The following is a 144179-nucleotide window of genomic DNA, read 5'->3' as shown; positions in this document are numbered from 1 at the left end:
AAAAGCAACACTTTACTGAAGGAGAAAATAGGGTACAGTGATAGTAGTTCACAGTATAGGTTACACTGCATATTGTGTGTATGAAAAGAAGAGGACTTTTCTTTGTAGCAGTATTGGTGGAGCACAGTTGTCTTCACTTGCTATTGGAGGAAATTATGCACAGTCCAAATAATACTATGCTACGCTAATAGAGGTACCTTCATGGGTTGGCTCCCACCAGTAGTATGGAAATACCCACTGTTTGGGCTGTATCGTTCCCTATTGCAGGATGTAAGGTGGAGAAAAATTGTGGCAATGAAGACACAAGGAACTTATTCCAGCTGGGAACGCATAGGAAAACCAGTATGCAGGAGAGCACTTGTTCAGCCTTGTCTCTCCTGACTATACGTTTTTTGGGACGCTGAAGGAATTATTATGGTGGACTATTTGGAGAAGGGAGCCACTATTACGGGCTCCTACTACGCAGAACAAATAAGAAGATTGTGGGAGGCTATCAAGGAGAAAAGGCGCGGCAAACTGCGGGCTGGAGGGCTGTTTCACCAAGATAACGCACAAAGCTGCAGTTGCCATGGCTACCATTCAAGAAGCGGGCTTTGAACTGGTGGAACACCCCCCCCCCTATTCGCCAGATCTAGCCCCCAGTGACTTCTTTCTCTTTCCTCGGCTCAAGGAACACCTTCGGGGCAAGAAATTTGACGACAATAGCGACGTGATAACCGCTGTTGGGGAGTTTTTTGAAGGTCAAGATCAATAATTTTTTTCGAAGGGAATTCTAAGTTTAGAAAAGAGATGGACTAAATGTATAGACTTGTTAGGAGACTATGTAGAAAAATAAAATTTTTTTTGACTATATTCATTGTGTTTATTATTGATTATCATTACTTTTGGATCGCCCCTCGTATGAGGCTTCACTCCTTTGTGAAGATGATTATGTGGAGAATTAGATCCCCCGAGCATGGATTGGAATAGATCCAGGGAGTAGTGGAGCTTCCTTGCTCTCCATTGACTGGACTAAACAGGACTGAACTGGTTTGTACCAGCTCACAGGAAGTGTGTCATCGCTGAGCTGGGAAGCTCCTCATAGGTTTGTTGTGAGGAAATAAAACGCCTAACTTTCATATGCAGACACTGACCAGTAGATGTTAATCAGAACCCGAAGAAAACAGGGAATATGGAGTGTATAGAACAATAGCGAATTATTATTAAAGATAAATAAAAGGACAATTAAAGGGTTGCCTCATATCAGACTAAAAGGCACATCAATAACTGGCAACCCTTATAAGGTTAAATATAATGTTTGCTGCTATGTGGCCCTTTAATATAATTTTGTCTTCCTCTGTATGCAAGTTTAAATAACCACTATTAGGGTACATATATATATGCACAAAGATGTAAACAAATGCTCGTGGCAGCAATGCTAAAGAGCCAGAGTGCAAATGATCCTACAAATGGTTGTGTCTTAACGCAATCCAGAGATGCATTCATATACACACAAAGGATGTAAATCAATGCTCATGGCAGCAATGCTAAAGTGCCTAAGTTCAAATGATCTTACAAGGAGTTGTGTATTATGCTATATGGAGATGCATTTATATGCACACAAAAAGATATAAACCTATGCTTATGGCAGCATTACTAAAGTGCTCAGGTGTATATGTGAACCATGATTACTGCTGTAGACATTACAGCTAATACCATGAGTGAAGTGCATCACAATACAAAGCATTGTAGGATACAAGTTTGAATCACACTGAAGTAATGCTTAGGGCAGTGAATTGAACCTGGGATGTGAGTCAGAGGTTGTTGTGTCTCCCACCCCAATGTGTGTTTAATACTTCTTACGGGGGGCGTGATCAGATGAGGAGGCTCATGACTATTTAAATGTCCGTGGACCAATCCAAGAAGTGCCTGTGTGGACATGTGATGTCTATGTAAAAACATCTTAGTATTGACATCAGCATCATTCTACCCATGCTTGTTGTGTTCATTCGTGCAGGGAATATGCGGAGCATCTAGTCCTGGCGTCACCGTGGCAAGGAACTTCCCACTTCCGGCTTCAATGGAACGCATGCATTCCACCCAGTCTAGGCCAGGCAGATGTCACCACTACCATTGGATGCCAGAGGCAGGATGGCTCATCGTGATGCCAGTGGTACATGCGCACTGCCGACTCACCAATGAGGAGAGAACATCGTGATGAACATAATATTGGAAGTGTGTTAGTGATGATCCAGGAAATATGGTGGAGAGGATTATTAGGTCAGTGCAATGACATAGTGTTGGCTACAAGTGTCACTATATAAAATGTTGGTTGGCATACTTGTAACAAGATGGCACGAGGTGGTAATCGTTTGCTAGTCTACTAAGTCACAGTCAGTGAGCACCTCGGCTTGCACATGGACAGATGGGTACAGGCAGGTACTCAATTTTGTCACAGGAATTCCATCAGTCTCCAGCTCCAAGGTTCCATGAAACACTACAAAGTCACAGTTCTTTTCTAACAGTTGAACTTTACTCAATGGCAAGGCATTCATCACATCAGCAGCACAGTTCCACATGACAACGTCTACTGTCCTTTCCCTTCCTAGTATCTCTGCCATTTCTCTCGCTTTACTCTCGGCGTTCATGGCTGTACCTCTAGCCAGACTTTGTCCTGTCTGTACTTTCCTTTCCTCTGCCATCCGGGCAGCATCTTTGAACAGTTCATGTCCCATCTGTACCTTCAGCATCATCAGCTCCCTGTCAGCCCCTTGTCCTTCCTGAGGATGATCCAGTTGAGCTGGTACCCAACTGCACTATTCTCCAGCCTGTGGTCCCTTACTGTCATCTGCAGCTTTACCCCCACAGCCTGTAACTGTCTCACTGTATGCATCCTGCCCTTGGGCAGACTGCCTGGGTGTCTGATTCTAAGCAGGAAGTGTTGAGGAGAGCCTTAAGTTCAAATACTTAATTAACCTCAAGTGTATTATTTTCACCTTACATGAGCTTTTTCAGATCAAAGTGTGACAATAAAGATGGCTGCCATTTCCTGCTTGCCTCACACCATGTGCTCATGGATCTGGAATTTCCTGCTTGGCCAAAGACCATGTGCTCCATGGATCCACCGACGATGACGCCCACTCTGATGATTTCATGGACCAACCCAGCATGATGACCTCATGGATCCGCCCAGACTAGCTCACTGCCCAACCCACTAACTAATGGAATACATCCGAACACTCCCATTTTAGAGTTAACCGAGCACCCTTAGAAGAGACATATAAACCTATGCTTGAATCAATAAAGCTCTCTCACTCTTGCACTCTTGGAGCTGTGCTATAGATTGATCAAAGAGAGTTTACATCCGACTGTAAGGTGTGATTCTTTTAGTGCGCACTGAGCAATACTAGAGTTGAGCGAAACGGGTCTGCCAAATTCAGAGTTTGCCGACACTGGCTGACCATAGCGTGAGGTCGCCGACTTGAGTGCCAAAGTCGCGTTTCCCACAATGCTTCCAGTGCCTTTTCTCAGCCAATCAGCAAGGACGCACACTGTGGGCAATGCGATTACATAGGCAGTGGCCCCCACCATCTTAGAGAAGGGCATTCAAGTGATTGGCTGGCTTTGTGTGGCGTTACAGTGGCTATAAAAGGCCGTGACCGCCGACCGCCATCTTACTTCTGCCGATCTTAGCATAGGGAGAAGTTGCTGCTGCTCGTTCTCAATAGGGAGTGTTTAGGCAGGAAAGAAAAAAAAAGTGCTTCTGCTGATAGCGATTTTCACTGCACAACACAACAGTATAGTGTGCAGTGACAGGGGAGGATATATTTGTGTGCAGCAGCTCTGTTGGTTATTAGGCTGCCTTATAAAGCTCCCTGATAGCTGCATTGCTGTTTGCACACTGCTGTGCAGTGCTTTTTTAAAAGCAAAAATACTTTTACTCCTTTTCTCTGCACAGTTACCAAGCGTTCATTTTTTCACACTTTTGTGTGCAGCAGCTCTGTTGGTTATTAGGCTGCCTTATAAGGCTACCTGATAGCTGCACTGCTGTGTGCACACTGTTGTGCAGACTGCTTTTTTCAAAGCAAAAATACTTTTATTCCTTTTTTCTGCACAGTAGTGTTAGGGACGGCGGAACGCACTAAATATTAAATAGTAGAAAGAGCGTTCGCCGCCCGGGGTCCACCGTGCAGAGGTGTTAAACTGCTGCTATATAATGGCAGACGCACAATATGGCGGTATGGCACACGCGGGTTGAACGTCACCTGCGAGTGCTGGCGAGCTCTGTTATAATCACAGAGGCGCCTAAGGCATAAACATAAATGCCGAGCCTGTTGACCTCACAGGTCTCAGCGGTGTGCACGCACGGTAAATGGTCACAGGACTGGGCCTAGACTCAGGGTCAGCGTCCGTCTAGACCTACCGTGTGTGCGGCATCGCAACCGCAGACGCCAAGAGAAGCTGCTGACTGCAGCGAGGCGACAGACACTGCCGCTATACGACAATGCTCGGAAGCAGGCGCACTGTTGGACGCTGGCACTGTGGTGGATGAGTACTGTGGCCTATAGCTTAACACTGACTGGCGCTGACTCTATTACTAGATCCCTATACACACTCGTAATATCAGAGGGAGGGGAATTATAATGAGTCATTTGCAGTCCATACATCCATCAACATTCACACAGTAGCAATTAGAGTCTATACTAGAGCATGGCCGAGCGGCCATGCGACCCTTTTATAGCCGGGACCTTCCGGAAGCTTCCGATCTCTGAGATGGACCAATGAGATTTTGAGAAGGACCTGAGCACGTGACTCCCGATCTCCAATGGGAGATCGTCTCGTGAGCATGCCCAGTAGCGCGACGGGAGGACTTAGCCTCTGGAGTGGCTTGCTGCAGAGCAGACTGCGCTACTATTGCTGGCCCAGAGGTGGCAGCAACATCCAGACCCACAGAGCTGGTCTGAGCAGAGCATCTGGAATGCTGGGATTGCTGTGCAGGCTCCTGAGTGGTCGGAGGAGAATGGGAGACCGCTGAATGCAAGCCTCCGGATTCCTGCTGTGCAGTTGCAGGAACCTGATGCCTAACCTTACCCCCCTCCCCTCGCTACGCTCAAAAGCCGCGATCAGGAGCGGGGTGTGGATGTTCTCCACTGGCTCCCAGGTCCGTGCCTCTGGACCATGACCCTTCCAGTCCACCAAATAAAATTTTTTTGCCACGCACAATCCTGCGTCCCACAATGGCGTTGACCTCAAACTCATCTGAAGACAAGTCTGATGTCCCGGCAGATGACTCGGAAAACCGGGCCATGTGAACAGGCTTAAGGAGGGACATGTGGAAGACGTCAGAAATGGCCAAGTGTGGTGGAAGAGCCAGACGGTAGACCACTGAGCTGATCCGCTCGAGGACCTTGAAGGGACCAATGTACCGCAGAGCGAACTTGGAGGACTCAGCCCGCAGCCTGATATTTCGGGAAGAGAGCCACACCATGTCACCAGGGGCAAAAGTTGGAGCGGGGCGCTGATGTGTGTTGGCGGACGCTCTCATTCTCTCTTTAGAGGCTCGAATAGCATCCTGAGTGCGATCCCAAATGTTGCGAGCCTCCACTGCCCAGTCTGCCACTCTGGAATCAGTGGAAGACACTGGCATCGGGACAGGAACGCTCGGATGCTGGCCATAATTAAGAAGGAACGGCGTCTGACCCGTGGAATCAGCCACTGCATTATTCAGGGTAAATTCAGCCCACGGTAGTAAGGATGCCCAGTCATCCTGCCTGGCAGAAACAAAATGTCGCAGGTATGTGACCAGAGTTTGATTGGCTCTCTCAACCAACCCGTTCGTCTCGGGGTGATAGGCGGAGGACAAGTTTAGCTCGATACTGAGTAGACTGCAGAGCTCCCTCCAAAACCGAGACGCAAATTGGGGACCTCGGTCACAGACTATTTTGTCTGGCATACCGTGCAAACGAAATACATGCTTTATGAACAGTGGGGCGAGACCGCGAGCTGAAGGCAAGCCGCGCGAGTGGCACCAGATGCACCATTTTAGAAAAATGATTGGTGATCACCCACATGACCATGCTGCCACCAGACTTGGGCAGACTGACCACAAAGTCCATGCCGACCATCTCCCAGGGTCTGTCTGCCACCGGCAAAGGATACAGTAACCTAGAAGACCTGTTCCGAGCACAAGAGACGCATGCTTGAATGTACTCTTTAGTGTCCCCAGCCATGTGCAGCCACCAATAAGACCATGCCAGGAGTTTTGTGGTCCGCTTATTGCCAAAGTGACCACCCACCCTTGACGCGTGTGCCCACGCGAGGACCTCTGATCTCAGGTGAGGAGGGACAAAGGTCTTGCTCGGCGGAACTGCCTCAAGAACGACCGGAGTCACGGTCCTCAGGCTCTCAGTGGGGACAATTAGCCGAGGCTCAGCCTCCTCTTCCTCCGCTGAGACCACCGAGCGAGAGAGAGCATCCGCACGGACGTTCCTCTCTCCAGACAGATAGTGCAAGGTGAAGTGGAAGAAGAAGAGCGACTACCTAGCTTGACGAGAGTTCAAGCGCTGGGCCGTTTGTAAATAGACCAGGTTTTTATGGTCAGTGTACGCCTGGAAGGGAAACCGGGCTCCCTCCAGGAGATATCTCCACTCGGAAAAGGCCAACTTCATTGCCAGCAACTCCCTAGTTTTTCTCCACCAGTGAGAAGGTCTTAGAGAAGAAAAAGCAGGGATGCTTCTGACCTTGAGCATCCTTCTGGAAAAGGACTGCTCCTGCACAGACGGATGAGGCATCCACCTCTAGGATAAAAGGTTTATCTACATCGGGACGGTGTAGGATAGGAGAGCCGGCAAAATGGGTTTTCAAGGACGAGAAGGCCTTGGAGACCTGTTCATACCAAGCCTTGGGATCAGCTCCTTTTCTAGTGAGGGCAACCAGAAGAGCTACCAGTGTGGAGAAGTGGGGAATGAACTGGCAGTAGTAATTAACTAACTCCAAAAAGCACTGCACCGCTTTGAGAGAATGGGGCTCTTGCCAGTCCACTACTGCTTGCAATATGGCAGGATCCATAGCCAACCCCTGGGCCGAGATGAAGTAGCCCAGGAACGGCAAGGACTCCTGCTCAAACTGGCACTTCTCCAGCTTGGCGAAGTGAGAATTTGCCCGCAAACGGTCGAAGACCTTACAGATGTCTCTCCAGTGAGAGATCAAATCTGGAGAAAAGATGAGGATGTCATCAAGATAGACCACCACCGAGGTAGGGAGGATATCGCGAAAGACGTCATTTACAAAATCCTGGAAGACAGCAGGCGCATTACAGAGGCCGAAGGGCATGACCAAATATTCATAGTGGCCATCCCTGGTATTAAAGGCTGTCTTCCACTCGTCTCCTTCGCGAATGCGGATCAGGTTGTACGCCCCCCGTATATCCAATTTCGTAAAGATCCGGGCCCCTCGCAACCTGTCAAACAACTCAGAGATCAACGGAAGAGGGTATTTGTTTTTTACTGTAATGGCGTTGAGACCTCTGTAGTCAATGCAGGGACGTAACTCTCCACTCTTCTTCTGCACGAAGAAGAACCCTGCACCAGCCGGCGACACCGACTTTCTGATAAAACCTCTTGCCAGGTTCTCCCAGATATATTGAGACATAGCCTCCGTCTTGGGGAGAGATAGAGGATATGTCATGGTCACGTGTGTCAGGACGCAGATGATAACGCAAGGCGGACCCATAACACACGTGACCCTGGATACACCGCCTCCAGTGGGGCGCATTTAAATAATAAAACGTGCAGGTGGATACGCCGCCTCCACCTGGCGAATTTAGGTATTACACGTTATACATACAATAATCCAATAATAACGGGGGAACCTGGGAAACTTTAACAATGGTGGGCCCTGCGATAGGGAATGGGGACATGGAGACCTCCTAAGCTCCCCTGAGCCAGTGTCCCTGCACTCCTTACATTCCCTAAACAGGCTCTGCACCTGTCGCCGCACGCGTACCTTAACGCCCTTGCTCACCCTGACCCTAAACCCTCACTAGGGAATGGGTCGGTGCGGAGACTAATCCCACCACTGCACTAATAACACACATGAGGAAAGAGACAATACAGGGGAAACACCACTTAGCTTTGCTCTGTTGCGTGCGCTCCTAGCAACAGAGCCCTCCACCTGAGTGCATCTTCTCCTCCACCCGGATCCATCACCATAACAGGATCCTTCACCTTAGTGCAACCTTGGAGCAGAGTCCAACACCAGTTGCAGCTGCTTAGTACCAGAGTCCCAAGGAAGTGTTCAGCTTCTGCCACGAAGTCAAGCATGCTTGAGTCCAGCTCAGCGGCCAAGTCCCACATGGTGAGTGCCACTCTCCATAGTAGCCACTCCACCAGACCATGCAGACACTTCCCGCTGACTCCATCACTGCGACCCCACCACGCCATGCGAGCCCTTCGTCCAGACACCATAGCTGCAACACGTCCCCCCTGGCTAAGCTGCGCAGGACTCCTCACCAGCTCCATCCTTCCTCCAGGCTCTCCAACTCAAAGTGAAAGCAATCTCACAGGCAGTGAGTGAACACCCTGAGCACACCTTTATAGGGTGTCACACCTGATCCATAATTAAGTGAACATTAACCTAAACCTAAGGTGTGATACCATTCCCCACCACCGGGCAACTTAGAATGAACGACACCACGTGATGATTCTAATGGCCACCGGGGGCAATCACGACACACTTTGGAACCAAAGGAAAAAAAGTTCACTTAATGCATTTAATACCGCCAGATCCAACACTGGATCATGACAGGATACATGCAGCCTCTAGGAGGTTCCGTGCCTGGCAATAGGTCTATCGGGCAATCGTAAGGATGGTGCGGCAGAAGCGTCTCCGCAGATTTTTTGGAGATGTCCGCGTACTGGTGGTATTGTCTGGGAAGCGCAGAGAGATCCACGGACACTTCCGTGGAGGCTACTTGAACACTGCCCCTCAGGCACCTTCCCTCACAGTCCTTGCTCCAACCCAGTATACTCCCCGAAGACTATTCTACCTGAGGGGAATAGCAACGGAGCCAGGGAACTCTGAGAAGCACCTGGTCGATGCCATCTGGCAAAATGAACAGGGACAAGATCTCTCAGTGGGATGGTGAGATTGAGAGACCTAGGGGTGCTGTCTGGTGGGTAACCTGAGATGGTAAAGGTGCACCATTAACCACCCTGATGATCAAGGGTTGAGGCAGTAACACCAGCGGAATAGCGTGCTTTTGGATGAAGGCCGAGGACATAAAGCTCCCTTCTGCCCTGGAATCCACCGTGACCTCTACCTCCCAGGTGGACACCCCGCTATCTAACGTCCCCCGGAATACCGGTTTGAGGGAGAAAGGTTTCATATCAGATAGACCCCCACCTACGACCACTGGACGTGATCGTTTTTTCAACCGCAGTGGACACGTGTTAGCCGAGTGACCAAACTGCCGGCATCGGTAACAGTGTGCGGAGCTTCGCACCGGACGCAGCCTGGGACTGGTGCGAGACACCTCCATGGGTTCAGAAGGCATAATCTCCTGAGCGGGAAGCTCTAGTGGCTTGGAGAAAGTGGGAGCCAACATAACCCTTTGTCTGGATTGCGCACGCTCCAGCCCGCGCTCCGTAAACCGGAGATCGATGAGGGTGGAAATGGCAATCAAGTCCTCCAGACTTGCGGGGACCTTTCTGGTAGCTAGGGCATCTTTGACATGCTCAGCTAACACTCTCCAGAACACAGGGACGAGTGCCATATCAGGACACTCCAGCATGGAAGCCAGTGTCCGGAATCAGACGGCATAATGGCTGACCGAGTGGGATCCCTATGTTAAGGCTAATAGCTGGAGAGAGGTGTCGCGAGTGACCCGTGGTCCCAAAAAGACCTGCTTTAAGGACATGAGAAACTGAGCAGCGCTCAGAACCACGGAGTCATCACGCTCCCACAATGGCATAGCCCATTCTAACGCCCTGCCGGACAGGAGGGAGACAATAAACCCCACCTTAGCCCGCTCTGTAGGGAACCGTGCGGCCAGTAGCTCAAGCTGAATAGAGCACTGGCTCACGAAACCCCTACAGGTGGTGCTGTCACCCGAGAACTTGTCGGGCAGCGAGAGACGGGATAATGTTGGTGCAGGCGTGGATGTGGGCATACGAGAGACAGCCTCTGCGACTGCCTGAACAGTGGCAGCAGTAGCATTTACAGCTGAGGTGGGACTCTCGAGAGCCGCCAACCTGCCCTCCAGCTGCCGAATGTACTGCAGTAGCTGCTGCTTGTCCACCATTACTAGCCAGACCCTGGTGAGCTAGTATAATGTTAGGGACGGTGGAACGCATTAAATATTAAATAACAGAAAGTGCGTTCGCCGCACAGGGTCCACCGTGCAGAGGTGTTAAACTGCTGCTATATAATGGCGGACGCACAATATGGCGGTATGGCACACGCGGGTTGAATGTCACCCGCAAGTGCTGGCAAGCTCTGTTATAATCACAGAGGCGCCTAAGGCATAAACATAAATGCCAAGCCTGTTGACCTCATAGGTCTCAGCGGTGTGCACGCACGGTATATGGTCACAGGACTAGGCCCAAACTCAGGGTCAGCGTCCATCTAGACCTACCATGCATGCGGCATCGCAACCGCGGACGCCAAGAGAAGCTGCTGACTGCAGCGCGGTGACAGATATTGCCGCTATACGACAATGCCTGGAAGCAGGCTCACTGTCGGACGCTAGCACTGTGGTGGATGAGTACTGTGGCCTATAGCTTGCCACTGACTGGCACTGACTCTATTACTAGATCCCTATACACACTCATAATATCAGAGGGAGGGGAATCTTAATGAGTCATTTGCAGTCCATACATCCATCAACATTCACACAGTAGCAATTAGAGTCTATACTAGCGCATTGCCAAGCGACCATGCGAGCCTTTTATAGCCGGGACCTTCCGGAAGCTTCCAGAACTCTGAGATGGACCAATGACATCTGGAGAAGGACCTGAGCACATGACTCCCGATCTCCAATGGGAGATCGTCTCGTGAGCATGCCCAGTAGTGTGACGGGAGGACTTAGCCTCTGGAGTGGCTTGCTGCAGAGCAGACTGCGCTGCTATTGCTGGCCCAGAGGTGGCAGCAACAACCAGACCCACAGAGCTGGTCTGAGCAGAGCGTCTGGAATGCCGGGATTGCTGTGCAGGCTCCTGAGCGGTCAGAGGAGAATGGGATACCGCTGAATGCAAGGCTCTGGATTCCTGCTGTGCAGTTGCAGGAACCCAACGCCTAACAAGTAGTTACTGAGCGTAAATTTGTGCACACACCGTATAGAGGTGTACGTTCCTCACACACTACCGTGTACCAGCTGGTATCACGGACAAAAACATGCTATATGTGTGTGACTCCGTAAAAAAATACACGGAGATTAACATTTTTCCACCATATAGAGGTGTCCGATTCTCAAACAGTATCGGATATCTGCTGTTCTTATTACGGTCACATCTACATAGAGTCAGCATGTGTGTGAGACTCCGTAAATACATATACGGACATTTCCATTTCTCCATACACCGTATTGAGCTGTCTGATTCTCAAACAGTATCGGATATCTGGTGTTCTTATTATGGTCACATCTACACAGAGTCAGCGTGTGTGTGACATTCCGTAAATACAAATACGGACATTGCTATTTCTCCATACACCATATTGAGCTGTCCAATTCTCAAACAATATTGTATATCTGCTGTTCTTATTACGGTCATATCTACACAGAGTCAGCGTGTGTGTGTGAGACTCCATAAATACATATACGGACATTTCCATTTCTCCATACACCATATTGAGCTGTCCGATTCTCAAACAGTATCGGATATCTGGTGTTCTTATTACGGTCACATCTACACAGAGTCAGGGTGTGTGTGTGACAATCCGTAAATACATATACGGACATTTCCATTTCTCCATACACAGTATTGAGCTGTCCGATTCTCAAACAGTATTGTATATCTGCAGTTCTTATTACGGTCACATCTATACAGAGTCAGCGTGTGTGTGTGACACTCCGTAAATACATATACAGAGATTGACAGTTTCACCAACAACGTATACAGCTGTACACTTCTGATACAGTACCATATATCTGCTTGTTGGATTACGAAGAAATACATACTGGGTGAGTGTCTGTGACTCAGAAAATATATACGAAGATTTCACTTTTTACATACACCTTACACAGCTGTACGCTCCTCATACAGTACCATTTCTCTGCTGGTGTTTTTGGTACATTTTCCCAAACATGAGGAAGTATGGTGGAAGAAGCCGTGGATGTGGGCGGGGGGCGCCTCTCGTACTGATGGTGGTGCATCAGCTTTTAAAGCCGGAGCATCAGGAACAGGTTTTGGCTTACATAGCCGAAACAGCCTCCAGCTCTATTGCCTCCTCTTCTGAAGTTACAAAAACTACAAGCACAGAGTCGTCAGTGCCGGCTTCAGGTCAGGAACAACACCTTTCCTTGTGTCCTTCACCCACATCAAAAGTGAAGGATGCCACAGCACACACTTCAGATTACTCCATGGAGCTCTTTTCACATACCATTCCTGGGTTATCAAGTCAAATCCTGAATTCCCCAGTCCAAGATGAATCTGACATGGAGTGCACTGATGCACAGCCACTGCTAGATGATTATGCTGGTACATTCACCCACAGCACTACATTGCCCTCGCAGTCTACTGAGAGCCCAAATCAGACCCTGATGAAACTCAGGTGCCCCTTCCCACATACTATACCACCTTACACGGTGACACAGCGGAAGGTACAGAGGAAGGTGCAGATGACATTGAAGACGAGGTCATGGATGACCCAGTTGTTGGCCCGGATTGGTATCCATTGGGGGAAGAGGGTGCCGGTGACAATAGGTGAGAACAGTAGAAGGATCCACAGCAGGCATCGTCATCGCAGCAGCGGTTATCCGGCAGGCCCGTAGCTGTCAAAAAACTTGGTAAGAAAACTAACAGAGTTGCAGGACAGCTTGGCCAGACGGTCAAATTAGCACAGCGTGCAAGCCCTGAAAATTTGTACCATAGTAGGAAGAGTGCAGTGTGGCACTTTTTTGACAAAATCCTACTGATGACGCAAAGGTTATCTGTAAGAATTGCCGAAGGACCTTTAGCAGAGGGAAAAATCTATGAAATTTGAATACCAGTTGCATGCTTAGACATTTAACCAACATGCACTTGCAAGCGTGGACGGACTACAAAAGCCCAGGTAGCACATGTGCACCTGCTGCGACTGAAGTTAGGCGGCAACACTCCATCGCTTCCCCCACTGTAAGGCCACCACTAAGCACACTGATGCACATTAAGGATCAGGCATCTGCAGCTGAGGAGCAACAGGAGGAGGAGGGAACACTTGATGACAGTCAGCCATTGTCTGGTCAGGGAACTGTCGTGGACGAGGTGGCGGAAGAAGAGGGAGATGAGGAGGAGGATGAGGGGGATGATTATTTTGGGGAAGAGGATGCTTTTCAGGGGGAAAAAGAAAATGTGGGTGTGCCAAGGTCAGGTATAGGGTTTGTGTGTGACTGGAGGGATGTGGATTTGCCAGAAAGTGCTCATCCACCCACCACTGGCAGTGCAGCATTGACACCTGGAACATTGGCCCACATGTATGATTATGCCTTGCGGATCCTAAAAAGCGACCCCCGCATTGCCAAAATGATGAGGGATGACGACTACTGGTTGGCCAGCATCCTCGATTCACGCTATAAAGGCAAATTACACAACATCATGCCACAGGAGAACCTAGAGCTAATATTGACTAACAAACAAGCAACTCTGGTAAACCATTTGTTTGAGGCATTCCCAGCCAACAGCAGCGGAGCTGGTTCTCCCACGAGCCGTAGTGGGCAAAATGGAAGAGGTGTTCGTGGTGCACACAGCCGAACTGGCATTGGAGACAGGGGTTTCCTGACCATATTGTGGTCTGATTTCTCAGGTACCGCGCACACGACAGCTAATACAGAATTGATTGCAAGTGACAGGAGACAGCAGTTGTCAACTATGGTTACAAACTACTTCTCCTCCCATATCGAGGTTCTCCCTCACAGGTCATTCCCCTTTGATTATTGGGCCTCTAAACTGGACGCATGGCCTGAATTGGCACAATATGCCTTACAGGAGCTCGCTTGCCCTGCTGGTAGTGTGCTATCTGAAAGAGTCTTCAGTGCTGCTGGATCAATCCTGACAGAAATAAGGACCCATCTGTGGACCCAAAATGTTGATGATATAACCTTCATTAAAATGAACCATGCATGGGTTTCAAAGGATTTTGTCCCACTTTCCCCTGATAACACATAGTTTGCCAGAAAAAAGGCTCCCTTTTGTCCTCTTCCTCGGACTTCTCCAATTCCTCTATTTGCAGCTGCTGAAAGTCCAGCCTACACATCAACATATGCCATTTTTTAAACCTCCCTAACTGGGCTGCCCCCCCCCCAGGACCGGGGTCACCACCTGGCGCACCCGGGCAAGTGCTGTTGCCCTGAACAGGTGTGTGGCCCCACCCTTGGGTGACGGCACTGGCACAGGGCCTCTCATAGTACAATAAAGTGTCTCTGCCAGTGGGCCCACTCACTGTCAGACATACCGTCGTACTATGAGGGGCCCTGTGCCACTGACGTCGCCCACAAGTGGACCCCCCATGCTTGCTCAGGGCCACAGCACTTGCAATACTTACCTCTCCCTGCTCCACCGCCGTGACGTCTTCCGCCTTTCCTGACAGTGACATTCAGGTTAGAGAGCGTGATGACATAACATCTGTATACCCTCTACCAAAACAGTACAAGTGCAGAGACCTTGAAGATGGCAATGCTGAGGAGTCCAGAGTAGAGCCTTGCCCAGCGAGGAGAGGTATTTAATCTTTTTAAATGTTGGGAGCATTTTTTGGGGAGCAATATACACTGGAGAATGATATATGGGGCCCATCGTACACTGGAGCATCATCCATTTGGCCCATCATATTCTGGAGCATTCCAAATGGGGGACATCAGACACTGGAGCAGCATTTACGGGGCCCATTATACACTGGAGCATTAGAAATGGGGCTTATTATATATGGAGCATTATTTTGGCCCATCATACACTGGAGCATCATCCATGAGGCCCATCATATACTGGAGCATTCTAAATGGGGCAGATCAGACACTGGAGCAGCATCTATGGGGCCCATTATACACTGGAGCATTAGAAATGGGGCCCATAACACACTGGAGTATCATCCATGGAGAACTTCATATACTGTAGCATTATGTGGAGCTCATCATATACTGTATGGAACATTATATGGGACCAATTATTCTGTATGGAGAAATATATGGGGCTCATTATTCTGTATGGCGCACTAGGTGGTGGCCATAATACTGTATGGAGTAATATACTGTTCATTTTTTGAGCTATTGTAGAATTTAAAATAGATATCAGTCATGTCATGTAAGCAGTGAAGTATTTTTCATTGTACTATACCTATATTTCTGTGCCGTATCGGAGCATTATGAATTGTGGTATGTGTTAAAAGGGCACACTGACACTCTTTGGCCCAGGACACACGAAAATCTGGCGCCAGCCCTACCCCCCAACTTTCAATGCGTAACTATTATTATAAAGTAAATTAAGGTAGACATGCTTAAGTAATAAGAATTGATGTCGTTGGCATTTAAATGGGCACTGTAGGTGTGTTTACTGTCCTCCACTCCCTGCCGACTTTGCTTCCCCATTGACTTGCATTGGGTTTCGTGTTTCAGTCGGACCCCAACTTTTCCATATAGTCGGCAGATTTCGTTCGACCCGACTTTTAATAAAGTCGGGTTTCATGAAACCCGACTTGACCCGAAAAAAGGCAAAGTCGCTCATCTCTAATCAATATCCACTTGGCCAGGAGCAGGCAACTAATGAACATTACTTATTGTTCAACCTAACCGAAGTACCTTTCCTATATCTCCCTGCTCTGTGCTGCTTTGCTCTGTGCTCCTTCAAACTACTTAACTCCTTGCTGCCTTTGCCTAAACTAACACTATTATCTATCCTATTCTCTATCTCTAATGTGCCCCCCTCTATTCTAATCCCGCTATTACTCTATGCTAACTTCTATCCCTAATTCTAAACATACACACAGTACATGGCAGATACAAGATATCATAGTACATAAACATTACACTACATATAGAGGTGCCGCAATGAGGTGCCGCAGGTAATCATGTGAAATGACTTGGAAAATCATAATGGCAGGTCAGTTTTAGCATTTAGTAAGCCTAGCAAAAAAGCCAAACAAAAAACAATTGTGAGATTGTACATATTTTGCAATTTCACCCCACTTTTTTTTCCTGTTGCATGACATGGTAAAACCAATGATATAGTTCAAAAGTACAACTCATCCCACAAAAAAAGCCCTCACATGGCCATATTGATGGAAAACTATAAAAAGTTATGGCTCGGGAAAGAAGGGGAGCGAAAGCCGAAAACGCAAAACCGAAAAAAAAGTTCCCGTCATGAAGGGGTTAATTATTCAACTACTTCTCCTATAAACCAGTTAGAATGCAGTTGCAATTTACAATATACACTCACTGGCCACTTTATTAGGTACACCATGCTAGTAACGGGTTGGACCCCCTTTTGCCTTCAGAACTGCCTCAATTCTTCGTGGCAGAGATTCAACAAGGTGCTGGAAGCATTCCTCAGAGATTTTGGACCATATTGACATGATGGCATCACACAGTTGGCGCAGATTTGTCGGCTGCACATCCCTGATGCGAATCTCCCGTTCCACCACATCCCAAAGATGCTCTATTGGATTGAGATCTGGTGACTGAGGAGGCCATTTGAGTACAGTGAACTCATTGTCATGTTCAAGAAACCAATCTGAGATGATTCGAGCTTTATGACATGGCGCATTATCCTGCTGAAAGTAGCCATCAGATGCCTGTTCTTAGCTGAGAGGAGTGGTACCCAGTGTGGTCTTCTGCTGCTGTAGCCCATCTGCCTCAAAGTTCGACGCACTGTGCATTCAGAGATGCTCTTCTGCCTACCTTGGTTGTAACGGGTGGCAATTTGAGTCACTGTTGCCTTTCTATCAGCTCGAACCAGTATGCCCATTCTCCTCTGACCTCTGGCATCAACAAGGCATTTCCGGCCACAGAACTGCCGCTCACTGGATTTTTTTTCTTTTTCGGACCATTCTCTGTAAACCCTAGAGATGGTTGTGCGTGAAAATCCCAGTAGATCAGCAGTTTCTGAAATACTCAGACCAGCCCTTCTGGCACCAACAATCATGCCACGTTCAAAGGCACTCAAATCACCTTTCTTCCCCATACTGATGCTCGGTTTGAACTGCAGGAGATTGTCTTGACCATGTCTACATGCCTAAATGCACTGAGTTGCCGCCATGTGATTGGCTGATTAGAAATTAAGTCTTAACACACAGTTGGACAGGTGTACCTAATAAAGTGGCCAGTGAGTGTATATGCAGAAAAATAATAATTCTTAATTTTATTTTTATATAGCACCAATATATTCCTCAGCACGTTAAGCAAAACTGTGAAAAATACATTATGACATTATGAAGCACAACTAAACAAGAAGCATGTTTGCTTTAATATCTTGCACAGCTTGCTTGTCTTCTGCCTTGTCTATTTGTGAGAAGGTTGTGGGATACAGTGACAGACAGGAGGCAGAACAAGAGTTAACAGGTTTATTAACAAAGAGGTTACTCCACGCAGGGAGGTGATGGGTAAACAGTGATATGGCAAGAGGAAAAGGCACGGTATAGGGGTGTGATAAGATGGCAATAGATAAAGCAACTGTTCATGATGGGTTCATCTTATCAGTCCGACGTCTTCTTAACTGCAGAGTCCTATGTTTCAACGGTGGCGCCTTCACAACCGGCGCATGATGATCCAGGTGTGAGGGAAGAAGTAAAAGTCTCTCCCCTCCTGAAATTTGCCCCCACCCTTGGGATTCCACAGAATCATTGTTTTATTTTAATTAAAAGAGCTAGGAAGAAACTCTTTTAAGATCTTAACACAAAGGTGCAAACTTTTTTTGCAGCTGCAGCCAGCTGGCTCTTTTGTCTGATTGAAGCACATGGAGACCCTGTGGTACAAGTCACAGCAGGCTCTGAGGTATTGAATCTGGAAAATGACCTATATTAACAGAATGCAATATCTCTGAGGCTAGCTGAGCACATAATCGAAATTCCTTTCCCCACGTGTCCATGTTATTTAGCCACCTCCAGAACCCTGCATTATGGAGTTATAAAGCATAGCTAACAGGAATTACATAAAGTAGGAATATTTGGTTTCTATGCGCAGATAAAATCCAGAGGTACCAAGTGGCGGCACAGCCAACCCATTCACAGCTTTGGTTGCAAAATATATGAGCAATTGTATGCTACCCGGGTTGGTTTCTAACCAGATATAAGCCTGTTATCGGATGGGGCTTTTGTCGAACAAGGAATTGGTGGCAGAATACCATATTGTTTTAGTGAGGAACTCTGGCAGTGATGGCTGGGAGGTTTAAATATATATCCCTAGCCTGGACTGGTGTTATATATTCCCCCTCACTGGGAGCGCCTCACTAACTCGTACCTATATATATAAGGGAAGCCTTTCCGGCGATTATTTAGCTCGGTGCAGTTCCCTGACAGACCTGGAGCAAGTGGTGGCGATAGCCTTTCCCTGCGGGTCTTTCTCTCCCCTCCCCCGAGGTGAGTGAAGTCAATGCCCCCTTCCCCTGTAAGATCCCTCACATCCAGGGTCATCCTGAAGAAGTTGAAGATCCGGTTCCTAATGGTAGCGATGAGTCCTCGCTGTCTTGTGCGGGGTCCTGGGTGTGGATTTGTCATGCAGAGTGACGAGTAGTCTGTGACGCTGCCGAGCGTAATTCAGCTTGGCGGTAAACTGCGGGTGAGGTAGGACACAGTTCTATGCAGGTTAGCCGGTCTCTCTCAGGCGGCACGCACGCAGCAAAAACTGGCCCGGAGTGTCTTGCACTTTCAGATGCAGGAACCAGCAGGCACACAGCAAGTCTCTGCTCAGTCACTGTACTTGACAGTCGGGGATCTATAGTATGGGCCTGCGCTGTCACGTTGCTCAGAAGACAGAGCACCAAACCTCTTCTGCTGCGCACCTGTCTTCCTGCCAAATCTCCTCTTCCCTTCCCATGCACAGCCACTTTTATTAAAAACATGCCCCCTGTTGGATAGTGCAAAGGTCGGTCCGGGTCGGAAAGCTTTCTGCTGGGCAACAATGGTGACAGCCCTGACAGTTCCGGAACCGATGCAAGAGAGGTATCGCCCGGTCGGGTCCATGTTCTTACACTCCCCCTCTCCTTTTGCTTGCCATTCCATGGGCGAAAGTTCTTGAAATGAGCGTTGACATTCTCCTCTTCCTTGATTTGCTACCAAATAAATTGGTCTTGATTGTATTGGTTGGGGGGTATTCTGGCTGCTGTCCATTTGGAGCACCATAAGCCAGAAGGAGTAGCGGATTCAAGTTGGGTAGTCGAGTCAGGTTGTCCAGGTGAAGGCGGGGACACGCCCGTTTCCAATGGGACAGTCTCTTCAGGGACTTCAAACTCATGTCCCTCTCTTAGATCTACAGGCAGTTGTTCAGAACCTTCTTCTTTACCATTAGCAGCATCTGGGGGAGGTATGTCATGAGCATTTTGCACTTCCTCCATCTGGTCAGGATCTCTCGACAAATAGGGTGGTAGCATATTCGAGTGAACTATTCAAGTGGAAGCGTTTTCTTCCCCTTCTGGTTGAATTTCATAGACAGGCCCTTCAGAGTTGATTCTCAGCTTTCCCCAATACGGGTTCCTCTCGCACCAGTACAGTTTATTTTGAGGACGTTTATCTCGAACCAACACCCGGTCCCCGGCTTGAAGAGCTGTCCCTCACAGAGGAGTTGCTTCTGGATGCTGTAGTTCCTGAAATCTGGTCTGCACCCCCGTCTGTGGGTAGTCCTCCTCTGGACCCAGCTCCAGCTCGGTAATCTCCCTTCCTGGATGGCCGAACAGCAAGGTATAAGGAGTGTAGTGTAACCGGTTGTGCGATGTATTCGGTTGTTGTACACCCACACTAACTCAGCAACGAACTCAGGCTACTTGTTCTTTCGGTCTTCTTCCAGAGTTCGGTTGAATCGCTCACAGGCCCCATTTCCCTGAGGGTGGTAAGGCGTTATCCGAGACTTTTCCATCTGGTACAGACGGTGCAATTCTTCCATCACTTTCCTCAGAAAACAGGCACCTTGATCGTAGTGGATGCGCTTCGGGCAGCCGTACACCTGAATGAAGTTCTTGCAGATAGAATGTGTAGCGGATTCAGCAGTCTAATCACGTGTCGGGGTCACAACGGCAAACTTCGTGAAGTGATCCGTCATCACCAGACAATGTTCATACCCTTGATGAGCCAGGCCTATTGTCAAATAGTCTATTATCAGTGCTTCCAGAGGAGCCAAGGTTACGATGGTCTGTGTGGGAGATCTCTGCTCTGGAGGTTTCGCCAATTCACAGCTTATACATAGCCAACAGGTCTCTTCCACCATCGCGTTCAGCCGTGGATGATAAACTATTTGTTGTAGCTACTGAAAGGTCTTCTCCTGACCGAAGTGAGCTCCTCTCTTGTGCGCTTCGGTGGCCATTTTGGGCAATAATGCCTCAGGGATCAACATCTGCCAGGTGACACCCCCGAGCCAAATGTCCAGCTTCACCGCAGTTATAACATGTGGGGAATGCCTCTCGGCGTGGCGTTCCTATTTCGCGACGAGGTTCAGGACCATTTCTGCCCCCCAGGTGGACTTGATGAAACTGCAGGTTTCTTCTTTGTATCAGCAAATTTTTCTCATATATCCTGAATTTCCTTCCACAACTTGTCCACCCATCTTGGTTCGGTGACCATTGTCACAGATACCTCTCTGCTCCAGACCTTCCCTGCTGGGACTGTCACCTCCTGCTCTTGCTTGCGCGCTTCGCTCCCCACCTCTGAAAAGGTCATTTGTGGATTTACCCGCAAGCGCACCCACAAAGCCTGTTTCAGCAGCACGTCTCGCAAGCCTATCACCAACTCATCCCACAGCACTATGTCAGTGGACCCTATGCCTATACCGTCTTTTCTAGTAATGGCAGTATGGATCTCCTGTAGCACTTTCATGTACTGGGTCACCATCTCCCCCTCCCTTTGAACCCAGCAAAATAAGCGCATGCGTAACTCCTTTACATCAGTGGGGTCTCCATGGGTTTCCTCCAGTATTTGTAACACTTTGTCAAAGGTGTCTCATTCCCAAGGGTGTCGTAGCATGACAGAATCCCTCGACTCCATCTAAAGCCATCATGGCAACCTTCGCTTCCAAAGCAGGGGTCATGGGGTGCATCCTCATCATCCCCCTGATCCACTCAGTGCCTCTCCATGGCATAGTATTGTTCCCAGTAAACTTGGGTAGGTTGCTTAACATGGCCGCCAGGGATATACTGGACGTAGGGCCCACCCCAACTGCTTGGTCTGCCGCCTCCATGCTGTTGGACTGCATCCTGCCGACTACGCCAAGTTTGAGCAGGTTGCAGGATGCAGTAACAGACAGGAGGCAGAACAAGAGTTAACTGGTTTATTAACAAAGGGGTTACTCAACGCAGGTGATGGGTAAACAGGGATATGGCAAGTGGAAAAGGCATGGTATAGGGGCGGAATAAGATGACAATGGCAATAAATAAAGCAACTATTCATGTGGGGTAAGCTTATCAGTCCGACATCTTCTTAACTGCAGAGTCCAAAGTTTCAACCGTGGCACCTTCACAACCGGCGTGTGATAATCCCGGGGTCATCCTGAAGAAGTTGAAGATCTGGTTCCTAACGGTGGCGAAGAGTCCTCGCTGTCTTGTGCAGGATCCTGGATCTGGATTTGTTGTGTGGAGTGAAGAGTAGTCTGTGACACTGCCCGACTGTAATTCAACTTGGCAGTAAACTGCGGGTGAGGTAGGACACAGTTGTACCCGGGTTACCAGTTCTATCTCAGGCGGCATGGGCGCAGCAAAAACCGGCCTGGAGCATCTGGCACTTTCAAATGCAGGAACCAGCAGGCACTCAGCAGGTCTCTGCTCACAGTCACTGTACTTGACAGGCGGAGATCTACTCTATCACGCAGGCCTGTGCTGACACATTGCTCGGAGGACAGAGCAGCAATCCTCCCCTGCTCCCTGCTGCGCGCTCTGTCTTCCTGACAAGTCTACTCTTCCCTTCCCACACACAGCCCCTTTTATTAAAGACATGCCAACAGTTGAATAGTGCAAAGGTCGGTCCGGGTTGGAAAGCTTTCCCCTGGGCAACAATGATGACAGCCCTGACAGTTCCAGAACCGGCGCAAGAGAGGTACCCCCGGTCCGGTTCATCTTCTTACATATTTGCCATGTTTAAGTGTGCAAAACTTCAACAATATTGCATTTAGACAGATTTTGCACACATGCTTTACCTAGACCAGATCTTAATATATAGCAAAGTACCTGCTATGATCTAGGTCAATGTAACTCATTAAACAATTAGTTAACTAACTAGAGACGAGACAAGGCAATATTATGAAAAGATAAACAAACACCCATAATAGACAGAAAATACCATAAAGGAAAGAGATTGAGATCAGGATATTATATTCTTGACTATCCGATCCTACCACTCTACCATACTATTCCTGCTGCTACTGCAAAGTCATGAAAGCCATATATCTCCTGCTGTCCATTGAGTTTCTTAGTGCTAGACAGTAAAACTGTCGTTGGGAAGTATACTCTCTTGAGAATAACCAAATATGAAATAGCTCCCAAAACAGCAAGACATGCATCTATCCAAAAAAAGGGATAATTTTGTGGTTTGTTTGTGTAAGGAGAAGAACCAGGTCAGGCGTATCTCTTCCGTGATGGATCCGGAGCTGTCACCTTTGTTGCACGGCGGAAAGCTTAAGGCTAATGACCAGTTGTTGCACTCAGTGACAGGGGGCGCGGCTAAGCTTAAAATGCCACGGCGCGTGGGAAACGAGACAGACTTGGCGGGAATGCGCAGTGCACAGGTGGACAGAGTGAGTGCTCTGACCTCAGAGCAGCACGTCTGAGCAGTCCCAAGCCTGTGGGGCCGCAGCGCCACAACCAGAGACTGTCGACAGACACTTGTCTTGTGTCCACTGACACCGCTGCAACTGCTTACACCCCTGACACCGCCGCTATCGCTGCCACCATGGACGTCGCTGATACAGCAGACCGTGAGTCATAAGGCCCATGGGAGGAAAGTAGACATTCGCCCGTATCGGTGGGAAAGCCGAGTGACCCGTTTTGAACTGTGCCCTGGTAGGTCCGCATATATTTACCATGTAGTGTTAACCTCTGCCCATGATAGAGACTTTATCCATTTCGTCCCTTCATCTTCTGGACCCAGGACCGTCGCCAGGACCACGAGGAATCACCGCTGTCACCAGGATCCAGGATGCCATCTTCTCCAGGACAACGCCGGACCCCATACGCGACACGGCCTTGGCGCCAACATTCACACCAAAGACTCCAACCACTGAACTGCTTGCCTTGCTTACCTAAACCTGTTTTTCTTAGTTATAATACCCCCGTTGAAGTAAGCCCTTTCCTCACTTCTTCCTGCATGGAGTATCCTCTGTATAATTAAATCCCCTTTAACCCTTGCTCTGCCTCCGGTCCGTTACTGCATCCCGCTTTCCTGCTCTACCTTATATTTATACCATATAATTAGCCTATAAAACCTGGAATTGCTGTTTAGTTAATTAAGCTGCTGGTTACCTCTGCTTACCATCCATTTTCCCCTCTCTAGATAGGTTGAAGAATCATGGAATTATGGAAATCACAGGATTACTAAACATGTTAATGCTATATTTTCAAAACATCACTATTTGTTTTGTATTGAGTAAGAGCAGCACAGGCAGAAATACACCAACTTACATTCCATGTAATAAGCTAGTCTATACTCACGGGCAAGCCATGATGCAGGGTAGTCGAGAGGTTTGGGGTCAAATACCAAGAAAGCTTGTCGTAAAACTAAGGGGAAAGAAGCATAGTCAGGTCACAGTCTGAGGTCAGAATTACATGAAAGTAGAGGATCTAGACAAAGGGGCTAGGCAAATGGATGGTCAAAGGCAAGATCCAAGTTCAGGCAGTAATAGGTCACTGAGCTAAAGCTATATCTGTCAGTAATCAGATAAAAACAGCCAGCTAAATAGGCAGGTAATAACCAAGGACAGGAGACATCTGGAGAAAATCCAGCATGCCCCATCCCTGACTGGATGGCTGAATTTCACTCATAACACTGAATACTCAGCAAACCCTAGCCTCAGATTGGACAGAGGAGCTGTTAATCACAATACCGATAGCTTAGCATACCGGTGTCCCAGATTGGAAGGCTGAACTGTCACTCACTGCATCAAAAACAAAATGCATTGCAGAATCATGACACTATGGCAGGCAATCAATGGGGTTATTAAAGGTTGCCTCTGGAATGTTCACTTGGGTATGCACACATCATCAAGATTGGCTGCTGGCAGCTCTATTTGCAATTGACGACATTGATGTCCTAGATGTGCTTAATTGGATAAAAGTTTGGAGATGCTGAAGGTTATATCACCTTTAGATCACAAAAGTTTTTCACAATAGCATTAGGAAAATGCGTCCTGGTGTTGTGTAGAAAAACATCTAATGGGACACTTTCACGATCCCTCCTGAAGGTGTATTCATGGTGTTGGCCATGTGGTCTCCAGGCCATACCCCAGTTATAATTGCATCCAATGGACTCATCGCTGAAGAGGATTGACCTCCATTACGCTCTGCACCAGGATAGCTTTTGAGATTGGTGTCATGAGGTCAATGGATCATCTTTGCTGGATGTTTAGCTCGTAGCCCAATGATGTGCTAAAATTTTCTGATGGTTTGTGTAGATACTATTTGACGCTTTCATCGTGAAATGTAACGTACAATTTCATTTTCTAAAATTACTATGCATCATTGTTTGAATATGACAAGATTACACGTACACTGTCTTTACGAGGGACCGTCACACTAGTTCTACTTCCCGGATTATGGTGTGGAGTGGCATATCTTTGGTAGGTGGAACCTTCTAGTCTTCATTCCAGGTACAATAACTTAATGTTACATTGATTTCTTCATGGTAACATATGTATGGCCATTTCTCCAAAGTGCAAGGAGCATAAATGCAAGGCAGCAAGTAGCTTATTTACTGTTCCTCACATCTGGGATAAGATTGGTTGGCAATTGTAAAGGGAGCTGCCAGACACCTTAATGATGTCACCACTGGTCACAAGCAGTTTCTCATTCTCTGCTCACTGTGAGCCGGCTGGCATGGAGAGCAGTCGCATCACTGATGTGACCACTCTGCAATCCATTCGGATCATTGTGGGACATGGCCATTAATGGATTATCGGTGGATAGGTGAGTATAACTTTGCTTTTTTTATTTTAATTTTTGGAGAATAAATGGGTAAGAGAGTAAATGAGTAAAAGAGGTTCAGGGAGATTTTATTTCAAACACAGGAGTCTCTGTGTTTATTTCAATTAAAAGACTTTACTCTGTGTGAGGAAGTGACCAGCGTTATATGCGAAGGTCGCTATGGGTCTCTCAGGATGCACACAGAAGTGTATTGAGGCTGCGGGAGTGCATTGTAGTCACAGGCATAGCTGTGATTGCAAAGCAAAATAAAATGTTGGTCTTGGGCAAGCTATTTGTTCACGGCAGATAAGAAAACCTGCCATGGGCTTTTATTTTTGAAGCGGACTACAGGATGGTAGTAGGGCAGTCCGCTTCCTCCCGGCCATGTTTTGCAAGTGGCCTATGGCCACAGGTTCCTTGTAAAAACCCTGTAGCCGAGGGTTGAGTGTGTCAGTTTTTTGTTTGCAAGAGTGCAGAGCAGGAGGCTCTGCAGAGCTCAGCCTGTGTGAGGTAACAAGGAGCCAAGCAGAGCCAAAAGGGCCTGGCCTCCCTCAGAGTAGCACAGTGGTGCAGTCGGTCTCGGATGTGGACTGTCTTCTTTCCCAGCTGCAGTCTGGAGGATATTGTGTGCTTTTTATTTCTGTGAGTTAGGACATTAAATATGCTCTGCTTTGAACTTTGCTGAGTCACTGCCTGTCTGTCACACTGCACTACAGCTGTGTTATTATTACATTTGACTGTGGAGTTAACAATGGGGGTGTCTTAGGCTGGATTTACACTAACAGCATTTTTTGCGGTCCATAATTGCGGCCCGTATCGCCGCATTTTTTGTGTTGCACCGCAAGAACGGGGAGCAAAAAATGTTTGCGGATCGCCGTTTTTTTTCCAATACTATGGAAATAGTATTGGAGAAAAAAAACAGCGTTCCACAAAACCGGAAGTGACGGCGTGCCGCAAAAACAAACTTCCGGTTTGTTTTTGTGGCCCCTTGGTTTAAATGGGCGCCGTGTCCATACACCATGAAAAATATCGAGCAAGTTCGATATTTTTTCACGGCTGTATATACGGCCCTCATGGCCATGCGGCACACGGCGCACCATTGAATTTTTGCAGGCCGATTTTGTGGCACCATAGAAAGCTATTGGGGCCGCAAAATCGGCCCGCAAAAATATGGTAAGTGTAAAACCAGCCTTATAGATGCCACTCCGTTACAAACCCTTGGGCTTAATGTCAGCCGCCATAAAACAGCTGACATCAGCCCCACAACTATTATCCCACTTGCTATCATAACAGGGAATGTGTGAAAAGCCGGGCAAGGAATAGATATGCCTTTTCTGGGGTGCCAGCAGGGTGCTATTTATGGCTGGGAAGGGCCAATATCCATGGTCCCTTAGAAGATTGAGAATACCAGCTCCCATCTGTCTGCTTTAGCTTGGCTGGTTGTCAAAAATGGGGGGACCGTTTTTTAAAATTATTTTAATAACTTAAAAAAAATGTATGGGAACTCCTTTAACCAGCAAAGATAATGCTGACAGTTGAGTGCTGCAGTCTGCAGCTGTATGCTTTACCTGCATTATCATAAATATAGGGGACCCCACTCCATTTTTTTATTTTATTCAATATTGCACAGCCTGCCATCAGCTGAGTAGTATATTCATCCGGTGATGACTGACCAGCGGTAACCTTTTTACTGCCGGTCACAGCTGCTGGCTGCCATACTATCATCTGTGCGACAGTGTGGGAACTACAGCACTCTGATAGGTGGTAACATACTTACCACCGATCATAGCAGGTGTTTCTTGCGCAGTCATACAGGTGACAACATGTGCAACGCTGGATGTTGAAGCACCCGATTCATTTGAATGAGGTCCGAGTAGCATTTTAATACTCTCACTGGATTTTTTTTTAATGTTCAGCCGGACCCAAACATTAACGGGTCCGCCCATCACTATGTATGAATACAAACATACAGCATTAATCAATCTCAAAATACACCATTGAAATGAAAAAAGTGAAGTTAAAAAATATAAAGTGTACCAACCAACAAAAGTAGAAAAAATATGTTTATTTGAATTAAAATGAATCTGTCACTAGGATGAACGCTCATAAGCTATCTAAGCTGTTCATATGAATTTGAATAAAATAATAATTAATTTGAATTTTCTTGAATAAAATAAGTACTTGATACAATAGAAAAACAGAATTCAATATTTTGTACAGAAACCTTTGTTTGCAGTTATAGAGGTCAGATGTTTACTGTAGTTCTTTACCATGTTTGCACAAATTGCAGCAGGGATTTTGGCCCATTCCTCTATACAGATCTTCTCCAGATCTCTAAGGTTTCGGGGCTGGCATTGGGCAACATTGAATTTCAGCTACTTCCAAAAATGTTCAAATGGGTTCAGGTCTGGAGCCTGGCTAGTCCACTAACCCTTTATTGACCACCAATATGTCTTTTTTACTGACCAGGGATAAAAAAAAAAAAAAAAAAAAAAAAAAAAAAGAGACTAGCATCCCCGGACAGGTGACAATCCAGTAGCTGTTGGCTGGACACTATAGCTGACAACTTGCTGCATCAGCCATGGTCATTTAACCCCTTAAATGCTGCTATCAATAATGACTACAGCACCTAGATGGTTAACAGAGTTTGGGGGCTCCCTCCCTAACCCTATCGGCACCCTGTGATCTTAATCGTGTAGTCCTGATATCTGTCATGGCAATTCTTAGCTAAATAATGGCCGTAAAGTCTTCCAGCTATAGCGGCCTGTTCAGAAGTTATCAACATTTAGGTGGTAAAAAGAAACTTCTTCCTAACTGGTATGCCACTTTGCATTAATTCCTGAAATGATTATCCTCAGCATTGGCTAATTCATGTCATATGGGCACCGACAATTAATCACAGGTGAGTCTCATTTGTGATTTACTACTGGCGAGTCAAAATGTGTTTCCATACTAATTTAATGTAAAGATTGCCAATACTAGGGTTTTTCTATTTTTCCTTCCCATTGTTTTTTGTTTTAAATTCTTTTTTATCATTTGCTCTTTTATATTTAACACGAATATACAAAAAAACTTTGACTTTTTTTTTTTTTCAGTAGGTATTCCACACTATGTACTTAAACTTCATGGGTGACAATAACGATGAGCAGGACTGTATATGAAGCACAGATAGGACAATCAGGCAAACAGTGAAGGAAGGGGGGGCTAATGTGTCCTTTGTAATGGCCCTAATCTCGGTAAGCTATCAGTATTTGTAAAACAAATACCGTAAGGGTACCGTTACACCTAGCGATGCACCAGCGATCCCGACCAGCGATATGATGCAGTCAGGATCGCTGGTGCATCGCTAGGTGGCCGCTAGTGAGCTGCCACACAGGCAGATCTCACCAGCGACATCGCTGGGGATGGGGATCGCTTCTTACCTGTCAGACGCGGCGATCCTGCGTCCTCCCGCCAGGCTCCACACGTCGCTCGTCGGCGCCACAGGAAGCGTCGCAGGAAGTGACCGATGAGGAATGGTCCAGGAGCTTCTCGCGCGATCAGCGATAACCAGCGGGGGAGTCGGTCGGAGGTAAGTATCACATGCAGCGATATCGCTAGCAATATCGTTGCAACGTCACAAAATCGGTGACTTTACAGCGATATTGCTAGCGATATCGCAGTGTGTAACGGGGGCTTAACTGTGCAAGTAATAAGGCAAATAACAAAAGGATTGTACTCAGCAGGGTAAATATGGATAGGTAGTGTAGTATGATAAGCATAAAGCAAAAAAATCTGCCTAACCTCGTAGGTTGGCTACTCTAAAGTAGAAACATGATGTGGCGCCCCTGCTCGTGTGTTGTATGAAACTATATAAATATATCAGCAGGTAAGCAAAGCCCCCGTTACACATAGCGATGTCGCTAGCAATATCGCTGTAACGTCACTGGTTTTGTGACGTTATAGTGATATCGCTATGTCTGATACTTACCTCCGACCCGCTCCCCCGCTGGTTATCGCTGATCGCGCGAGGATGGCCTGGGCCATTTCTCGTCGTCAGCTTGCTGCTGGGCTTCAGGTGGCGCCGACGAGCGACGCGTGGACGCGGGCGGGAGGACGTCAGGATCGCCTCGTCTGACAGGTAAGTAGCGACCCCCGACTGCTGCTATGTCGCTGGTGAGATCTGCCTGTGTGGCAGCTCACTAGCGACCACTTAGGCCTCTTTCACACTTCAGTTTTTTGCATCAGTTATAATCCGCCAAAAAGGCAGACAAGCGGATCCGTTCTAAACTGATGGCACAGGATCCGTTTTCAGACGGATCCTGAAAATGAAGAAATTTAAAGGAATCGCTGGAGAGAGAGAGAGAGAGAGAGAGAGAGAGAGAGAGAGAGAGAGAGAGAGAGAGAGAGAGAGAGAGGAAGAGAGAGAGAGAGAGAGAGAGGAAGAGAGAGAGAGAGAGAGAGAGAATTTTTTTTTTTTTGTCCGGCACCCAGAAAGAAATTCGGGTTAAATCAGTGCTTGCAGGATCCGCCAGAGAAAAAAACGTTACAAGCTCCGTTTTGAAATTTTTGAGGATGGTGACGGACAGCAACTTTTGGCGGATCCTCACAAAAAACGGATGTAACGGACAGCAATCCGTCACAATCCGCCATTAATGCAAGTCAATGGGAAAAAAACGGATCCTCAAAAAAAAATTGAGGATCCGTTTTTTTTCAAAACCTGGCGGATTGTGACTGATTGTAAAAAACGGAAGTGTGAAAGAGGCCTTAGCGATGCACCAGCGATCTATATCGTTGTCGGGATCGCTGGTGCATCGCTAAGTGTGACAGTACCTTAAGACGTAATCATCCCTCAATAAAGGAATAACTTATCTTAAGATCTCTTGCATCTTGCTATGATGTGTTTCCCTTCACAACCTAGAGGTTCCTCAGGGGGCTCCCTAGCAGTAGATATATATGGAATGATGTTACTTGCACATTTCCACTTTTTTTTCTTTCAAGAAAATGTGGAAAAATTACATTTAAAAAAAATGGTATAAATGAACACTTAAAATCCACTAAAATGGAAAATAAGGCAACGAGGACAGTTGCGGAGTACTAGCAGTCTAGGAGTTAAATATTCATATATGAATGACAGCTCACGCAGCACCCAGCTATGTGCCCTCTATTCCTGTGGGTGCAGGCAAATATCTGGTGAAGCTGAAGATTTGCCGCGTACCAACAGATGCTACTTCTGCTGTGCAAAGTGAGGCTGTCAGCTTTTATTAAGATGCCGAGTGACAGGAGGCAGGATGCAGTATGTCAGCTGACATATCAATATGTGTTATGTACAAGTAAATATGTAGACAAGGCAGAAAGATAAAAATATCCTGCAAAAGTCACGGGTATATGTTGGCCTCACTATAGTTTTAAATATCCATGTAGGTGTTTCTTCTGCCATGTTGATGCAGAGGAAGACAAAAACCCACTTGAAATAGAAGCCATTATTCTTCATTTTGGGGGAAAAAAAAAATCCTCATCTTCATCAACATCTTATTTTTACACGCCTCAACATTGAAATCACAGCATCAAAAGCAAGCCATAAGGTTATGCAAATCAAGGAAGTAGCAGGTGCCAGTAAAAATCTGCAAGGAATGAAGTTTTCAAGCACTTAGCTCCAATCTGTGGCTCGTGGGAGAGGCATAAGAGCCAGATTGAAATCAACTTTTTGTTAGGCTCATAAAACCTCAAAAATCAGATCAGGTCTTGGGGAATGATTGTGTGATGCCTCCTGTTCATCAACATGCTAGTTAACCCCATGTGTCGAAAACTGAGAGGGACACTATCCTTGAAATAAGACATTGGGCTTTAGGCCAGATGTCCAGAGACAGGTATTTCATTGACCTCTTGCCATTGCTTACAAAGACATTAATGGAGATCTATTCTCTACAGAGATGAGTTGGTACAATTATAACTGTAGATTGGTCTAGTAGCCATATGGGCAATGCCATGAAGAGGCCTTCAGGAAGGAAAGTCACACTGATTCTACTCCTGGGATTATGGTGTGAGGTAGCATAATATATGGTTTTCGGACCACTCTAGCCTTTATTCCAGGTACATTATCGGTTTGGAGTTTCATGGATTCCTTGGTGGAACCAGTGGTAAGGCAATTTCTACAAAGTGTCCCAGGATCCGTTTTCAGCACGATAGGCTGCATATTCATCATGCATGGTGAGGAGCCTGCATGGTTTAAATGCCCTACCATGTCAGCATCTCGGACTACTCTCCCATCAAGCACATCAGGGACGTCAATGTTCCATAATTACATCATCATTCAAAAGTTTGGGGGTCACCCAGACAATTGTGTTTTCCATGAAAACACATACTTTTATTAATCAAATGAGTTGCCAAATGAATGTAAAATCTTGTCCAGGCATTGACAAGGTTCGAAAAAAAGATTTGAAATAATTTTCTCCTTCAAACTTTGCTTTTGTCAAAGAATGCTCCCTTTGCAGCAAATACAGCATTGCAGACCTTTGGCATTCAAGCAGTTAATTTGCTGAGGTAACCTGGAGAAATTTCACCCCATGCTTCCAGAAGCCCCTCCCACAAGTTGGTTTGGCTTGATGGGCACATTTTGCGTACTATACTGTCAAGCTGCTCCCACAACAGCTCAGTAGGTTTGAGATCTGGTGACTGTGCTGGCCACTCCTTTACCGATAGAATACCAGCTGCCTGCTTCTTCCCTAAATAGTTCTTGCATAATTTGGAGGTGTGCTTTGGGTAATTGTCCTGTTGTAGGATGAAATTGGCTAAAATCAAGCTCTGTCCACAGGGAATGGAATGGCGTTGCAAAATGGAGTGATAGCCTTCCTTATTCAAAATCCATTTTACCTTGTACAAATCTCCCACTTTACCAGCACCAAAGCAGTCCCAGACCATCACATTACCTCCACCATGCTTGACAGATGGCGTCAGGCACTCTTCCAGCATCTTTTCAGTTGTTCTGCGTATCACAAATGTTCTTATGTGTGATCCAAACACCTCAAACTTGGATTTGTCTGTCCAAAACACTTTTTACCAATCTTCCTCTGTCCAATGTCTGTGTTCTTTTGTCCATATTAATCTTTTCCTTTTATTAGCCAGTCTCAGATATGGCTTTTTCTTTGCCACTCTGCCCTGAAGGCCAGCATCCCAGAGTCTCCTCTTCAATGTAGACGTTGACACTTTCGTTTTGCATGTACTATTTAATGAAGCTGCCAGTTGAGGACCTGTGAGGCGTCTATTTTTTTAACTACAGATTCTAATGTACTTGTCTTGTTGTTCAGTTGTGCAGCGGGGCCTCCCACTTCTCTTTCTACTCTGGTTAGAGCCTGTTTGTGCTCTCCTCTGAAGGGAGTAGTACACACCATTGTAGGAAATCTTCAGTTTCTTGGCAATTTCTCACATGGAATAACCTTCATTTCTAACAACAAAAATAGACTGTCGAGTTTCACATGAAAGTTCTTTATTTTTGGCCATTTTGAGAGATTAATGGAAGCAACAAATGTAATGCTCCAGATTCTCAATTAGCTCAAAGGTCGGGTTTATAGCTTCTCTAATCAGCCAAACTGTTTTCAGCTGTGCTAACATACTTGCACTTTTCAAGGGTATTCTAACCATCCATTAGCCTTCTTACACAGTTAGCAAACACAAAGTACCATAAGAACACTGTTGTTGGAAATGGGCCTCTATACACTTATGAAGATATTGCACTCCAAACCAGACGTTTGCAGCTAGAACAGTCATTTACCACATTAACAATGTATAGAGTGTATTTCTGAATCATTTAATGTTAGCTTCATTGGAAAAACCTGTGCTTTTCTTTCAAAAATAAGGAAATTTCTAAGCCCTAAACTTTTGAACGGTAGTGTACATAGGGAGCTGCCTGCAACGAATCTTGATTTGTGTGCATTCATTGTGGCACAACATTCCTCGTACAACCATTAATAACCTTACCCATGCCAAAGTGTGTAAGTGCATGTATTTCTGCGTGTGGCATACTGTATATTCGATAGTGAATTAATAGTTGGTAGAATGATCCTGGTTTAATGCTCCTTTGATGAATCCCATGAGCTTGTATTGGTTGGCACACTGGTTGCTACAGCTGAGCTTACAGGTTCTTTTAAATGTCAGCTTTGTCCAAGGATTGCTATTCTTAAGACAGCTAATCTGCAGACAAGTCTGCAAGAGAAGATCTTCACTAAGTCTTTCAGACAATTTCTCCACTAGTTTGAGCGAACGTGCTCAGATAACGTGTTATCCGAGCATGCTCAGGTGTTATTCGTTCTCTCACCTGTCTGTAGTGGTCACGGCGACGGAACATTGATACAGGTATCTAGGATGCAAGGACTGGCATGGAGAAATCACCAGCATAGGCAAGGCTTTTTTTTTGTTACTATTCCGGCTTTCCGATAATCTTGATTTGTGGTTCCTGTTGCAGGTGAGCAGCAGACCCGTAACATTCTTCAGTATTGAGCTTCAATTCTCTTTAATTCTCAATGGCCAGGGGAAAAAAAAAAAAAAAAATCTAACTCATCTGTGATGTGCTGCAAGTAGTACAGTATGTGACCCCCGAGTGGCTACAGAAGTCATGTGCATCCCTTGCACATCATCAATGACCACTTATAGACAAAGATCGGCAGGAGACTGAGCATCTGCAATGTGTCAGCTGGGAATGTTCAGATATAAGTAGTGCTTACTTTGCCATAATATAACTGTTGCAACAGTTTTTCTCCGTCATTTGGACGACCCCTTAAAAACACATTTCTTAGGCTACTTTCACATTAGCGTTTTTTAGTGCTGCGCTTCGTGCGCAATAGAAACGTTTGCAAAAAACGCATCATGCGTTTGCTTATTTTAGGCGCATGCGTTTCTAGCCATGTTAACTCTTAAAACGCATGCGATTTTAAACGCAGGTGTGTGTGCATGTCCATGCGCACGCCTGCGTTCCCATAGACTGTAATATATTATTTTGGCGCATTCCATGCGCATGCGTTTTTTTGACACAGGTTGGACGGACCAAAAATGCAACAGGTTGCGTCCGGCGCGCCTAGGCGCACACTACAAAAAACCGCATGTGCACGAAAACGCATACAAACGCGTGCATACGCTAGACCATGCGTCCCCATGCGCTGCGCTAAAAAACGCTAATGTGAAACCAGCCTAAGTTTTGCCAAGTTCACTGCTTCACACCTGTTTTGAGCTGCATTGCTCTATTCTATTTTGCTAGAGGAACAGAGAAAGAGAACTCATTAGGAAAAAAGGATCTTATACAAAATAAAGCAGAAAGGCCCAGGTGACTGCAACAGGGTCTGCCTAGTTTCAGCTTTGTGCCGCAGTATTTTTCCCAACAAATCCTTATTGGGAAACACTACAATAATGGATGACCACAAATGCCACAAAGGGACGCTATACAACAATAAAGAAAATACAAACTTTTATTTAAAGGAACAAAAAAATCAATAAAATCCATCTGAAAGAAGAAAAAAGATTTTTTTTTCAATTTACAAAGTCCATTATGCAGAATAAACATTAAATAATTCCTGATCCCTCAAAAAAAATAGAGCGAACGCTTAAGGCTCAACATTTTCTGGTCCATTTTGTGCTTTATATGGATTAGAGCCTCTGCTATCAGGGGTGGCATACTCTGTAGAGACATGCTAAAAGTGGCCATACTTCAAGTCAGAAATATGTGATGGCTGGCAAGTCATTCTTCCTCACATTACATGAGTTTGTCCCATTTATTTGAACTGGTTGTCAATCAGCGTTCCCTTCATTTTTGCCTTCTTTGCTTCTAATTCAGCCTGTGAAAAAACACACCAGTAAATAGATAAGTCTAAAATGAACCTTGAACCAAACGTCTGGCGATCATAAAGCCCATGAGGCATCGCAGGAGTGAAACATATGGCACCTGTGCACAGAAACAGCGTACATTATCCCCATTACATGTCTCCTAATGAATGACTAGATGCTAATGCAGGGCGGGACAGCATTCAGAAAACGGGCTAAATTAATGTGAGATGGGGCAACTGGCTATGTTTACAGTATCAGGGGGTACCTAGAAGGATGATCACAGGGGACAATTCGTGTGTTAAGTGGCAGCTGTAGGATTAAAAACCTTCTGCTTTTAACTTTAATAATTCAAGATTTTCTTTTACAAAAATATTGTAACATTAACGATTTCAGAATTGTAGCCCATTCAGACGTCTGTGCAAAACGGTCCGAGAAAAGACCGCAATGCAAGAACTGGCACCGGCTCTCCCGACCGGAGCGTGATAGCCTAATAGAAATATAGAGTTGTGCTCAAAGGTTTACATAACCCAGCAGAATTTTTGGTTTCTTGGCCTTTTTTCAGAGACTATGAATGATAACACCAACACTTTTTCTCCACTCATGGTTAGTGGTTGGGTGAAGCCATTTATTGTCAAACTACTGTTTTCTCTTTTTAAATCATAACGACAAGTCAAAACATCCAAATGATCCTGATCAAAAGTTTACATACCCCATTTCTTAATGCCGTGTATTGCCCCCTCTAACATCAATGACAGCTTGAAGTCTTCTGTGGTAGATGTGGATGAGGTTCTTTATTTTCTCAGATGGCAACGCTGCCCACTCTTCTTGGCAAAAAGTACGAGTATACTGTATATGATTGGTCTATCGATAAGTGCCTTTTGGCGCCAAAATGGGGCTTGGACATCTATTGGCATATAGACTTTGTTTACTATGATCTTTTTGAGACACAGAAATATATTGGCTTTTGATCTCCATGGACAACTATCATGCTAACCACGGATTGGCCTGACAACATAGGGTTATGGGTGGTTAATTCACTTAATTTCATTGCTAATATTTTTTTCCAGGACGTCCCTCCTGACAGCACCACCAGGAGGTAGTCCTTCGTATCCTTGAAAGGGGCATGAACGCAGAAGAGTTTAAACAGCCTCTTCCCACCACTACCCTTCAGTGTTTTTCCTGTCTCAATAAGGGACAAACGCAGAAGGTGGCGGTGCGAAGGAAGTACCTGTGAAACGACGTCCCTCTGGGTGTCGGAGTCCGATCGAGCAGGAGGCTCCCGTGAACAGCCACATCCCTCTCTAGGGGGCTCTGGGGCAGTGGAGGTTCTGCCGGGCGAGCATACTCTGCATGAATGCTGAGACCGGAGGAGGTAACTCAGCAGCCGGTTGAGCTGTGTGTTCCTGACATCTGCCGCGGCCCTCCCCAGGGGGCTTGGGCAGCAGCGGCTGTTGTGGCTTTAGAGTCGGTGGCTCGGGCCTACTCTTCCGGTGCGCCAGGTCGGAGGGAGCGCCGGCGATGACATCCGGGACAGGGTCGAAAGCGGGGCCTAGCTGGAGTCTCTCCCTGGTCGGCCGGCAGTATAGGACAGGAGGGGGGGGTCGTGTCCAGGAGATCCCAGGTCCTGTTACGCTTCTGATGCTTCATAGCGGCAGAAGCGAGCCGGTACGGGGCCAGGTTGAGTGTTAGCAGGAATGGGGTATGTGCAGTACGGCCGGAGTCCTGCAACGCCAGAATTGAGAGCAGCTGGGCTCGGAAGGAGGACAAATCAGATGTCTTGAAGCCGGGTAAGGCAGACTACTTAAAGACGGAAAGCTGACAGCATACTTGACTTAGTAAAGATGGAGAATGCTAGCCGTCCAGACGTCCAATCCTTACAGCCATCCCTGGACCATGCGAGTAGGGTGTAGTAGGGGTCTCTTAGCTGGTCACTAGATCCATAGCTACAGAGCCCTTCTTTATGTATTATCTTTCAGAATAAGGAGGCGCCTAGGAGGTACACTTTAGCGGCCAAAATGAAATCTAGCAGATGTCCCTTATGCACGACCAGACCGTGAGAGGGATATGATAAGAAGCTATGTGAAGGATGCGTGTACAAATTACTGCAGGAGGCGCAAAGCTTGTTTCTTACCAGTATAAAAACTATGATCAGAGAGGAAGCGCAAACAACATTCTCAGCACGACTACCAGCACAATCCCCCCGTCTTAAGAGACCCAGATGGGACATGGATCCGAATTCATAGGGAGAAGACGTGTCTGGCTATTCTGAACAGGACTTGGGTGAAGGTTTCTCAGCAGTACTCCCAGAAGAACGGAAAAGATATCTGTTCTCTTCCGAAAATACACACATGCTCCTGCAAGCTGTCAGGAGTACAATGAAGGTTGAGGAGTCCTCGGAACCTGTGACAGTCCAAGATGAGATGTTTGGCGGTGTGAGAACTCGTAGGAATAGAGTATATCCGATCAAAGGGAACTGAAACCCCATTTTTCGACTATGAGCTGCGGCAACTGCCATCAGGGGCTTATCTACAGCATTGTGTAATGCTGTAGATAAGCCCCCGATGTAATCTGAAAGATAAGAAAAAAGAGTTAGATTATACTCACCCTGGCGTTCGGTCCGGTCCGATGGGTGTCGCCGTCCGGTGCCTCCAATCTTATTTTCGAATGGAGACGTCCTCTTCTTTGCTGCCTGTCATGGCTCCGATGCAGGCGCACTGCTCTGCCCGGGAGAGGTTCGTCGCCTATGCACTGCAGTATTCTGTTCTGCCCTCAACAGGGCAGAGCAGTGCGCCTGCGCCGGAGCTACGACAGGCAGCAAAGAAGAGGACGTCACCATTAGAAGATGGGAGGCACCGGACCACAACACCCATCGGACCAAGACCGGACCGCCCCCCCCCCCCCCCCCCCGGTGAGTATAATCTAACTCCTTTTTCTTCTCTTTCAGGTTACATTGGGGGCTTATCTACAGCATTACAGAATGCTGTAGATAAGCCCCTGATAGCGGTGGCCGCAGCTCATAGTCGAAAAATGGGGTGACAGATTCCCTTTAATAATCACATAATGTCAATGATATTGGAGGAATGGGAGGACGTGGGGAGGAAGCTTGTAGTCCCAAGAGATTTTAGGTATCACACTCCCTTCGATCCAGAAGAGACCAAGGTATGGGAAACCGTACCAAAGATCGACATACCTATGGCTATGTCTCTAAGAAAACTGCTATTCCCTTTGAGGACTCATCTGGCCTTAAAGATCCGATGGACAAGAGATCCGAGGACCTCCTTAAGAAAGCATGGGAGTCATCTGCAGCCATCATGAAAGTGAACATAGCAGCCACCTCGGTAGCCAGGTCGATGAGTCTATGGGTTGAGGAGCTAGAGAACCACATTAAAAACAAGACTCCCAAGGATGAAATCCTGAAGTCGCTACCATTGTTGAAAATGGCAACTGGCTTTATGGTGGATGCATCAGCAGAGTCAGTACGCTTTGCAGCAAGAAACAATGCACTATCAAATGTGGCGAGGCGGGCTCTGTGGCTAAGATCATGGACAGGGGATACCCAGTCGAAAAACAAGCTTTGTTCAAAACTCTTCTCTGGTCTGCACGTATTTGGTTCAGTTCTAGATGAGTTGCTTGAGAACGCGTCTGATAAAAAGAAGGGCTTTCCTGAGGAAAAACCGAGGAGAATGCAGTTCTTTCGGAGGACTCGCTCTCACCCCAGGCAGGACTACAATGGAAAGGGGAATTCCAGTAGGTGGAGCTACCCCTAGGGTGGCAAGGGTAGAAGTTCCTTTCAGGATCAAAGGCCCAGACCCACCAGGCAATGACACCAGAGGCATTGGGGGGAGACTCCAGTACTTTCTGAAAGGTTGGCAGTAGATTACCCAGAATCAATAGATTCTGAAAACAGTTGCTCAAGGATACAGGATCGAGTTCACCCAGTTGCCACCCAAAATATACTGTCTAACCCATGCCCAGTCTCCAGCGGTCCATCAAAGACTTCTGAAAGATATACATGAGCTTATAGATTTGAGGGTCGTAATTCAAGTGCCTCATTCCCAACAGTTCCATGGACATTATTCGAGTCTGTTATCCATAAAGAAACAAGGGGTCGAATACCGACCAATAATAAATCTGAAACCACTAAACCGGTGGGTGATCTACAAGCAGTTCAAGATGGAGTCACTCAAATCAGTCATAACGTTGATAAGAAAGGACTTGGTAATGAGCACCTCTAGATCTAAAAAGTGCTTATTACCATGTACCTATTCATGCCTCGCATCAAAAGTACCTCAGGTTCGCAATAAACGACCAAGGGAGGATACAACATTTCCAATTCCGGTGCCTGAAATTCAGTCTCTCCTCTGGTCCCCGAATCTTTAAAAAACTCATGGCAGAAGTTATTGCATTCTTAAGAGAAAAGAACATTCTCACCGTCCCATACTTGCACGACCTGCTGCTAGTGGCAGACTCGCCACGACAGATGGAAGAAAGCTTAACAACCGTCTCACTCCTGGAGAAGCTGAGGTGGTTAATAAACAAAGAAATCAAGTTTTAAGCCAGAAAGGAAAAGGGTGTTTTTAGGGGTACTCCTAGACTCCGAACAGGAGTATTCATTCCTTCCACTGCACAAACAACAAACAATTAAACAGGGGATTCAGACGGTACAAAAGCGGAAATACGTCTCCATCAGGAAAGCCAGGGGAATCCTGGGTCGAATGACTTCATGTATTCCAAGTGTCCAATGGAGTCAGTTTCATTCAAGGATCTTACCGCGGGAGGTCCTTTCGGCATGGGACGGCAAGGAAACATCTTTGGACAACAGGATGTTAATATCCAGAGAAGTAAAGCATTCCTTGTCATGGTGGGCCAGTATAGCAAACCTCGAGAAAGAAAGGACCTGGAGAGTGTTTCCATGCGTAAACATAAATACGGATGCAAGTCTCAGAGGAGCCCACATGGAAGGCTGTTACCTCCAGGGAACATGGTCCACAGCACTGATGTGATGTCAAGGAGGGCTAAGGAATCAACATGTAAGAGTCTTGTCGGACAACTCAACCACAGTATCCTTCCTACTACATCAAGGAGATCCGAGGCACCGTCACTTACAGGAGCAGTCAGAGACAATATTTTCCTGGGCAGAGCTCACAGCAAAAATCAATCACAGCAGTACACCTAAAGGGCTCAAAAAATCAGGTAGCAGATTTCCTAAGCAGGTTCAACCCTCGGAATGGTCTCTAAACGAAGAGGTCTTTGTTCAGCTAACCCAGCACTGGGGTATGCTAGAAATAGACTTATTCGCCTCAAGAATAAATACAATAACTAGAAAATTCTTCTCATTAGATCCAGGAGACAATCTGACCGGGGTAGATGCTTTGGCACAGACCTGGGATATGGGGCACTCTTACGTCTTCCAGCCACTCAATCTAATACCGAGAGTTCTGAGGAAGATCCGGGAGAGTCAGGCATTGGTAATTCTAATAGTCCCATACTGACCCAAAAGGAGCTGGTTCTCCCCTTTAAAGTGGATGGCGTTGGAAGACCCAATCCTCCTACCATCAAGACAGGATCTTCTGATGCAGGGACCTCCACATCATCAAAATCTGGAGATGCTACAGTTGTTAGCTTGGATCCTGAGGAGATCCTGAGGTCAAAGGGTTTGTCAGAACCAGTCATCTCTACCATACAAGAGAGCAGAAAACCGGTAACCTCAACGATATATCTAAAAGTCTGGAAGAAATTCTGTTCTGTACAGCTTCAGTACCCATCACTCATGGTCCAAATATTCCTCAGATTCTAGGTTTCCTTCAGGCTGGCTTTGAAAAGGGTCTGAGCCCTAGTACAGTGAAGGTACAGATTTCAACCCTAGGTTCCTTTTTTGACTATCCACTGGCCAACCATTCCTGGGTAGTAAGATTCATTAAAGCCACTCAGCGTATTAGGCCCACAATATGTAGCTCAGTGCCCCCCTGGGATCTCAACTTGGTTCTAAATGAATTACGGGAAAACCCATACAAGCCTCTAGACCAGGCAAATCTAAGGCCTGCAACATTCAAAACAGTCTTCTTAGTAGCAATAACTTTGGCGAGGCGTATAGGTGAGAGTCAGGCCCTTTCCATAAGAGACCCATATTTAAAGATTCAGGAGGACTGTATCGTCATAAAATTGGATCCAACTTTTCTTCCCAAAGTAGTTACTGACTTCCATGGAAATCAAGAGATCAGGTTACCCACTTTCTGCCAAAACTACAGCAATGAAAAGGAACTCGCTCTTCACTCCTTGGAAGTAAAAAGGAGAGTTCTACAATACTTAAAGCTCACAGAGAGACGGAGAGTGGACTCTAACCTTTTTGTCCAGATGGCGGGAAGAAACAAAGGTAAGGCTGCCTCAAAAGCTACTTTAACCAGATGGTTAATATCGACAATTAGTGCAGCATGTGTGTCGGCAGGGAAACCGCCGCCGGAAAATCTTAGGGCACACTCACTGAGACCAATGTCGGCTAATGGGCAGAGAGTGCAGGGGCATCCATGGACCAGGTTTGTAGGGCTGCGACTTCGTCTAGTTTAAATACCTTTTGCAGACATTGTAAATTGGATGTTCTGTCAAACCAACAGACGGCCTTTGGGAGGAAAGTCCTCCAAGCAGTAATCCCGCCCTAATAGGAGTTATTTGGTATTTCTCCTGGTGGTGCCATCAGGAGGGATGTCCTGGAAAGTAGGAATTAGTCCTACTGTTACTGGTGTTTCCAGGAGTCCATCATGACAGCACCCCTTATATACCCTCCCTTGGATTTCCTGTCGGATATGTGATATGAACATGTGTAGAGAGGAAGTTCAATAAAATTGTTGTTGCATCCATCCTGGTGTGGTACTTGAGAAAATCAACGAAAGGTGGTGGTGGGGAGGGGCTATTTAACCTCTTCTGTGTTCCTGTCCCTATCAAGGATACGAAGGACTTCCTCCTGGTGGTGCTGTCATGATGGACTCCTGGAAACACCATTACGGTAGGACTAATTCCAACTTTTTTGCACTATGTGTTATATGTTATTGTTATTATGTGTATATATTGATTACGTAAAGTGAAAGTTTTTTTAATCATGTTGTATGTAATGTGTGAATGGGCGGGGCCTTGTTGGTGATTGCAGTACATGTGTTTCCATACTATATAAATCTGCCACTTTCTCTGTGGGGTGTACTTGAAAAAGAACTACAGTGGTCGAAACATCACATTAAGGCAAAATAAAGATCAAATTTTGTTTTTCACCTGGATCGGATGCTGTTCCTCTCTATTTTTGATATGTAATCTTTCCGATTGAGTTCATTGGATCTGGTACGTGCATCCCTATATTTAAAGTGCTGTCGACTGCTTCTCTTGTTTTGGCAGTTTTCCAGTCAGACCTTTCTGTTCTGGAGCGTTGGCACCACATGAACATAAATATTCAGAAAGAAGTCTTGATTGTGAACATCTGTGATGATACACTGACCTCCTTGAGTGTTCTTGACTTGTCCAAATGTTGGAAAGAAGTTTTCTTTGCCAAGAAAATAATTCTGGGTCATCCTCCTTAGTTGTTTGACATGGGCTTCTAGGCCTTAGGTGTTACTGAACTTACCAGTCTCTTTTTTTTTTTTAATGTATCTGACTGCTTTTTTGCCCTCTCAAAGTCTCTGCTATTTCTCCCACAGAGTGATTGTGTTGCACAAAGCATTGTTTTCAGTGTATTTCCAATTTCTTTATACCTCAGTTTGTGCTTTTTTTCTTTAGTGATGTTTTTTTTCTTTACGTATGGTTCATTTTTTAGGTGTGTGACAAATAATATTTTAAAGCACAGCATGGGTCTAGGTGTGGAGCTTTCTTCATGTATTGAGAATGTTAACAAAAATGCTATCCAAAAACACATAAAAATACCATAATTTTAATGTGCTTTTTAGAACACAAAATAGAAATCCACCAGTAAGTGTATAAAAAGCCAATGTCATGATATACTGTGATAACCAGCCATACCAGACCATAAAACCTTTTATAGGCAAATTTTCCAATTGTGCAATGTACATAATTCCTGTAATTCTTAAATGATTAGTACAATATGTTTGTACAACAGTTGGAATTGAAGCTGAAAGTCCATGTTTAAAAAATAAATACAAAATTATATATAATAATATAAGCTGGTGAGGCGCCACCTAGCTGCTAGTGAGGCATGTTCACAGAAGTGATTATAAGGCTACTTTCACACTTACCGCTGTTTTTGCGGCCCGCATCACCGCAATTTTATGGTCCGCTGCAACAACGGACCGCAAAAATGCTTGCGATCGTCGTTTTTTAATTTTCCAATACTATTGAAATGGAAGTCACGGTACGCCGCCAAAACAAACTTCCTTTTGTTTATGCGACCCCATTGATTTACAATGGGGGCTGTGTCCGTACGCCGCATAAAAGATCGAGCAAGCTTAATCTTTTACCACGGCCGCAAATACAGCTCTCAAGGACGTACGGCACACCGTGGAATTTTTGCGGGCCGAGTTTGCGGCCCCATAGAAATCTATTGGGGCCGCAAAATCGGCCGGCAAAAACACAGTAAGTGTAAAAGCAGCCTAAGTAGCTCAGTCCTTTGGCATCAGCATTCTGAAGTTAAGTAACGTGATTGCCTCGCTTTGTACTTATTTTATTGTAATATAGAGACAATTCAAATTCAATTTTTGTGATATTTATAAATGGATTTTCTATTGACTTCTACTACAATTAGAGCCAGTGGAAACGGACATTACATTTTTGTGGAAAAATTTTGTGAAGCCCTGATCTAGGTGACTGGCAGAGCACTGTACTCCTTCTCTGGCAGCACCAAAAACAATAAAGGTGAGGTGACACAATGGTTGGCATAGTTGGAGAAATGTCCAAATTGTGCTACAAAATAAATGGTCAATGTACTAAAGTCACCGATCTTCTACGCCAGTGCTAAGCACCAGTTCACACTGACTACATACCAGTTCCTGCAGTCTTCTCTTGCTCATGCCTTTTCTCTCCAATTGCTTCTCAATCACTTTAGCATTCTGGGCATAGGAGTCAGCCACCTCCCTCTGTAAAAAGCAGGGAAATACTGTAATCTAGCATTTGCAATCATGAGACTTTAAAATGTGTTTTTTTGTTTTTTTTTTTACAAAATGTCCAATAGACAAGGCGCAGTGTTGATTGTGCATAAGGTAGCATACCGCTTCTATCTCCTCCTCTTCTTCATCAATGGTGGAAACAGTAACAGAGCTAAACTTGCCCATGTCTTTGGTGCGTTTGGTCATCATCACCTAAGAATGAAAAGGGAACACTATTAGTAGCAGATAAGTGATGCAACGCTTGCATGGAGAGGTCACAGCACAACTGACCATAACAAGAACCACCTCCTTCTTCTAAGACTTACACAAGGCCATGTTCTGACCTGATGCATCTCCTCCACAGCAACCAAGAATATTTAAGTTGAGACATTAAAGAAGCAAAGAAAGCCTTCTTAAAAAAACATGGATTTTTGTGAGAACTCACAGTAAAATTCTTTTCTCCGAGATGGTCATTGGGGGACACAGAGACTGTGGGTGTATGCTTCTGCCGCTAGGAGGCTGACACTAAGTGAAAAAAAGAGATTAGCTCCTCCGCAGTATACACCCTCGCCCCTATTGCGGGCGGAAATCAGTTTGGTGCCAAAGCAGTAGGAGGACAACAAAATCAGCCTTAATACAGGTACAACATGTCCAACGAAAAACACCACCCCTAAACACCACCCCTATATCAAATAAGTAAACATATATTAATTTAAACAAATCAAGGGCCAACTGGCTAATAGGGTGGGTGCTGTGTCTGCCAATGAGCGTCTCGGAGAAAAGGATTTTACGGTGAGTTCTCACAAAAATCCATGTTTCTCCTTTGCCTCATCGGGGGACACAGACTGTGGGACGTCCAAAAGCAGTCCCTGGGTGGGAGATTGACTCACCGATCCAAGCTACATGCACCTCTTGTTTAAAGGTGCGCCACCGCTGCTTGGAGAATCCTTCTACCCAGGCTCACATCCACTGAGGCCTGAGTATGGATATTGTAATGTTTGGCAAATGTGTGCAGGCTGGACCAGGTTGCTGCCTTGCAAACCTGTTCCGTCGAAGCTTAATGCCGAAGTGCACAAGAGGCGCCCACAGCCCGAGTAGCGTGCCCTCCGATCCCTGCTGGAATCGGCGTGCCTCTAATGCGGTAGGACTCCTGACTAGTCAATCAAATCCATCTGGCTATGGTCCATTTTGAGGCAGCGAGTCCCTTCCTGCACCCTTCGGGGAGCACGAACAGCGTGTCCACCTGACAAAAGGGCGCCGTCCTCGACACATACCTCTGGAGGGCTCTTACCAGGTCTAATGTGTGAAGAGCCTTTTCCACACGGTGCACCGGTGCTGGACAAAAAGAAGTCAAGGCAACATCCTCATTAATGTGAAATGAGGACACGACCTTCGGGAGAAAAGGAGGGGCTGGTCTGAGCACCACCTTATCCTTATGGAAAGTGAGGAACAGAGCTCGGCAGGATAGGGCCGCCAGCTCCGAGACCCGCCTGATCGAAGTGATGGCCACCAGGAACACCACTTTCCAGGAAAGGTACCTCAAAGACACATCCTGCAGTGGTTCAAATGGAGCTTCCTGCAGAACACTTAGTACTAGGTTAAGGTCCCAGGCGTCCATAGGCGCCCTATAGGGAGGTACCAAATGGGAGACTCCCTGGACAAAAGTCTTCACCTGCAAATTGGTAACAATTCTGTGCTGGAACAAAAAGGATAAGGCCGATATTTGTCTCCTGAGGGAACTTGGGGCCATGCCCGAGTCTAGGCCGGAATGGAGAAAAGCCAAGATGTTGGGGATCGAGAATCTCAGTGGAGAAACACCACGGCCTCGACACCAAGCGAAGAACACCTACCAGGTGTGGTGGTAAACTCGTGCTGAGGCAGGCTTCCGGGCTCTAATCATTGTAGCGACCACCTTGCTCCTGAACCCTGCCTGGGATAGAATCCAAGATTCAACGGCCACGCCGTCAAACACAGGGCCCCTGAGTTCGGGTGGCAAATCGGCCCTTGAGAAAGTAAATCTGGGCGCTCTGGTAGACGCCAAGGGATGTCGGCAAGTAGCCGCATTAGATCTGCGTACCACGCTCGATGGGGCCAATCTGGGGCCAGCAGGATTGCCGGCACACCTTCCGTCTTGATCTTCTTGACGACTCTCGGAAGTAGTGGCAGCGGGGGAAAGAGATACGGGAGGCGAAACTGGTTCCATGGCAGAACCAACGCATCCACCGCGATTGCCTGCGGGTCCCTGGCCTGAGTGACGTGGGCACCTTGGCATTCACTCTGGAAGCCATCAGGTCCACATCCGGTGTTCCCCACCACTAACAAATCTGCTGGAAGACTTGGGGATGTAGAGACCACTCTCCGGACGCAAGACCCTCCCGGCTGAGAAAGTCTGCTGCCCAGTTTTCCATGCCCGGGATGTGAACTGCTGAAATCACCGAGTGGTTTGCTTCAGCCCACTGAAAAACATGCCTTACCTCGCGCATGGTTGCTCTGCTGCGAGTGCCCCCTTGGTGACTTATGTAAGCCACCGCCGTGGCGTTGTCCGATTGAATTCGGACAGGGCGGCCTGCTAGGAGGTGAAGAAACTTCTGGAGTGCCAGCCAAATTGCTCGTATCTCCAATCAATTGATCGGGAGGCGTGCCTCCTGTGGCGACCACCGTCCCTGGGTTGTGTGGTGGTGAAACACCGCTCCCCAGCCGAGGAGACTGGCGTCGGTTGTCATCACCAGCCAATGGTCTGGGGGAAATGGTTTCCCCTGAGTCAGAGAGGAACTGGTTATCCACCATCCGAGAGACTGTCTGACCTGAGAGGACAGACGACACAGCCGATCGAGCGTGAAAGGGTTCTTGTCCCAAGCTGACAGGAGGATGGGCTGCAGGGGGCGAAGATGGAACTGGGCGAAAGGTATCACATCAATTGCTGCCACCATGTTTCCTAGAATCCTCATCCCAGAGCGGATGGTATGAGGGACTGGTTGGCGAAGTGCCCGGACTCCCTGCCGGAGAGCCAGTACCTTTACCTGAGGGAGAATCACCAACCCTCGGCAAGTGTCGAAGATCATTCCCAAGAAGGAGATCTTTTGAGCTGGCACAAGGGATGACTTCTACTAAGCGGGCAAGAGTATCCAGCGTGATGCTGACATTTTCTTCGCATGCCCGTATTGAAGGGCCTTTGACCAAGAGGTCATCCAGATAAGGCAAGACGACTATGCCTCGAGAATGCAGTATGGCCATGACAACTGCCATAGCCTTTGTGAACACTCTGGGAGCAGTGGCTAGCCCAAAGGGTAGCGCTACGAACTGAAAATGTTGATCGTTGATGGTGAAGCGTAGGAACCTCTGATGAGGAGGAAAAATGGAAATATGCAGATATGCACCTTGGATGTCTATTGAGGCCAAGTATTCTCCCTGCTCCATGGCAGATATGACTGAACGGAGAGACTCCATCCAAAAATGTCTGATCCTGACGAATCTGTTAAGAAGCTTCAGGTCCAACACAGGCCTGACCGACCCGTCCTTTTTGGGAACCGCAAAGAGGTTGGAATAGAATCCCTGAGCTCTTTCGTGTTCTGGCACTGGAATAATAACTCCGTTGTGCTGGAGCGATTTGATGGCTCCCAATAGAGCCCTTGCCTGGGCATCTACCCTGGGAAGCCGGGAAAGAAAAAACCGTCTCGGAGGGCATCTGACAAATTCTATTTTGTAACCTGAGTACACCAATTCTTCTACCCATGCGTAGTGAGCGACGTTGGCCCAGACGTGGTGAAACCAGAGTATGCGCGCCCACCCTGCTGGTGTCGTCTGGTAAAGGCCTCAAGTCATTTGGCTGATGATCTTTGGGATCTGGATCCTCTCGATCTCGCCTGTTGAGCACGCGTTCTCCCCAATGTGTTGGCTCTATATGAGACCTGCCGCTCCCTATTCTGGTTGGGGCGGCCTGAGGCGGCGGAATTGGGCCCTGTAGTCCACCCGGGGTTGCGAAAGGCCCGAAAACGTGCCTGAAAAGGGTGATGAAAAAGCGGTTTGACCTTTTGTTGAAGGAGAAACCCGCTCTTTCCTCCTGTGGAGTCGGAGATAAGTTGGTCCAACTTTTCCCCGAATAGGCAGCCATACTGATAAGGCAGGAAAGTCAAGGACTTCTAAGAAGTAGAATCGGCTCGCCATGTCCTCAACCACAGGGCTCTTCTGATAGAGATTGCATTAGCGGCAGCAAATGCCGAACAATTGGCCGCATCCAAAGACGCATTAATTACATAGTCTCCGGCCATCGCCATCTGACCTGCGACCTCCGAAATCTCTGCAGGTACATCCTGTTCCTGCGCGATCTTGTTTAATGTTTCTGACCATGATATCATGGCTTTAGCTACCCAAGTTGCTGCGAACGAGGGAGCGAGTGCAGGCCCGGACGCCTCATATACTGACCGAGCTAAGCTCTCAATAAGGCGGTCCGTGGGATCCTTAATCGAAGAAACACTAGAGACAGTTAACAGGGTCTTAGTGGCCAGGCGTGAAACTGGCGGATCCACTATCGGGGAATCCATCCATTTTTTACGGAGGTCCGGAGCAAACGGATACCTTGTTTCGAGTGCCTTTTGACCTGAGAAACGCCGGTCTGGACGTTCTCTATTCCGCTGAACTATGTCCTCAAACTCAGGGTGAGAGGAAAAAATTCTGTGCGGGCGCTTCACTCGCTTAAATGCCACCTTATGCCCCATAGCCGCTGCGGGATCATCCTCAATCCCCAGGGTCTGATTGACGGCTTCTATGAGGCTGTCCACTGTTTCACGTGACCCTGTAGTATCCAGGTCAAGGGGCTCATCTGAGTCGCAATCCGAGGTCTGCTCGCTATCAACCACTGGTGACGTGAAGCGAGAAGCAGAGCTTACGGATGCCAAGGCACCGGATGGACTAGGCGACACCCTGTGGATTTGTTTCCTCCGGGTCTGCCTGGAATGAGAGCAGCCCCTGCAGGCCGGAGGATCTAGTGAGGTGGAGGTTCCGTCTAAAGACAGCGAGCCACAGTCCCTGCCCTTATCTGGGGCTTGAAGGGACTCTATTGCTCTCATAAGCGACGCCATGGATTGTGACAGTGATCGGGCCCACTCTGGGGGATTTGACACATTGGTCACGGTCGCAGGGGAGGGCTCCTGGGCGCGTTCGGAATCGCAGGATTCGCATAAACGCTTGCTCTGCTCCCGCGGAAACGCAGCCCAACAAGAGATGCATGCAGCGTAAAAGAAAGTGTGCGTCTTTTCCTTCTCGGATATGCTATATCTCTCCACTGCTGGGTCTATGGGGAGGAGGTAGCACCTCGTTTTTCCCTGTAGCATGGCCTCTCGGGCACTTACCCCAGTCCTGCCCCCCCCCCCCCCCGACGTGGATCTTCCTTCAAATCGCGTGCCGACATATGAGGTGCGCGCCAGCCTGTGAAAACAGGCCTAGGGGCGGTACTTCCGCTTTGCGGCCTAGCCACGCTCCGAAGCCGGGGCCTCGATTTCTATCGTCGCCCAGTGCAGGGCGGGCGGAAGTGACGCGCGGTCCCGGGGGCGGGACTTCCGGCCGCGGCCTAGCTCCAGCCTCAATTTTTCCCCCTACCCGACCGGGGGGGGCGGTATGGCGCTACTGACCGGTGCGGCGTTCCAGGTTGCCGCCTGACGTATCCTCTGCATGGCTAGCGCTGTGGGCTCCAGCCTAAAGACTTACAGGAGCCCTCCCAGACCCTCTCTCCTCTTCCGCCTGAGGGGGTCTTTGACAAAAAAACAGGACGGTGCAGGCACCCTAGCTCCATCTAACCCCTTCAGGGGGTGAGGAGAGGGACCGTCCGCCACCTTGCAGCACCGCAGTCTGAGCATTGGTGGAGCAGTGGGGGCCGCACGGACTAGTCTTGTGCCTCTGTACAGCCCAATGTTTCAATACCTAGGGGTGGTCAGGGCTAAGTCCGGCATTGTGTCCCACATCGCGGGAGAGGATACGTGGAGACGACACTCTCACGTGCTCGCCCTTTGTTGGTTTGGGGAAATCGGACCCTTTCAATAGGATCCGTTGCCCCTGTCACATCTTCATGGGAAAAAGACGAAGAAAAGGTCTGGAGAAAAACCAGACGTGTGCTTCCATGGACACTAAGCAAAAAACTGATTTCCGCCCGCAATAGGGGCGAGGGTGTATACTGCGGAGGAGGAGCTAACCTCTTTTTTTCACTTAGTGTCAGCCTCCTAGCGGCAGAAGCATACACCCACTGTCTCTGTGTCCCCCAATGAGGCGAAGGAGAAAAGAGGAAATAATGTCCCTTATCACTCCAATTCTGCGCTGCTCTGGTGGTCTCTACCAAGAAGTGATAAAGTCCCAACCGTCTGCCATCTAGCTTTGCAGCAATTAGTGGTTTCAGTAGTCAGGTCACTGCCAGATGGAACTTCATCTCATCTGTTCTTAATGGACACCACTCGTGTGGTGGGGGACTGGAGCAGTAAGTAACAGTTATTAGTTACTAGTAACAGTTATTAGTTACCAGTTATTAGGTTTTAGAAGGATAGATATACTTGTTTTGGCAAATGTTGAAAACTCCTGGAGAAACCCCTTTCATTATCATAATAGCATAGAAGACATACCTTTTTAGGTGGATCAGGTTTTTGGGTATAGATGTTGGTTTTGCCGAAACCTTGTCCAAACTTGACCAGAGCGCCATTGAAAATAAAGGTTGCGGGGGCATTCTTTTTCTGGTGCTGGTAGAATAGAGGAAGGCTGCACCTGTGGATAAGCACAAGCACGTAATCAAGTACAAAAAAGTTCATGGTGCAACGGAACGTCGGGGGTCTGACAATAAAACATGAAGTACTCGATCGCACAAAGTATGTAGACATTAAGGTGGAAGTTGTGGTTTGATAGGCAGGGTAGGCTTTAGAGCTGGAGAATCAATAGTTGCATGAGTCTTAACAATGATTCTTATTTTTGAGGGCTATTTCAAAGCAGAACTCAAAAATAAATTTGCAAAAGGAAACTGTATGTCATCCAAATGTCATAGCCAATGGCCTCCAGTTCACATCTCCAAAACACAGCATATTAAATAGCAAAAGCTGGGATCAACATCTGATACGTAGCAGTTTATTCATAGATCGTGTTCTGTCCAGCCATATAACTGCTGTCTAGAAAGTCTAGTAATTTTTTTTTATGTCTCCGTTATTACAGACATTGTATTTTTGTGTGCATTAATCCTTCATATATTTCATATTGTAAGGTAACAGCACCACCTGCTGGCCGTTTAATGCATAGATTCTAGTTTAATTTGCAATGTCTCGTGGGAAGTTCCTAGGGCATTGTGGGATTGTTCCTGTTGCATCATGGTCTTATTATGACACTGTGAAGGGAACAGCAGCCATTATTCCTCCATGTGTCTTAGGAGAAACTACACCATTCCTGTTCTTCATGCTCCTTAAACAGCCTGCTCTAAGCATAGTTGGTAAGCACTATCTAGGTGTCATAATCCTGTGTTTATCAATACGTTTGTTGTACTAAGTAGGTAATCATCAGTTTATATATTACCTCATGTTACCTGTGTATTGCAGACTATCTGTATTTTATACTCTGTGCAGTTATATATTCTGAAATGCTCCATCAGCTGGCATCAGTGCGAATCAAGCCACGATGGACTTTGCCAAGTTCCTTGCTCGACGTGAGTTGGTCACTAAGGGACTTGTAAAGTTCAGCGATCGCGCTGAAAACTACAGGGCTTGGTGAGCCTCCTTCAAAAATACCATAAGAGACATAGGTCAATCATGTAGTGAAGAAGTGGATCCCTTGGTAAAATGGCTAGGAAGTGAGTCTGCCGAACACGCAAAGAGAATCAGAGACATTAATGTAAATTATCCAGATGTCTGCCTCAAAAGAATTTGGAATAGACTTGATGAATGCTATGGCTCAGTAGAGGTTATAGAAAGTGCCTTGTTTAAAAGAATAGAGGACTTTCCTAGAATAGCGAACAAAGATTATTCAAAGCTCAGAGAATTAACTGACTTGTTAATGGAGTTGTGTGTAGCAAAAGTGGAAGGAGATCTTGTGGGGTTGACATATCTCGACACTGCTAGAGGTGTGAACCCCATAGTTCAAAAACTCCCATATAACCTGCAAGACAAATGGGTTACATATGGTTCTAGGTATAAACAGACTTACAATGTACCATTTCCTCCATTCAATGTGTTTGTAGATTTTGTCTCAGAAAAAGCAAAAATTAGAAATGATCCTAGCTTTGATTTCATGCTGTCATGTGCCAATAACTCTGTTAGTAAACCTCGTAGAACAACTATTGAGGTCCACAAGACTAACATTTCTTCCACAGGTTCAGTTCGCAAAGAGTTCAGCTCTGGTCTAGGAGAAGACAAATCCAAGGACCCAAGCAAGCAGTGTCCCTTACACAAGAAGCCACATTCCTTAGTTAAGTGCAGAGCTTTCAGAGAAAAGTCATTGGAAGAAAGGAAGGCATTCCTTAAGGAGAACCACATCTGCTACAAATGCTGCTCTTCAACATCCCACTTCGCCAGGGACTGTGAGGTTAGTGCAAGGTGTGCCGAATGTGACAGCAACGAACATAACTCAGTTCTACACCCTGGACCACCATCGGATGCTTTGCCCCAAGAGCATAGCGGGGAGCTGAAGGACTCAAATACTGACACTCCAGCCATTACTTCTAAGTGTACAGAAGTTTGTGGAAATCTCATAGGAGGCAAGTCCTGCTCTAAAATTTCCCTAGTGACAGTTTACCCAGCAGACGAAAAGGACAAGGCCATCAAAGTATACGCGATTTTAGATGATCAGAGTAACAGGTCATTAGCCAAGTCTGCCTTCTTTGATAGCTTTAACGTTAGAGGACCGAGTGCTCCCGTGCTCCCTACTCTTTGAAAACTTGTGCCGGTATAGTAGAGACAGCTGGTAGAAGAGCAACAGGCTACGTAGTCATATCTATAGATGGCCAAATGTGTCTGCCCTTACCAACCATATTGGAATGTAACCAGATTCCTGACAACAGGTCAGAGATACCAACGCCTGAAGTGGCATCGTATCATCCTCATCTGAAGCGTATAGAACGCCTGATTCCTAACCTTGACCCAGAGGCTCAAATAATCTTGCTCCTTGGGAGAGATATTCTACGAGTCCACAGGTTAGGCAGCACATCAATAGCTCTCACAATGCTCCATATGCCCAGAGACTCGACCTTGGGTGGGTCATTGTAGGAGAGGACTGTTTAGGAGAAGCACACAAACCGACAGTGGTTAACAACATGCTTACCAGTACGCTTGATCTCTCTCTTTCATCCATGTGAAAATCACTACTTCATAAAGGAGTTGCTACACAGCACTTCAGCACCAAGTATCTTAGCGAGTCGTGCCAATGATGATTGTATTCAGAATTGCAACCAAGATCACCTTGGGTGTACGGTCTTCCGCAAGACCGAAGAAGATAATAGCACAGCAATGTCATTTGAAGATAGACTATTCCTAGAGATGATGGAGCAAGGAATGGTGCAGGACAAAACGAAGAGTTGGATTGCATCTCTACCCTTCAAGCCTCAAAGACAACGCTTGCCTAACAACAGAGAACAAGTTTACAAACACTTTGTCTCCCTCATGCACAGCTTCTGTAGTAGACCAAAGATGAAAGACCATTTCTTAACCTTCATGGAGAAGATATGTAAGAACGGTCATGCAGAGTTAGCACCTACACTTCAAGACTTTGAGGACCACTGGCACCATGGTAAACACGTCCACACAGCTCTACAGCTAGAGCAGTCGAAGAATATAATTATCCGAGCTGTACAACGGGAAAACTATGCCAAAGAAATCGACTGTTTAACCAATCAACGACAAATACCAAAAGATAGTGTTCTGAGGAAACTCAGAGCAGCAAGAGAACTGCAACTCTCTTCCAACTTGGATATGAATGACGTAGAAAAATACCTAAGTGTACAAGGGTGTACTTAGACATTCAACCCACCACATTCTTCACATATGGGAGGTGTATGGGAGAGAATGATAGGAGTCACAAGGAGAATCCTCGATTTAATCTTCTTACAGGAAGGATCTGCAAGACTGACACGAAAGTGTGACAACATTCATGGCCGAAGTGTCAGCCATCATAAATGCCAGACCGTTGACTCCCAATTTCCAGTGATTCTGATGACCCAACTGTTCTCACCCCAGCCCTGCTGCTTACGCAGAAGACCGACCCTAATTGTTCTCCACCTGGAGAATTTAATGTTAAAGACCGTTACAGGAGTCGATGGAGACAAGTACAGAGTCTCTCCAATGCCTTTTGGGACAAGTGGAAAAAACAGTACCTGCCTACTCTGCAACAGAGGAGAAAGTGGCAAACCAGCAAGCCTAACCTCCAGCCTGGCGATATAGTACCAATGAAAGACTGTCGGTCTCGGAGAAATGAATGGCCATTAGGTCTCATTACCCAGACATTCCCAAGTAAGGATGGAATCGTACGCAAGGTGGAAGTAAAAATAGGAAAACAAGGCGAGACCAAATTGTTCCTCAGGCCAGTAGGGGAACTCGTTCTGCTGTTCTCGTCTATTAAACACAATAGTGACGTCGGCTGACGTCAAGCGGGGAGTGTTCTGTCCAGCCATATAATTTCTGTCTAGAAAGTCTAGTCTTTTTTTTAATGTTTCCGTTATTACAGACATTGTATTTTTGTGTGTATTAATCCTTCATATATTTCATATTGTAAGGTAACAGCACCACCTGCTGGCCGTTTAATGCATAGATTCTAGTTTAATTTGCAATGTCTTGTGGGAAGTTCCTAGGGCATTGTGGGATTGTTCCTGTTGCATCATGGTCTTATTATGACACTGTGAAGGGAACAGCAGCCATTATTCCTCCATGCGTCTTAGGAGAAACTACACCATTCGTGTTCTTCATGCTCCTTAAACAGCCTGCTCTAAGCATAGTTGGTAAGCACTATCTAGGTGTCATAATCCTGTGTTTATCAATACGTTTGTTGTACTAAGTAGGTAATCATCAGTTTGTATATTACCTCATGTTACCTGTGTATTGCAGACTATTTGTGTTTCATGCTCTGTGCAGTTATATATTCTGAAATGCTCCTGTTATTGCATTCTATAGTTTCACCCTTTCCTGTCACATCTGCAATCAATAAAAGGTTACAATTTTACAGCCTCTATTCTTAACCCCTTAACGACCGCCGATACGCCTTTTAACGGCGGTAATTAAGGGTACTTAAACCACAGCGCCGTTAATTCACGGCGCTGTGATTTAAGTGAATAGCGCCCCCCAGTGTCGGATTTTCTCCGGGGTCTCGGCTGCCAGGGGTAGCCGAGACCCCAGAGAACATGAATCGGTCGGTTTTTACCGACCCCCGCTTTTGCGATCGCCGTTATTAACCCTAAAACGGCGACCGCAAAAAAAAAAAGCCGCGATTTTACATTTAATTTCTCTTTCCTCTGATGTGATCGCACATCAGAGGATAGAGAAATAGGGTCCCCGATCCCCCCGGTCCCCTCCCGGTACCTCTCACTTGTCCTCCGTCCGCTCCCGGTGGTCCCGCGCCCGCCGGCGTCATCCGATGTGCGCCGCCATCTTGAAAATGGCGGGCGCATGCGCAGTGCGCCCGCCGGGAATCTGCTGGCTCCGGCTGGCAGATTCCATTCATTATTTTGATCACTATGATAAACGATCATAGTGATCAAAATAATAAAAATAGTACATAACCCCCCCGTTTATCACCCCCTTATATAGGCACACATAATGAAATAAAAAATATATTTTTTAGTTTTCCATAAGGGTTAGGGTTAGGCTATGGTTAGGGTTAGGCTAGGATTAGGCTAGAGTTAGGCTAGGGTTAGGCTAGAGTTAGGCTAGGGTTAGGCTAGAGTTAGGCTAGGGTTAGGCTAGAGTTAGGCTAGGGTTAGGCTAGAGTTAGGCTAGGGTTAGGCTAGAGTTAGGCTAGGGTTAGGCTAGAGTTAGGCTAGGGTTAGGCTAGAGTTAGGCTAGGGTTAGGCTAGAGTTAGGCTAGAGTTAGGCTAGAGTTAGGCTAGGGTTAGGCTAGAGTTAGGCTAGGGTTAGGCTAGAGTTAGGCTAGAGTTAGGCTAGAGTTAGGCTAGGGTTAGGCTAGGGTTAGGCTAGGGTTAGGCTAGAGTTAGGCTAGGGTTAGGCTAGGGTTAGGGTTAGGCTAGGGTTAGGCTAGGGTTAGGCTAGGGTTAGGCTAGGGTTAGGCTAGGGTTAGGCTAGGGTTAGGCTAGGGTTAGGCTAGGGTTAGGCTAGGGTTAGGCTAGGGTTAGGCTAGGGTTAGGCTAGGGTTAGGCTAGGGTTAGGCTAGGGTTAGGCTAGGGTTAGGCTAGGGTTAGGCTAGGGTTAGGCTAGGGTTAGGCTAGGGTTAGGCTAGGGTTAGGCTAGGGTTAGGCTAGGGTTAGGCTAGGGTTAGGCTAGGGTTAGGCTAGGGTTAGGCTAGGGTTAGGCTAGGGTTAGGCTAGGGTTAGGCTAGGGTTAGGCTAGGGTTAGGCTAGGGTTAGGCTAGGGTTAGGCTAGGGTTAGGCTAGGGTTAGGCTAGGGTTAGGCTAGGGTTAGGCTAGGGTTAGGCTAGGGTTAGGCTAGGGTTAGGCTAGGGTTAGGGCTAGGGTTAGGCTAGGGTTAGGGCTAGGGTTAAGGGTTAGGGTTGGGCTAGGGTTAAGGGTTAGGGTTGGGCTAGGGTTAAGGGTTAGGGTTGGGCTAGGGTTAGGGCGAACTAGGATTAGGGTTGGGATTAGGGTTAGGGGTGTGTTGGGGTTAGGGTTGGAGCAAGAATTGAGGGGTTTCCACTATTTACCAACTTTGGGGGTCTAAAAATTGGGGTCTAAAAAAATCACTTTTGTGGAAATAAAAAAGACTTTATTTTCATGGCTCTGCGTTTATAAACTTCTGTGACGCGCTTGGGGGTTCAAAGTGCTCACCACACATCTAGATAAGTTCCTTAGGGGGTCTAATTTCCAAAATGGGGTCACTTGTGGGGGGTTTCCACTGTTTAGGCCCATCAGGGGCTCTGCAAACGCAACATGATGCCCGCAGACCATTCCATCAAAGTCTGCATTCCAAAATGGCGCTCCTTCCCTTCCGAGCTCTCCCATGCGCCCAAACAGTGGTTCCCCCCCACGTATGGGGTATCGGCGTACTCAGGACAAATCGCATAATAACTGTGGGTGTATGATTTCTCCTGTTACCCTTTTAAAAATAAAAATTTGGGCGCGAAAAGATCATTTTTGTGGAAAAAAAATGGATTTCTTATTTTCACGGCTCTACGTTATAAACTTCTGTGAAACACTTGAAGGTTCAAAGTGCTCACCACACATCTAGATAAGCTCCTTCATGGGTCTAGTTTCCAAAATGGAGTCACTTGTTGGGAGTTTCCACTGTTTAGGCCCATCAGGGGCTCTGCAAACGCAACATGATGCCCGCAGACCATTCCCATCGAAGTCTGCATTCCAAAATAGCACTCCTTCCCTTCCGAGCTCTCCCATGCGCCCAAACAATGGTTCCTCCCCACATATGGGGTATCAGCGTACTCAGGACAAATCGCATAATAACTGTGGGGGTATGATTTCTCCTGTTACCCTTGTAAAAATAAAAATTTGGGGGTGAAAAGATCATTTTTGTGGAAAAAAAAATGGATTTCTTATTTTCACGGCTCTACGTTATAAACTTCTGTGAAGCACTTGAAGGTTCAAAGTGCTCACCACACATCTAGATAAGTTCCTTAATGGGTCTAGTTTCCAAAATGGGGTCACTTGTTGGAGTTTTCCACTGTTTAGGCACATTAAGGGCTCTCCGAACGCAACATGGCATCCGATCTTAATTCCAGCCAATTCTGCGTTGAAAAAGTCAAACAGTGCTCCATCCCTTGCGAGCTCTGCCGTGTGCTGAAAAAGGGGTTTACCCCCACATATGGGGTATCGGCGTATTCAGGAGAAATTGTACAACAAATTTTGTGGTTGATTTTCTCTTTTAACACTTGTGAAAATAAAAAAAATTGGTTCTGAAGTAATTTTTTTCCAAAAAAAAGTTATATGTTAATTTTTTCCATCCACATTGCTTTCGTTCCTGTGAAGCACTTAAAGGGTTAATAAACTTCTTGAATGTGGTTTTGAGCACCTTGAGGGGTCTAGTTTTTAGAATGGTGCCACTTTTGGGTATTTTCTGTCATGTACACCCCTCAAAATGACTTTAAATATGATGTGGTCCCTAAAAAAAATGGCTTTGTAAATTTTGTTGTAAAAATGAGAAATCGCTGGTCAACTTTTAACCCTTATAACTTCCTAACAAAAAAAAATTTTGCATCCAAAATTGTGCTGATGTAAAGTAGACATGTGGGAAATGTTATTTATTAAGAAATTTATGTGACACATCTCTCTAATTTAAGGGCATAAAAATTTAAAGTTTTAAAATTGCAAAATTTTAAAATTTTTTGCCATATTTCTGTTTTTTTCATAAATAAACACAAGACTTATCGAAGAAATTTTACCACTAACATGAAGTACAATATGTCACGAAAAAACAATCTCAGAATCAGCAGGATCCATTAAAGCGTTCCAGAGTTATAACCTCATAAAGGGACAGTGGTCAGAATTGTAAAAATTGGCCTGGTCATTAAGCTGCAAACTGGCTCTGTCGCTAAGGGGTTAAAGAAGACGGGGCTTAGCTACATGTCTCATTGCACACCCTGCTAACGTGCATGAGGACAGTATAGAATGAATTGGTTCAGACCTCGTTTCAGCATTACATAGGTCTAACGTCCCTAAGGGGTACTCCACACTAAGCGAGATCACTGATGCGTCACCGATTTTGTGACGCATCAGCGATCTTGCCAGCAATCTCACTGTGTGTGGCAAACATCAGGGACCACCCATCCCCCCCCCCCCCCGCTGGGTATCACTGATCGTGCAGGTAAGTCCTGGGCCATTTTTTGATCGTTGGTCTCCCGCTGGCCAGCAGGCATCGCTGCGTGTGGCAGCAGGAGACCAACGATCAGCGAGCTCCCAGCGCTGTAAGCAGACGCTGGGAGCTGGTATCCAGGGTAAATAGCGGATAACTAAGTGCGCGTCGCCTAGTTACCCGCTGTGTACCCTGGATACCAACTCCCAGCGCGAGCGCACAAAAATGCAACATGGTGCGTTTGGCGCACTTCGGAGTAGTGCAAAAAGGGTGCATGCGTTGGCAAAAACATACCAGCGCACTGCCAGGGTACCCAACGCTAAATACAGGGTACGCTGATCGCATGCAGCATCATGTGCCCATAGGAGGAGCTGACCAGAGGAGGCGCGGCCGGGGGTGGAGCTTAGCGACAGCCCTGAGCCTCCTAACGCAAGTCTGAAAGTAGCCTATGTTTGTTATTTTTAATTAAACAAGGAAAAGTGTTTTTTGATTTTTTTTTTTTTTTTTTTTTTTTTTACATAAAACACTAATTAATACTTGCTGTGTCTTTATTTAGAATACAGCTATAGGATTAGTAATGCCTCATGTAATCTGCCCGTCCTCTATTGTGTGACCTTTAATGGTCGAATAAAGAAACACTACACTGCAAATTGGGTGAGTGCCGCATCTTTTTCTTCGTTTAAAAAATTCTACATGTTTTTTCTGATGCAGAGCACCATTATCCCTAGCAGCGTGTTGTATACTGTGTGCCCGTGATTGACCCTGGACTAGTTGCTGGTGGATTAGTGCCTTGGTGCCATTCATCTGTGTTTTCTTTGAATTTAGTAATGGATAGGTGTCTTATAGAAGCCTCTAAATTACTAATCTTTGGGCTTAATATCACCAGACAATACAAAGGTGACATCAACCTCACCAATATGAACCGCACTTGTCATCACTACAGGGAAAGTGGGAAAAGTCAAGCATCTCATATATGTGCCTTTCCTGGGCGGCTGCAGGCTGCTATTTTTAAGCTGATGGGGGGCCAATACCCATGACCCCTTACAAGCCTGAGAATACCAGCCCCTAGCTGTCTGCTTTATCAAGGCTGGCTGTAAAAAATGGGGGAACGCCTTCTTTTAAATTTATTTATTTTTGATAACCAGCCTTGCCAACGCTGACAGCTGAGGGTTGCAGCCCTCAACTTTCAGTCTTGCCTGGCTGGTTATCAAAAATACAGGGGAACCCACGCCGTTTTTTTTTAAAATTATTTATTTACAGCACAGAAGCCAGCTGATGAATACTCCCATCAGATGGCGCCACTGACCATAGGTACTTTTTTAGCTCCGATCACAGCTGCGGGCTCACTTTGTCAATTAACAGCGTGGGAATTGCGACAGACTGGCGGTAATGATTTTACTGCTGATCAGAAGCAGTGTTTGCCGCGCTGAGATGCACATGAAACTGCCAGAGAAGATTGGGAAAAAAATGCCTAGCTGAACTACAAGCAGAGATTTCATATACAGTACTGCAAAAGCAACAAATGTGAATATCTTTACAATGGAGTGACACAGCAAAACAGCAGAATCAGGTAAACTCAGCGATTTTTACAAGTTAATTTACTCAAATATTTTGCATAAATTACAGGTTATTTTTAAAGGGAATCTGGCAGCAGATACATGCTGCTTTAACAACAGACATCATGTATCAGATACTGGCTGTACTGTAGGGTCTCAGCCATGGATATTTTACTCTAAAATGCTGTAGAGTTCCAGAGAAAAACACTTTAAGGCTATGTGCACACAGTGCGGATTCACCTGCGGATTTTTCTGAGCGGATTTAGCATAATCCGCAGGTAAATCCGCATGTCAAAAGACCTGCGGATTAGCCTGCGGTTTTGCCCTGCGGTTTATCACCTCCACAATGGAGGAGATGGCAAACCGCAGCGGAATCCGCAGAAAAGAATGACATGTCAATTCTTTCTGCGAATTAGAAACCGCAGGCAAAACCGCGTGGAAAAATCCGCACCGTCTGCACATCACCAGCAGTTCTGCTGCGGATCCGCAGGGCCAAATCCGCTGCGGATCCGCAGCAGAATCCGCACTGTGTGCACACAGCCTAAAAGTCGTCATAGTCCAAGTCACACAGGTGTCTCTCCGGAAAGGCTTGGGCTTGCTCACTCCCCTTGAGAGACAAGTCTGTCCCTGCATGTCTGTATAGGGAGAGACCTGTCAGTCATTGACAGTGGGTGAGGAAAGCTGCCAGGGACCTGCCTTTCTGACTAGTCACGAGGGATTTTAAACTATGTTTTTCTCTGAAACGCCACAGTGTTTCAGAATGAAAAAAAAAAAAAAAAAAACATGGCTGCAATCATCCAGCCAGTGCCTGAAACCTGCTCCCTATGGATTATGCCACTGTGTTTTCTAAACTTAATAAATGTATTCTTTAAAAGGTAAACATATTGTTTGATTTGTAAAGTTAACGGGGCTCAGGATGGCAGGACAAGCCTGTGTAATGTGTACAAGTCTACCTATTCATAGTTACATAAAAAAAAAAAAAAGAAGACATGGACCCATCAATCTGAACCTTTCGCCACCACTAGTAGGCGTAACACTACATTAAAAGCCCATTAGATCACCATTAATGTGTAAATTGGAGGCAGAGAAGACACAGACAATAGTACAGGGACTATGCTCAGGAGCATAAAGTGTCATAAAATAGCCAGAAGAAATTACCAGGCTACTGGCACAGGGACCACCTCATTATCAGAACCCAATACTCATAGTATTATTGCACCATCTATTCCATGGGGTATACATAATACACAAATGACATGATGATATACTCTGTAAAGGCTGTTTGAACTCGTATTACCACTCCTAAGGCTTGTTTTTTTTTTTTTTTTTTTTTTTTTTTACTAGTGAGCTCCTTTTCCTTCCCATGACCTTTTTTTGCCTTTTACTGGAGCAAAGGTGGTTATAAAAACTTCAAAAAGGCAGTATATTTCAGTACTGAATGGTGTTAAAATAGAGTGCGGATTGCTGAGAGGTGCACACTGGCCGCTGCAGCGCCCACTAGCTGCTGGAGCCATGGCAAAAGCAGTATAAAGGCAGAGAAATGCTCTGATAAGATTTACAATTTCCATTTGTGAAATAAAAAATAAAAAAAGCAAACTGTTCTTTTTGACCCTCCTCCTTCCCAAAACATAGAAACTGGTAAGATGATTTAATTCAGAATTAGTTCCAGTAATGAATTCATTTAAAGGGCTTCATTTATCAAAATGTTAATGGGATAATTGACCTCGTTGTTCATTGCAGCCAATCACAGAGCAGCTCTCATTTTCCTTCTGTAGTTGCAAAAATGATAAGAGACAGATTCAATTTGTCTCATACACTTGGGGAAAGCATGTAAAACACTTTCATATTTTCATGGATCTCTGTAGACTTCTATGGACACACTATATGACAACGCGCGTCGTGTGGTCGCTACACTACATGGCAACGCGCGTCGTGTGGTCGCTACACTATATGAGAATGCGCGTATTGTGGTCGCTATATTATGTGACAAGGCGTGTCATGTGGTCGCTCCTCCTTGTTTTGCTTGTATTCAGCACCGTAACATGGGAAGCTTTCCAGATAACTGAGCCCCTTAAATATGTGGTCACTGGAGATGTTATATATAAGATAATTAGACATCACATAAAACAAGCCACTAATGTATGTGCCACTAGTCAATATGCTGTAGTATTCTGAAGCTATTGGGGCAGTACAACGCATTCATGAGCGGTGGGTAGCCTGCTCTCCACCAGATGCTGACTGGAGGAGAGTCATTTTGCCATGACATTTTTACCGCACAATTAATGCTGTAAACAGAGAACAGTGTTTTTTTTACCATTTTATCTTACTTAGAAATTCTTTTCCTGGTTTCAGTTCATTACATGGTAAAATGAATGGTTCAACCCCACAATTACAGCTCTTGCAAAAAGTGGACGAATAAAAAAAATGAAAAACACACGGTTGTGAAGGGGTTAAGTGGAACAACAGACAGCAATTATATCACTTCAAATGGAAAAAGATGGTTTGTTTTTTTGGTAAAAAGGAATATTTATAAAATTCTGGATTAACAAATTATTGTCTGCTTACTTGCCGCATTTCTTCCGATACTGCCGCTCAATGCCATCTGGTCTGCAAGAAAAGGGAAATAAACATGAGAAAAATGTAAATTCATTAAACCTCACATACTGAACCATGTCTCACATCAATGTGTGGGTCCTGTAATATTTGATGGGGTGAACACTTCGGCCTGGGGGGGGGGGGGGGGGGTGAACACTTCGGCCTGGGGGGAGTCAAACATTTCAGCCTGGGGGGGGGGTGGTGGCAAACACCTCAGCGGGGGTGGGGGGGGGCAACACTTCGGCATACTGCTCTATTTCTTTCATCAAAAAAAAAAGAACACCTCAGTGGAACCCAATGAACCTTACAGGAGGTCAATGGGGTCTGTCAGGGGGGAGGTGATGTCATGGATAAATTTAAAAACCAAGGTGTAGATGTCGCCAAACAGCTACGTACACAGATTTGCCATAACAATAAAACCAGACAAGTGAAGTTAATAGCATGAATTATCTTGTTATAATAGCACCCATCAAGGCGTGGGATACATTAGAAAGCAAGTGCTCAGTCAGTCAGTTATTGAAGATGATTTGTTGCAAACAGAAAAAAATAGGTACATTTAAGAATCTGAGCAATTCTGACAGTGGGCAAGTTATTATTACTATCACAGCAAAAAAATTGTAGATTTTGTGGGACGTCTCCAATATAAAGTGGTCCATGGATGGACAACAGACAGTCCAGCATCAGCGTTATGGGCACTCAATGCTTATTGATGTGCATAAGAACTGAAAACTAGCCTATCTGGTCCAATGCCAAAGAAAATCTACTGGACCAAAAATTGCAGAAAAAGTGAATGCTGGGCTATGATATAAAAGGTGTCAGACCGCCGCACAACTCAGCTATCTCCAAGTGTAGCTGCAGATCAGCCAAGAGTATCCATGTTGAGCCCTGGGTACATCAAAAATGCTTCCAATGGGCACTTGAATATTACAACTGGAGCAGCACCAAGAGGTAGAGCGTTGACCAGATCTGATGAATGAAGACATGGCACCAGAAGCACTATGGGAAAGAGACAAGCTGATGGGAGCAGTATGATGCCTGCTGGGAAATTCTGGGTACAGACTATTGAGACATAAACATTGTTGCGTATCCAGTGTGTTCTGGGAAAAAAAGCCATGGAGTCCTCATTCCACAACTTACAGAAATTAGAGGATCAGAGAACATCTTGGTGGCAGGTTGTCCCGGTGAGTGGGTCTGAAGTAAAGGAGAGGAGCCTAAAACTGTCCCTGGAACTGGGACCCTACCTATCCTTGTTTCAGAGGCACTCTTGATGGTTGAGAAGCCTAGGTCTCTGACCTCACTGTGCCCTTGTTAAACCCTAATCTGTCCCCTCCCCACCCCATGAGGAATGGGACAGAAATGTAAGGGAAACCAGACAGAGACAGACAGGGATAACTTAAATCCGCTATCATACAAAAACACTCACCAAAAATATGGAGGAAGGTAGGGAAAAGGGAGGAACAAACAAATAGGAATAAGGACGAGGAGATAAATACTCACAGACTTAAGGTACTGTCACAATTAGCGATGTACCAGCGATCCCGACCAGCGATATGACGCTGTCAGGATCGCTGGTACATCGCTAAGTGGTCGCTAGTGAGATGCCACACAGGAAGATCTCACCAGCGACATCGCTGGGGACGGGGGTCGCTACTTACCTGTCACACTAGGCAATCCTGACGTCCTCCCGCCCGGCTCCACGCTCGTCTCTCCACAGAAAGCGCCGCAGGAAGCTGACGACGAGAAGCGGTCCAGGACGTTCTCGCGCGATCAGCGATAACCAGCGGGGGAGCGGGTCATAGGTAAGTATCAGACACAGTGATGTCGCTAGCAATATCGCTATAACGTCACAAGTTATAGCGATATTGCTAGCGATATCGCTTAGTGTGACAGTACCTTAATGAACACAGAAAACTTCAACTACTACTCAGCTCGCTTTCCAAGATAAAGATTATTTCATCGGCAAGGAAGAAACACCCAGAGCTTGCAAATGATTTTAGTATCTGCAGCTGGGAGCAACAACTCTATGTTCCCAGCCAGCAAGAAAAAAGTCCTTAACCCTTTCAGCACTGATGGAAAGGAAATCCATTTAAAATAGGACATGAATCACACAGTCTCTAAAGAGCACCTGTGATTTATTACCCGTTGTGACCTTCTAACTCCAGGTCTCCCCAGGGGTATGTGACACAGGTATCACAGAGAGTTCTTGTGGAGCTCATGTCATGATGGGTCAGAGAAGATTTAGTGGTACTTGAAGACCCATGTACTATTTTTTTTATGTTATGGCTGATTGGTGTACAGTTATGGCCAAAAGTATTGACACCCCTGCAATTCTGTCAGATAATACTCAGTTTCTTCCTGAAAATGATTGCAAACACAAATTCTTTGGTATTATCTTCATTTAATTTGTCTTAAATGAAAAAACACAAAAATAATTGTCCTAAAGCCAAATTGGATATAATTCCACACCAAACATAAAAAAAAGGGTGGACAAAAGTATTGGCACTGTTCGAAAAATCATGTGATGCTTCTCTAATTTGTGTAATTAACAGCACCTGTAACATACCTGTGGCACCTAACAGGTGTTGGCAATAACTAAATCACACTTGCAGCCAGTTGACATGGATTAAAGTTGACTCAACCTCTGTCCTGTGTCCTTGTGTGTACCACATTGAGCATGGAAAAAAGAAAGAAGACCAAAGAACTGTCTGAGGACTTGAGAAACCAAATTGTGAGGAAGCATGAGCAATCTCAAGACTACAAGTCCATCTCCAAAGACCTGAATGTTCCTGTGTCTACCGTGTGCAGTGTCATCAAGAAGTTTAAAGCCCATGGCACTGTGGCTAAACTCCCTAGATGTGGGCGGAAAAGAATTGACAAGAGATTTCAACGCAAGATTGTGCGGATGTTGGATAAAGAACCTCGACTAACATCCAAACAAGTTCAAGCTGCCCTGCAGTCCGAGGATACAACAGTGTCAACCCGTACTAACCGTCGGCGTCTGAATGAAAATGGACTGTATGGTAGGAGACCCAGGAAGACCCCACTCCTTACCCCGAGACATAAAAAAGGCAGGCTGGAGATTGCCAAAACTTACCTGAAAAAGCCTAAAATGTTTTGGAAGAATGTTCTCTGGTCAGATGAGACAAAAGTAGAGCTTTTTGGGCAAAGGCATCAACATAGAGTTTACAGGAGAAAAAAAGAGGCATTCAAAGAAAAGAGCACGGTCCCTACAGTCAAACATGGCGGAGGTTCCCTGATGTTTTGGGGTTGCTTTGCTGCCTCTGGCACTGGACTGCTTGACCGTGTGCATGGCATTATGAAGTCAGAAGACTACCAACAAATTTTGCAGCATAATGTAGGGCCCAGTGTGAAAAAGCTGGGTCTCCCTCAGAGGTCATGGGTCTTCCAGCAGGACAATGACCCAAAACACACTTCAAAAAGCACTAGAAAATGGTTTGAGAGAAAGCACTGGAGACTTCTAAGGTGGCCAGCAATGAGTCCAGACCTGAATCCCATACAACACCTGTGGAGAGATCTAAAAATGGCAGTTTGGAGAAGGCACCCTTCAAATATCAGGGACCTGGAGCAGTTTGCCAAAGAAGAATGGTCTAAAATTCCAGAAGAGCATTGTAAGAAACTCAATGATGGTTAGCGGAAGCGGTTGGTCGCAGTTATTTTGGCTAAAGGTTGTGCAACCAAGTATTAGGCTGATGGTGCCAATACTTTTGTCTGGCCCATTTTTGGAGTTTTGTGTGAAATGATCAATGTTTTGATTTTTGCTTCATTCTCTTTTGTGTTTTTTCATTTAAGACAAATTAAATGAAGATAATAATACCAAAGAATTTGTGTTTGCAATCATTTTCAGGAAGAAACTGAGTATTATCTGACAGAATTGCAGGGGTGTCAATACTTTTGGCCACAACTGTATATACATATGATTCATGAAACCTGAGGAATCTGAGTATGATGAAATAAAGTGACCCTCTGAATGTAAACGTGGTTAATCCACATCAGACATTGCCATATACTTAGTACATGTAAATCCAGTATATTAGTAATATATCTCCATTACTTTTTTTTGGCTAGCTGCCATTAAAGGATGTTACTCACAGCTAGTCTTATTACCCTGGAGAGCTTGCTTCATTAACACAATCATCCAAATTGTCTAATTAACATGTACATGTCATTCTGACACTGATTATCATATGTTAATGAGCACAAATGGACCTTCGCCACAGGACGCCATTGTGTTGTGTTCACATGTAGTTTCTGCTTTGAGATGTTGTAATGATGAGAAAATACGCACCACAGATATAGCACACAGTATCAGAATCATCTACAGAAGCACGACGTCAATTTCTAGGTAGTAACAGACTATTCCTCATACAATGCAAACTGGAAGGGCATCAAACAATATGCCATCACAAGTTGAACTGTATTTCAGAAAGTAGACCTGAACTACATAGCAAAAAATCCAGAACGTGGTGAGAGAAGAATGGCTTCTATTGAAGGGGTTGTGCTAAATACAACACATTTAATCTATCCACAAAGGAGATAAATATTTGATTATTGGGTTCCTACCGATAAGAAAAACAAGGTCCCAAAGTCCTATGTGTTAACAGAGAGGTACTGAGCATGTGTAGGCACTGCACCATTCACGGTCTATGGGCGTGGTGGTCCTAAGTGCTCACTACTGCTCCATTCACCGAGGGGACTTTGGGATCTCCATTCTCAGGATCGTAAGGGTTCATACACATCATCTATTCTGTGAATATGTAACACATGCTGTTTATGGGAAACCAAACAATTCTGTGTTGATAAGTTTGATATTTTGGCTTTTATCCCAAGTCATGTGACAAGGTTCGTTAGAGAGTCGATATTGACTGGCTGCAGCAGTCATTGGAGCGATATCTGGTGACACAACGTTCTAGTGCCTTGACTTCTAAATGGGCAGACATCACTTCCAGAAAGAACTTAAGAAGCGCATGCCTCCATTTATCACTTTTTAATCAATACTTGCCAATAAAAAAGAAATACCGTATTTTTTGCTTTATAAGACGCACCTGATTATAAGTCGCACCCCAAATTTGGTGAAAAAGAGAATTTTTTTTTATGTTAAATGGATATGTGTCATATAATGCCAGTGGCCATCTTTCAAATCATATATATGTCCCTCATCCTGGTATCTATATAACCCCCATCCTGGTACATGGCCCCCTTGTGCTGGCACATAGCCCCCCATCCCATCCTGGTCACTATATGCCCCCCTGCTGATGCTGACATGCACATGCCCCCCAATCCCTATACTATATGCCCCCCTGCTGGCATGCACACGGCCCCCCCCCCCGTCCCTATATTCCCCCTGCTGGCATGGACACGGCCCCCCCCCTGTCCCTATATTCCCCCCTGCTGGCATGGACAAGGCCCCCCCCGTCCCTATATTCCCCCTCTGCTCGCATGGACACAACCCCCCTGTCCCTATATTCCCCCCTACTGGCATGGACACGGCCCCCCCATCCCTATATTCCCCCCAGCTGGCATGGACACGGCCCCCCTGCCCCTATATTCCCCCCTGCTGGCAAGCACATGATAAAATAACAAACACTTAACTCACCTTTTGATGATGGTTCCGTGCTCCCAGCTCCCCCCGTGGTTCTTCCCGTTTCTATGCTGACATCCGGGAGCTGCTCATTCAAGCACTTCATTGTAGCTTCAGGACCTTCCATCACATGACCGCAGAGCACACTGGGAGTCACATGACCACAGGTCCTATCGGTCATGTGATGGAAGGTACTGAAGCTACAAGTGACTGAATGAGCAGCTCCTGGATGTCAGCATAGAAACGGGAAGAGCCACAGGGGAGCTGGGAGCACGGAGCCATCATCGGAAGGTGACTATAGTGACGGGGCGGGGCAGAGCAGGCACATGCAATATGCGCTGCTCCCCTGTCTACCAACTCGGCGCGGTTTCAGCACTGAGGTGATGGACAGCGGCTGCAGTGAATATTACATGAGCCTAATGAGCGGGAGCACTGACCACCCGCTGTCCCTGCTGCCCGCAGCCAGCCCACCTCAGCCCCCTGACATCACTCCAGAGCCGCACCCCCTCCTCTACAACGCACAGATTCGGATTATACGACGCATCCCCCACTTTCCCCCAAAATTTGGGGGAACAAAAGTGCGTCTTATAATCCGAAAAATACGGTTTTAATGTTAATTTTAATGTTGGATAACTTCTCTATGGTTTTTCAATTAGTTCAGTAACCACAGTTGTATAAATTCCAGATCATTGCCATGCAGTCTGCCTTATTAACGTTTGTGAAAGAATGGGTCCTTCTGAAGAGTTCACGAATTGGAACACGGTCCAGTAATATGAGGTCTCCACTGCAACAGTTCCCATCAAGAAATGTCTTCCCTCTAAAAAAGCCCACAGTCAGTAGTGAGTGATATTAGTGAAAAGTAGAAAGCAGAGAACATTGAGTTACAGAGCAAGTCAGAGAACATAGGTCACAAATGTGCTGGCACTGCTGACCCAATAACTACAGAGTTGGGAACCTCCTCTGCACAAAAAAAGGTCATTACAATTACCGGTAAATTTGGAATTATGGATGTTTGGGGATAAGGTAGTAAGCATCTGTCAAGTCTAGCCGCACCATAACACAGTTTGAGGAGAGTATTAGCTGTAGATTTTACAGTCTCAAACTTGAATTTTTGCGACGTTAAGAATTTGATTAAAGGTTTTAAATGAATGATTGTTCTGTGAGATCCATTTGTTTTTCTTTAGCAGAAAGAGTGAATAAAACCCCTTTTTGTCTTCTTATGGGGGAATTAGCAGTAAGACCTTTTTGTAAAGGTGAGAAAATGTCCTTTTCTATGGCAAATCAAGATAAGAGGTAAGGGACTTTGTGATCAGTTTTAGTCCTCTTACTAGGTTCGTGTACTGTACTCTTGAATGTACTGTATGATGCCCGAATTCCACTTATTGTATCTCCATCTACAGCCCTCAGTTTCATCGTATTTGTGACTGAGGAGCTTGAAGGTTAAAAAAAAAAAAAAAAACACTATCTCCAGTCCTAACAAAAAGATCATCCAGTAGTGTCCCGAAGAGGAAGACTCCCTCACAAGGAATGTTGGACAAGCGATGTTTAGAAGCTGACTTCCCTGATCAACTTTTTAGCATAAAGCCCATCTAGACGAGTTTAAATGGCAGCTGATACAGCCAAAAATCTTAATGCATCAACAGACACATCTGATAGAAACCCTACTGCTGTGCGACGCAATGGCTTAGAGGAAAGTAAACTATCTCTAGCGGCTTTACTTTGAATAAGTATTTCTAATTGATTGAGCCACACTGGGAGCGACCTACGTACGTAGATGATGAATTAGGCTTGAAGGCAGCTGTAGCGTTTTAAAGGAAACTTTGCTCCTTTATGCTGCATATAGTCCTTAAAGGGAATATGTCACCCCTTTTTCCGACTATGACCTGCCGCCACTGACATCAGGGGCTTATCTATAGCATTCTGTAATATTGTAGATAAGCCCCTGATGTAACCTGCAAGAGAAGAAAAAGGAGTTATATTATACTCACCGGGGGGGGGGGGGGCGGTCCAGTCTTGGTCTGATGGGTGTTGCAGACCGGCGCCTCCCATCTTCATACGATGCCGTCCTCTTCTTTCCTTTCTGCCGTGGCTCCGGCGCAGGCGCACTGCTCTGCCCTGCTGAGGGCAGAGCAGAGAACTGCAGTGCGCAGGACCTCTCCCGATGCCTGCGTACTGCAGGACTTTGCTCTGCCCTCAACAGGGCAGAGCAGTGCGCCTGCGCAGGAGCCACGCTAGGAAGGAAAGAAGAGGACGGCATCGTATGAAGATGGGAGGCGCTGGACCGGACGGCGACACCCATCGGACACCCATCGGTATTTAAGTTACCCGCTGTGTACCTTGGATACCAGCTCCCAGCGCGTAGGTATCCAAGGTACACAGCGGGTAAACTAAGCGACGAGCGCGCTTAGTTACCCGATATTTACATTGGATACCAGCTCCCAGCGTCTGCTTACAACGCTGGGAGCTCGCTGATCGTTGCTCTCCCGCTGCCACACGCAGCGATGCGTGCTGGCCAGTGGGAGACTAACGATCAAAAAACGGCCCAGGACATTCATGCACGATCAGCGATACCCGGTGGGGGGGGGCCGGTCGCTGATGCATGTCACACACAGCGAGATCGCTGGAGAGATCGCTGATGCTTCACAAAATCAGCGCTCTCGCTAGCGATCTCGCTGTGTGTGACGGGGCCTTTACTCTTTTTTTCTTATCTTTCAGGTTACAGCGGGGGGCTTATCTACAGCATTACAAAATGCTGTAGATATAAGCCACTGATGTCTGTGCCGGCAGCTCATATTCGAAACAAGGGGTGACAGATTCCCTTTAAGGGACCCCATGTCCTCAAAAGACAGTTTAACTCCACAAGACATTTTAGCAAATAGAACCTCAATTTTCAGGGCAATATCCCAGATGCTGGTTTGATCTTCATCAATGATATTTTCTTTTTACAACTTTAGTAGTTTTCTACCTGGTTTCTTCTATTTTCAGTTTAAGGGAATCTATCAACAGGTTTTGCTATGTAAGCTGAAGACAGCATGCTGGAGGGGTTAAAACACAGATTTCCAAGATGCCTCTCTTATCAAGCTCTGAGGTTTAGTGTGCTTGCAATGACTGTTTTAGCACCAGAAGCTTATCATTGCTGGGACACAGCAGCTCCCACTCCTGCGACAGGCAGCTCACTGTCTATGGACATTGCATATACATACAGAGCCCGGTTTCGGGCGAGGACAGCTTTCTCAGCTCTGCTTCATTGATAAATGTAAAAGTTCTGAGTGTGTCAGTAATCTAAGTGATACCCTATTGAATTCAGTTTCTCTTGGCCTACATCAAGTCAGCTCTCAGATGAAGTGGCAAAAACCTGCTGACAGATTTCCTTTAGACAAACTACTTTTATGGATAGGAAAAACTTTTCTGGCCTAGACACATTATGTACCAGATTCATCACTGCACTTTCACTAGTTTTTTTTTCGCATTACTATCTCTCAATTATTTTATCTTTTTTTTTTTAAATTTGTAGCACATGCAATTTGTACCTTTTTGTAAATTGTCTTTTGCTGTTTAAAGGGAATCTGTCACCCTTTTTTTCGACTATGAGCTGCCGCCACTGACAACAGGGGCTTATCTACAGCATTCTGTAATGCTGTAGATAAGCCCCCGATGTAACCTGGAAGATGAGAAAAAAAGAGTTATATTATACTCACCCGGCGTTCGGTCCAGTTCGATGGGTGTCGCCGTCCGGTCCGGTGCCTCCCATCTTCATACGATGCCGGTCTCTTCTTTCCTTCCCATTGTGGCTCCTGGGCAGGTGCACTGCTCTGCCCTGTTGACGGCAGAGAAGAGTCCTGCAGTGCACAGGGAGAGGTCTGGTGCCTGTGTACTGCAGTATTCTGCTCTGCGCCTGCGCCGTAGCCACGACAGGAAGGAAAGAAGAGGACGTCACCGTTAGAAGATGGAAGGCGCCGGACCGCAACACCCATCAGACCAAGACAGAATGCTGTAGATAAGCCCCTGATGGCGGTGGCCGCAGCTCATAGTCGGAAAAAAGGGTGACAGATTCCCTTTAATATCCTGATTTTTACAAGAGTGTGGTTATTCCAGATGTTTTAGACTGATTCATTACTTGCTACTATTTAAAAATGTCACCAAATTTGGTGCAAATTTACTCCAGGCTCTCTGCCAGAGTGATTTCATTTACACCAGTTGATTTGCGCAAGTTTGCAAAACGTATGACTTTTTGGGTTTAAGGAAGTTTCGCCCCCAGCAGTTTGCCCCCAGCAGTTCGCCCCCGCACATTTCACCCCCTGCAGTTCACCCCCGGATGTTTCGCCCCTGGATTTTTTACCCCCGGATGTTTTGCCCCAGCAGTTCGTCCCGGAATGTTTCACCCCCAGCAGTTCACCCCGGTAGTTTGCCCCCGGATGTGTGTACCCTGTTTTGCCCCCAGAATTTTGTATATGGATGTTTTGCCAGTTTGTCCTTGTGGTTCATGAATTCCCGTCCGTCATCAATACACATGTCACAAAAGTACTGTACAGAGTTTTGCACTTTGGTGACATTTTAAATCAACTGTTTCCATCTGTAAACCTCACAACTGATTGAATTATAGTGTCAGAGCATTTTGCAGCAATTTTAACAAGACATTTTCCAAAACGTTTTTGTGTTACAAAAACATACCACGAAAAAAATAAATGGATTAAAAAAATGCAGTGTGAATGAGGCCTGATTTAGGTGGGGAATGTAAACCACTCTAAACTCAAAACATTTTGTGAACTTTTACCTGACCCAGAACTGAGCTGCTTTTTTGCAAGTTTTGTTGCAGATGTAACAATTTTCATGTCAGGTGTCCTGCAAGTTACATTAGACTAGCTCTTACTCCATCAGAATATAGCAGTGTCAAAAATCTCTACAAAGAGAGAGGTGTACTAGCACAAAATAATCAGTCAGCTTCCACAGCAATTCACTTTCTACAAGTATGAATTCAGTTCTATCCAAACGTAGGAAGAAGTTGGTCTACAAGAATCACATATGTATTTTCTAAACGAATGGCTGACGATGTCTATTCCATCTGGGTCTGTGAAAAACAGTCGACTTTCAAGGGATGTGTTTGGACCAATGAAGCATCTGGTGAAGTGGTGAAAGTAACCAATCGCCACAACCACGCAGCACAAGCAGCAAGACCTGAAGCAATCCGACTTGTCAATGAGGCGGTCACCAGGGCAAGGATAACACAGGAGACACCACCACAGATTCTCACAGAAGTCATTTCAGGAGCCCATTCTCATGTTGTATCACTTCTCCCAAGGAAAGCATCACTGAAGAGAACAATACGATTAGCAAGGCAACTTCGCAGTATTCCAAGGTTGCCCCAAACCCTTGATCAACTTGTTATTATTCCCCAGGAGTTCCAGGGGATCAATATTGATGGTATCCAGCAGCAGTTCCTTCTGCATGACTCTGGTGAGCATTTAACATTTCCATTATATAGAATTATTGCAAAGTTTATGTTGCACAAATGTGAAAAATTATCTATTACAAAGTGCTGACCTAGAATACTATGTGATTATTTTACCTTAAAGGGAAACTTTGAGGATAGTGTAATGTAGGGTGAGGCCTACTGATTCCAACTATGCCTCACTTGTTTAGTTGCAGTCTGATTCTCTGCTCTGTTCTGCCTTTGAGATACAGTGGTCTGCCATGTTCATAAGCAGAGTGGTAACCTTGTCCACCAACCATGATTTGCAGGTATCCAGCCATTGTCAATCACAGCCAGAGGACAAGGTTGTTGCATCAAACCCGCATCACTAGATGTCAATTTTAGTGTAGAATTTTCTGCTGTAAATTAGCTGCAGATTGTCTGCTGCAACTCCTTAGTGCATGTGAATGGACCTTAAGGATTTATTAACATGTCTCCTAACCGCTGCCCTGCCCCTTTAGCCATGCCCCCTGCCAACAGCCTGAAATGAAGTTCCAATGCTGAATTAGTGCTGGGAAGAGGGTACACCATGCCCCGGTAGGTGCCGGTCACTTACCGGAACATGGCAGGTTAATTAATATTCACTACCTGCTGCCACACGCTGCTTTGATACAGGACCTGGAATGATGTATGCAATCATGTGATCGCTCATGTCTCAGGATCTGCATCAGAAGTAGACTGAGGAAAGCAGCGCAGCAGCAGGCGGTGAGTATTAATTTATCCTTGCCATGCTCCAGGAGGAGACAGGCACCTACCAGAGCATGATAGATCCAGGGGGCCCGCTGTTCATGGGCGCATTACACCCCTTGGCGGCCGGCCCCTGACGGCCCGAGGGCAGTGGCGTCCCCTGCCTACATGGTAGGTATGCCACCGCTGCACTGCATGTCATTTTTATTAACTGTGCATTTTTTCATGAGCATGTGGATGGGATTTAGACATTTACGCTGCATATGACCCCGACCTAATGAACCGTTGATTTAGTATGCTTTTTTCCACAAATACTTCTTACATGTTTGCACGTTTTTCCTGATGTAAACCTTTTATTATCATGGAATTCTGCATTTTCCTAGATTCTGCTGCTGTGCCCAGTAACGCTAGTGTGAAACTAACCTAAGTATGCAAAAAAAAATATGCAACTCCAGGTAGAGAAAAGTTAATCCATGTGGCAGAAATGACCAGAGTACATATTAGAGATTTGAAAGCTAAGGTATAAGGAAGATATATAAAAGAAAAAGTGTTGCTACATTACCTTAAGTAGTGGCGGTACCCCATCGCACGTTTCGCATTTGCTTTTTCAAGGGGAGTGTGTTTTTAATATAATCAGGCAAAATTACCTTTGGGTATCTTTTATAGAGGGTGCTGCTACCTCCCGACGCGCGTTTCGGCTCCTTTCTCAAGGGGCCTGCTATTAACCATGTGTCTCCATTATTTATATGTCCCAGCCGCAGCGTGGTATACCGCGCAACCGGAAGTGACGCTCACCACCCGGATGTGACACGTCACATCCGGGTGGTGAGTGTTACTTCCAGTCGCGCGGACCAGAAGTGACCACGGTTATCTGATTATATTTGCGGAGTATTATTGTAATTATGGGTATGAGGGTTATTGCCAGGCAAGCGGCATTGTTTTATGGTTGACATCTAGATCATAATCTGTGATGTGGCCTATAAAGCTTGCGATATAATTATGGCTATATTAATATTTGCAGTAGTTTATTATTAGGGCTTTTTCAGTTCTGCCCCTTGTAGCTGCAATATATTGCTGGCAGTCCCTATGTCTATCCGCTTTCGTGGTAGCTGTCTCTTCCTGGATTTGCGCGTTTAATGAGTGACTGTGAGCAATGAGTGTATCTGTACTCTCCTACTTCCCCAGTTTTGGCAGTATGGTTTTAATGAATTTGTTCCAATAAAAATTATATTTTTATACACACAAATAATTGCCTTGTGATCATCCTTTTTCCTATGGTTCTATGAGGCACCGACAGAGGCGGAGGGTCCTCTTCAGTCCTCTTCCATGCACTTCCACATTGTGTGACTATGTCATCGTTCCAGAGGGAATCCCTTTCATTATTCCTAGCTAGGGATTCCCTTGATCAAGAAGACTCTCCACACAGGTAGGGACCTCGGCAAAGGGGAGAGAAGCGATTTTTCTTTTCTGATGAGCAAACTCCAAACATAGCCTGTTTTGGGTCGGTGTGGTTGAACCCGAGCAGGCAATGTTTGATACGAACCCTGAACTTTCCAGATCGGGTTTGCTCATCACTAGATATAGTATGGATGACAAAAAGATGCCATTAAGTGTAACATCACTAGTACATGACAGTAAAATGATGGTCACTTGTCTTAGATCAGGGGTGTCAAACTCATTCACCAAGGGCCACACCAATTTAATGGTTGTCCCCAAAGGGCCGTTTGTTACTGAAAGACCAGATGCACACAATCGAGTCCCGTCCAGAACATGCATTTCTCTGCACAGAGCAGTGCATGCCCCTGTATAAGGCATGTCACGGTGGATCAGCTCTTTACCAAGCGCTGTCACATCTTCCCTGGATCTCACTGAAATCATGGAGAGTTATGGCTGCAGCTTCCAGTCACTTGTCCTTGTTGCTGAAAGCTGCTGATAGACAGCTGGTTCAATGCTGAATACAACTGGACCCTATTCTTGGCCTAATCTGAGGAATGGGCATCAACAGAAAACGGGATCCTGAAGTGAGAATACCACTTTTATCTGCTGCTCAATTCTTTGGTATACTGGCAGAGTGTTCTGTGAGGGCTAATCCCAAAACCCCCCTTCTGAAGACCTGATAAAGAGGTTCTGTAGAAGCTGGTTAACCACCACTTTAGTTCAGCAAAGCCAATATCTCAGTTCTGCAGAGATGGTGGGTGGGATTAACCCTGTAGTCAGTCAACAGTCCCCCTGCTTCCATACATAGCCTGCATTAAAGGAGTATTCTCATGCCGAACGGTAAAATAAGGCAGCATGCTTTCAGCAGTCATGTTGTGGTAAGCATGCTGCCGATCTTCCCCTCCTGGTACTTACCTAGAGGTCTTCTGCTCATCTTTGCCTGATCTTCTCCTGACTGTGTGGGCTGGCGATCGCCATGCTGGATCCGGAGGCCACCACGAGTCCTCTCCTTCTTCCCAGTGTCCTCTTCTTCTGCTTGATCTCATCGCAGCACTGCGCATGCGCAGCAGTGTTTTGGTGACAGGAGAGGCATCCTGCGCCCTGGATTGACTGATGAATGGGGCAGGAGTGACGTCAAGTCAGTGAGCAGCCAGGAGACATTCGGCCTCACTTCCGCGGCATTCTTCATGCTTCATGGATCAGTGATCCAGGCAAGATGAAAAGACAGCCAGAAGTAGGAGAAGACGTCACGGGGAACCGCTAGACTGCACTCCAGGACCCAAGAGCTGCAGCTGCGACAGGTAAGTATGTCAGTTTTTTTGTGTTCTAGGGTGATAATACTCCTTTAAGGCCAGCCAATAGAGCTGCTGAAAAGGCAGCCACAAGAATCCCCAGCAATTGGGGTCCTGTATATTTTACCCCCAAGTATGTTCAACCCTAGATGTTTTGTTCCCTGTATGTTGACCCCAAAAGCTGAGGGTGAAACATCTGGGGTCACAATGCTAGGGGCAAAAGATCAGATGGTGACACTTGCAGGGACAAAATGCTGTAGGTGAAACATTAGGGGGCAAACTGCTGGGGGCGAAAAATCCGGGGGCGAAAAATCCAGGCGCGAAACATCCAGGAGCGAAACATCGGGGGGGCGAACTGCTGGGGGCGAAACATCTGGGGGCGAAGTGCTGGGGGCAAAACATCCAGGGGTGAACTGCTGGGAGCGAAACATCCGGAGGCGAAACATCCGGGGGCAAACTGCTGGGGGCGAAACATCTGGGGGCGAACTGCTGGGGGCGAACTGCTGGGGGCGAAATGTGCAGGGGTGAAATGTGCAGGGGTGAAATGTGCAGGGGTGAAATGTGCAGGGGCAAAGCCTCCTGGGGGCCAAATGCTGGGGACGAAATGTGCGGGGGCAAAATGTACCCAGGGGCGAACTGCTGGGAGTGAAACATCCAAATCCCGACTTTTTGAGCTAGAAAGATGCAAAAAAAAACAGGTCTGAAACAGAAAAAAAAAAAAAGAGACAATTAAACAGATCTGTCTTCATCCAATATAATTATAGGACAGATTGCTTTAATAGGCAGATCTGTGTCTTCAGGGGACTATAAGAGTTTACACATTTAATCTCTACTGGAGAATGAGGAATTGGAGTCAGAATCTATTTCTCCATCTTCTAATATTGATTCTTAGGCCGGGGGTCACACTTGCGAGAAACTTGCACGAGTCTCACATCTCAATACCAGGCACTGCTGCCGACACTCGGGAACGGAGTGTGCGGCTGCATGTATTTCTATGCAGCTGAGCGCTCCGGTCCCGAGGGCCAGCGACAGTGCCGGGTATTGAGATGTGAGACTTGTGCGATTTTCTCGCATGTGTGATCCTGGCCTTAGTCTAAATTTGAATATTCAGAAAAAGAACCAGGGCAACTTACCAAGACATTTAATAGAATGTTTAACTTAATAGAATGTTAGAGTTGGAAGGGACCTCCTGGGTCATCATGTCCAAACCGCTGCTCAAAGCAGGATTCACTAAACCATCGCAGACATACGTCTGTCCAGCCTCTATTTGAAGACTTCCATTGACAGAGAACTCACCACCTTCCTCTTTACCAATAGATTTAAAAGGATATTCCCATCTCCAACATAATATCCCACTAATATCAGCAAATACCATACTTTGTGGTTATTAAGACACACTCCAAATTTTGAGGTAGAAAAATAGGAAGAAAACCTTTTTTTAATAAAATAGTGGTGCTTCTTAAAATCCATGTTTCTTATTGCTTACCGGGGGTGGTGGCTGCGGTGAAGCGGGGTCCCAGGGTCGCTGCTGGTTGAGGCAGGAGTGGGGCGATGCTGTGGACCCCAAACTGTAAGAAAGGGGTGTTCGGATGAGCGACGCTGCAGGTGTTCGGTGGTTCAGGGGCTCCACCGACATTTTGTGAAAGCACGGAGTCCCTGCACTTCCATGTTTTACATTGCGGTGGACTCCGGGAAAATGGATCTCCATCTGTGCACGTGCTCATACAGACAGCCATTTTCCCGAGGTTAAGTGATAACCTCGATCCTGCAGTGGGTGCACCAAATCCCAAACAATTTTCCCACTGACTCCCAGAATAGGGGGGCATTCAGGGGATTGAATCTGGGTGTCCTTCCTTTCATAAACAAAACCTGTGGGTGTACCCTGAGGTACTCTCGCACAGCTAGAAGAATTTAATTCTGTACCCTGCCCCGTTTCTGGGTAGTTATTGTCAGAATATGAGCCTCACCTTGAAATGTATTAGGGACTCATCCATGCAGATGTCCCTTTGTGGAACGTACACCTCAGCAAAATTGTTGCTGAAGTACTTAAGGACTGGCCAAACTTTGAAAAGTCGATCAAAGTTGGGGTAAGCAAAATGACAACACTCCGATATTGCCAAAGTTCTGGCTTCTTCACCAGCCCCATATGAAGGACAAGACCCCAAAATGTCTTCATTTCTTCAGGATCTACAGAGTTTCAGTTAGAAAATGAATAGTCGTGTTTTGGGCCCAAATCTGCAGAGTGTACAACTTTGTTTAGGCCACCAAGAGGTTTACAAAATCCTCAGTGAAAAAGACTGAAAAAGTCTATTTCTGTGAGGCCGGTAGTATCAAATTGGATTCCTGATTGCACCACAAAATCATGAATCTGTGGCTCATAATCTTCAGGGTGGGAGGGGGGGTGAAGCCCATACGGAGTCCGTAACGGTGGGCGCCGGTTCATTTTCTATCCTAGGGCGTCTGCATGGTTTTTTGGTATCACTTGAGGAAGAGGAAAAATTAAGTGGCATCCTCTTCATCACTATCAGTGTCGGAGGCAAAGATAACATCTCCTCCACTCAATACCATATTTAGGACAAGCAAGACATTTTCTCACGAATTTGGTGAGTCTGTTGCAAACTTTTCTTTTATATAGAAGAGAAAAAAAAATCTAGAAAGAAAAAGATAAAAATAAAATAAAAAGATCATAAAAAAAAGTAACATAAAAAAACAAACTTAGAAAATGGATGTCAGTACAAAAAAAAAAAAAAAAATTACTGAGTGCCGGCACCCATCTGACACCAACCCCGAATATAGTCAGTAGAAAACGGTAATTAGACCTACAGGTACTTGTGTTTCCAGGAATCCATCTTGACAGCACAATGAAGGACGTCTTTCTTACCCTGAGTGGGACAGGAATAACGAGCGGTTAAAAGGACCCTCCCCTTACCACCCTTCAAGGATTTTCCAAAATACCATTTCTGGATGGATGCAAAAAGAAGTTTATTATACAAATGTTACGTCACATCAGTATGCAAACAAATAACCTTGGAGTAGGGAGGGAACTAGTAGTGCTGTCACGGTTGGATTCCTGGAAACACAATTACCGGTAGGTCTAATTACCGTTTTCCAGTTCAGCACCTGACAGCACCATGGAGAAGTACCAAAGGATGGTAATCTTAGGGCGGGACTACTGCATGTAAGACTTTCCTGCCGAAAGCTAACTGTTCTGAAACAACCTCTAGTTTGTAATGTTTAGTGAATGTACTAAGGTTAGCCCAAGTTGCGGCCCTGCAAATTTGCTCTGTTGAGGCCCCCCTCTTTCTGCCTATGATGTAGCCATAGCTCGGGTGGAACGGGCTCCAAGAATATTTAGGGAATCTTTCCCCTGTGCCTTATAAGCTAAGCCTATGATGGTTTTTATCCACCTCGCAATTGTTGCTTTGCCGCTTTACAGCCCTTATTTGGCCCCCCATACTGAATGAGCAGATTCTTATACCGTCTCCAACCTTCAGTTGCTTTCAAATATTTTAGTACTGTCTCTCTGACATCTAAATTCCTTGGGATTTCTAGGGTGCTGGCAGAACGAGGGAAGGAACACTTCCTGGTTCACATCTGTAGATGATACTACTTTGGGGAGAAAGGATGGGTCGAGCCTCAGGACTATCCTATCATTGAATATCTGTAGGTACGGATCTTGTATAGATAGGGCCTGCATTTCCCCCCAGCCTCTTTTCCGATGTGATTGCCACGAGGAAGGCCGCCTTAAATGAGAGTTTGGCCATGTCCATATCCTCTGATAGTAGATATGTAGGTTTACACAGGGTGTTAAGGACCAGGTTAAGGTCCCACGGTGGAGATGATTTTCTTACGAGGGGTCTCAATCTCTGTATGGCTCAAGAAAATCTCGCTATCCAGGGATGTGAAGCTAGGGAAAAGTCAAAGAAAATGCTAAGAGCCGAGATTTCTACACTTAGGAGTACTAGGCCGGAGACTTTTCTTAAAGCCCAACTGGAGAAAGTCAAGAATTCTGGGGATGTCCGGACTTGCAGTATCTATCGGGGCTTCTCCCGAAAAGGTAGAGAATCGTTTCCATATTTTATTGTAAATTGCCGATGTTACTGGCTTTCTGCTTGCTTGAAGTGTGGTGATCACATCTTCTGACAGGCCTCTGGACCTCACGGTTTGGCATTAAGGATCCAGACTGCTAGTTGATGTGAATCTGGGTTGGAGTGGAGGAGCGGGTCATGGTGTGGTAGATCTTGCCTGCTCGGCAAAAGGATGGGTTTTTCTTCAACTATTCTGTTTAGAAGTGAAAACCAGCTTCTTTTTGGCCAAAAAGGTACCACCAGGATCACTGTTGCCCTGTCGTCCAGAATCTTCCCGAGTGTTCTCGAAATCAGCGGGAGGGGTGGAAAGGCGTACAGGAGCCCTTCTCCCCAGGGTTGAGATAGAGCATCGACCCTCGCTGCCCCGTCTAGAGGATTCAGTGAGAATAAGGTTCTGACCTTTGCCTTTGTTCTGGTGCCAAAAAGGTCCACCTGCGGTGTTCTCCAACGTTGGCACAGTATGTTGAATACCTCCGCATTCAATTCCCATTCTGTGGGATCTACCTCAGTCCTGCTTCAAAAATCCACCACCTGGTTCTTGGTTCCTTCTAGGTGAACTGCCGAGAGATTCGACCGAGCTCTCTGCCCACCTGAAAATCCGGTCTGCCAGATGCTGTAAAGACGGGTGTTTTGGGCCTCCTTGGTGTCTTAAAAACGCCACTGCCGTCACATTGTCGGACAGCACCTTCACATGCCTTCCTCTGATGTCTGACCGAGCCAAGTAGAGAACTTTCCATATTGCATCCTTCAGGTTTCCTGGGTTGGTCCACCAACTTAGAGCTTTCCTCACCAAAAGCGACAGTGTCATTCTTTTGTCCAAAGAACTCTGTCTTCTGTCCCAGGTCTGCAAAACTTCCTTCTGTAGGTCTCGTGAGTGAAACTGACTACACTTCACACAGGGGATACATGCCGTCATCAGCCCCAGCATCTTCATTGCCTCCCTTATAGAGCACGGGTTTTTCCAGAACCGGCGGACCCTTTCGATTAGTGTGACTTGTCTTTCCTCTGGCAAAAAAAATGTTCTGATGTGGGAATCTAGTATGACTCCCAGAAAGTTTATTCTGGATTGTGGGATCAATTTTGACTTTTCCCAATTTATGACCCATCCAAGCTCCTGTAGTGTGGAAATTGTGAGGCGGTAATCGATCCTGAACTGTTCTTCGGATCCTGCTGCTACCAAAAAATTGTCCAAATATGGTACCATGGTTATGCCGTGGTTTCTTAAATGGGTGACCACTTCTATCATTAGCTTGGTAAAAATTCTGAGGGCCAAGGCAAGGCATCGAAACTGGAAATGGTGGAATATTCCTTGGTTTCTCAGGACGAATCTCAAATACTTTTGATAGGAAGTGTGGATTGGGACATGGTAATATGCACTTTTCAAGTCCAAAGTGCACATGACCATATCCTTGTCTGTCAGGGGTATCGTGGACTTTATGGACTCCATTTTGAATTTCTTGCATTTTATCCACTTGTTCAGGGGTTTGAGATTTATGATTGTTCGTGAGTCTCTTGATGGCTTTTTTATTGAGAAGAAACTCGAGTAATGACCCCTGGCTTTCTCTGGAGAGGGAACCGGGACGACTGCGCCTATTTTTAGGAGTTCCTGGATGTCTGTCCACATAGGGGAGGCTAGCAGATGTTGGGACTTGGTTACTATGAACCTCTCCGGGGGTAGACTGGTGAATTCTAGTCTGTAGCCAATTGTCTGTAGAATCCAAGGATTCTGAGATATTTTCTGCCAACCCCCTAGAAATTCTGTCAACCAACCTCCCACTCTGATGGCGTCATTTCTTGTGCGTCCCGGAGCCAGAGCCCGAGAAGATGGAGTCTCTACCCTTTCCCCCTATGTGATAGTTCCATCTCCCTGTCTTTCCTTTCCCCTTGTAGTCTGTCTTTTGACTAGGACGGGACCTACGAAAGGGCTGGTATTTTCTTGTTTTCTCCTTCTTGTCTGAGGCCTTCTCTAGTATGTCATCTAAAATTGGCCCAAACACTTTACCCCCAGAGAATGGGATGGCAGAGTTTATTTTTGATTGGGTATCACCTGACTAAGTCTTTAGCCAGATTGCTCATCTGGCCACATTAAAGACTGGTTTCTGGCGGCGAATTGCACAGACTCTGCTGAAGCGTCCGCCATGAATCCTGTTGCGAGCTTTAGCAAAGGCAGAGATTTACGTATGACATCTCTGGGAGTTTTTTTGCTTTGAGATGTTCCTCCAGATCGTCCACCCAAAGATGCATGGACCAGGCTACAGAGGTTGCTGCAATGTTGGTTCGAATCATGGCTGCCGAAGATTCCCAGGATCTTGTTTAGCAGTCTATCGGCCTTACGATCCATTGGCTCTTTTAGGCTGGAGGAGTCCTCAAACGGGATCGCCGTTTTCTTTGCCACCTTCGCCAATGGCACGTCTATCTTGGGTACTTCTTCCCACGTCTTTATATCGTCTGGGTTGAAAGGTAATCGGAGCCAGAAATCCCTCGGTACCACTAGCATTTTTTTCCGCCTCTTCCCATTCCTCTAGGATCATGGAATGGATGTGGTTATTAACCGGGAATACTCTAGTGACATGGGAACACAGCCCGCAAAAACTTTTCGTCTTGTATAGATAATTCTTCCGGGGTGTCCTGCAACTGCATATTGTCCTGTATTGCCTGCAGAAGCTCTGTGAAGAGCAGAAGATTTGTGCTGCTGAAAAGTGATATCTTTTCTCTCTTCCTATCGGCTCCTCCTTTTCATCCTGATCTGAATCTTCTTCGTCTGAGGAGGGGCTAGATTCCTTAAGCCTATTCCGTGACCGCTGCGGTTCTGCTTGGCTGGCCTGAGGAAGACCCAGGATCGAGATGGAAGCCTGGACTTCCTGTCTTATTATCGAACTCATGTTGGTCATTGGTGAAGTCTGCTCCTCCCCGACAATTTTAAATGTGCACGCTTTACAGAGCGGCTTACGCCAATTCTCCGGCAATTTAGCGGTGCAAATAGGACATTTACTCTTGCCGGATATCTTTTTCTCTGCTGGCAGGGTGGATGGCTCTCCCTAAAAACACAGATTTTGGCATCATCTCATTGTGTATAGGGTACTAGTGTGGTATCTGTCAAAATGGCTTTGGGAGTAGCCTACTCATGTGCCCCTGGCTCTGCTCTGCTCCCTCAGGCTTTGCTGACTCTTCCATTGTCAGGTGTACCTGTGTTTGCTCCCTCAATTCAGGATGACCGGCGGTGGGGAACTGAGCCCTCCCCCCTTAAATCCCTTTTACCTGGTTGATCTTGCTCATCCTCTCCCACGCTCTGCGCAGCGTGACCGTGCTTGAAAACGCCGCTCCGTGTGGCCGGCTCTCCCGCTGACACTGCCCCCGGCAGTCGGCCTAGTCCACCAGGAAGTGACACGCGGCTGCACCCAGAAGTGCCCTGTCGTCCACGCCTGGATGCGGATACTCTGCCGGCTTCTGTCGCAGGCTGCTGCGAGACCACTCTCAGCAGTATGCCCCCAGACGCTAGCCCGGATTCATTTGCCGGTTCGATCTCACCGGCTGCCTGTCACCGCTGTGTGATTGCAGGCTGGGGACGCCATCACTTCTGCCAAGGAGACCTTCAGCGGTATGGCGCCAGGACCGAGAGCCCCAAAGGCGGAGAAAGCGGGCCAAGTTTCCAGGAGCAGCGCTACACTGGGCTGGCTGAGGGACCCCCCATAGCAGGTATCAGCCACAGACTTCTTGAGGTGGGAAGGGAAAGGCTGGGCCCCCCGATCCTCACCATCTGCACAGCACAGTCTGAGGACACGCTTCGTCGTTCCTATCCCCAGTGGAACAGGAAAAACACTGAAGGGTGGTAAGGGAAGGGTCCTTTTAACCGCTCGTTGTTTCTGTCCCACTGAGGGTAAGAAGGATGTCCTCCATGGTGCTGTCAGGTGGTGAACTGGAAAATACTGTAGTAGTCACCGAATAGTAGAGTATATTTTTACTGTTCCTAATCTAGTCCTATCAACTAGTCTAAATTATTTTTTTATTCTTTACACACAAAGAAAACAAAACATCCAGATGCCGATCAGTGAGGTGTCGCTCGTCGACTGTATGACGCACACACGGATATCATGCTTTTTTCTGCTTTGCTATCAGACACTAACCCTGACTAAGGCTACTTTCAGATTTGCGTTCGGATGTACTGCACAGCGCTGCCGCTAAGCTCCGCTCCTGGCCGCGCCTCCTCCAGTCAGCTCCTCTTCTGATCGCATGACACTGCATGCAATCAGCGTACCCTATAGTTAGTGTTGGGTACGCTGGTCGTGCGCTGGTACACTTTTGCCGGCGCTTGCGCTCTTTTGGCGCTGCGCAGAGCACACAAAAATACAACACGGCGCGTTTTTGTGCGCTCGGCGCAGCGCCAAAAGGGCACAAGCAGCGGCAAAAGTGTACCAGCACACGACCAGCGTACCCAACGCTAACTATAGGGTACGCTGATAGCATGCAGTGTAATGTGATCAGAGGAGGAGCTGACCTGAGGAGGCGCGGCCGGGGCCAGAGCTTAGCGGCGGTCATGCGGTGCGCCTCCGAACGCAAATCTGAAAGTAGCCTAAATTCAGTAAAAAAAAAAAAAATTTGATGCAAAAAAGGATGTGGTGCCACAATGCGGCAAAAAAACACTGAAATACGTTATATAGTTTTCAGCAAAATGACACATTAGTACAAGGTGCTGGAACAATGCTAATTAATTTCACATACATTATTCAGAATATATTGTGCATTATGAAGGCGATTCCTAGAACTGGAGTTTAGCCAAGAAGGGTTAAGGCTCTCTCTTTTAATAAAGTCCATTTTTACAGTACCAATTGTACCAGTCTAGCAGAAGAATTTTATAATGATAAAAAAAAAAAAAAAAGATTTACTGATTTGTGTCTATTTGAAGCAGAAAGGAAATGGTCTTCAGTAATTAAGGTCAATCAGCTGAAAAATAAATGACGGTGGGGACACACATTGCCGAGGAAGAGCGGCTCAATTATACCTCCTACTGCGACTAATAGGAATTAGCACACTGCTCATTCAGACATATCCCCTGTGAACATAAATATCCACGTTACAGTCACCAGCGGCTACGTTCTAAGAGCTGGTCCAGAAAAGGCAAAAAATACAACTAAGCCAGGGAAGAACACGAAACATAACAGAGGAACTACAGTGTGATGATATATTTATATACATAAGTGTATTCCTAGGATATTGGGAAAAGGGAGCAATGGGGGGATTGATAAAGTGCAGGAGAATACGTCCTACAACAAAAAAAAAAAAAAAAAAGAAAGGCAGGACAGGGACTATCACAACTGCCCACAAGGGGTGCCAAACATTATGAAGGTTCATCCTAAAGCAGTCCCTGGGTGGGAAGTAGACTCACCGATCCAAGCTACATGCACCTCCTGTCTAAGGTGCGCCACCGCTGCTTGGAGAATCCTTCTACCTAGGCTCGCATCCGCTGAAGCCGGAATATGGATATTGTAATGTTTGGCAAACGAGTGCAGGCTGGACCAGGTTGCTGCCTTGCAAACCTGTTCCGTCGAAGCCTGGTGCCGAAGCGCCAAAGAGGCGCCCCCTGCCCGAGTAGAGTGTGCTCTGATCCCTGCTGGAACCGGCTCGCCTCTGATGCGGTAGGACTCCTGAATAGTCAAACGAAACCATCTGGCTATGGTCGATTTTGAGGCAGCGAGTCCCTTCCTGCGCCCCTCGGGGAGCACGAACAACGTGTCTGTCTGCCAAAAGGGTGCCGTCCGTGACACGTACCTCCTGAGGGCTCTTACCAGGTCCAACGTGTGAAGAGCCTTTTCCACGCGGTGTACCGGTGCTGGACAAAATGAAGGCAAGACAATATCCTCATTAATGTGAAACGAGGAAACGACCTTCGGCAGAAAGGGGGGAGCTGGTCTGAGAACCACCTTATCCCTGTGGAAAGTGAGAAACGGGGCTCGGCAGGATAGGGCCGCCAGCTCTGAGACCCACCTGATAGAAGTTATGGCTACAAGGAATACCACGTTCCAGGAAAGGTACGACAAAGAAACATCCTGTAGCGGTTCAAGTGGAGCTTCCTGCAGAAGGCTTAGGACCAAGTTAAGGTCCCAGGCGTCCAGGGGCGTCCTATAGGGAGGTACCAAGTGGGAGACTCCCTGGATGAAAGTCTTTACCTGCAAATTGGCAGCAATTCTGAGCTGGAAAAGGATGGATAAAGCCGATATCTTTCTCCCGAGGGAGCTTGGGGCTAACCCTGAGTCTAGGCCAGGCTGGAGAAAGGCCAAGATATTGGGAACAGAGAATCTAAGTGGAGAATAACTGCGCCCTCGACACCAAGAAAAGAAAACCTTCCAGGTGTGATGGTAAATTCGCACCGAGGTAGGCTTCCGGGCGCTAACCATTGTAGCAACCACCTCACGCCCAAACCCCGCCTGGTCAGAATTCAAGATTCAACTGCCATGCCGTCAAACACAGGGCCCCTGCGCTCGGGTGGAAGGTCGGGCACTGTGACAGTAGATCTGGGCACTCTGGCAGTCGCTAAGGAACGTCGGCCAGCAGCTGCACTAGATCTGCGTACCATGCTCAACGGGGCCAGTCTGGGGCCAGCAAAATTGCTGGAACCCCTTCTGTTTTGATCTTCGTGATGACACTCGGAAGTAGAGACAGGAAGGGGGAATAAGTATGGGAGGGGAAACTAGTTCCATGGCAGAACCAACGCATCCACGGCGATCGCCTGCGTGTCCCGGGACCGAGCGACAAACATGGGCACCTTGGCGTTTACCCTGGGGGCCATCAGGTCCACATCCAGTGTTCCCCACCGTTGGTAAATCTGCTGGAAGACCTTGGGGTGTGGACCGCGATATCATCGAGTGGTTCCTCTCGGCCCAGTGAAGAACGTGCCCTACCTCGCACATGATTACTCTGCTGCGGGTGCCCCCTTAATGATTTATGTAAGCCACCGCCGTGGCGTTGTCCGATTGAATCCAGACGGGGCGGCCTGCTAGAAGGTGATGAAAATGTTACAGAGCCAGCCAGATCGCTCGTATTTCCAACAAGTTGATTGGGAGGCGTGCCTCCTGTGGCAACCACCATCCCTGGGTCGTGTGGTGGCGAAAAACCGCTCCCCAGCCGAGGAGGTTGGCTTCGGTTGTGACCACCAACCAATGGTCTGGGGGAACTGACTGTTCACCACTCGAGTGACTGTCTGACCTGAGGGGACAATCGGCACCGGTGATCGAGCGTGAATGGGTTCTTGTCCCAGGATGACAAGAGGGCGTGCTGCAGAAGGCGAAGATGGAACTGGGCGAACGGGATCACTTCCATTGCTGCCACCATTTTCCCTAGAACTCTCATCCCGAAACGGATGGTGTGAGGGATTGGTTGGTGAAGTGTTCGGACTCCCTGTCGGAGAGCTAGAGCCTTGTCTCGAGGGAGAATTACCAACCCTCGGAAGGTGTCGAAGATCATCCCTAAAAAGGAAATCCTCTGAGCTGGAACAAGGGATGATTTCTTCACGTTGACTAACCACCCTAAGAGGGAAAGAGTATCTAGCGTGATGTTGACACTTTCCTCGCATGCCCGAATCGAAGGGCCCTTGACCAAGAGGTCATCTAAGTAAGGCAAGACAGGAGTGCAGGATGGCCATGACGATGCGTACTCACCAGCCCAGGTCGAGGGGAAACAGGTCCCAAAGTTCCTCAGCCAAATGACTCGAGGCATTTGTCAGGCGACATCAGCAAAGTAGGCGGCCGCCTACTCTGGTTTCGCCATGTCGGCTCACCATCGCACACGACACATGGGTGAGAGAGCTGGTGTCCTCAGGGTACAAGATAGAATTTGTCAGGTACCCCCCCAAGACAATTTTTTTTTTCTTTCCCGTCTTCCCAAGGGGGATACTTGGGCAAGGGCTTTACTAGGAGCCATTGAATCAATCCAGCACAACGGAGTCATTATTCCCGTGCCAGAACACAAGAAGGCTCAGGGCTTCTATTCCAACCTATTCGCAGTCCCCAAAAAGGACAGGACTGTCAGGCCTGTTTTGGACCTGAAGCTCCTGAACAAATTTATCAGGATCAAACATTTCCGGATGGAGTCTCTCCGTTCAGTTATATCGGCCATGGGGCAGGGAGAATACTTGGCCTCCATCGACATCCAGGACGCCTACCTACACATCCCCATTTTCCCTCCGCATCAAAGGTTTCTACGCTTCGCCATCAACGGTCTACATTTCCAGTTTGTTCACAAAGGTCATGCAAGGCATCGTGAAATCTGAATATTACCAAAAGATTTTGGGTCCCAAACTCCCAATGTAGTGTCCAGTGTCAGAAAGCTGGGTTGCATCCTAGCTCATGGGTCTTCCAGCAAGACAATGACCCCAAACACACTTCAAGAAGCACCCAGAAATGAATGGAAACAAAGCGCTGGAGAGTTCTGAAGTGGCCAGCAATGAGTCCGTATCCAAATCCCATTGAACACCTGTGGAGAGATCTTAAAATTGTTGGTTGCAGAAGGCGCCTTCACATATGAGAGACCTGGAGCAGTTTGCAAAAGAAAAGTGGTCCAAAATTCCAGCTGAGAGGTGCAAGAAGCTTGTTGGTGGTATAGGAAGTGATTGATTGCAGTTATTTATTACATAGGATGTGCAACCAAATATTAAGTTGAGGGTGCCAACACTCTTGTCTGACCCATTATTAATGTTTTGTGTGAAATTATGTCCAATTCACCTTTTTTTCTGTTTTTTTTTTGTGTTGTTCCAATACACACAAAGGAAATACACGTGTATATAACACAACCTGTAATTGCAATAATTTTCTGGGAGAAACTTCATTTTCTGGAACAATTTTAAAAAAAGCCAACACTTCTGGCCACGACTGTATATAGTGTAGGGATTCATTCTCTTTGGTAGGCAGTAGTAGCATTCACACAGGCAATGCAGTTTGGTCCAAACAGGTGCAGCTTTATTGCTTTCATAAAGCTCCAAGGGATTCCATCCCACCAAACAGCCTCTTCTGGGCACAAAGGTATAACTGCAAATAAACATTTCATTCTGGAGGCACGTATGTTAGTGCGGGCTCACCCGGACAGAGTACAGTACTTTCTCCTGGAGCAAACTTCGTACACAGAAGAGGCCTGATCCCGGCAGTCTCCGTATCCCCTTCAGCCTGAGCGCCAACAGCATCCAACACCAAACAGAGCTATTCAACACCGTGCACAGTTCACACTGAACAAGGCTGCAGCTCCAACACACAGACTGCTCAGCTTTCCTAGCGGACTCATGCAGTCTCCATTCAGAGAGACACCCCGGCAAGTCTCTCTCTCAGCTACAGCTCACATTTTGACTAGACACTCACCAGCTTCAGCACACTCGATTCTGCTTCATCCAGCAGACTGACACCCAGTGAACCCAGGTCCAAGTTTTTAGTCAAAATTAGGCAGGTGCATCTATAGAAGACCATCTAGTAGAGGAAAACCCCTTTAATGCAGCGGAGACCCAAAGCCACTGGCTCCTTCTCTGTAGTTATTTCAGAAGCAATTATGATGGTCCGAGAAACACATGTTGTTCTAAGGCACTGAAGAGGTTAATTATAGCAGTCACACACACAGCCTCATTGCGGGACAAGTCAACAGACTGATAGGACCACCGAAACAAGTGTAATTTATACTCATTTTTTTCCTGTTTTAAGTAATTATTTTCCAAATCCAAGGTAATTCTTTTTACTAAAACTGTCAACAGGTTTTTGCTACCCCATTTGAGAGCAGCATGACAGGGGCAGAGACCCCAATTCAAGTGATGTATCATATAGTCAGTTGATTGATATCATTTTGATAAAATTATTATTTTATCTGCTGCAGTTCTCTGAACGCGGAGCTCTGTATAGCCACGCCCACACCTCTGATTGGCAGCTTTCTGCTCATGCACAGTGTATACAAAAAGCTGCCAATCAGTAGTGGGAGCGGGGTCATACAAAGCTCATGGATACGGAGCAGTACCTGGCAACAGGAGCACTAGTCCTCTAGTGATAATCTCCTGCTGATAAAACAATGATTTTATAAAAACTGCAGCAAGCAACCCAGTTAGTGACACATCGCTGGATTCAGGATTTCCATCTCTAAATCATGCTGCTCTCAGATTATGGCGCAAAAAACTGGTGATAGATTCCCTTTAAATGTATGTCCAGGCAAAAAGTAAAGGTTCCTGGGTGTTTGGAACTATAAAAAAATAAATGAAGGGATGATCACCTACCAACACCAATCTGGATCCAGGGTCTGCGCTGGAGACATCACTGTTCCACCAGCAACAGGACCGCTGCAGCCTATGATTGGCTGCAGCAGTGACTTGAGCAGCACATCACACTCCTCAGCAGTCCTGCTGCTGGCTGAACAGTGGGGTCCCCTATTTATGTGTCAGCGCAAACCCTAGATCCAGGTGGGTGATGGTAGGTTAGTATCACCTGATTTTTTTCAGGCTCCGAACCACTGGAGAACTTTTCTTTGTGCCAGGTCATGAACTGGTTAAAGGAGCCCGCCAATGTTATTTTAATTTCCCCATCTATTAGCAAATTGCAGAGAACTTTGTGAATAAATGAAGTAATAAAAGAAGCGTTGTGAGATAATGTGCCTGCGCCAGGTACAACTTTCCTGATATGTCATGTCGGATGTACGAGGCTTGATCCATAGGCCCCAATGTCTGGCAGAAATCACTGCTCCGCTGACATACTTGTCATGCCACAGTAAGATATGGAAAGACTAGAAGCTGCTTGCTGACAGGAAAAATTCACAAAGGACAGATAAAGGTTTAGCAATAAAATCGCCATGGACGGCAATAGAACATATCTGTAACAGGGCAAATGGAGGGAAAAGAGGAAACGAGCCCCGGGGGAGATACCTGCGCAGATACACCGCCTCCTCCTCTTCGGTGTTACAGAACTTGTGAGCGTGCTTGGCTGCATCGATAACTCGCGCTCTGTCCCGAGGCCTCATGGGAAGTTTCTCCAGCTGGCAGTCTGAAAGCGAGGAGCAGAGGCGAATAAATACATAAGACACAGTAGCCCGGACATAGCAGATACAAGGGGCAGAGCACCCGTCCACTGGGAAGGCGAGAAGAAATCACTGCCGGATGCCCACAAGGACAGAGCAGCTGGCGTGCACCCCTCCCGTCACTCTACATCTATGGCACGATATAAGGAGACAGCCATAACCAACAGTGATGAGAGACCGTGCTGGGATAAGGTGTTATCTGGCATGCTCAGGTGCTAACAGAGTGTCATCGGTGTGCTCGAAAAAGTCACAACACGTGCAGGGATTTCCTGTTTCTTAGGCAATCCCTCCATATGTTACGACTGTCGAACAACTGTGAGACATGCAGCCGCGAGGACTCGAACATCTTTTTCGAGCACGCCGAAAACACTGTTAGAACACGAGCATGCTCAGCTAACACCTTATCCGAGAACGTTCGCTCATCACTAGTAACCAATGACCTGGTCTTGCAGTCATGGAAAGTGGAAAATATGTCCTTTGTTCTTTGCTTCGTGGGGCTCTCTAATGTAGGCCCCAAAATGATCTACCAATTGTCAATTATTACAGTGTGAACTTATGTACATGGGGATACCCCTTTAATATGGGTGAAATTTGAACATGCACAGACAAGTGCAAAAAGAAGAGATAAGCATTCACTAGGGGGACCCCATTTTCCCCAGTTTGGGGTCCCGTGAGTCATATCCTTAGCTACAAGCAATCATACGGCCCCTGCAAATTGGGGAATCTTACAGAACGTTTGCACATCATTCCCTTGTAGCCCACTCTGGTTGTGCCATGTAATCACAACATTTACAGCTGCTTACGTCATGACAGCGCCACTTGTGGGGTCCCAGAATCTGCAGGGATTTGAGAAAGCACACAAAGAAAGGCTTCAAGGACGCGGAGGGGTTAGACTGTTACAGTTCTCCGGGGCATAGGACGCATCGTTATTTCCCGCAGACAGCAGTAATGGGGTTCTGGTCATTACCACTGAAAGGTCTGTGATGAACATAACATTTAAGCTTAGAATCCTTATCGGCGCGGCGCTGAGCAGGGTCACAAATTAAATAATTACTGCAGCACAGCAGGCAGCGGTGCCGGCACACACAAGGACTCAAATCCAATTACCGCACAACTCGAGTGCCGCCTGCCCAAAGACCCCAGCTCACAAGACTTCACTCTGCGACAAAACCCAAATAAATCTGTTGATGTCATCTTAAAAATATGAATATTTTCAGGGAACGATCCAAGGGCAGATAAAATGGCACAGCTAACGCGGATCTAGAAGACTGCAGAAACAGTGTCCCGACACAGAGTGATCAGCACCTCCTGGGCTTAGGGCGAGAGAACAGTGTAAGGATGGCTGCCGTTTTCCCCATGCCCAGAGCTCGAAGAAAAAGTCAAGTATTTTTATTTGGCAGGGGTTATCCAGAAATTATAAATATTGATTTCCTAGCCGAAGACTAGGTCCTAAATATCAGATCGGTGGTGGTCCATCCGCCGCCAACACCGCCGATCAGCTGTGTTCAGATCTGGTGGCAGAAGGACGTTAACAGAGCCGGAATGGCACAGCTCACGGTGTCATGTCCATTGATAAGAACTACAGCTCAGCTAAGGAAAGGGCATCAATACTAGAAGTCTGGAAGACCCCTTTCATGGGAAATACAAGCATTTACTGAACCTGATATTCACCTCCACAGCCAATTTTCAATTTTATTTTTGCATTACTCCCTCCCCTTCTTCGAAGAGGTGTAACTTTTCTTTTTTTAGTTTTTTTCTTGTATACCCGTATGAGGATTCGTTTTTATGCGGGACGAGTTGTCGTTTTGATTGACACCAATCACTTTATCATAGAATTTATTGAAAAATGGGAAAAAATTCTAACCAGAATAATATAATGAAAAAATGCAATTCCGCCATTGCTTTTGAGTTTTGTTTTCACGTTGTGATAAAAATGACCTAGTGACATGACACGATTATAGCGATAAACATGAATAGATTATATTTTATTTAAGTGGTGAATAAAAGTTCAGCAGTTTGTTAAAAAAAATTATTGGGTCTGTGTCGGCATTTTCCAAGACCTTAACAAAATGTTTCGGGGTTTGGAAAATGGAGACACAAACCAACAATGTTATTTTTCCATGGATGGGGGGGGCTTTCTTTTTGCATGATGAGTTGAAGATTTTATTGACTTCAATTTAGGGTGCATACAACATTTTGATTGTTTATTCCATTTTTGTTTTTAGGGAGGTGTGGTACACAATAAACCAAAAATTCTGGCCTTTCTTTTTTTTTCTCTTTACAGTATTTACTAAATTGGCTAATTAATTGTATATTTTGACAGACTGAAATGTTATGCATGTGGTTATACCAAATACTGTGATATTTTTATTCTAATGAGGAGAAGGGAAATAAAAATGTTTATAATTTATAAAAATGTTTTTATATTTTGTAGTCCCCTTAGGGGACTTGAACTTGTGATTGTCTGATCGCTTATATTATATACTGCTAGACTACTGTATGGCAGTATATAGTGAAAATTGCAGTCTCCTATGAAAACCAGCATGTGGCTCTGCTTCCAACGAAGACTAAGATGACAGTGACGGGGACCAGCAGAAGGTCACTGGATGCCATGGAAGCCACTCCATCTAGAGGTTGATTAGACAGACTGACAGCAGCATGTAAATTGTTAACAGCGATCAAAGCTCAGCTACAGACGCTGCTGTTAGTAATGTAGCTGACAGGAGAGTCAGCTCCTAAGATGTCTCCACGTGCAGTGACCCTAAGGCTCACGTACATGTACGTCACTTTGTGCTATGATATTTAAGGGAGTCTACTAACCACATTCTGCACCTAAAGTATATTTATATGACTGGCGAAAGGTAGCAAAGCTGACCATTCAGCTGTAATGTCTGGGATCAGAGCGAATTCTGTTTCTGGTCACTTAAGCCTTAGATGCAACGATCAATAGGACAGCAGCGTCTAACTGGTTAGATAAAGAGATAGCAAAAACCTTCTGCTTTAATCTACCTCATCTAAGCGCATGATGTAGGCAAAGAGACCCTGAATCCAATGATTTATAACTTGGATTACTGGTTGCAGCCGTTCTGACACCAGAGCTTTTAGATTTAGCAATGCAGCAGAGCTGAGAAAGCTAACCCCACCCACACCAGGCCCTGTATATGCAATGTCCATAGACAGTGAGCTGCTTATCACAGGGCAGGGTGGAGTCAGATGATTGCCCGCCTGTCAGATAGTCACAGCAATGATAATCACCAGGTGATTAATCCTTCATTGTAAGTAAACAATAGAACACAGCAATTGAAGAAATCTGGGTCTAAAGGCCCCGTTACACATAACGATGTCACAGCGATCCGACCAACGATCCGACATGATGGGATCGCTGGGACATCGTTAGGCTGATCGCTGGTGAGCTGTCACAAGACAGCTCCTCCAGCGATCAGGACCAGCAACGCTGGTTTCTAATGTAAACATCAGGTATCCAGGAGCAGCGCGACTCCTGGATACCCCATGTTTACCTTGGAAACCGGCGTCCAGCATCGCTGGTCTCTCGCTGCCACATGCAGCGATGCATGCAGGCCAGCGTGAGACCAGCGATCGAAAAACGGCCCAGGCCGATCCTGCATGATCAGCGATAACCGGCAGGGGAGCCGGTCGTTGATCCCCGTCACAAACAGCGATCTCGCTGGCGAGATCGCTGTGGCGTCACAAAATCAGCGATCTCGCTATGTTCTTTTTTTCCCTGCATAACGACTCCCGCTTATGAATAGTCAATGTCAGGCAAGGGAAAAGGTAAATGCCCCAGAGATCATCTCTGATAAGGTCACATTGGGCTCAGCTAACATGCTCACAATGGAGGACATCAAGCAAAATCAAAATTATGTTTATTCAGTTCTGCAGCCATTATTCAATGATGTAGCAAATTTAACGGGACCAAACTAGTAAAAGGTCATCTTTGAGTTGAAAAAAAAAGCAGCAAAAGAATTGCAGGGAAAAAGTGAATGCGCATAAATAAAGAGGACTAATGATGGTTGAACCCAAACAGAAATGTTCGGCGTTCGTACCTGATGGTTACTATTCAGGTCTGAAGGCCGAACAAGGACTTCCTGCTGAAGTCCTCCAATGCAGCGTTTGGGGTAAGTCCGTGGTGGTGCTGAGGAGAGACTGAGACAGAGATTTTTTTTCTTTTCAGTTTGGGTATCCATATCCATTATTTTCAAGGGTTTCGGGTGGTTCTGGTGGAAGTTTGGGTACTGTTCTGGTGCCCAAACCGAAGTTTCTAAAAAGTTCGGGTCAGATACCAGAATCCGAATTTCCACCGGTCCTCCCCCCTAAAGAGGACATATCACAAGGAGTAATAATATGCTTATCACGTATAGGTCGTACCCAAGAAAGAGATAATTGAGGTCCGAAATTCAGGACATAGAGGTCCCACCATGCACGGGGCCTTTCTATAATCCCTCAAGGCGACATCCAGTGAAGAGCATCAAAATCTTAGCGTTCTAACTGAAAAAGCGAGATCTACAAGTGCTATACCCAGATAGTCCTGGGATAGGTCCTCTTTAGCTGATGGTCCAGCAATGTGGGGCTGGAGGAGAAAAGGTCCAGCTCCTGCACGGTTTGGTAGAGAGATAAACATAAGCAGCATGGTGGTGCACCCCCTGACCTTTATTGCTCAACAGTCGTGTTTTTGGGGAAACACAGAGAATGGGAAGATAGCACATATACCACACCGAGATGGCACGTCTGTTAAGAATGGGTCACCGAGGAGGAAAACTAAACAAGCCAAGCCACAGAAAACCAGAGAGGTTGCTAACTATGCAGATTGCAGACCCCTGATCCTAACCACACAACTAGCAGCAGCCGTGGAGCTTTCCTACGATGAATCTAGACGCCTCGTCACAGCCGGAGGACTAAATAAGCCTAAAGCAAGAAAAGGGAATAACTGCCCAGGAGCAGACCGCAAAGGAATAGACAGCCCCCACACATGTCTTGACGGTGAAACAAGATGAAAACACAAACACAGGCAGGAAAATAGGCTGAGCAAACGATGGGGCCCAAACTAACTAGAAAGGACAGGAAACGAAAGACACTGTCTGCAATCTGACGAAAAAACCCTACAAAAATAATGTCCAACACTTCTGATAACAAAATTAACCCTGAAGTCACTAGACTTCTCCCACTATATCAGCACTCTGAAATATTCTGAGACAGAGCAAAAAGAGGCCAAACTAGTAAGGGACAAAAAGCAAATTGGCAAATACAGAGAGAGGAAATTCAGCACAGTCCCAGCAGGGGCTGGCTGACCACACAAAAAACTTAATAGACCAACAAAATCAAGTGTGAACATTAGCAGAAACACTTAGCTTGAGATGACTGGAACAGAGCTGAAAACCAAGACCTGAAAAGCCAGAAGGAATCACCAGCACCAGAATAGGGCGTCGGCTGTCTTAAATCCAGTCTGAGATTCCAGAGATCCAATCGTTATCCTCATCATCAGGTGGCAGATCTCTACTAATTAAATCAACCTCACTACCTCCTGTTACCACCAGAGGGAGCCCGGAAGGAGAACTGACAACTGGTAGACCAGAAAAAGAACTCACAACAGTACCCCCCCTTGGAAGAGCCAATCGAAAAGAAACAGGATTAAGAATCTCCAAAATCTTATAAGGTCCAATAAATCTTGGCATAAATTGTTGGAGATGCAACCTTCATAGGAATATTCTTAGACGAAAACCAAACCATATCACCCACTTTAAACCGGGGACCAATGGTCCTATGCCGGTTGGAAAATCACTGGGCCTTTTCCCGAGAGAGTGACAACTTATCCACCACTTGGTCCCATATCTGCTGCATTCTCTCAACCACAGTGTCCACACCTGGGCAGGACGAAGATTCCACTTGCCCTGAAGAGAATCGAGGATGAAACCCAAAATTACAGAAAAAGGGTGACATCAAAGTGGCAGAACTAGCTCTATTGTTCAGCGCGAATTCGGCCAAGGGCAAAAATGAGACCCAATCATCCTGATCAGCAGATATAAAAAATCTTAAATAAGACTCCAAGGTCTGGTTTGTTCTCTCAGTCTGCCCATTGGTCTGGGGATGAAACACGGAGGAGAAGGATAACTGAATTCCCAGATTGGAACAAAAGGCTTTCCAGAATCTGGAAACAAACTGGACTCCTCTGTCCGACACAATGTTCTCAGGAATCCCATGTAACCGAACCACCTGTTGTAAAAACAAGGGCACCAACTCAGTGGAAAATGGCAACTTTGAGAGTGGTACAAGATAGACCATCTTCAAAAATCTATCAGAAAATCACCCAGATAACAGTCATTCTCTGAGAGACAGGAAGATCAGAAATAAAATCCATTGAGATATAGGTCCATGGCCTCTTGGGCACCGGCAGGGGCATCAGCAACCCACTAGAACGAGAACAGGGTTTTGACCGAGAACAAGTCCCACAGGACTATACAAAATTCCTGACAGCACGAGATAAGGCAGGCCACCAAAAAGACCGACTCACTAAATCTCTGGTACCAAAAATACCTGGATGACCAGCCAATGCGGAGCAATGAACTTCAGACATCACTCTCTTTCTCCACTGGTCAGGAACATACAATTTTCCCATAGGGCAACGCTCAGGTTTATCCTCCTGAAATTCCTCCAGGGTGTGACGAACAGCCCACGGCCGTTCGTCCAAATACGGGCGACTGACGGGGGTCCCGCTGCCACCAAAACGCGACGGACAGCGGACCCTGTGTCACCACTATGTCACAGTCCCACCACTGACACGGGTGTATCAGCGGACGGAGGGACGAGACACACTGCCGGCACACGGCTATCACAGGCACAGTTGGGCTTATCTTAGTTATCCCACCACTGGCACCATGTGACCAAAATATCCAGCAAGCTACTCTCGCTCTACAATTTGCCGCAGGGGGAGATTAATTTGGATGCCCCACCACTGCTATCAGTCTTCCAAGTACTGCTGGGATTTATGTATATCCCACTTTCTCAGTTCCACTTTGGAACTCGCAGCTCTCCGGCGCCCCCCTTACCCTCAGGTCAGTCAGGGAACTGCACCTAGGATAATTAGTGGCCGGACGGGCTGCCTGTTGTGAACCGGCAATCAGGCTTCTGCAGTAAGGGAATTCTCAATGCTGTGGCCGCAGCCCCTTATTCAGCAATATAAGACCCTTCGGTACTGCCAGCAAGCTGCAATAGCCGTACACAACGCGCTGCCACCAGTCACGGTTACTTAATTCACAGTGTTAAATTAAGAGGGTCCGTGGCAAACCCCTTGAATTAGTAGCGATTATCTATCAAAGGCGTATAGTTCGATTCTTAGAGCATAGAGACAGACTAAATATTAAATCATTTATTTTCCGAAAGAGGACAGTGATTACAGATAAAAGTTGCTATAAAATTGAGACATAAAATATGTACAGTACAGATATAAAATAAAAGGATTAAAACAGAGGTACACTCACGGTTGATCATGACTCTCTAGGCAAACCCATGCGGCGGAGAAAGAAGGCGGAGCCACACATCTCCACTCATCTGGAGTTCTTGTCAGCACGAGGATTGGAGCTCTTCTGTGCTGGTTTGCCCAGGGAAGGCCTTATAGGCTTTGCTTTGTGACATCACGGAGAGATGCATTCTGGGTTGATCCCTCCTCTCTCATCCGAGTTATGTTTTGGCTACAAAACTTAGATTAGCTATAACTTTATGGGAGAAGCTGGTATGGACTCATCAGTGGTATCATGTTTCCCAGCGTAATGAGCCCATCAAGAAAACATCAAACATCTATGCGATATGACCGTCCATTTGGGCGCAAATCATATCTCAGGTTCTGGACATCCGAGAGTTTTGCAACAGGCACCACAGCGAAGCTGGGTCTGCTCGGATCGCAGAAATATGATTTTTATATTTCTGCTGGGTATGGTTTTCGCGGGACAATCCCTTATTGTTTTATTCAAACTCCTGGTCTCAAACAAAGAGTTTAGTTCCCGCACTTTTTTTTCTCTTTCAGCTGAGAGAAGCCAAATGGTGTGAGGAAGATGGTCTAGCTAATTAACATTCCTGCTCTTCCAGAGGAAGTGGCAGGGTTGATAAAACCTGGGGGGAAGGAATTCCTACTACTGACAGTTTACAATGTCCTAGGATGGAGGATTTGTAGCACATTCCAACAGAAAACATATCTTGCAGACATTGTACATCACACCTCCCCCCTTAAGAGGGCGCTAAGGAGGCATTACCTCTCGGTAATCGGCCATGCGCACCTCAGCGGGTTCGCCCCGGCGGGACAACCCATCGGCATTGCCATTTTCACTGCCCTTCCTGTGTTTTACAGTAAAGTCGTACTGTTGTAGGGCAAGGCTCCAGCGGAGCAACCTTCCATTGGTTCCGGACACTGTGTGCAACCAGCTCAGAGGGTTGTGGTCAGTTACCACCGTGAAGGCGCGCCCGTACAGGTAGGGCTGCAAACGCTGCAGTGCCCACACCATGGCCAGACACTCCTTCTCGATGGTCGAGTATGCCACTTCCCTCGGCAAAAGTTTCCAGCTCAGATACAACACAGGGTGCTCTTGGTCCCCCGAATCGACCTGGCTAAGCACAGCACCGAGGCCAAACTCGCTGGCGTCGGTCTGTACCAGAAACGGGCGACTGCTGTCGACTGCTCTCAACACTGGAGAGCTGCACAGGGCTGCTTTCAAAGCTTGGAAAGCCGCTTCACAGTCATCTGTCCAGTTGACTGTTTGGGGTAGCCTCTGCTTGGTGAGGTCAGTCAAGGGTTTGGCAAGGGCGCTATAGTCCTGTACGAACCGCCTATAGTACCCTGCAGTGCCCAAGAAGGACTTCACCTGTTTCTTTGTCCTGGGGGTGGGCCAGGACACGATTGCGTCCACTTTTTCTGGCTCCGGAATCAAGGAACCCCTGCCTACCCGGTGCCCCAGGTAGTGGACCTTGTGCATGCCTATCTGGCACTTCCCCGGCTTGATGGTCAGGCCTGCCTGGTGAAGACGCTTGAGCACCTCCTGGAGGTGCTGAAGGTGTTCCTCCCAGGTGGAACTGAAGACGGCAATATCGTCTAAGTACGCCACCGCGTACTCCTCCAGTCCCCGAAGCAGGTGGTTGACCATCCGCTGGAAAGTGGCAGGGGCATTCTTCATGCCGAAGGGCATGACCGTGGACTCGTACAGTCCAAAGGGGGTGATAAAGGCGGATTTCTCCTGCGCCTCCGGGCTCAGGGGAATCTGCCAGTATCCCCGACTCAAATCCATGATAGATATGTACTTGGCTTTTGTCAACCGCTCGAGCAGATCCTCGATGCGCGGCATTGGGTGGGCATCAGAGGTTGTGATGGCGTTGAGCCCCCTGTAGTCCACACAGAACCGCGTGGTTCGATCCTTTTTAGGCACGAGGACTACAGGTGAAGCCCACGCGCTTTTTGACCGTCGAATCACCCCCAGCCTTAACATCTCATCGATCTCTTGGCGCATGACTTGTTGCACCGTCTCAGAGATCCGATAAGGTGTTCGCCGTAATGGGGCGCGATTCCCGGTGTCCACCTCATGAACCGCTAACTCCGTCCTCCCCGGTTGGTTGGTGATCACAGCCCGGAAGGGTTCCAGGGTGGCCATCAACTGCAACCGCTGGGGTACGGTTAGCAAACCACTTATCTCCATGTCCTCAATGGACCCATCGGCCTTGGCCTGGGCCAGCATGTCCAGGAGGGGATCTTCCTCCCCATCCTCTGGCAGATTGCAGACCGGTAGGACGCAAGCTTCACGTTCGTAGTGCGCCTTCAGCATGTTGACGTGAAAGGCCTTGCGCCTACCCCGAGCATGGTCAAGCGTGACCACGTAGGTGACCGGGTTGAGCTGTTGGTGGACGACGTACGGGCCTTCCCAGACTGCCTGAAGCTTATCCGTTGGTACAGGGACCAGCATCCACACCTTTTGACCCACCTGGTAGGTACGCTCCCGGGCGTTCTGGTCGTACCAGCGCTTCTGGTCAGCCTGAGCCTGCGTCATGTTGTCATGCACCAACTGCGTCAAGGTCTGCATCTTGTCACGGAAGCGCATGACATAATCCACGATGGACACTTCTGTGGGGTTTGGCTCATCTTCCCAGGATTCTCTTATCAACCCAAGGGGTCCCCGGACTCGCCTGCCATACAGGAGCTCGAAGGGGGAGAACCCGGTCGAGGCCTGCGGAACTTCTCTGTAAGCGAACAGCAGGTGTGGGAGGTACCGCTCCCAGTCGCGCCCTTGGGTCTCAACCAGTATGCGGAGCATCTGTTTGAGGGTACCGTTGAAACGTTCACACAAACCATTAGTCTGTGGGTGATACGGACTCGATACCAGCTGCGTCACCTGCATTTTCTCACAGAGAGCCTCCATTAGGCGAGACATGAATTGGGGCCCTTGATCGGTAAGCATCTCCCTGGGAAATCCTACTCTTGAAAAGATGGTCACCAGTGTGTCAGCCACCTTATCTGCCCTGGTTGAAGACAGAGCTACTGCCTCTGGGTACCGGGTAGCGTAGTCTACCACGGTGAGAATGTATCGCTTTCCGGAGCTGCTGGGGACGGACAGCGGTCCTACAATGTCCACCGCGATTCTCTGGAAAGGCTCCTCTATCACCGGCAAAGGAATAAGGGGAGCCTTAAGAGCAGGCCCCGCCTTACCCACTTTTTGACAGGTGGCGCAGGAGCGGCAGTAGTGTGTTACATCTGTCCCCATTTTGGGCCAATAGAAGTGTTGAGACAGCCGTGCCTTTGTTTTGCTGATCCCCAAGTGTCCAGCGAGTGGAATCTCATGGGCAATCCGCAACAACTCGGTTCTGAACTGATAGGGGACGACCAGCTGTCTTTCCCTCAACCACTCCTTTTTAGGATCTCCGGGTACTGTCTCCCGGTACAACCTTCCTCGTTCCCAGAACACCCTCTCCTTATCAGACTTGGAGGTGGGCGTCTCGGCGAGACCTCTCAATTTCTCCAGGCTGGCATCTGAGTGCAGAGCAGCCTGGAACTCCATGCTGGAGGCTGCCAGAAGTGACGTCAGGGTACCTCCTTTACTGGGACCCTCTGGAACCGGCTCTGGGTTCACCTCTGGTTCAGTCTCTCCTGTAGCAGCAGAGGGTCCAGAAGACAGTGCGTTACCTGCGATCTGGGCACTCTGACTGCGTGTGACAGCTGCTATGTATGCTGTCTCCCTGGGGATTTCTACAGACCCACCAGCCGGTGCTGCCCTGGGCTCTACCTCCCCATCCACCCCCAACACTTCAGGAGCAGTGCTACTTATGGGCCAGTGACCTTCCTCGGTGGCACTGGTCAGCTGCATGGCATTACCTTCCTCATGGTCCCCATGCACCTCCCCATTTCCTTGAGCACCGTTGCTTGCTCCTGCCAGGGGTTCCTCAGCCGTCTCACTCCGCAGAGTGACGGGGCCGAGCACTTCGGTACCTGTGGACACATCTACCGCTTCAAAGAAAGGGTTAACGGGTTCAGTCGGCACAGATACATCAACATCATCATCATACCTGGGGAAAGAATGGTTGTTAGTTGCATCATTACTCATCAAGGCATTAGCAGGTAACACATTCAGTTTTCCATCATCAACATCATCAGGGTTAACGTTACCCTTATTATCAGTTTGGGGAAGGGTGTCAGGGACATAGTATGCAACCATCCTCCCCAAGTCAGTCCCCAATAAAACATCAGTGGGCAGGTTTTCAGACACTCCCACCTCCCTCAACCCGCTCGCAGCACCCCAATCGAGATAAACCCGGGCCACTGGCAAGGGACAACGGTTGCCTCCAATCCCGGTGACAGTCAGGGTTTTCCCCTCGACAAACTCTTCAGGGGCCGCCAGTCCAGGACGGATGAGGGTTCGTTCAGCCCCGGTGTCCTTGAGGCCTGTAGCAAGACGGGCCCCCACCTGAACAGGTTGAACGTTGTCGTTAGCCCTCCCAACCACACCTCCCACCAAAAGAACAGAGGCGTTGGGCCTGGGGGCCTTGGCTGGGGGGTTCTTCGGCCTATCCGGACAGGTGTAAGAGAAGTGACCAGGCCGCTTGCAGTGGTGACACAGGCGACTGTCAGTAGCCGGCCTGTTGTTGGCAACAGGGACAGGGCCTCCGGAGGGACGGCTAGCTGGGGCACTGGGGTTGGTTGCCGGCTTACCCACTCTCCAGCTGGTGGTGACTGGCCTCCGCATCTCGGGCTTCCGGTTGGCCTCGTAGTTGTCAGCGATCTGCGCCGCTTTGTCCGCGTTCGTTGGTTCGCGGTCCAGGATGAACTGTCGGACCTCAGCTGGGCAGAGATGCAGGAACTGGTCTTTGATCATCAGGTCCCGTAGCTGCTCACAGGATTCAACGGACAGTCCATGGATCCACTGGTCAAAGTGGGTCCTGAGTCCTTGCACCACATCACTGTAGCTATCGTGTGGGCCACGTTGGAGGTGTCGGAACTTCTTTCGGTATACCTCAGGTGTCAGCCGGTATTTGGCGATCAGCGCCTGCTTTATGGCGTCATAGTCGTCATCGGCTTCTGGCGGAAGAGAAGCAAACGCCTCCAGAGCTTTGCCTTTTAGCCCTGGGGTCAAGTACCTTGCCCATTGGTCTCTAGGCAGCTGGTACTGTCGGCAGGCTTTCTCAAAGGCTCGCAGAAACGTGTCCAAGTCCCCGTCCTTTTCCATCACAGGAAAATGCTCTGTCCGGGGTTTAGGAGTCTGGACGCTGCTGGGCTCACTGGTTCGGGCTGTGGGGGCATTCCACCCCCGCTGGAGCATCTCCAGCTCATGGGCCCTCTGAGCTTGGCACTCGGCTCTCTCAGCCTCCGCTTGGCGCTCGGCTCGCTGCTCCGCTCTCTCTCGAGCTTGCTGGATCAGCTGCAGACGTCCGTCACGGTCTTCGGCAGGGAGTGCGTCCAAGGCCGCTTGCAGATAGGGGTCCAGCGTGCTCTGATTGAATGTGGGGCCCGCGCTCATGAGTGGAGCCTCTGCTGCAGCCCCATTGCCACTTGGGCCAACTTCTGCGCTCGCTGGATTCTGGTCGTTGTCCAGCTGCACTAGAGCCGCGATCATTTGAGCTCTGTTTTTGTTCGTGGCGTCAAGGCCTTGGTACGTGCATAACCCAGCAAGAACTTCCTTTGTCTGCCGGTTGTACCAAGGTTCTCCTTTTGCCGCCATGGTTGCCAAATAAAAGATAGAAAAAGAAAAACGAAGAAACGGGAGGGGGATACTTGCAAGTACACACTAATGTCTCAGGACTAGTAACCACTGAGTCTGTTCTCCAAAACCTATGATGCAGGATTCCCGCAGGAACCGTGCAGGTTTTTAGTGAGAGGAATGATTGCTCAAACCAAATCACTAATGCTCTAGGATTATCCCACCGCTCTGCCACCAATAAGTGACGAACAGCCCACGGCCGTTCGTCCAAATACGGGCGACTGACGGGGGTCCCGCTGCCACCAAAACGCGACGGACAGCGGACCCTGTGTCACCACTATGTCACAGTCCCACCACTGACACGGGTGTATCAGTGGACGGAGGGACGAGACACACTGCCGGCACACGGCTATCACAGGCACAGTTGGGCTTATCTTAGTTATCCCACCACTGGCACCATGTGACCAAAATATCCAGCAAGCTACTCTCGCTCTACAATTTGCCACAGGGGGAGTTTAATTTGGATGCCCCACCACTGCTATCAGTCTTCCAAGTACTGCGGGGATTTATGTATATCCCACTTTCTCAGTTCCACTTTGGAACTCGCAGCTCTCCGGCGCCCCGCCTTACCCTCAGGTCAGTCAGGGAACTGCACCTAGGATAATTAGTCGCCGGACGGGCTGCCTGGTGTGAACCGGCAATCAGGCTTCTGCAGTAAGGGAATTCTCAATGCTGTGGCCGCAGCCCCTTATTCAGCAATATAAGACCCTTCGGTACTGCCAGCAAGCTGCAATAGCCGTACACAATGCGCTGCCACCAGTCACGGTTACTTAATTCACAGTGTTAAATTAAGAGGGTCCGTGGCAAACCCCTTGAATTAGTAGCGATTATCTATCAAAGGCGTATAGTTCGATTCTTAGAGCATAGAGACAGACTAAATATTAAATCATTTATTTTCCGAAAGAGGACAGTGATTACAGATAAAAGTTGCTATAAAATTGAGACATAAAATATGTACAGTACAGATATAAAATAAAAGGATTAAAACAGAGGTACACTCACGGTTGATCATGACTCTCTAGGCAAACCCATGCGGCGGAGAAAGAAGGCGGAGCCACACATCTCCACTCATCTGGAGTTCTTGTCAGCACGAGGATTGGAGCTCTTCTGTGCTGGTTTGCCCAGGGAAGGCCTTATAGGCTTTGCTTTGTGACATCACGGAGAGATGCATTCTGGGTTGATCCCTCCTCTCTCATCCGAGTTATGTTTTGGCTACAAAACTTAGATTAGCTATAACTTTATGGGAGAAGCTGGTATGGACTCATCAGTGGTATCATGTTTCCCAGCGTAATGAGCCCATCAAGAAAACATCAAACATCTATGCGATATGACCGTCCATTTGGGCGCAAATCATATCTCAGGTTCTGGACATCCGAGAGTTTTGCAACAGGCACCACAGCGAAGCTGGGTCTGCTCGGATCGCAGAAATATGATTTTTATATTTCTGCTGGGTATGGTTTTCGCGGGACAATCCCTTATTGTTTTATTCAAACTCCTGGTCTCAAACAAAGAGTTTAGTTCCCGCACTTTTTTTTCTCTTTCTGCTGAGAGAAGCCAAATGGTGTGAGGGAGATGGTCTAGCTAATTAACATTCCTGCTCTTCCAGAGGAAGTGGCAGGGTTGATAAAACCTGGGGGGAAGGAATTCCTACTACTGACAGTTTACAATGTCCTAGGATGGAGGATTTGTAGCACATTCCAACAGAAAACATATCTTGCAGACATTGTACATCACACAGGGCGCGTATCAAATCGGGCGAAATGGCAGAAAGAACTACCCCCTCACCTAGGATGGTACTAGGCTCGGTCACATTAAGAGAATCAGCAAAGAAACTCCTAGAAAGGGCATTTGCCTTAACATTCTTAGTGCCCGGAAGAAAATAGACCACAAAATTAAAACGCGTGAAAAACAAGGCCCATCTAGCCAGTCTAGGATTCAAGCGTTTGGCCGACTCCAGATAAATCAAATTCTTGTGATCGGTGAGGACCACAACTTGATGTCTAGCTCCCTCCAACCAATGTCTCCACTCCTCAAATGCCCATTTCATGGCCAACAGTTCCCGATTCCCCACATCATAGTTACGTTCGGATGGAGAACTTTCGAGAAAAGAAGGCACAGGAATTCACCTTAGAAGTCACAGGGTCTTTTTGGGACAAAACAGCTCCTGCACCAATCTCAGAAGCATCTACCGCCACCTGAAATGGAAGTGAGACATCAGGTTGCCGTAAAACTGGAGCTGAAGTAAATCTCCGCTTAAGCTCCTGAAATGCTGAGTCAGCCTCAGGAGACCAATTCAGCACATCAGCGCCCTTCTTGGTCAGATCAGTCAGTGGTTTGACAATACCAGAAAAATTACCTATAAATTTACGATAGAAATTAGCAAAACCCAAAAACTTCTGGAGAGCCTACCGTTTTTTTGCGGATCCACCAAGTTTTTTGCGTCCGCCGGCATGCCTGGACGGACCCCGCAACTTTTTTTGTTGTTGTAGGATCCGCATTTTCCAGTGCGCCTGCCTGGAGAAAGGAAGTCACGGAGAAAATTAACCCTGAAATCCTTTCTGGCGTCCGAAAAAAAAATTCTCTCTCGCGGTTCCTTTAAAATTCAGCGGATCCGTCAAAAAAATGGATCCTGTGCTATCCGTTCACATCAGTTAGGAACGGATCCGCTTTTTCGCATATTTGGCGGATTTCAACTGACACTAAAAACTGAAGTGTGAAAGAGGCCTTATCGTTGATCGCGCGAGAACGTCCAGGACTGTTTCTCGTCGTCAGCTTCCTGTGGAGCCGGGCGGGAGGACGCAGGATCGCCTAGTGTGACCGGTAAGTAGCGATCCCCGTCCCCAGCGATGTCGCTGGTGAGATCTGCCTGTGTGGCAGCTCACTAGCGACCACTTAGCGAAATACCAGCGATCCTGACCGCGTCATATCGCTGGTCGGGATCGCTTGTACATCGCTAAGTGTGACAGTACCTTTTGAGAGTGCCTGCTGGTTTACTAAGCTTGACCTCAGGGGGGCGTATAATCTTATTCGCATCAAGCACGGGGATGAATGGAAGACGGCGTTTAATACTCCGGAGGGACATTTTGAGTACCTGGTGATGCCTTTTGGGCTCACTAATGCCCCTTCTGTCTTCCAGTCCTTTATGAATGATATTTTCCGTGACTTTGTGGATAAGTTTTTGATCATCTATCTGGATGATATTTTGATCTTTTCTAGTGATTGGGATTCTCATGTGGAACATGTCCAGACTGTGAAAAAAATGAGTTCACAACACACGTCCTTATGTAGCCCTGATGTTATCAGAAATGTGCATCACGACCGCACTTCACTATTCACCACCATCTCCCCAATGTCCTGACCCACAATGATCCACTCCTCATGCCAGAACAGAGAAGTGCTGGGTCATCAGATGTGACATTAACAGAGTCATCCAAAATACCCATGGCTGTAATAGGAGATGTCCGAGGCGAGGGAAGTGCCAATATCAGAATTACAACTTTATCTTTGCATTCACATTAAGACACAGTTTTAGTCTCAGTTCACACTGATGTCAAATTTCAACTGTAAAGGAAAAGTCCACCTTAAAAATGTTTTGCAGAAAAATATATACCGTACATTTCCATACACTTCCATAATGTAGGATTTACCTGTGTGTTAACGAATGACGGCAACGTTCTGTGTTTATTTGGTCTCATCGCAGTATTACCGTTCTACTTCTTCTACATGTAAAGAGAACCTGTCATCAGGATTATAAACCCCAATCTAAAGGCATGTAAGGTACTTTAAAGTGGAACGCGTTAACATTTTTATAGTTCGGTCCTGAAATATTTGGACAGTAGCACCAGTTTTGTCCTTTTCGCTGTTTGCCAAAACATATTCAAGATACAGTTCTATGATCACTATGGGTTTAAAGTGCAGACTCTCAGTTTTAATTTGAGGGTATTCACATCCTAATTGGAGTATGGGTTTAGGAATTACAGCTCTTTAATATGTAGCCACTACTTTTTTTTAAAAAAAAAAAAGGGACCAAAAGAAATCGGAAAATAATCTCAAAAGCTCTTTAATGGGTTATTTCCTTGTTAATTTGTCATCAATTAAGCAGGTAGAAGGTCTGGAGCTGATGCCAGCTGTGGCATTTGCATTTGTAAGCTGTTGATGTGAACCCACAATATGCGGTCACAGGAGTTTTTAATGGAAGAGACACAGACCCTCATTAGGCTAAAATAAAAGAAGAAATCAAAGAGATAGCAGAAATGTTAGGAGTGGCCAAAGCAACAATTTGGTACATACTGCATGACAAGAGCGCACTGGTGAGTTTGGGAACTCAAAGAGTGCAGGGAGTCCAAGGAAGACAACCGCAATGGATGATCGCAAAATCATTTCCATGGTGAAGAAAAAACCCTTTCACAGCATCCACCCAAATGAACACTCTCCAGGAAGTTGGTCTTTCACAAGACCAAATATAGAGGGTTCACCAAAAAGGTGCAAAACCATTCATCAGTGCTAGGCCACGTTCACACGTTCAGTATTTTACATCAGTATTTGTAAGCGAAAACCAGGAGCGGGCGACAAATACAGAAGTGGTGACATGTTTCTATTATAATTTTCCTCTGATTGTCCCACTCCTGGTTTTGGCTTACAAATACTGTTACAAAAAATTGACAATACTGAAGGTGGGAACATGGCCTTAAAAACAGAAAGGCCAGATTAGACTTTGCCAAAGAAACATTTAAAGAAGCTGTCCAGTTCTGGAAAAGCATTCTTAGGACAGATGAAACTAAGATCAACATCTATCAGAATGATGGGAAGAAGAAAATATGGAGAAGACTTGGAACGGCTCATGATCCAAAGCACAGCACATCCTTTGTAACACATGGTGGAGGCAGTGTGATGGCATGGGTATGTATGGCTACCAATGGCGCCGGGTCACTAGACAGAAGCAGCCTGATGAGTTCTGAAGTGTACAGGGCGATACTTTCTGCTCAGAATCAACCAAATGCAGCAAGGTTGATTTGACGCCGCATCACAGGTCAGATGGACAATGACCCAATGCATACTGTGAAAGCAACAGGAGTTTAAGGGCACCCTCACACTTAGCGATCTCGCTAGCGAGATCGCTGCTGAGTCACAAGTTTTGTGCCGCAACAGCGATCTCACCAGCGAGATCGCTGTGTGACAGCGATCAGCGACCGGCCCCCTGCCAGTATCGCTGATCGCTCTTGGAAAGCCCTGGACATTTCTTTCATCGCTGGTCTCCCGCATCGCTGCATGTGACAGGCGGGAGACCAGCGATCAGCTGGTAACTAAGGTAAACGCAGGGTTTCTAAGCACCGGGCGGTGCCTAAAACCCTCTTTGTACCTTAGTTACCAGCGCGCTGATGCAGGGAGCTGGTAACTAAGGTACACATCGGGTTTCTAAGTGACGCACATCCCTTAGAAACCCGATGTGTACCTTAGTTACCAGCTCCCTGCATCAGCGCGCTGATAACTAAAGTACACAGCAACGCCGGGCACTTGGCGTCGCTGGTGCTGATCGTTGGTGAAGCTGTCTGTGTGACAGCTCACCAGCGATCATGTAGCGACTCACCAGCAATCCTGTCACGTTGATATCGTTGTCAGGATCGCTGGTGAATTCGCTATGTGTAACTCCAGGTTAAGGCAATGAAGTGGAATATTAGGCAATGGCCGAGTCACCCACCAGATCTCAACCCATCAAGCAGCATTTACCATGCTTAAGGGGAACCTGTCAAGCAGGATTGTGCACAGTAACCTACATATAGTGTCAGGTCGGCGCCGATATACTGATTACAATGATACCTGGTGATGAAATCCAGCTTGTGTTGTTGATTAATCTTTATTGTCAGTTTTCAGTTAATGATATGCTCGTGCCCCGAGGCTGCCTGTGGAGGTCTTTATGTGATCCCTCAGTGACCTGCCCCTTAATTTACATAATGAATATTATACATACATCATGAAAAAAACCCATGTGCAAGCAGGCACCGGCCGTGGCACCTGTGCTGCAGCATAATCGCATATGTACTGCATATATAATTAATATGCTTCAGGTCATCTTGATATTAAAAAAAAAATCTATTTCAAAATGGCGCCCGCCGCACCTGTGCAGTAGGAGCTATCGATGTATATAGAGGTGATCCGATAGCTGCAACTGTGCATGCAGCGCCATCTCGCTACAGAAAAAAAAATTCCTTCCTCCATGATGACGCTGCCCGTGCCTGTGCAATAGCAGCTATCGGACCACCCCTATATACATCGATAGCTGCTACTGTATGTGACAACTGCTTAAAAGGCAATGCCCAACATAAAAGGTAAACACCTAGAATGGTAAGGCTATGTGTACACGCTGCGGGTTTTTCCGCTCGGATCCGCAGGTAAAACCGCAGGTAAAGTGACCTGCGGTTTTCCTGCGGATTAGCCTGCGGTTTCACACCTCTACTATGCTAAAAGTGTGAAACCGCTGCGGAATCCGCCCAAAGAACTGACATGCTGCGGTTTGTAAACCGCGGAAAAAACCGCAGCGTGAGCACAGCGGATTTGTAATGCCATAGGCTAACATGGTACTGTACCATGTCTGCGGAACTGCTGCGTTTCCGCAGGGCCAAAACCGCAGCGGAAACGCAGCAGAATCCGCAGCGTATGCACATAGCCTAACTCCTGGAAGATAACATTACACAACTGAAAAAAAAGGAAGAACTGCCAAAAAGACAATAATAAAATGTCACAGCCCGTTCACTGCACTTACAATTTATTAGCATACATTAATCATGGATTTCTCTAAAACAGCAAAACAGAATTCTAGAAGCAAAGTAAGGACTTACACTGCATTAAAGCACCTTGTCTTCACACGCCATTTGTTAGGAGTCAGGTTCCTGCGTCTGCTCTGCAGGAATCCAGACCCTTACATTCTGCGGTCGCTTGCTCTTTATCTACCGCAGAGGAGATTGCCTTGCAGCTAATCTCTCCAGGGGCTAAGTCCCTCTGTCCTACTGAGCATGCTCATGAGACGGTTTCCCATTGGAGATCGGGAGTCATGTGCTCAGGTCCTGCTCCAGATCTCATTGGTCCATCTTGGAGATCTGGAAGCTTCCGGAAGGTCCCGGCTGCTATAAAAAGCGTGCATGGCCGTTCCGCCATGCGCTAGTATAGACTATACTGCTATGTGTGAATGGTGACGGATGTATGATTTTGGTGACTGACTTATTATGAAACCTCTTCCCTCTGATATTACGCATGTGTTTAGGGAATTAGTTCAGTAGTCTGCGCCAGTCTGTGGCAAGCCTTAGGCCACTGTGCACACCGCACCTCTGCGCTAGCGTCCGACATAGCGCCTGCTTTGCAGCTGTGTCGTCCAGCGGCAGTGTCCTGCGCCGCGCTGCAGCCCTTCTTGGCATTCGCAGTAGTGACGCCGCACATACAGTAGATCTAGACGGACGCAGCCCCTCTGTCTTAGTTCCTGCTCCTGTGACCTTATACCGTGTGTGCATTTACCTGTGGTCTGTGACACTAACAGGTTCAGTGTTTTTGTATGTTTATGTTGTGGCGCCTCTGCTTGTGAACAGAGCCCGCTTTGCGCACTTCGGGTGAAGTCTAACCCGTGCGCATTATACCGCCATATTGCTTGTCTGTCATTACCTAGCAGGCGGTTTAACATCTACAGCACGGTGGATACGGAGCGTTGGAAGACCATTTCCAGTGACTACCTCTTGAAGCAAGCTCATCAAGAGAATGCCAAGAGTGTGCAAAGCAGTAATCAAAGGAAAAGGTGGCTACTTTGAAGAACCTAGAATATAAGACATATTTTCAGTTGTTTCACACTTTTTTGTTAATTATATAATTCCACATGTGTTAATTCATAGTTTTGATGCCTTCAGAGTGAATCTACAATTTTCATAGTCATGAAAATAAAGAAAACTCTTTGAATGAGAAGGTGTGTCCAAACTCTTGGTCTGTACTGTATGTATATACACACACCATGACTTATCTCGGCTGAGATAAAGCCTAGATCCTCAGGCTACATTCACACTATGGGCGAAGCCAGGATCAAACCTGGGGGGGGGGGGGGGAACCTCATACTGTTCTGCAGAATTTCATACTGCACACCTCAGCTGCTGCAGAACCTCATACTGCACACCCCTACACTTGAAAATAAAGCCTGCACCTTAAGATGTGGTGAATGCAGTCTATTTATTCCAACTATCAATTGATGTTGATGTGTTACTGAAGACGAGCAATGCCTGTCCTGGGCGTCCTTTTGGGCAGCTATGAGGTGTACCTGACTGGTGCTAAAAAAAAGGAGTGTTAGGCTGTGTGCACACGTACCGGAACTCTCGCGGAAATTACCGCGAGAATTCCGGAATTCCAGTCCGCGGGAAAATCGCATTTTAAATTCCCGCGATTTTCCCGCGGAAAAACTAGCATTTTGCAAGCGTATTTAGCTTGCAAAATGCTAGCATTCTCCAAGCGATCTGTAGCATCTCTTGGAGAACTGATTGACAGATTGGTCACACTCGTCAAACATAGTGTTTGACGAGTGTGACCAACTTTTTACTACTGAGGCCGCCTATGCAGCATCAGTAGTAAAAGATAAAATGTAAAAAAAAATAAAAAATGGTGTTATTCTTACCCTCCGACGTCCCGCGCATCCGTTCCCAGTAATCCTTTGCGAAAATGCCCGCAATGACGTCAGTTCTCGCGGGATCGCGACGTCTCGCGGTTATTCGCGATGACGTCGCGCGAATGACCGCGAGACTTCGCGATCCCGCGAGAACGGACGCCATCGCGGGCATTTTCGCAAAGGATTACTGGGAACGAGAGCGTGAAGAGAAGCGGAAAGACTGCGCGGGACGTCGGAGGGTGAGAATAACAATATTTTTTATTTTTAAATTCTATTTTTTACAGGGATATGGTGCCCAAAGCCCGGAGGACAGTCTCCTCTCCTCCGGACCGTGGGTACCATCCGCAATTGTTCTGCTTACTTTCCGCATGGTGTGCACAGGCACATGCGGGAAGTAAGCGGAACAATGCAATCCTATGGGTGCGGGATCGCCGCGATTCCGCAAATTAATGAGCATGCTGCGGTTTTTACCGCGAAGCGATTCCGCCGCGGTAAAAACCGCAGCATTAGCACAGCATTGCGGAATCCCATAGGAATGCATGGGATGCTTATTTTTCGCGTTTTCGCGGCAAAATCGAGCGGTTAAAACCGCCGCGGAAACGCGAAAAAAATGCCACGTGTGAACTCAGCCTTAGTCTGTGTGCGATCCGGCTTTCATTCTTTTTGGTTCAGATAAGATATGGATAGACAGATATGGATAAATGGATAGAGCAGATTTCTAATCTGCTTTTGCTATTGAAAACATCTATGAGCTCAAAAACCTTTCAGGTGATGCAGTTTTTTAAAAAGCTGATCTGCTTTTGCAACTGAAAAACGTATCCTCAAAAAGCGCAGGAAAAACGCTGTGTGTGAATGTAGCCTTAGATCAGGAATAGAATAGCCATTTATAGGACATTTCATAACTTTCCCAAATTCCTATGAAAAAATATTCAGCGCATTCTGCATTGAACTACTGTACCCAATTTATTATATATTTTAGGAGTCGGTCCATTTTATACCGACTCCACCAAAATGAGCACCGACTCCAACTCCACAGCCCTGGTAGTGCCGACATGGTTTTGGCAGTCAGTGACTTAGTGGCTCGCAGCTCACTGATTGGCTGCAGTGCTGTTGACTTGACATCAGAGCTGTACACAGTAATGTAATGGGAGCAGCGGCAGATACTTGTTGCTGGACTTAGGGAAAATTGGTAAAGTGCGGATTGCTTTTCTTACAACAATCTGCAGCAAGGAGACAGAGGTTCTCCAAAACCAGAAAACCCTTTAAATATGTGACTCAGAGACCGGTCCCCATAGGAGCTGACTGATCTTGCACTTTGTGAGAAATATATTTTTTATGAATTTGACAAAAATCCAAGAAAAAGACATTCAATCCCATCTACTGGATCGCCTGATGACCTTATGTGTGAGGGATGACAAAATGGATAGTTTAAAAACCAATAGAAAAGAGGGAAAAGAAACAACACTGCCCCCACCACCACAACAGAGAGGAGCAAGTCTGTCCCTCTGCGTTGGGCAGGACCGTCACCGTGCTGGAAGGCACTTGTGGCAAACGCATACAGACATCGGATGTGTATCCGAACGCAGCCACGCTTCGCCAAACATCACAGACCGCTAATGACTTTTATACACTGAAAAGTCCAGAGGCTGATGGCATAAAACAGGCAATGACCACTACAAAGCAGAAGTCATGGCTGTGTACATAGGACAACGTGCTGCCGAGAACAGGGATGTTTATGGAGGACACTCTGTGGTAGGGAGACCGGCAGACCGATTACACCGGCTGATTTGTCAGGATACGAGTGACCCTAGGAGCTCTACATCCCAATAATCACCACATCCACATGCCCAGCACTGAGATCTGTAGGGCAGCTCATCCTTGCACCGTGCGCCCCCTGCAGGGCATGGAGGGTCACACTGCCAGCCATCTCCTGACACGCCCCATACACAGTAATACTGTAGACCGGCTGCTGTATACAACGGTGTGGGCAGCAGATGACAGGTGTGTGACAGCCATCACCTACAATGTAAGACCACCGTCCTGATGAGCGGTCACTACGCCCAGCAGAGGCGCCGCAGCACACACTGATCATGGCCGGACTCACCCAACACCAGCACCATCTGACCACACAGGCAGTAATACACGTGCAGCGGCTTCTCGCCATCGTCATACTCCTCCCGATCGCGGGTGTCCGAGCAGACCACCGACCGAGACACCACCTTCGGCATCACGACACAAACACGGACCGCCGCACTGAGATAGAGCGCTCTCACATTCGTCGCGGTAAGATGACGTCACTGCACATGTTTCTTTACAACTTTATTGATACTTCTAAAAAGAACATAGCAATGACAGAGGAACGCAGCAGAACTTCAGTGCAGCTCTGCGAGGCGCCGGTGTCACGGAACCTGTGTATAGTGTGGATCCACAGCGCATCAAGCCCCCAACTCCTCTCATACAGGCGGGGGATAGTATGGCAGCCCCCAACTCCTCTCATACAGGCGGGGGATAGTATGGCAGCCCCCAACTCCTCTCATACAGGCGGGGGATAGTATGGCAGCCCCCAACTCCTCTCATACAGGCGGGGGATAGTATGGCAGCCCCCCAACTCCTCTCATACAGGCGAGAGATAGTATGGCAGCCCCCCAACTCCTCTCATACAGGCGGGGGATAGTATGGCAGCCCCCCAACTCCTCTCATACAGGCGGGGGATGGTATGGCAGCCCCCCAACTCCTCTCATACAGGCGAGAGATAGTATGGCAGCCCCCCAACTCCTCTCATATAGGCGGGGGATAGTATGGCAGCCCCCCAACTCCTCTCATACAGGCGGGGGATAGTATGGCAGCCCCCCAACTCCTCTCATACAGGCGGGGGATAGTATGGCAGCCCCCCAACTCCTCTCATACAGGCGAGAGATAGTATGGCAGCCCCCCAACTCCTCTCATACAGGCGGGGGATAGTATGGCAGCCCCCCAACTCCTCTCATACAGGCGGGGGATAGTATGGCAGCCCCCCAACTCCTCTCATACAGGCGGGGGATAGTATGGCAGCCCCCCAACTCCTCTCATACAGGCGGGGGATAGTATGGCAGCCCCCCAACTCCTCTCATACAGGCGGGGGATAGTATGGCAGCCCCCCAACTCCTCTCATACAGGCGGGGGATAGTATAGCAGCCCCCCAACTCCTCTCATACAGGCGAGAGATAGTATGGCAGCCCCCGACTATTCTCACACAGGCGGGTGAAAGTATGGCAGCCCCCCAACTCCTCTCACACAGGCGAGAGATAGTATGGCAGCCCCCGACTATTCTCACACAGGCGGGTGATAGTATAGCAGCCCCCCAACTCCTCTCATACAGGCGAGAGATAGTATGGCAGTCCCCGACTATTCTCACACAGGCGGGTGATAGTATGGCAGCCCCCGACTATTCTCACACAGGCGGGTGATAGTATGGCAGCCCCCCAACTCACACAGGCGAGAGATAGTATGGCAGCCCCCGACTATTCTCACACAGGCGGGTGATAGTATGGCAGCCCCCCAACTCCTCTCATACAGGCGAGAGATAGTATGGCAGCCCCCGACTATTCTCACACAGGCGGGTGATAGTATGGCAGCCCCCCAACTCCTCTCATACAGGCGAGAGATAGTATGGCAGCCCCCGACTATTCTCACACAGGCGGGTGATAGTATAGCAGCCCCCCGACTATTCTCACACAGGCGGGTGATAGTATGGCAGTCCCCGACTATTCTCACACAGGCGGGTGATAGTATAGCAACCCCCGACTATTCTCACACAGGTGGGTGATAGTATGGCAGTCCCCGACTATTCTCACACAGGCGGGTGATAGTATGGCAGCCCCCGACTATTCTCACACAGGCGGGTGATAGTATGGCAGCCCCCGACTATTCTCATACAGGCGGGTGATAATATGGCAGCCCCCCAACTCCTCTCACACAGGCGGGTGATAGTATGGCAGCCCCCGACTATTCTCACACAGGCGGGTGATAGTATGGCAGCCCCCCAACTCCTCTCATACAGGCGGGTGATAGTATGGCAGCCCCGACTATTCTCACACAGGAGGGTGATAGTATGGCAGCCCCGACTACTCTCACACAGGCGGGTGATAGTATGGCAGCCCCCCAACTCCTCTCACACAGGCGGGTGATAGTATGGCAGCCCCGACTATTCTCACACAGGCGGGTGATAGTATGGCAGCCCCGACTACTCTCACACAGGCGGGTGATAGTATGGCAGCCCCCCAACTCCTCTCATACAGGCGGGTGATAGTATGGCAGCCCCGACTATTCTCACACAGGCGGGTGATAGTATGGCAGCCCCCGACTATTCTCACACAGGCGGGTGATAGTATGGCAGCCCCGACTATTCTCCCACAGGCGGGTGAAAGTATAGCAGCCCCCGACTATTCTCACACAGGCGGGTGATAGTATGGCAGCCCCGACTATTCTCATACAGGCGGGGGATAGTATGGCAGCCCCAGACTATTCTCACACAGGCGGGTGATAGTATAGCAGCCCCCGACTATTCTCATACAGGCGGGTGATAGCATGGCAGCCCCGACTATTCTCATACAGGCGGGGGATAGTATGGCAGCCCCCGACTATTCTCACACAGGCGGGTGATAGTATGGCAGCCCCCGACTATTCTCACACAGGCGGGTGATAGTATGGCAGCCCCCCAACTCCTCTCACACAGGCGAGAGATAGTATGGCAGCCCCCGACTATTCTCACACAGGCGGGTGATAGTATGGCAGCCCCCCAACTCCTCTCATACAGGCGAGAGATAGTATGGCAGCCCCCGACTATTCTCACACAGGCGGGTGATAGTATAGCAGCCCCCCGACTATTCTCACACAGGCGGGTGATAGTATGGCAGTCCCCGACTATTCTCACACAGGCGAGTGATAGTATAGCAACCCCCGACTATTCTCACACAGGTGGGTGATAGTATGGCAGTCCCCGACTATTCTCACACAGGCGGGTGATAGTATGGCAGCCCCAGACTATTCTCACACAGGCGGGTGATAGTATGGCAGCCCCCGACTATTCTCATACAGGCGGGTGATAATATGGCAGCCCCCCAACTCCTCTCACACAGGCGGGTGATAGTATGGCAGCCCCGACTATTCTCACACAGGAGGGTGATAGTATGGCAGCCCCGACTACTCTCACACAGGCGGGTGATAGTATGGCAGCCCCCCAACTCCTCTCATACAGGCGGGTGATAGTATGGCAGCCCCCGACTATTCTCATACAGGCGGGTGATAATATGGCAGCCCCCCAACTCCTCTCACACAGGCGGGTGATAGTATGGCAGCCCCCGACTATTCTCACACAGGCGGGTGATAGTATGGCAGCCCCCCAACTCCTCTCATACAGGCGGGTGATAGTATGGCAGCCCCGACTATTCTCACACAGGCGGGTGATAGTATGGCAGCCCCGACTACTCTCACACAGGCGGGTGAAAGTATGGCAGCCCCCAAACTCCTCTCATACAGGCGGGTGATAGTATGGCAGCCCCGACTATTCTCACACAGGAGGGTGATAGTATGGCAGCCCCGACTATTCTCACACAGGAGGGTGATAGTATGGCAGCCCCGACTACTCTCACACAGGCGGGTGATAGTATGGCAGCCCCCCAACTCCTCTCATACAGGCGGGTGATAGTATGGCAGCCCCGACTATTCTCACACAGGCGGGTGATAGTATGGCAGCCCCGACTACTCTCACACAGGCGGGTGATAGTATGGCAGCCCCCCAACTCCTCTCATACAGGCGGGTGATAGTATGGCAGCCCCGACTATTCTCACACAGGAGGGTGATAGTATGGCACCCCCACTACTCTCACACAGGCGGGTGATAGTATGGCAGCCCCCCAACTCCTCTCATACAGGCGGGTGATAGTATGGCAGCCCCGACTATTCTCACACAGGCGGGTGATAGTATGGCAGCCCCGACTACTCTCACACAGGCGGGTGATAGTATGGCAGCCCCCCAACTCCTCTCATACAGGCGGGTGATAGTATGGCAGCCCCGACTACTCTCACACAGGCGGGTGATAGTATGGCAGCCCCCCAACTCCTCTCATACAGGCGGGTGATAGTATGGCAGCCCCGACTATTCTCACACAGGCGGGTGATAGTATGGCAGCCCCCGACTATTCTCACACAGACGGGTGATAGTATGGCAGCCCCGACTATTCTCCCACAGGCGGGTGAAAGTATAGCAGCCCCCGACTATTCTCACACAGGCGGGTGATAGTATGGCAGCCCCGACTATTCTCATACAGGCGGGGGATAGTATGGCAGCCCCCGACTATTCTCACACAGGCGGGTGATAGTATAGCAGCCCCCGACTATTCTCACACAGGCGGGTGATAGTATGACAGCCCCGACTATTCTCACACAGGCGGGTGATAGTATGGCAGCCCCCGACTATTCTCATACAGGCGGGTGATAGCATGGCAGCCCCGACTATTCTCATACAGGCGGGGGATAGTATGGCAGCCCCCGACTATTCTCACACAGGCGGGTGATAGTATGGCAGCCCCCGACTATTCTCACACAGGCGGGTGATAGTATGGCAGCCCCCCAACTCCTCTCACACAGGCGAGAGATAGTATGGCAGCCCCCGACTATTCTCACACAGGCGGGTGATAGTATGGCAGCCCCCCAACTCCTCTCATACAGGCGAGAGATAGTATGGCAGCCCCCGACTATTCTCACACAGGCGGGTGATAGTATAGCAGCCCCCCGACTATTCTCACACAGGCGAGAGATAGTATGGCAGTCCCCGACTATTCTCACACAGGCGGGTGATAGTATAGCAACCCCCGACTATTCTCACACAGGTGGGTGATAGTATGGCAGTCCCCGACTATTCTCACACAGGCGGGTGATAGTATGGCAGCCCCCGACTATTCTCACACAGGCGGGTGATAGTATGGCAGCCCCCGACTATTCTCATACAGGCGGGTGATAATATGGCAGCCCCCCAACTCCTCTCACACAGGCGGGTGATAGTATGGCAGCCCCCGACTATTCTCACACAGGCGGATGATAGTATGGCAGCCCCCCAACTCCTCTCATACAGGCGGGTGATAGTATGGCAGCCCCGACTATTCTCACACAGGCGGGTGATAGTATGACAGCCCCGACTACTCTCACACAGGCGGGTGATGGTATGGCAGCCCCCCAACTCCTCTCATACAGGCGGGTGATAGTATGGCAGCCCCGACTATTCTCACACAGGAGGGTGATAGTATGGCAGCCCCGACTACTCTCACACAGGCGGGTGATAGTATGGCAGCCCCCCAACTCCTCTCATACAGGCGGGTGATAGTATGGCAGCCCCGACTATTCTCGCACAGGCGGGTGATAGTATGGCAGCCCCGACTACTCTCACACAGGCGGGTGATAGTATGGCAGCCCCCCAACTCCTCTCATACAGGCGGGTGATAGTATGGCAGCCCCGACTACTCTCACACAGGCGGGTGATAGTATGGCAGCCCCCCAACTCCTCTCATACAGGCGGGTGATAGTATGGCAGCCCCGACTATTCTCACACAGGCGGGTGATAGTATGGCAGCCCCCGACTATTCTCACACAGGCGGGTGATAGTATGGCAGCCCCGACTATTCTCCCACAGGCGGGTGAAAGTATAGCAGCCCCCGACTATTCTCACACAGGCGGGTGATAGTATGGCAGCCCCGACTATTCTCATACAGGCGGGGGATAGTATGGCAGCCCCCGACTCTTCTCACACAGGCGGGTGATAGTATAGCAGCCCCCGACTATTCTCACACAGGCGGGTGATAGTATGACAGCCCCGACTATTCTCACACAGGCGGGTGATAGTATGGCAGCCCCCGACTATTCTCATACAGGCGGGTGATAGCATGGCAGCCCCGACTATTCTCATACAGGCGGGGGATAGTATGGCAGCCCCCGACTATTCTCACACAGGCGGGTCATAGTATAGCAGCCCCTGACTATTCTCACACAGGCGGGTGATAGTATGGCAGCCCCGACTATTCTCATACAGGTGGGGGATAGTATGGCAGCCCCCCAACTCCTCTCATACAGGCGGGTGATAGTATGGCAGCCCCCCAACTCCTCTCATACACGCGGGTGATAGTATGGCAGCCCCCGACTATTCTCACACAGGCGGGTGATAGTATGGCAGCCCCCGACTAGTCTCACACAGGCGGGTGATAGTATGGCAGCCCCCCAACTCCTCTCATACAGGCGGGTGATAGTATGGCAGCCCCCCAACTCCTCTCATACAGGCGGGTGATAGTATGGCAGCCCCCGACTATTCTCACACAGGCGGGTGATAGTATAGCAGCCCCCGACTATTCTCACACAGGCGAGTGATAGTATGGCAGCCCCGACTATTCTCATACAGGCGGGGGATAGTATGGCAGCCCCCCAACTCCTCTCATACAGGCGGGGGATAGTATGGCAGCCCCCCAACTCCTCTCATACAGGCGAGAGATAGTATGGCAGCCCCCCAACTCCTCTCATACAGGCGGGGGATAGTATGGCAGCCCCCCAACTCCTCTCATACAGGCGGGGGATAGTATGGCAGCCCCCCAACTCCTCTCATACAGGCGGGGGATAGTATGGCAGCCCCCCAACTCCTCTCATACAGGCGGGGGATAGTATGGCAGCCCCCCAACTCCTCTCATACAGGCGGGGGATAGTATGGCAGCCCCCCAACTCCTCTCATACAGGCGGGGGATAGTATGGCAGCCCCCCAACTCCTCTCATACAGGCGAGAGATAGTATGGCAGCCCCCGACTATTCTCACACAGGCGGGTGAAAGTATGGCAGCCCCCCAACTCCTCTCACACAGGCGAGAGATAGTATGGCAGCCCCCGACTATTCTCACACAGGCGGGTGATAGTATAGCAGCCCCCCAACTCCTCTCATACAGGCGAGAGATAGTATGGCAGTCCCCGACTATTCTCACACAGGCGGGTGATAGTATGGCAGCCCCCGACTATTCTCACACAGGCGGGTGATAGTATGGCAGCCCCCCAACTCACACAGGCGAGAGATAGTATGGCAGCCCCCGACTATTCTCACACAGGCGGGTGATAGTATGGCAGCCCCCCAACTCCTCTCATACAGGCGAGAGATAGTATGGCAGCCCCCGACTATTCTCACACAGGCGGGTGATAGTATGGCAGCCCCCCAACTCCTCTCATACAGGCGAGAGATAGTATGGCAGCCCCCGACTATTCTCACACAGGCGGGTGATAGTATAGCAGCCCCCCGACTATTCTCACACAGGCGGGTGATAGTATGGCAGTCCCCGACTATTCTCACACAGGCGGGTGATAGTATAGCAACCCCCGACTATTCTCACACAGGTGGGTGATAGTATGGCAGTCCCCGACTATTCTCACACAGGCGGGTGATAGTATGGCAGCCCCCGACTATTCTCACACAGGCGGGTGATAGTATGGCAGCCCCCGACTATTCTCATACAGGCGGGTGATAATATGGCAGCCCCCCAACTCCTCTCACACAGGCGGGTGATAGTATGGCAGCCCCCGACTATTCTCACACAGGCGGGTGATAGTATGGCAGCCCCCCAACTCCTCTCATACAGGCGGGTGATAGTATGGCAGCCCCGACTATTCTCACACAGGAGGGTGATAGTATGGCAGCCCCGACTACTCTCACACAGGCGGGTGATAGTATGGCAGCCCCCCAACTCCTCTCACACAGGCGGGTGATAGTATGGCAGCCCCGACTATTCTCACACAGGCGGGTGATAGTATGGCAGCCCCGACTACTCTCACACAGGCGGGTGATAGTATGGCAGCCCCCCAACTCCTCTCATACAGGCGGGTGATAGTATGGCAGCCCCGACTACTCTCACACAGGCGGGTGATAGTATGGCAGCCCCCCAACTCCTCTCATACAGGCGGGTGATAGTATGGCAGCCCCGACTATTCTCACACAGGCGGGTGATAGTATGGCAGCCCCCGACTATTCTCACACAGGCGGGTGATAGTATGGCAGCCCCGACTATTCTCCCACAGGCGGGTGAAAGTATAGCAGCCCCCGACTATTCTCACACAGGCGGGTGATAGTATGGCAGCCCCGACTATTCTCATACAGGCGGGGGATAGTATGGCAGCCCCAGACTATTCTCACACAGGCGGGTGATAGTATAGCAGCCCCCGACTATTCTCATACAGGCGGGTGATAGCATGGCAGCCCCGACTATTCTCATACAGGCGGGGGATAGTATGGCAGCCCCCGACTATTCTCACACAGGCGGGTGATAGTATGGCAGCCCCCGACTATTCTCACACAGGCGGGTGATAGTATGGCAGCCCCCCAACTCCTCTCACACAGGCGAGAGATAGTATGGCAGCCCCCGACTATTCTCACACAGGCGGGTGATAGTATGGCAGCCCCCCAACTCCTCTCATACAGGCGAGAGATAGTATGGCAGCCCCCGACTATTCTCACACAGGCGGGTGATAGTATAGCAGCCCCCCGACTATTCTCACACAGGCGGGTGATAGTATGGCAGTCCCCGACTATTCTCACACAGGCGAGTGATAGTATAGCAACCCCCGACTATTCTCACACAGGTGGGTGATAGTATGGCAGTCCCCGACTATTCTCACACAGGCGGGTGATAGTATGGCAGCCCCAGACTATTCTCACACAGGCGGGTGATAGTATGGCAGCCCCCGACTATTCTCATACAGGCGGGTGATAATATGGCAGCCCCCCAACTCCTCTCACACAGGCGGGTGATAGTATGGCAGCCCCGACTATTCTCACACAGGAGGGTGATAGTATGGCAGCCCCGACTACTCTCACACAGGCGGGTGATAGTATGGCAGCCCCCCAACTCCTCTCATACAGGCGGGTGATAGTATGGCAGCCCCCGACTATTCTCATACAGGCGGGTGATAATATGGCAGCCCCCCAACTCCTCTCACACAGGCGGGTGATAGTATGGCAGCCCCCGACTATTCTCACACAGGCGGGTGATAGTATGGCAGCCCCCCAACTCCTCTCATACAGGCGGGTGATAGTATGGCAGCCCCGACTATTCTCACACAGGCGGGTGATAGTATGGCAGCCCCGACTACTCTCACACAGGCGGGTGATAGTATGGCAGCCCCCCAACTCCTCTCATACAGGCGGGTGATAGTATGGCAGCCCCGACTATTCTCACACAGGAGGGTGATAGTATGGCAGCCCCGACTATTCTCACACAGGAGGGTGATAGTATGGCAGCCCCGACTACTCTCACACAGGCGGGTGATAGTATGGCAGCCCCCCAACTCCTCTCATACAGGCGGGTGATAGTATGGCAGCCCCGACTATTCTCACACAGGCGGGTGATAGTATGGCAGCCCCGACTACTCTCACACAGGCGGGTGATAGTATGGCAGCCCCCCAACTCCTCTCATACAGGCGGGTGATAGTATGGCAGCCCCGACTATTCTCACACAGGAGGGTGATAGTATGGCACCCCCACTACTCTCACACAGGCGGGTGATAGTATGGCAGCCCCCCAACTCCTCTCATACAGGCGGGTGATAGTATGGCAGCCCCGACTATTCTCACACAGGCGGGTGATAGTATGGCAGCCCCGACTACTCTCACACAGGCGGGTGATAGTATGGCAGCCCCCCAACTCCTCTCATACAGGCGGGTGATAGTATGGCAGCCCCGACTACTCTCACACAGGCGGGTGATAGTATGGCAGCCCCCCAACTCCTCTCATACAGGCGGGTGATAGTATGGCAGCCCCGACTATTCTCACACAGGCGGGTGATAGTATGGCAGCCCCCGACTATTCTCACACAGACGGGTGATAGTATGGCAGCCCCGACTATTCTCCCACAGGCGGGTGAAAGTATAGCAGCCCCCGACTATTCTCACACAGGCGGGTGATAGTATGGCAGCCCCGACTATTCTCATACAGGCGGGGGATAGTATGGCAGCCCCCGACTATTCTCACACAGGCGGGTGATAGTATAGCAGCCCCCGACTATTCTCACACAGGCGGGTGATAGTATGACAGCCCCGACTATTCTCACACAGGCGGGTGATAGTATGGCAGCCCCCGACTATTCTCATACAGGCGGGTGATAGCATGGCAGCCCCGACTATTCTCATACAGGCGGGGGATAGTATGGCAGCCCCCGACTATTCTCACACAGGCGGGTGATAGTATGGCAGCCCCCGACTATTCTCACACAGGCGGGTGATAGTATGGCAGCCCCCCAACTCCTCTCACACAGGCGAGAGATAGTATGGCAGCCCCCGACTATTCTCACACAGGCGGGTGATAGTATGGCAGCCCCCCAACTCCTCTCATACAGGCGAGAGATAGTATGGCAGCCCCCGACTATTCTCACACAGGCGGGTGATAGTATAGCAGCCCCCCGACTATTCTCACACAGGCGGGTGATAGTATGGCAGTCCCCGACTATTCTCACACAGGCGGGTGATAGTATAGCAACCCCCGACTATTCTCACACAGGTGGGTGATAGTATGGCAGTCCCCGACTATTCTCACACAGGCGGGTGATAGTATGGCAGCCCCCGACTATTCTCACACAGGCGGGTGATAGTATGGCAGCCCCCGACTATTCTCATACAGGCGGGTGATAATATGGCAGCCCCCCAACTCCTCTCACACAGGCGGGTGATAGTATGGCAGCCCCCGACTATTCTCACACAGGCGGATGATAGTATGGCAGCCCCCCAACTCCTCTCATACAGGCGGGTGATAGTATGGCAGCCCCGACTATTCTCACACAGGCGGGTGATAGTATGACAGCCCCGACTACTCTCACACAGGCGGGTGATGGTATGGCAGCCCCCCAACTCCTCTCATACAGGCGGGTGATAGTATGGCAGCCCCGACTATTCTCACACAGGAGGGTGATAGTATGGCAGCCCCGACTACTCTCACACAGGCGGGTGATAGTATGGCAGCCCCCCAACTCCTCTCATACAGGCGGGTGATAGTATGGCAGCCCCGACTATTCTCGCACAGGCGGGTGATAGTATGGCAGCCCCGACTACTCTCACACAGGCGGGTGATAGTATGGCAGCCCCCCAACTCCTCTCATACAGGCGGGTGATAGTATGGCAGCCCCGACTACTCTCACACAGGCGGGTGATAGTATGGCAGCCCCCCAACTCCTCTCATACAGGCGGGTGATAGTATGGCAGCCCCGACTATTCTCACACAGGCGGGTGATAGTATGGCAGCCCCCGACTATTCTCACACAGGCGGGTGATAGTATGGCAGCCCCGACTATTCTCCCACAGGCGGGTGAAAGTATAGCAGCCCCCGACTATTCTCACACAGGCGGGTGATAGTATGGCAGCCCCGACTATTCTCATACAGGCGGGGGATAGTATGGCAGCCCCCGACTCTTCTCACACAGGCGGGTGATAGTATAGCAGCCCCCGACTATTCTCACACAGGCGGGTGATAGTATGACAGCCCCGACTATTCTCACACAGGCGGGTGATAGTATGGCAGCCCCCGACTATTCTCATACAGGCGGGTGATAGCATGGCAGCCCCGACTATTCTCATACAGGCGGGGGATAGTATGGCAGCCCCCGACTATTCTCACACAGGCGGGTCATAGTATAGCAGCCCCTGACTATTCTCACACAGGCGGGTGATAGTATGGCAGCCCCGACTATTCTCATACAGGTGGGGGATAGTATGGCAGCCCCCCAACTCCTCTCATACAGGCGGGTGATAGTATGGCAGCCCCCCAACTCCTCTCATACACGCGGGTGATAGTATGGCAGCCCCCGACTATTCTCACACAGGCGGGTGATAGTATGGCAGCCCCCGACTAGTCTCACACAGGCGGGTGATAGTATGGCAGCCCCCCAACTCCTCTCATACAGGCGGGTGATAGTATGGCAGCCCCCGACTATTCTCACACAGGCGGGTGATAGTATAGCAGCCCCCGACTATTCTCACACAGGCGAGTGATAGTATGGCAGCCCCGACTATTCTCATACAGGCGGGGGATAGTATGGCAGCCCCCCAACTCCTCTCATACAGGTGGGTGATAGTATGGCAGCCCCCCAACTCCTCTCATACAGGCGGGTGATAGTATGGCAGCCCCCGACTATTCTCACACAGGCGGGTGATAGTATGGCAGTCCCCGACCCGATTATTCTCATACAGACGGGTGATAGTATGGCAGCCCCCCAACTCCTCTCATACACGCGGGTGATAGTATGGCAGCCCCCGACTATTCTCACACAGGCGGGTGATAGTATGGCAGCCCCCGACTATTCTCACACAGGCGGGTGATAGTATGGCAGCCCCCGACTATTCTCACACAGGCGTGTGATAGTATGGCAGCCCCCCAACTCCTCTCATACAGGCGGGTGATAGTATGGCAGCCCCCCAACTCCTCTCATACAGGTGGGTGATAGTATGGCAGCCCCCCAACTCCTCTCATACAGGCGGGTGATAGTATGGCAGCCCCCGACTATTCTCACACAGGCGGGTGATAGTATGGCAGTCCCCGACCCGACTATTCTCATACAGGCGGGTGATAGTATGGCAGCCCCCCAACTCCTCTCATACAGGCGGGTGATAGTATGGCAGCCCCCCAACTCCTCTCATACAGGCGGGTGATAGTATGGCAGCCCCCGACTATTCTCACACAGGCGGGTGATAGTATAGCAGCCCCCGACTATTCTCACACAGGCGAGTGATATTATGGCAGCCCCGACTATTCTAATACAGGCGGGGGATAGTATGGCAGCCCCCCAACTCCTCTCATACAGGCGGGTGATAGTATGGCAGCCCCCCAACTCCTCTCATACAGGCGGGTGATAGTATGGCAGCCCCCCAACTCCTCTCATACAGGCGGGTGATAGTATGGCAGCCCCCGACTATTCTCACAGGCGGGTGATAGTATGGCAGCCCCCGACTATTGTCACACAGGCGGGTGATAGTATGGCAGCCCCCCAACTCCTCTCATACAGGTGGGTGATAGTATGGCAGCCCCCCAACTCCTCTCATACAGGCGGGTGATAGTATGGCAGCCCCCGACTATTCTCACACAGGCGGGTGATAGTATAGCAGCCCCCGACTATTCTCACACAGGCGAGTTATATATTATGGCAGCCCCGACTATTCTCATACAGGCGGGGGATAGTATGGCAGCCCCCCAACTCCTCTCATACAGGCGGGTGATAGTATGGCAGCCCCCCAACTCCTCTCATACAGGCGGGTGATAGTATGGCAGCCCCCGACTATTCTCACACAGGCGGGTGATAGTATGGCAGTCCCCGACCCGACTATTCTCATACAGGCGGGTGATAGTATGGCAGCCCCCCAACTCCTCTCATACAGGCGGGTGATAGTATGGCAGCCCCCCAACTCCTCTCATACAGGCGGATGATAGTATGGCAGCCCCCGACTATTCTCACACAGGCGGGTGATAGAATAGTCGGGGGCTGCTATACTATCACTCGCCTGTGTGAGAATAGTCGGGGGCTGCTATACTCACACAGGCGAGTGATAGTATGGCAGCCCCGACTATTCTAATACAGGCGGGGGATAGTATGGCAGCCCCCCAACTCCTCTCATACAGGAGGGTGATAGTATGGCAGCCCCCCAACTCCTCTCATACAGGCAGGTGATAGTATGGCAGCCCCCGACTATTCTCACACAGGCGGGTGATAGTATGGCAGTCCCCGACCCGACTATTCTCATACAGGCGGGTGATAGTATGGCAGCCCCGACTATTCTCACACAGGCGGGTGATAGTATGGCAGCCCCCGACTATTCTCATACAGGCGGGTGTTAGTATGGCAGCCCCCGACTATTCTCACACAGGCGGGTGATAGTATGGCAGCCCCGACTATTCTCACACAGGCGGGTGATAGTGTGGCAGCCCCGACTATTCTCACACAGGCGGGTGATAGTATAGCAGCCCCCGACTATTCTCACACAGGCGAGTGATAGTATGGCAGCCCCGACTATTCTCATACAGGCGGGGGATAGTATGGCAGCCCCCCAACTCCTCTCATACAGGTGGGTGATAGTATGGCAGCCCCCGACTATTCTCACACAGGCGGGTGATAGTATGGCAGTCCCCGACCCGACTATTCTCATACAGGCGGGTGATAGTATGGCAGCCCCCCAACTCCTCTCATACAGGCGGGTGATAGTATGGCAGCCCCCCAACTCCTCTCATACAGGCGGGTGATAGTATGGCAGCCCCCGACTATTCTCACACAGGCGGGTGATAGTATAGCAGCCCCCGACTATTCTCACACAGGCGGGTGATAGTATGGCAGCCCCCGACTATTCTAATACAGGCGGGGGATAGTATGGCAGCCCCCCAACTCCTCTCATACAGGCGGGTGATAGTATGGCAGCCCCCGACTATTCTCACAGGCGGGTGATAGTATGGCAGCCCCCGACTATTGTCACACAGGCGGGTGATAGTATGGCAGCCCCCCAACTCCTCTCATACAGGCGAGTGATAGTATGGCAGCCCCCCAACTCCTCTCATACAGGCGGGTGATAGTATGGAAGCCCCCGACTATTCTCACACAGGCGGGTGATAGTATAGCAGCCCCCGACTATTCTCACACAGGCGAGTGATAGTATGGCAGCCCCGACTATTCTCATACAGGCGGGGGATAGTATGGCAGCCCCCCAACTCCTCTCATACAGGCGGGGGATAGTATGGCAGCCCCCCAACTCCTCTCATACAGGTGGGTGATAGTATGGCAGCCCCCCAACTCCTCTCATACAGGCGGGTGATAGTATGGCAGCCCCCGACTATTCTCACACAGGCGGGTGATAGTATGGCTGTCCCCGACCCGACTATTCTCATACAGGCGGGTGATAGTATGGCAGCCCCCCAACTCCTCTCATACAGGCGGGTGATAGTATGGCAGCCCCCCAACTCCTCTCATACAGGCGGATGATAGTATGGCAGCCCCCGACTATTCTCACACAGGCGGGTGATAGTATAGCAGCCCCCGACTATTCTCACACAGGCGAGTGATAGTATGGCAGCCCCGACTATTCTAATACAGGCGGGGGATAGTATGGCAGCCCCCCAACTCCTCTCATACAGGCAGGTGATAGTATGGCAGCCCCCGACTATTCTCACACAGGCGGGTGATAGTATAGCAGCCCCCGACTATTCTCACACAGGCGGGTGATAGTATGGCAGCCCCCGACTATTCTCACACAGGCGGGTGATAGTATGGCAGCCCCCGACTATTCTCACACAGGCGAGTGATAGTATAGCAACCCCCGACTATTCTCACACAGGCGGGTGATAGTATAGCAGCCCCCGACTATTCTCACACAGGCGGGTGATAGTATGGCAGCCCCCGACTATTCTCACACAGGCGGGTGATAGTATGGCAGCCCCCGACTATTCTCACACAGGCGGGTGATAGTATGGCAGCCCCCGACTATTCTCACACAGGCGGGTGATAGTATAGCAGCCCCCGACTATTCTCACACAGGCGAGTGATAGTATGGCAGCCCCGACTATTCTCATACAGGCGGGTGATAGTATGGCAGCCCCCGACTATTCTCACACAGGCGGGTGATAGTATGGCAGCCCCCGACTATTCTCACACAGGCGGGTGATAGTATAGCAGCCCCCGACTATTCTCACACAGGCGGGTGATAGTATAGCAGCCCCCGACTATTCTCACACAGGCGGGTGATAGTATGGCAGCCCCCGCTCAGCCCTGTCTTCCATCCAGCTGTGCTCCCTCTATGAAGCTCACAGGGATAATATATAATCCTTAGAATTCATGGAGGAGGAAGAAGAACAGTATGCACAGCTTCTCTGCTGCTACAGAGCAGGAGGTCTTATTCCATTTACTCACAACCTGTTAACACAAATATCACATTTATAAAAACAAAATATTTCCCAAATTCTGTAGCCACATTAGTGATTTCCACAGCGTTCAGGCTGTGCTTACCTGAGTCATGTGTGATCAGCAGAGAGAGGCCATGGTTGCTGATAGTATGGGTACTGATAGTACTGGTAAGCATAATAAGTTTAGAACAACACAGCGCTGCACCACCAAGGTCAGTTCACAGTATATGCACTTAGGAATGCAGAGCCTCCAGAACACGGGAGCACACCTGAAGGCCAAAACTTGCCCTCTGTTTGTGGAAGCTGCCATTACTGCAGGAACTGGCTGCAACCTTCACATGTGCAGTAGTCGTCACATGTGCTTTATTCCTCCCAGCTGTCTGAGATCTAGTATGATGTGCTGACTTCAACTATATTTATGCCCTTAGGAAACGGTTTAAAGGGACTCTGTCAGTAGGATCACCCCTCCAAAGCCATGTATACGGACATGCAGGTCATAGGAAGCTGAATAAAATAATACCTTGATATCTGCAATCCGATGTTTTATTCCAGAAAAATCCACATTTTTCTTATATGTAAATGAACGGTTCCAGGCTACGGACTGAACATAGATCTCCCTGAGAATCTGTATCCAGGACTTATTATAAATGAAAGGAGGCATTACCAATGTGAGACATGTAGATCAGGAGAGCAGACAGTCAGTCCTTACATGTCTCACATTGTTACTTCCCCTTTCAGTTAAAGTAATCTCTGGAGGCAGATTCTCATGCACATTAGTATCCGGCCATAGTCCTGAGCAGCTCATTTACATATAACAAAAACGAGGATTTCTCTGGAATAAAACATCGGATCTCAGATATCAATCTATTGTTTTATTCAGCTTCCTATTACCTACATGCCCATATAGACACCCTACTGACAGATTCCCTTTCAATATAATGTAGAGACTGAAGATTATCTCTGGACTTTCAGGCCACGTGACATCTGGTCACAGGACTGGGCAGCACAAACTGATACCAACTAAGTTAATGAAGTAGGTATGCAGACAAATGTGTGAAGAAATCATACTGTGTGTGTGTTACAGAACCACTCAGCACCCAGAATATGTTGTGCAGTTATATGTATGTATAATAGGTTCCATGGGAGATGTATGTCCCTATTGCATCAGCCCATAGGCTGCGCCCAGCCGCCCCCCCCCACCTTTGTAATTCCCACAGTAAATATCGGCAGGCTCCTGCCACCTGCGGCTATTGTAATGTATGTCTGGCCTGCTGCTTTTCTATTGGCCTCCCCTCTGTATCTGTGTGCTATATTCTGTGTCCTGTGAGTAAAGTGTTGTCAGACTGGAAATACGTGGAGAAGCAGTGATCTTTTATATGCGCCCATGTAACCAAGGAATTCCAGCCAGCGTCCTTCATTCAGACTCCAGCCAAAGCAGATTGGACCTCCGGAAACACGGGGTGGTACTGAAAGAGGTACCCGAGATAGGAAGATCCCGTTACTCTGGTGGCAGCCAGCGGAATATTATAGCCCTTCTACAGGAGGAAAGGAATGAATGGAAAACAACTACCAGAAGTTAAAGAGGACTACATTAAAAGATCTGGTGGAAGCCTGAGGGTTGATCGCCAGCAACAAAACAAAAGCAGATTTGATAGCAGCCATCATGTAACACAACAGTGCAGCGCCCCCCAATGTGACCATGGAGGAGACTGAATTCCAGAGGGAAGTAAAGAACAGACTGGCGTTCTATGGCCCGAACCCTGCAGTAGAGATCATACGAGAGGTGATGGCTGATGTGCGTACTGATCTGAAGGAAAAGATGGCCGAGCGGACCAGGATAGAGCTAGCCAAGATGGAGATGGCAGAGCGGACCAAAGTGGAGCTGGCCAAGATGGAGATGGCAGAGCGGAGAGAGGAGAGTCAGCGAGCAGGGGGAGCTCTGGCCTTCGACCAGGTACCTTCAACAGTAAGCCACAAAAAGATCCAGTATAATGCCTTCCGACAGTTGGGGGAGGCAGAGGAAGACTTTGATGGCTTTCTGCAGGACTTTGAGCGGCAGTGTGCCCTTCATCAAGTAAAGCCGGAGGAACGGGTTCAGATTCTGGCCAGCAAGCTGACAGGCCGGGTAGCGGACGCCTATCGCACGGTACCTGATGAGGACTGTATGGACTATGAGCGGATCAAAGAAGTGATCTTGGCCCGGTATGCGCTGACACCAGAGGCATACAGCCAAAAGTTCCGTGGACTTATAGAACGCGTAACCGATACCCACGCTGAATGGGCCTGTAAATTACAGTGGTCACTGCTACAGTGGGTACAAGGGAGCCAAGCAACCACTAAGGAGGACGTCCGCCAGCTCTTCTTGTTAGAACGATTCTTTAATGGACTAACCCCCGAGACACAGGAATGGCTTTGGGACAGGCGGCCAACGACTCTGGAGGAAGCCGCTCGTCTGGCTGATGAACATCATGATGCCAGGAGGCCTCAGTTGTCCGGATCAAAGATGGTTACTAGGGGCCCGCCCATGGACCTGGAGGGCCCCAAACCACCGAAGATTGTAGGGGGACCAGCTAGAAACCCGGCCTACCACAGTCCCCCTGGGGCGCGATGCCACACCTGCCGTCAGCTGGGCCACCTGCAAAGACAATGTCCCAACCGGACTCAGCATACCCAGTGGCCAAAGGCGGGAACAGCTACCTTCAGCCGGGCTGCTGTACACTGCTACCAAGGCGAAGCTGACCCGGCATTGGGGGCTACGCCTAACCAAGGGGTGGAAGAGATGGAGGAAGTGCTGCATGAAGTAGACCCCGTGCAGGCAGCCCGGGCAGATAATCGACAACAGCATCGACAGGTCGTGTGGGTTAATGGGAAACGTATGCAGGGACTACGAGATTCCGGGGCAACTCTGACCCTTGTGAAGCCTCATCTCGTCCGGGACCAAGAGAAGACGGACCGGACATTGGCAGTCCGTGTAGTAGGGGGAGCTATACATCGACTGCCCTCTGCCAGGATTCATCTGAACTGGGGAGTCGGGGATGGCCTTGTTGAGGTCAGCTTGATGGAGGATTTGCCTGCAGACGTCTTGCTGGGAAACGACTTGGGGCCCATGTTGTCTGCATTCTCGGTTGCCCCTCTGGCTGACACATATCCTGTGACCACCCGGAGACAAGCTCGAGCTGCGGAGGCGGAATCACACTCAGAGGAGGCCCAGGTAAGACATCCCAGCCCTACACTTATTTCCATAGCCAGACACATTTCTTGGGCCACCCCAGATGAATTTAAATAAACTGGAGAAGTGGACAGCAACTAACAGAATGGTTTTTAACAGGGAGAAATGCAAAGTACTACATCTGGGCAATAAAAATGAAAAAAGCATATATAGAATGGGAGGAATAGGGCTAAGTGACAGCACATGTGAAAAAGACTTGGGTATACTAATAGATCACAGACTGAATATGAGTCAACAGTGTGATGCAGCAGCAAAAAAGGCAAATGCAATTCTAGGATGTATTAACAGAAGCATACAGTCTAGATCACGTGAAGTCATTATTTCCCTCTACTCCACTTTGGTCAGACCTCATCTGGAATATTGTGTCCAGTTTTGGGCACCACATTTTAAAAAAGACATCAACAAGCTGGAGCAAGTTCAGAAAAGAGCGACCAGAATGGTGACCGGTCTGCAAACCCTGTCTTATGAGGAAAGGTTGCAGGATTTGGGAATGTTTAGTTTGCAAAAGAGAAGACTGAGAGGAGACTTAATAGCTGTCTACAAATATCTAAAGGGCTGTCACATTGTAGAAGGATCAACTTTATTCTCATTTGCACAAGGAAAGACTAGAAGCAATGGGATGAAACTGAATGGGAAGAGACACAGATTAGATATTAGAAAAAACTTTTTGACAGTTAGAGTGATCAATGAGTGGAACAGGCTGCCACGAGAAGTGGTGAGTTCTCCTTCAATGGAAGTCTTCAAACAGAGGCTGGACAGACATCTGACTGGGATGATTTAGCGAATCCTGCTTTGAGCAGGGGGTTGGACCAGATGGCCCAGGAGGTCCCTTCCAACTCGACGATTCTATGATTCTATGATTCTATGAATTTTAGAGGGAGTTACTTCAGGATCCTTCATTGGAGGGATATTGTGGGAAGGCACAGGAGGGGAGAGGGATACTGGAAGGGGAACAGTTTGTATGGAAGCAGGGACTCCTCTACCGGATCACAGAGCAGCACCACACAGGGACGAGCTCCACTATAAAACGACAGCTGGTAGTTCCCAAGAAGTATAGGCAGGAGTTACTGCGAATCTCTCATGACATACCCTTGGCCGGGCACTTCGGCGTCAGTCGCACCAGGCATCGTCTGACACAAAACTTCTTTTGGCCGAGGGTAACTTATGATGTTCGTCAGTACTGCCAGACCTGTGACAGTTGCCAGCGCATTGGCAAGAGGGGGGATCGATGCAAGGCCAAATTACGCCCCCTCCCCATTGTGGAGGAACTATTTAGCCGAGTAGCGGTCGATCTGATAGGGCTGTTAGCCAAACCCAGTCCGTCAGGGAAAAGGTATATATTGACAGTGGTAGATTATGCCACACGGTATCCAGAGGCGGTTGCGTTGCCTAACATACTGGCAGAGACGGTGGCGGCCGCCCTGCTCCAGGTTTTCTCACGGGTTGGATTTCCCCGGGAGATTATCTCGGACCAGGGTACCCAGTTTACAGCAGAGGTGACCAACCAACTGTGGAAGCTGTGTGGCGTAAAGTCCATTAGAAGCGCCCCGTACCACCCGCAAACCAATGGGTTGTGTGAACGCTTTAACGGGACATTAAAACAGCTCATTGGGACTTTTACCAGGACCTACAGGGACTGGGAGAAATTCTTGCCACACCTCCTGTTTGCCTATCGGGAGGTTCCCCAAGAATCCACGGGGTTCTCCCCGTTCGAGCTGGTACACGGGAGACGGGTAAGGGGACCCCTAAACTTAGTGCTAGAACACTGGGAAGGGGAGGGCCTCTGTCATGATCCAGGACGGGATTTCGCTTTGACCTGTCCTGGTTAGACTATGGGTTAATTGTGCTGCCTCTCTCTGGCAGCAGGAGGCTATTTAGTGCTCACTGGACCTGGGTCCGGTGTCAGTTATACTCCTGCCCTCGGCTGAGTTAAGTGACCTCTTGTATACGTGTGCCTTGTGCCTGATATCTTGCTTGCTTATTCGGTTGTGATCTGGTTCTGTCCCTGTTACGAGTTCTGCCTGACCCTCTTGTACTGCGCTACCTCTCGTGTATGACTCTCTGCTTGTGACCCGACTCCTCTCTGCTCGTCCCCTTGGTACCGCACTGCCCTCTTGTGTATGACCTTTGGCTCTGTCTGACTACCCGTCTGTTTGTCCCTCTGTACCTCGTTTGCCCGTACTGCTGTGACCTCTGTTTTGCCTGACTCTGAGTTGTTGTGTGGTGTCCTGTCCTATCTGAATACAGGACGCTAAGCCCCGCCCCCTTGCTGTCACATGACCTTAGGTCCCGTGCAGACTATTCAGTTTCAGTGTCCACAGGTCCTATGCCTCTTTACTTTCCAGCGCTGACTGGACCCTGACACTATTAGCCTGAAGCACGCATGGTCACCTCTGCTGCCCGCTCCACAGGTATCTTTTAGCACTGCTTCTGTACTCAGGACACGCGCACTGGCTCTATGAGCAAGTGCAGTGCGGTGTCTCTGACATTATATCTGACCTATACCATTTTTTTTTCTCTGCTCCCATTCACCTGTGTGTGTGATGGATCCTGTGCACACTCTTTCTGAGCAGGTAAAGCATCTGACGCAGATGTCTCAGAAACTCTTTGGAGAACAAAGAGTCCTGGCTCAGTCTCAGCAGCTGATCGCCGACACTGTGCAGGGGGTTCTTTCATGGGGGGCTCGGGATGTTACATTAGTTTCCCCTGAGTCTCCGGTTAAGTTACCAGATACCTTTTCTGGAGATAAAAATGACTTCAGAGTTTTCAAGGAAGGCTGTAAGCTTTTTTTTTCCTTAAGACCACACTCTTCTGGGGATGAAAGTCAGAGAGTGGGGGTCATTATGTCTCTGTTAAGGGGAGCCCCCCAAGCTTGGGCTTTCTCCCTTCCTACCACGGCCCCTGAGCGTATGACTGTGGATGCATTTTTTGAGGCCCTGGGGCATATTTATGATGAGCCTGATCGGGTGCGTATGGCTGAGGACTTGCTGATGAATGTTTGCCAGGGGAAACACTCAGCTGAGTGGTTTTGCTCAGAGTTCAGACGCTGGGCTGCTGAGGTCTGCTGGAACGACGCCGCTCTCTGGGGGTTGTTCCGTAGAGGCCTGTCTGAGCATCTGAAAGACGCCTTGGCTCTCCACCCCCCACCTGATGCCCTGGAGGAAGCTATGACACAGGCCGTCCGAATGGATCGCAGGTTACGGGCAAGGGGAGTGATACAAACCGAGACTTCATTATTCTCCCAAGGAAGGGGAGCCAGTTCTTCATTGAAAATCACGGAGATGGGAACCATCAACCTTAAGGAGGAAGAAAGGAGACAACGGCACGTGAGAAAATGCTGTGGCGAGTCTGGACATTGGAAAAAGGGTTGCCCCTCCCGGCCACTAACCAACAAGCAACTGAGCCCAGGTGATTATCGTGGAGGTCACCAAGGCTCTCAGGTACCCTTTTCTGCATTTTCTAAAATGTCATTTCAAGTGGAACTTTGTTGTGGGGGTGTCTCCACATCCACTTCTGCCTTCGTGGATTGCGGTTCATCATTGAACTTTATTGACTCTGACTTGGTGGCCAGGTGTAAGTTAGGGACAGTTAGGTTGGAAACTCCGATTCACCTTGTTGCTATTGACAAAACACCACTGGTTAAGAATGACATTGTGTTTTGTACTGAAGAGTTTCTCCTTAAAGTGAGTTCCTTACACCAGGAACGTATTTCATGTTTTTTAATGAACAACCTGCCTGCGGGACTGGTGTTGGGGTTCCCCTGGTTACAGCTGCATAATCCTGTGATTAATTGGGAATCTCGGGATATTGTTAAATGGGGTCCCTATTGCTCTGAGAAATGTCTTGTTTCTGTGTCTGTGTCGTCCGTGGGTCTAGAAGGCATTCCGGAGTGCCTGATAGATTATACTGACGTTTTCTCCGAAAAAGAGGCTGAGGTTTTACCACCACACCGCCCATTTGATTGTGCCATTGACCTGGTTCCAGGTGCTAAATTGCCCAAAGCCCGCCTGTATAACCTCTCGGGTCCGGAACGGGCTGCGATGAAGGAATATATTTCCGAGAGCCTCCGCAGGGTTCTTTTTTGTAAAAAAAACAGACGGTGGTTTGCGCCCATGCCTCGATTTTCGTGAGTTAAATAAAATAACTGTGAGGAATACTTATCCCCTTCCACTTATTCCTGATTTATACAATCAGTTGTCCGGAGCTAAGTGGTTTTCGAAATTAGATCTACGGGGAGCATATAACCTTATCCGAGTCCGGGACGGAGATGAATGGAAGACCGCTTTTCTCACTACTGAAGGGTTGTTTGAAAATTTGGTCATGCCCTTCGGCCTGACCAACACTCCAGCGGTCTTCCAAAATTTCATAAATCATGTGTTCTCCGATTTGATTGGACGTTTTATGGTGGTGTATTTGGATGACATTTTAATCTACTCGCCTGATAAACAGACTCACATTGGTCATGTTCGGGCAGTTCTCCAAAGGCTCAGGGAGAACTGTCTGTTTGCTAAACTTGAAAAATGTTTATTTTTTGTTCAGGAACTGTCCTTTCTGGGGTTCATCGTGTCTGCTGAAGGGTATCGCATGGATCCTAATAAGGTGCAGGCCATTCTCGAGTGGGTTCAACCGTGTGATTTGAAGGGTCTGCAACGTTTCCTAGGGTTCGCTAATTATTATCGGAAATTTATAAGGGGGTTCTCACAGGTGGTTAAACCTCTCGCAGACATGACTCAAAAGGGGGCCGATATCAAGAATTGGTCAACCGCAGCGGTAGCGGCATTTCAGTTTTTGAAAAAATGTTTCATGTCGGCCCCGGTTCTTATCCAACCGGACCCCTCTGAACCATTTATTGTTGAGGTAGACGCCTCAGAGGTGGGGGTGGGGGAGGTATTGTCCCAGGGACCCGCCACTTTGACCAATTTAAGACCTTGCGCCTTTTTCTCAAAGAAGTTCTCCCCTGCGGAGAGAAACTATGATGTGGGGAATCGGGAACTTCTGGCCGTAAAATTGGCTTTTGCAGAATGGAGGCATTTTTTGGAGGGGGCTGTTCATCCTATAACGGTAATCACGGACCACAAAAACCTAACTTACATTGAGTCGGCTAAAAGGTTGACTCCCAGACAGGCTAGATGGTCACTTTTTTTTTCACGATTCAACTTCTCGATCACTTTTCGACCAGGATCCAAGAATATCAGAGCGGATGCGTTGTCACGCAGTCTTGATCCGGTGTCCCCCCCGGAACCTCCATCCTCCATTCTTCAGCCTGGGGTGGTGGTGGCAGAGGTTTCTAATGTGTTGGAACGGGAGATTCGAGAAGCCCAGGCTCTTGCACCTCCAGCTAAGCCGTTGGATAAACTTTTTGTGCCAGCTCAGTTTCGTCTCAAGGTCCTCCAGGAGTTCCATGACTCAGTTCTGGGTGGACATCCAGGGATCTCAGCGACCCGGAAGGCCATTGCTAGAATATTCTGGTGGTCTTCTTTAGCTTCTGATGTTGGGGAGTATGTGTCTGCGTGTGAGGTTTGTGCCCGTGCGAAAACTCCCCATAACCGGCCGGCCGGGGAATTGGTACCACTGCCAATTCCTGAGAGACCATGGACTCATCTGTCCATGGATTTCATCACCAACCTTCCCCCTTCCAAGGGTAATACCGTGGTCTGGGTCGTAGTGGACAGGTTTAGTAAGCAGGCATATTTTGTACCTTTGGCAGCTCTACCTAATGCGGAAACATTGTCCAGATTGTTTGTGGAGCATGTGGTGCGGTTGCATGGGGTACCCCTGAATGTGGTATCTGATAGGGGAGTGCAGTTTGTGTCCAGATTTTGGAGAGCTTTTTGTAGGAGGTTGGGTATTGGTCTGTCCTTTTCATCCGCCTACCATCCAGAGACTAATGGGCAGACTGAGCGGACCAATCAGTCTCTGGAGCAAATTCTGCGTTGTTTGACCTCAGCCCGACAGGATGATTGGTGTTCTGTGTTACCATTGGCTGAGTTTGCATTTAACAACCGCACTAACCAGTCTACGGGTACATCTTTTTTTTGCAATTATGGGTTTCATCCTCATTTTGGAGAATTTTCCCGCTTGAATTCTGGGTGTCCTGGGGCGGACGAGACGATCCAGCGGTTGGGGGAGGTATGGCGGGAGGTCCAGAATAACATTACGAAGGCCCAGGACAAATTTAAATTTTTTGCGGACAAAAAACGATCCGTGGGTCCAGTGTTTCAGGTCGGAGATAAGGTATGGTTATCCACCAAAAATATAAGGCTCAAGGTCCCCTCTGCGAAGCTTGGACCCAAGTTTATAGGTCCCTATGTAATTACCGAAGCAGTTAACCCGGTGGCTTTTCGGTTGAGTCTTCCGCCATCTCTAAGGATCCCTAATGTTTTCCATAAGGCCCTTTTGAAACCTGTGAGGTCCAGTGGGGAGGGATCATCATCTTCCCCGACACCAGTTCTGGTAGATGGGCAGGCTGAGTACGAGGTGGAACGAATTGTCGACTCCAGGTTGGTCCGTTGTGCCCTTCAGTATCTGATACATTGGAAGGGCTACGGTCCTGAGGAATGCTCGTGGGTTCCTGCTCGATCAGTTCATGCGGATCGGTTGTTCCGAGCCTTTCACGCCAAGTACCCTGAGAGACCTGGGGGTCCGGTGGCCCCCCATTGAGAGGAGGGTACTGTCATGATCCAGGACGGGATTTCGCTTTGACCCGTCCTGGTTAGACTATGGGTTAATTGTGCTGCCTCTCTCTGGCAGCAGGAGGCTATTTAGTGCTCACTGGACCTGGGTCCGGTGTCAGTTATACTCCTGCCCTCGGCTGAGTTAAGTGACCTCTTGTATACGTGTGCCTTGTGCCTGATATCTTGCTTGCTTATTCGGTTGTGATCTGGTTCTGTCCCTGTTACGAGTTCTGCCTGACCCTCTTGTACTGCGCTACCTCTCGTGTATGACTCTCTGCTTGTGACCCGACTCCTCTCTGCTCGTCCCCTTGGTACCGCACCGCCCTGCCCTCTTGTGTATGACCTTTGGCTCTGTCTGACTACCCGTCTGTTTGTCCCTCTGTACCTCGTTTGCCCGTACTGCTGTGACCTCTGTTTTGCCTGACTCTGAGTTGTTGTGTGGTGTCCTGTCCTATCTGAATACAGGACGCTAAGCCCCGCCCCCTTGCAGTCACATGACCATAGGTCCCGTGCAGACTATTCAGTTTCAGTGTCCGCAGGTCCTATGCCTCTTTACTTTCCAGTGCTGACTGGACCCTGACACTATTAGCCTGAAGCACGCATGGTCACCTCTGCTGCCCGCTCCACAGGTATCTTTTAGCACTGCTTCTGTACTCAGGACACGCGCACTGGCTCTATGAGCAAGTACAGTGCGGTGTTTCTGACAGCCTCATAGAAGGGGTACCTATTGTACCCTATGTGCTGGAATTCCAGGACCGCCTACAGGAGCTGGCCCAGGCTGTACGTGAGAACATGCAGGCGACCCAGCGGCGCCAGCGCGTATGGTACGATCGGAGGGCCAGAGAGCGCACCATGGAAATAGCACAGAAGGTCCTGGTGTTAGAGCCCACTAAGCAGAACAAGTTCCAAGCTGCATGGCAGGGGCCCTACCAGGTAGTGGGGAAAATAGCCGACACAACCTAAAATGTCGCCTATTGTGACGACCCCAGGGTTATCCGCATGTTCCACGTGAATATGCTGAAGCCCTACCAGGAGCGCCCTGAAGAGGTAGTGGCCATCTGTGCACCTGAAGCAGAGGATTTAGCCGGACTTCCCTTGCCGGATGTCTTAGGGGAAAGGACTCAGTCTAAAACATTGGACCAGGTACCCTTGGGTGAAGACCTAGGCCCCCGGGAGAGACAGCAGGAGGAGGGTTGTTGAGGCAGCGACAGAGGATGTTTTCGGGGAGACCAGGGTACACTCGCCTGGCACAACACAAGGTTGAGACCCAGGATCAGACCCCCCTGCGACAAAACCCCTCCGCGTCCCTGAGTCTGTACGAGAGGGGATGCGACAAGAGCTACAAGAGATGTTGCGTTTAGGGGTCATTGAAGAGTCAGATAGTCCCTGGGCATCCCCCGTAGTGTTAGTGCCCAAGAAGGATGGGACTACACGGTTTTGTGTAGACTATCGTAAGCTCAATGAGAAAACAGTGACGGATGCAT

General features: G+C 48.1%; 1 protein-coding gene across 1 annotated transcript; it reads right to left on the bottom strand.

Annotated features, from left to right (window-relative positions):
- Positions 1 to 34888: 34888 nt before the first annotated feature.
- Positions 34889 to 117174, bottom strand: STEEP1 (STING1 ER exit protein 1). Its single transcript, XM_073556106.1, has 7 exons — positions 116980 to 117174; positions 92854 to 92971; positions 63375 to 63416; positions 50944 to 51082; positions 44462 to 44551; positions 44237 to 44329; positions 34889 to 35272 (listed from the first exon to the last, which is right to left on the bottom strand). Exons 1-7 carry the CDS (start codon positions 117101 to 117103, stop codon positions 35210 to 35212), a joined length of 669 nt encoding a protein of 222 aa, XP_073412207.1. The 5' UTR covers positions 117104 to 117174; the 3' UTR covers positions 34889 to 35209.
- Between the last annotated feature and the right edge of the window lie 27005 nt (positions 117175 to 144179).

Source organism: Dendrobates tinctorius, unplaced genomic scaffold (assembly GCF_039654945.1).
Source record: "Dendrobates tinctorius isolate UK_male_01 unplaced genomic scaffold, ASM3965494v1 ptg000231l, whole genome shotgun sequence".
Taxonomy (NCBI): Eukaryota; Metazoa; Chordata; class Amphibia; order Anura; family Dendrobatidae; genus Dendrobates; species Dendrobates tinctorius.
This window is presented reverse-complemented; position numbering and strand designations above follow the sequence as displayed.

What these genes read in the sequence shown, in the direction of transcription:
- STEEP1 (XM_073556106.1), bottom strand. Translation starts at nt 117,103, where the DNA reads ATGCCGAAGGTGGTGTCTCGGTCGGTGGTCTGCTCGGACACCCGCGAT. An exon ending in TCAGATGGTGCTGGTGTTGG is followed by an intron (nt 92,972 to 116,979) that starts GTGAGTCCGGCC and finishes CCTCGCTTTCAG; the next exon opens with ACTGCCAGCTGGAGAAACTT. An exon ending in AGAGAAGACTGCAGGAACTG is followed by an intron (nt 35,273 to 44,236) that starts GTATGTAGTCAG and finishes GTTTTTTCACAG; the next exon opens with GCTGAATTAGAAGCAAAGAA.